Source organism: Populus nigra, chromosome 4, assembly GCF_951802175.1.
Source record: "Populus nigra chromosome 4, ddPopNigr1.1, whole genome shotgun sequence".
NCBI classification, from domain to species: domain Eukaryota; kingdom Viridiplantae; phylum Streptophyta; class Magnoliopsida; order Malpighiales; family Salicaceae; genus Populus; species Populus nigra.
Genome location: NC_084855.1, coordinates 7,579,442 through 7,721,365, shown reverse-complemented (window position 1 = coordinate 7,721,365; position 141,924 = coordinate 7,579,442). Strand labels below are relative to the sequence as shown.

At 33.9% G+C, this 141,924-nt stretch overlaps 15 protein-coding genes across 22 annotated transcripts in view; 8 read left to right on the top strand and 7 right to left on the bottom strand.

Annotated features, from left to right (window-relative positions):
* Nucleotides 1-18, top strand: part of LOC133691909 (AT-hook motif nuclear-localized protein 17) — a 1,384-nt gene extending 1,366 nt beyond the window's left edge. The window contains exon 1 of the mRNA XM_062112533.1: nt 1-18. This exon is cut by the window's left edge and continues 1,366 nt beyond it. The gene's annotated coding sequence lies outside the window, so the exon portion shown is untranslated.
* A 10,409-nt stretch (nt 19-10,427) lies between these two features.
* On the bottom strand, nt 10,428-17,585 carry LOC133691850 (ubiquitin carboxyl-terminal hydrolase 17). Of its 2 annotated transcripts, none has more exons than XM_062112464.1 (11): nt 16,938-17,585; nt 14,322-15,768; nt 14,140-14,228; nt 13,811-13,896; nt 13,543-13,705; nt 13,315-13,435; nt 12,997-13,154; nt 12,526-12,604; nt 12,226-12,438; nt 11,506-11,567; nt 10,428-11,416 (listed from the first exon to the last, which is right to left on the bottom strand). In XM_062112464.1, exons 1-11 carry the CDS (start codon nt 17,225-17,227, stop codon nt 10,711-10,713), a joined length of 3,414 nt encoding a protein of 1,137 aa, XP_061968448.1. In that variant the 5' UTR covers nt 17,228-17,585; the 3' UTR covers nt 10,428-10,710. The 2 variants fall into 2 exon arrangements, with proteins under 2 accessions (XP_061968448.1, XP_061968447.1); XM_062112463.1 differs by having other exon boundaries at nt 12,526-12,610; nt 16,938-17,584.
* Nucleotides 17,586-25,191: 7,606 nt separating this feature from the next.
* On the top strand, nt 25,192-30,467 carry LOC133690971 (universal stress protein PHOS34). 4 transcript variants are annotated; one of them, XM_062111255.1, is made up of 5 exons: nt 25,192-25,558; nt 25,662-25,765; nt 25,869-25,987; nt 26,618-26,715; nt 28,687-29,454. In XM_062111255.1, the coding sequence occupies exons 1-4, from the start codon at nt 25,348-25,350 to the stop codon at nt 26,703-26,705; spliced, it is 522 nt and encodes a 173-aa protein (XP_061967239.1). In that variant the 5' UTR covers nt 25,192-25,347; the 3' UTR covers nt 26,706-26,715; nt 28,687-29,454. The 4 variants fall into 4 exon arrangements, with proteins under 4 accessions (XP_061967239.1, XP_061967238.1, XP_061967240.1 ...); XM_062111254.1 differs by having other exon boundaries at nt 28,669-29,454; XM_062111256.1 differs by lacking the exon at nt 28,687-29,454 and adding an exon at nt 28,219-28,414.
* Nucleotides 30,468-34,551: 4,084 nt separating this feature from the next.
* Nucleotides 34,552-36,081, top strand: LOC133692157 (aspartyl protease AED3). Its single transcript, XM_062112889.1, has one exon. It carries the CDS (start codon nt 34,589-34,591, stop codon nt 35,903-35,905), a length of 1,317 nt encoding a protein of 438 aa, XP_061968873.1. The 5' UTR covers nt 34,552-34,588; the 3' UTR covers nt 35,906-36,081.
* Nucleotides 36,082-36,392: 311 nt separating this feature from the next.
* LOC133690581 (uncharacterized) lies at nt 36,393-37,655 on the bottom strand. Its single transcript, XM_062110806.1, has one exon. The coding sequence runs from the start codon at nt 37,653-37,655 to the stop codon at nt 36,393-36,395; it is 1,263 nt and encodes a 420-aa protein (XP_061966790.1).
* Nucleotides 37,656-46,883: 9,228 nt separating this feature from the next.
* Nucleotides 46,884-48,280, top strand: LOC133691502 (mitochondrial uncoupling protein 5). The gene has a single exon (XM_062112036.1). It carries the CDS (start codon nt 47,163-47,165, stop codon nt 48,120-48,122), a length of 960 nt encoding a protein of 319 aa, XP_061968020.1. The 5' UTR covers nt 46,884-47,162; the 3' UTR covers nt 48,123-48,280.
* Nucleotides 48,281-49,083: 803 nt separating this feature from the next.
* Nucleotides 49,084-61,491, bottom strand: LOC133691501 (rho GTPase-activating protein REN1). Of its 2 annotated transcripts, none has more exons than XM_062112034.1 (23): nt 61,157-61,491; nt 60,996-61,076; nt 60,797-60,833; nt 60,195-60,271; nt 60,052-60,122; nt 59,867-59,945; nt 59,167-59,302; nt 58,587-58,706; nt 57,635-57,712; nt 57,262-57,317; nt 57,087-57,156; nt 56,156-56,240; nt 55,638-55,881; nt 54,683-54,886; nt 54,072-54,383; nt 53,813-53,862; nt 52,417-52,477; nt 52,244-52,327; nt 51,360-51,473; nt 51,111-51,280; nt 50,762-50,825; nt 50,127-50,234; nt 49,084-49,898 (listed from the first exon to the last, which is right to left on the bottom strand). In XM_062112034.1, exons 1-23 carry the CDS (start codon nt 61,187-61,189, stop codon nt 49,500-49,502), a joined length of 2,733 nt encoding a protein of 910 aa, XP_061968018.1. In that variant the 5' UTR covers nt 61,190-61,491; the 3' UTR covers nt 49,084-49,499. The 2 variants fall into 2 exon arrangements, with proteins under 2 accessions (XP_061968018.1, XP_061968019.1); XM_062112035.1 differs by having other exon boundaries at nt 54,072-54,377; nt 61,157-61,490.
* Nucleotides 61,492-68,120: 6,629 nt separating this feature from the next.
* LOC133690954 (uncharacterized) lies at nt 68,121-71,244 on the top strand. 2 transcript variants are annotated; one of them, XM_062111237.1, is made up of 6 exons: nt 68,121-68,732; nt 69,277-69,373; nt 69,551-69,708; nt 70,312-70,339; nt 70,473-70,581; nt 70,850-71,244. In XM_062111237.1, the coding sequence occupies exons 1-6, from the start codon at nt 68,460-68,462 to the stop codon at nt 70,929-70,931; spliced, it is 747 nt and encodes a 248-aa protein (XP_061967221.1). In that variant the 5' UTR covers nt 68,121-68,459; the 3' UTR covers nt 70,932-71,244. The 2 variants fall into 2 exon arrangements, with proteins under 2 accessions (XP_061967221.1, XP_061967219.1); XM_062111235.1 differs by having other exon boundaries at nt 68,125-68,732; nt 69,548-69,708.
* Nucleotides 71,245-72,538: 1,294 nt separating this feature from the next.
* LOC133692034 (uncharacterized) lies at nt 72,539-82,601 on the bottom strand. The gene is made up of 23 exons (XM_062112693.1): nt 82,337-82,601; nt 82,163-82,219; nt 81,443-82,060; nt 80,588-80,835; nt 80,358-80,426; nt 80,105-80,239; nt 79,211-79,329; nt 78,825-79,130; nt 78,362-78,449; nt 78,166-78,271; nt 77,950-78,060; nt 77,582-77,745; nt 77,235-77,355; nt 76,889-77,113; nt 76,617-76,807; nt 75,895-76,062; nt 75,701-75,806; nt 74,937-75,074; nt 73,948-74,109; nt 73,669-73,869; nt 73,314-73,508; nt 73,128-73,199; nt 72,539-73,028 (listed from the first exon to the last, which is right to left on the bottom strand). The coding sequence occupies exons 2-23, from the start codon at nt 82,199-82,201 to the stop codon at nt 72,876-72,878; spliced, it is 3,735 nt and encodes a 1,244-aa protein (XP_061968677.1). The 5' UTR covers nt 82,202-82,219; nt 82,337-82,601; the 3' UTR covers nt 72,539-72,875.
* A 2,406-nt stretch (nt 82,602-85,007) lies between these two features.
* Nucleotides 85,008-91,230, bottom strand: LOC133691888 (glucose-6-phosphate isomerase 1, chloroplastic). The gene is made up of 14 exons (XM_062112505.1): nt 90,380-91,230; nt 90,158-90,274; nt 89,758-89,856; nt 89,532-89,615; nt 88,676-88,819; nt 88,524-88,589; nt 87,385-87,453; nt 87,168-87,275; nt 86,820-86,872; nt 86,591-86,729; nt 86,292-86,448; nt 86,034-86,112; nt 85,511-85,577; nt 85,008-85,400 (listed from the first exon to the last, which is right to left on the bottom strand). Exons 1-14 carry the CDS (start codon nt 90,911-90,913, stop codon nt 85,266-85,268), a joined length of 1,851 nt encoding a protein of 616 aa, XP_061968489.1. The 5' UTR covers nt 90,914-91,230; the 3' UTR covers nt 85,008-85,265.
* Nucleotides 91,231-95,239: 4,009 nt separating this feature from the next.
* Nucleotides 95,240-98,090, top strand: LOC133691261 (uncharacterized). Its single transcript, XM_062111691.1, has 5 exons — nt 95,240-95,597; nt 95,667-95,744; nt 95,853-95,928; nt 97,570-97,643; nt 97,737-98,090. Exons 1-5 carry the CDS (start codon nt 95,469-95,471, stop codon nt 97,806-97,808), a joined length of 429 nt encoding a protein of 142 aa, XP_061967675.1. The 5' UTR covers nt 95,240-95,468; the 3' UTR covers nt 97,809-98,090.
* Nucleotides 98,091-102,650: 4,560 nt separating this feature from the next.
* On the top strand, nt 102,651-104,861 carry LOC133692858 (14-3-3-like protein G-BOX factor 14 kappa). The gene is made up of 4 exons (XM_062114019.1): nt 102,651-103,263; nt 103,607-103,729; nt 104,352-104,468; nt 104,597-104,861. Exons 1-4 carry the CDS (start codon nt 102,760-102,762, stop codon nt 104,615-104,617), a joined length of 765 nt encoding a protein of 254 aa, XP_061970003.1. The 5' UTR covers nt 102,651-102,759; the 3' UTR covers nt 104,618-104,861.
* A 642-nt stretch (nt 104,862-105,503) lies between these two features.
* LOC133692859 (protein CutA, chloroplastic) lies at nt 105,504-108,749 on the bottom strand. 2 transcript variants are annotated; one of them, XM_062114020.1, is made up of 6 exons: nt 108,522-108,744; nt 108,309-108,427; nt 107,754-107,816; nt 106,399-106,430; nt 106,164-106,258; nt 105,504-105,871 (listed from the first exon to the last, which is right to left on the bottom strand). In XM_062114020.1, the coding sequence occupies exons 1-6, from the start codon at nt 108,707-108,709 to the stop codon at nt 105,790-105,792; spliced, it is 579 nt and encodes a 192-aa protein (XP_061970004.1). In that variant the 5' UTR covers nt 108,710-108,744; the 3' UTR covers nt 105,504-105,789. The 2 variants fall into 2 exon arrangements, with proteins under 2 accessions (XP_061970004.1, XP_061970005.1); XM_062114021.1 differs by lacking the exon at nt 105,504-105,871 and adding an exon at nt 105,884-106,094 and having other exon boundaries at nt 108,522-108,749.
* A 382-nt stretch (nt 108,750-109,131) lies between these two features.
* Nucleotides 109,132-111,220, bottom strand: LOC133692857 (pentatricopeptide repeat-containing protein At5g18475). The gene is made up of 2 exons (XM_062114018.1): nt 111,073-111,220; nt 109,132-110,733 (listed from the first exon to the last, which is right to left on the bottom strand). The coding sequence occupies exon 2, from the start codon at nt 110,693-110,695 to the stop codon at nt 109,166-109,168; it is 1,530 nt and encodes a 509-aa protein (XP_061970002.1). The 5' UTR covers nt 110,696-110,733; nt 111,073-111,220; the 3' UTR covers nt 109,132-109,165.
* A 10,702-nt stretch (nt 111,221-121,922) lies between these two features.
* Nucleotides 121,923-125,235, top strand: LOC133691411 (cyclin-D2-1-like). The gene is made up of 6 exons (XM_062111903.1): nt 121,923-122,659; nt 123,334-123,420; nt 123,554-123,652; nt 123,731-123,935; nt 124,072-124,196; nt 124,363-125,235. The coding sequence occupies exons 1-6, from the start codon at nt 122,345-122,347 to the stop codon at nt 124,591-124,593; spliced, it is 1,062 nt and encodes a 353-aa protein (XP_061967887.1). The 5' UTR covers nt 121,923-122,344; the 3' UTR covers nt 124,594-125,235.
* Nucleotides 125,236-141,924: the final 16,689 nt, after the last annotated feature.

Here is a 141,924-nt window from a genome sequence, read left to right as displayed (position 1 = left end):
GTGCTCTCAGTTTTCTTAGCCTTTTTCTTTCTTTCTTTCTTTTCTATACTAGATTTAGATTTTAATTCTATTAATTTGTTAGTATTTTATTTGTTTTTCTTAGATGACTGGAAAGTGCATAGAAAACACTTGACTGGGGTGGTGGAGTTTTTTTAATGTAGGATGCGACTGTAAAAGCGTCAATACATGTCAAAATCAGTAATTTCCGTCTGTAATCTTGTTGGATTTTTAAGTGGTAGGATTTAAATTGAAGGGAGTGATGGCATGTTTGAGATAGTGAAGCCATTTATCTCTGCGATCTACTGCAGTGGATATGGGCGAGCTGATTGATTTCTGCTCTGAAGAAACTGCACCACTGGGTAAAAGATAAGGGCCCTGCTCTGGATTCTTGATGGTATCTTTGCTTTGCTATGCTTAGCTTAGCTTCTTGATTGGGATAAAGCGTATGCCAGTAGAGAACGTGGCTGGTGTTATGTTTTGCCAGTTTTCTTTTCAGTGCAGTCACACATACACAAGACACAGATATAGAGAGAGGGTGGTGAGAGAAGGGACATATGCTTTTATTCAATACCTTCTTGAAAGCTCTCTTCCATGAACCACTTTAATTTCTTTCTTTTCCATTCATCCTCTGATCCATCTGTACTTTGTTTTGTCTCTTTCCTTTCGCTGGCTTTCTTTGACGGGAAAAAGGAACAAACACGTAATGAAAGCAAAGATAAGGGTTGCCCCTCTCTCCCGGGTCTATCCAATCTTTCTCCCATTGTGATGCCCTATATATTTGATCCTTTAGCTGTTTCTCACCATAAAAGACAATTGTGCTTCAACTTTTAGCCCAGAATGGTTATATGTTAATTGAATAGCGATAAACATTTAGGATAGCATCATTATTACCAGTCGTTTGCAAGAGAAGTCATGGCCGTGTTATATGGAGAGAGAGAAGGGGGGTGTCTAGCTTGGAACTTAACTTTTTTCACGAGGAAGGCGATCATCATCACAGTTCAGTTCGTTGTTATATTGGGATTTTAACTCAAAACATGTCATTTATCGTGATTAAATTCAATTCTATGACCATTTGTGCTTTGATAAATCAATTGGGATTAAAATCACGTTAGAAAGGAGATGTTTTAGTCTGGAATCTGCAAATCAATATGCTGGTATTAAAGTCATTACATGTTAGCGAATGTCTTGACTCATGCGGCCACCCTTTTTTGGCTGGTATTGAGAAATAATTGGAGGTCCTGAACAATTTGGGTTAATAGGTTTTTTCTGGGAAGAGATTGCTCCCTGAGTTGGAAAACACCTCGATGGATTCTTTCGGAATCAATGCCTTCGGCACAATGACTTGTACCCGTTGGATTTGCATGCTCGAAATGCAAATGTCGGTGGTTTCTAAGTTCTTCTCCTATTGTCAGTTTTGCTATGATATAATTTTGTCACTTATATGATTTTCTTTTGTTGCACCCTTGAGCTTATAAACAAAGGAAAATCTTAACCATTTAAGAAATTCTGAAAGGGAAAACAAATCCCAAATTGATACGTTAGCGTTTGTTTTTACTGTAGTTTTTTGTTTTTTTTTTAAGAAAAATAAATAAATTTAGTTGTTATTGTGTTATTTTTCTTAAAACAGTTTTTTTAAAAAAATAAATAAGAAAGAATAGTTTTTTATTTCTTGTTTTTTTATTTTTTTATGTGTAGGATATTAAGCTATCAATATTATCACAACTATACTATCACATTAAACTCTCTATCATTAATTAATATCATAATAATAACTATTGTTTTCATCATAATACTATTATCACTATAATAACCATTATAAATATAATTTTCATCGTCACTTCTTAATTACCCTCCTGTTTTAATCTTATCACCATAACTATTAACTTCACCACTAATCATCCTTTCATTTTAATCTTTTTACTATTATCATTAACTTCACCACCACAACTATTAAAATTTATGTCATTAATGTTAATTAACTTGCGCTCATCTCTATCATATTATAATCACTTACTATAATTATTATTGTTTATTAATAAAAAAAATTAATTTAATAATAACATCATATCAGTCATTATCACGATTACAGTTATTAAATCGTTATGAATTATGCCATTTTACTATGTCATATTATTAGTTTTATATTTTAATTAATGATGTATTTTTATATTTCTTGAATTAAACAAAATCTGCATGGCTTTCTTAAAAGTAAACAATTTTTAAAAAATAGTTTTTGGTTTTAAAAACACAGGAAATGGTATCAAACGCTTCTGAATTACACTACGTTGTGGGGGCTGGGGGTGGGGGTTTCTCCACTTCTTATTTAACATTACACTCTACAGAAATGACGTTCACATATAGATTTATGTGGAAGAATAGCCTAATTTGAAATATAAATTTCAATAACCAGGACAGGAGAGTGCTTAACTATTAAGTTATTTTCCCTCGATTCTCAAATACAAATCATAGCTTTAACAAAAACTCTAGCAAGGTCTAGTGAAACTACAAGTGCTAATCTGCTCGGATTTTCGGTTCGTCTCCCTTCTCGATGATAAAAACTTACCCTTGCTTTTATCTTGGAGAGATGATAGATGGGATATTTAACAGCTATTTGAGAGTTAAGAACAAAGGATTAAACTCATGATCAGCGCTCAACAGTGAGTACAAATCCTGATTAAAAAACGTAGCTGATGCTCTTAATTAACTGATGTGAGAGATGTGTTTTCTTTAAGATCCAACAAAGCTATTGCAAAATCCTTATATACCACCGTTTTATTTAGAAGGGACTTCACTTGATCCTTCTAAACTCTTTTCTTAAATATTCTCCTTTCCATAAATGAAAACAAATGAGTTTAGGCATGTCCTTCCTTGTCGACTATGCTTTAATTGAACGAGTCTAGCTTGTTTGTGTGAAGTGAAACATGCCTTTTATGTATTGGTGAAATTATGTCGATGAATCCTTATTTTATTAGTTTTTTCTGGCATCATCTCGTTCATTGAGAGACACTTTTTCATTTAAATTATGAAGATCCAATTCCTTGGAAAAATTAATCCCCATTTGAGGTAAATATTTATTTTTTCTTATTATTCTGATGGTTACATACCGCAGGATGTAAGTGATGCTTTCACTGAAAGATGTGAGCACTTCTGTCTTGACATGCCCATTTCAGAAAGTGCTTTGAATGGACGAAAATTAAATTTGTTGTACACACTAGCTAGTGGAGGAAAAAAACTGAAGGCTAGCTGCGACAATAGGTCAAACGGGTGCACATGCTCCAGTTGATTCCCGCAATTAGCAGGTTTACTTGGTCAATGGATAATTTTTTTTGGAAAACTACAAATATACAATCTTTTTTTTTAAGTATCTCATATTTATTTTATTTTTTAAAAAATTTTATTTAACTACCTTCTGTTGATTTAATAAAACAGTGTATGCTTGTATTTCAGAAAATTTATTTAATTATCTTTATAAGATATATTTATGTTTCAGAAAATTTATATCAGTAAATATTTCTTAATCTGATATTTTTTTTAAGATATACTGGTAAATACTTTATTTATCAAAATTCAAATTATAATACAATAATGTATCGATTTTTAATTTTGGATGGAATTAAGTTTTTTTTCATGACAAATCAGATGCAATATTACATGGTTCAAAGTTAGATCATAATATTTTTATTTATTTTTATAATATAGTGTAGTAGAAAAAGATTATGTGAGAACATGCACATGCATAATGTATGATACTTTTAATTGGTCTCCCCTTGAATCTATTTCGTGTCTGGCATCGAAATCCTCCACGTTCTTTTATTAAATGCTTGGACTTCGTTTTTCTTCGATCTAGCTTGAAATGCTTAGGGTTGCAAAAGGGAGGCTTGAGTTCTAGGATGCCTAAGAATGACTATATTATATAATCTTCTTGGATTTGATGATAAAAAGTATTGTTGATAAGAATAATTGGTGTATCAACTTAGATTAAATCTTATTGTTTATTGGATTAGATATTTGGTATTGACCAAACCCACTGTGCTCAGAGAATATATATATATATATATATATAAAACTGACGTAAAGTCGACAATACATGGATTGTCAAATGTGTTGATACACAAACAAAAAGCCGACAGGAAGGCAAGGAATGGACAGCACGAGATATAAATTATTAGGTTTAATTAACTGCCAACATTGCAAAGAAAGAAGAGAACTGTTTCTCAAAGCACGCCAGCCAAAATCCAGTCGTGACTCGGCGGCGAACCCGCTTTTAAGATCGCTCTCTGTTTAGATGGCAAGCTGAATAATTAACATGGTGCCGGATATGATGATTTCCGTCGCCATGTTTGAATTGAAAGCTTGTGAAATGTTTGAGGTCAGGACAAGAAAATGGGCGCCTTGATAATTTTATATATTGTCCACCATTCGCTGCAAATGGGCACCTTCGCTCCTCTTTTCTTCTCTCTCTCAAAGTACCCAGAGACCCATCCATGCTGAGAACGGATGTGTTTGAACCAGAAATTCTTGCCTGATATTTAGGACCTAGTCAGCTTTGGACAAAGCTAAGTCAGCTTGCATAAAAATCCCTTTGGGTCAATTAAATCAATTCCCTTTGCAATCATATATATATATATATATATATATATATATATTGAAAATCCAAATTATTTCATAACATTAAGCGACGAATTGTAGTAGAAGGGGCGGAAAGTAGTTTCTTCAAAATTGAGAATTTATCTCAACCATTGCTCTTCTTCACTATTTGCCAACCACTTCGTTTTCTCATCGAGCAGTCTTCTTCTTAATTTAGACAAAGTATACCTAAATATCGATTAAAATAAGAACACAAGCGCTCAGTCGAGTGAATAAAAGTTTATCTCTTTTGTTCTCTTTATGGATTTTAAACTTTTGTTCCATATCAGTTGCAGGGAGCGGATATTATATATTTATGTGGTCACGTACTGGGAAGTGTTAACAGTTAATTTATCCCTTCATAGAATAGCACGACGTACTGCGAAGAATTGTTGTTGGTGAGCAATTATTGATGTATACACTCAGCCCAGTTATCGCTTTTGTTTTAGTATCTTATCATTGAGATATAGTTATTGATTAGCTGCAACATCTACTAATTCAAACCATACAAAAAAAATCAAAAAATAGCTTCAATCTTTGTCAAAAGAGGGAGCGCTTCACTTTTCAAAATACAAAAACACTAGACCACTTGACATGGACCGGATGACTTGTAAACACCACGCCATGTCTGTTGCTGCTTTGTTCGACATCTCCGGTGCATAAGGGATTCTCTGGTGCGGCGGTGGATTTCTTATTTTCATGCATGCTTGTGTTATTACCGTCCCACGGCTCAGGCAAAGCTACCCAATGCAAAACCACTTTGTGAGTGAGTTTTAATTTTTTTTATTTCTTTTTATGTTAAGATTTGAATTTTTTTAAAATTAATTTATTTTAGTGTTATCAAAATTTAATTTTAAAAAAGAAAAAATATTATTTTAATATTTTATAAAAAATATTTAAAAATTTAATTAAATGGGGGGAAGAAATCAGCAAGATTTCTACCTGTCAGTGGGGGATTTCATTGTCACTTCATCATTTGCAAACTTTTTTATATTCCAAAGAGCTAGCTGTCGCTAGACTCCTAGCTAATTAATAGAGTTTGTTTCATTATCAAGGAAACGTGTGAGATCAGTTTGAAAACGGTGTTTTTTAATAATTTAAGAGGTGTTTTTTGAACTTTTTTGTTTAATTTTTAAAAAATAAAAATTATTATTTTAATATATTTCTAAATAAAAAATAATTTAAAAAGCAATTGGTATAAAAAAAATTAAAAATAAGGCAAGTCAATTAATTTTGTCCTCTTGTGGAATAGTTGTAAAAGAAGACAAATAATCCTAGAGATGAACATCATCAAATTCTTCCGGGAGTCTTACCAAGCAGGTTAGAAACGTCACAAAAGCCAGGCAAATGCATTGCATCTGCGAAACCTACTTTCTCGTGGACAGAATACAGTCACAGCTGACTGCATATTGTCGGCAAAGGAGATACGCTATCCATGCACCGTTTTCCTTTTCATTGCCTTTGCTTTTCACTCAAGTAAAACCGCTGCCAGAAGTCAATTGCAGGGACCTGGACATCCCATGTGGGAAAATGTTGGAATTTTACGTTTGTTGTTCATTTACAAGTGTCTTTCTAGATCACTAGCCGTGCTCCGCCACAATTATATGAAAAACTTTTAAACATGAAAGGATTTAATATGGTTTTTTAAAAAAATATTAAGATAATAATGTATTAAAATGACCTAAGTTAACTGGCATTATCATGTGAAACTCATTATTCAGATTTTATTGGGTTAAGTAATTATTTTTAAAAAATTAGTTATATGGTAGAACAAATATAAAAACCAATCTAAAATCAAACAAATATAGAAGAATAGAATTAAAAAAAAAATCTAGTATTGAGAGGAAAAAAACAAAAAAAAACAAGGCGAGCATGCATGGGGAAAAATTAAATTAATTATTTATTAAACAATATGGAATTAAGAATTATTTATAATTTAATTTTTGTAATTACTTGAAACTATTTAATTAGTCAAGATAGTGTAAAAATTAATTAAATGATGTCTTAATAGTCTTCGGCTAATGCATTTCATGTGATGAATATGTTGGTTATTATATTTTAACCTTATTTTTGGAAAAGTAATTACAATTAAAAATTTGAATGCATCTTAATTATTAATTTGGTTGCACATATATATTAGGTATGTTTGGTACAACTATTTTTTCTTTAAGGAAAAGAAAAAATAAATCTTGGTTAGCAATTCAAATATCTAATGAAATAAAAATTTTTAAAAAACAATCTTTTAAACTTCTTTATCTTTATATTCACATTTTCTCTTATATGTCTTTTTTATATATAAAAATCAAGGAATGTGATTGAATTTAAGCACATGTTATAACTATTTGAAAAGGAGTTGTTGGACACATGGGGATGAGATTATGAGAAACCTAAGGTGGGGATAGTTTAATGTGTATAATGAGAAAAAAGGTAGTTTATCAGTTGTTGGAGAGAATTCAATGAATTGAAAATTTAATATAGATTTAATATGCCTGAAAAATGACTAATTGATATCATAGTTCAAACTTTCATGGTAACTTTAACTTTACTATCAAAAAGTCATGATAATATTATTACATGTAATTAAGTAAAATACCTTAAGATCTCCAAGAGTTGGGAAGGGATGGATTACCTCTAAATTTTATGTAAATGGCAAAAGAAAAGATTAAAATTGCATTAAAAAATGTAGGGTGTCATGTAACTCATTTTCACCTTAAAGACATCTCTAAATTAAAACACTATAAAAATCTCTCTAAACCACCTATAAACATCAAAGCATCATAAAAGCATCTAAAAAACAAATCAATCTAAAAAAATCAAACTTTTTAAAAGATAATCCGTGAAAAAAATAGTTATCATCAAACTCTTCTAATCAAATGTAACTTTTTTAACACTAAAAACAGCCAGTCTTGTCATCAAAAAATGAGCAAATCAACAAATTTTTTCTCTCCTCATCATTTCAGATGATTTTTTTTTCTCTTTCAAAGTTATAAACTAAAAAATAAAAAAAATAAATTTTAGTTACAGGAGTTATTTTGGGATTAGGCATGAGTTTTCTCTTCGTGTTTTATTTTAATTTTTTATCTTTTAATTTGGTATGTTTATCATAATTAATTTCAAACTCAATTCCATCTAATTATGCAATAGAAAGATTCAATTGAAAGGAAAAAAAAAGGTATGAACAACGAAGCTCATACAATTTTGAAACGTCAATGGTATGAACAGTTGCCCTACATATGAATTGGACTAATAAAATGATTTTGAAACGTCAAATGATCCCGTCTATATCCAAGGACTTTGAGACAAAAAAATAAAATATAGTCCAACAAGTGGTTGTCGAGATTATGTTAAAAGAAATTCAATTTTTAAAGCTCCTCTGTAGCCCATGGCTTGAGTATTTCTTCTGTCCACAAGCGATGCATCTTTTTGAAGCTGAAAAAAACAAACGAAGAAGAAAACAAGAAATGTCACTCCACCTTCTCTTTATGCAATGGGAAAAATTACAAATTCAGACAGCATGGGTCTACATGCAGGGTTGGGATGCAAATTGACAACGCAGACTCCACTTGAGAGAAGGTTTCCGTGTCCGCCCATGATATACAGCCCTTCGATAGTTCGATCTTGAAGTTGAAACTTCGGTGACGTAGCAAACTACAAAGTTTTTTTTTGTTTCAAAAATAGCACGATGACTAAGATATATAACACAGCTTAAATTTTATTTTTTAAAATAGAATTTCGTGAGTGTGCATAGGGAGCACATGTGTAGACTTGCAAATTTCAAATGATTTACCTAATTTATTTATTGTTGTTGACGACATGCTATACACACATGCCAACGAATTTAAATTTTATTGTTAGGTGCGAGATATATACATGTCAGTAAATGAGCATATCGTTGTACATGCGGCTCATACCACCAACTTTAAATTTGATTTTATTTGGTATTTACAAATTTATTTTATTTGAATGTTCCTAGTAGTTTTAAAAATATCATCATCTGAGCTCCGGCATGTATTTGATTTTCAATTTTTCATTTCTTTCTTTTCTTTTTCTTTTTCTTTTTCTGGTTTTCTCTCTTTCCTATCCTCCCTTTACTTTTTTGTCCTGCCAATTGATTGTTTTGTGTTTCTTTCGTAGCCATTAGATCTTCATAAAACAAGGAGGTTGATTTTGGGATGTGGGAAATGGGAATCATCTTGCATGGGAATCATGCATGGATCTCCGGAAAAGAAAAATGAATTGGACGGGTCATGCAGGTTGCACTTGCGTGTCTAGATGGATCGCGGAGGTGAGACTTGCTTGTCTCGTGCTATTTTGAAAAATTAAGTTTTCAAGCTATGCTAATTTAGGTATATTTTTTTTAATCAACTGTGCTATTTTTGTAAGAACTTGCAAACGACATGCAGTGGCCTGGCAAGCGGGCAAAGTCAATCAAATAACAGGTCAACATTTCTTTCGTTTTTATACCAGTCATTATCGGTATGATGGGCCATAAAAATACATGGAGGAGAAAACTGGAGACCGAAGAGGTGTATGGGTCCTCTACTCCAGTTCTACGGGGTTCTCGCAAGGGACGGGTTCGTCTGGTGCAGGAGTTTGGTGAGCGGTGGTTGAACCAGTGTTCTTACCCCCACGTGGTTGTCCTTTCCTTCTGCCACTTGTCATGCAAGTTTGATACTTTTCCTGTCTTTAGACTTCCTCCATACGTCGTGTTTGGTGCTGGTGGGAATGGGGCATGGGATGATGATGATGATATGCGTATTATTGGTTTTGTAGACTTCATTTACTATTTGGTTGGAGAAAAGAGGGCGAGGAAAGGGAGAGAGAAAGGGATGGCTTTTCCTGGAACTGCAAAGAAAATTGCATACAGCACACGTCATTGCTTCCGCTTATACACGGAATATCAGTAACTCAGGAAAAAGGCACTATGAACTCAATCCCTATACGGCGACGGCATTGGAAGGGAGACTTTATGATAAAAAAGTAGCGTTTACCGATCAATTTGTTTTTAGATATCGGATCGTTTTTCTAAGAGGTTCTTGACTTCTTTTGTCTTGACTCAATGTGCCTTGCCAAGGGACTTTGGGTCATTGTTTTGTTGTGTTTTTGCCCCCCGGGGGAGGGGGGGGAGTCTTTACCCACATCAAGATATCCTCTTTTTCGTCAAACAAGGATTGGTTAAATCGAAAAAAATATTTAGGGTGTGAAACGACAATAAAATGCAATTATATCCAATGGACTGTCTAGTTCCTATAGAAGCCATCACTAAAATACCACTAGAAATGAGTAAGACTAAACTAGAAAAATATATAGTAAAATCATCCTTTCTATTATTTCTCTTGACCCCCTACTAAGAAGGATATTTACTTTTTAAAATATCCAATATACATAGATGAGAATGAGAAAGAGGTTCAAATTTATCCTGATAGGAGCAAGAGTAACCATACAAATTATAATGCTACAGTTGCAAATATATTAAGCAAGATCTGTCCATTTATGAAAAATGAGATGCAGTGTGCATTCAAATTTATCCTACATTCGTTTACATGTCTATCCTATTTATCACAAGACCTGTCCATTTATGAAAAACATGGGCCGTTTTTTTTCTTTTTGGACTTGCGGATTTTCAGATGGCAGTGCTGCGGTAAAAGCAGATCTTGATAGATTACCATAGCATGAGGAGTGGGCTCACAAACAATCCTGTAGTGCCATATTAGAGAGGACTCAAGCCCAGACTGCTTTTTCATCAGCTGGCTTGTGAAAAACATTCCGAGAGAAACTTGATAGGGGGAAACAGGATGATATTGACAAAGAAGCATTTATAATGCGATATCTACCAGATCATTTTTATTTTTGTTCTCAAGTAAACAACTGTATGGGGTTCAAAAACCCTTTTGGGACAAGGTTTGGAATAGACCCCCTCTGCACTATACACTTTGAGGACTCCCGGAAAGGAATCTGAAAAAATGGTGACGGCCCGATCTATTTTAAAACAAAGCCAGCTACAAGAGTACAAGATTACATACAGCCCCCCTCCTACCAAACTCTTATTTACCCCTTTTAACTTAATACCTCGTCATGAAATGCTTAGTCTGTTCTTTCGCTTACTGATCTTCTAAAGGATACCCCGGATTTTACATCATTTAAAGGGTTAAGTGATCCTAATTTTGTCGACACCTTATCCCTACAACTATTACTACTTGCAAACTTTCTACATTGTTCAGTCGTGTCAGGATGCAAAAAAGAATTTCCCCTTTTACCTTCCAGATCCACCAGCTTCCTCCCCCCGCTTGGTATCCTGTCCGAAAGATCAGGACCCCCAATCCTTGAATATGCATGCGAATCATTCTGGTTCTTATCAGCATGGGGTGAATACCTTGAGTACAAAGGGGAGGAAGATGAAGAAGTGTCTGAATCAGATGTGTTCCTCCAAGAGTTCCAACTTCCAAAAATGTAATCAGAAAGGTCATCAGTACTTGTAGAATCATGGGTGCTGTCAGTACTGCAGGAAGCTTCATCGGAATTGCCACTGGTAAAAGAGAAATTATCACTTGATGAGTCCTCTTCTGAAATCCTCAGAAGCCGGTGGAGCTTCAAATAGAAAGATTCAACACTGGCCAAATTGTCCAAAGGAATTGAATCTGGATGCGATTGGACAACACTGGATTGCATAGACATGGATCTTGAATTCAATGCAGTGTTTGTTGCCTTGATTTTGGAGGGACTGCATTTATTTTTTGGATCAGAAGATATTATTCTGCTCCTTATCAGTCTTGGGGCCCTCGGTGAGCACCTGCAAAAATTTAATTGAGTCAAACACTACAACAAAAGAACATGAAGAAATTTCAACCTTCATAGAACTAATCTCCAGAGATCCATCACCTTGCATAAAGAAGCATGTACGCGCCTTTCGATAAAACCCTTTCAAGTTCCACAGCTGTAACCTAGCCAATAATTGTCAATACCATGATCAAAAACTCACAGCTCGTGCACAAACACACAAGCATATGTTCTATCCATTAAAAAAAATATTGATGTATTTCAGAAAGACGTTAGCACTGAAACAGTGCACCGGGAGACCCTAAGAAGAAATTGGGACACAGATACCAATAGGTCTAACAATGAAAAGACTTCAAGACCCAAAACAAACCATAGCCTTCAAAGATACTGCTTTAATGAAAACAAATTTTGATTCTTTATAGTTTGCAACCTCACAGACACAGGCTAAACATAGGTTTGTCTCCAATAATCAAGGTTTGACTTCTTCTTAGAGATAAACAATATAAACAACACACAGGCTTGGCCATCTAAATAAAAGACTTAATCAGATAATAATCCCAAATGCAACAGAAAATGTCAAAGGTTCCTTGACTAAAGCACAAAGCAACAGAACCCAAACTTTTCTTGTAGCCAATGGCTGATAATTAAAAATAAATTCTTTTAGTTTATATAAGAGATGGAGATGTCAGGGCGATGTCAATATACCCAGGACCAAAGTGAAGAGATTGCCACAACTAGAAGTTAATCAAGTACAACAACTAGGAGAAAAACACATCAAATGACCAAATAAACTTGCTTCGCAAATTAAGATAGAGAACATACTGTGCTGTCATCAATTTTGAACCACTTGTTCTGGATGTTTTTGACATAGCAGACATAGTGACCAGAAAATGCAGCATTCATGACATCCAAGTGAACAATCACCCCATAAAGCCTATATATGGGTGATTTATCACTAGTTCCACTCATATACGGTGCTAAGTCCAGGATCTCTGGGAACCGAATAGATTTATTGAGCTTTCCAAATTTACCTGACTGTAAAATCAAGCACAGTAAGAAAAGAAATAAGAATTTGCCTATAACACTGGATAAAAAAATACCATCTTTGATCTCCAGATCTACCTGAAAGCGCTTCAATGCAATTGTAAGGACATTAGGGGCCTCCAATATTGTCAACTTTTTCTTAGCCTTCTCATAAGATCTGCACCTGAACAGAATGATGATGGTAAACAAACTCTTAATGCTCAAAGCCAACAACTCCAACAAAAGAGAAGATTCGATATAAACCAGAATTAATAGAATAGTCAGATCTTGATATTTCCTTGGAAGTAAAAACTGGCAGAGCAATCATCAAAATGCTGTACAGGAAGCATAACACAAAGCAACACAACTGCGGTATGTTTTCAGTTACAAACTGTTTGGTCCAAATGTCAAGCAACTCAAATATAAAATCAATATTAAACTATTTAAGGTTTAAATCAGTTTGCAATGTCTCACTGCAATATAGAAATTGGTAAAAATAAATCACCAAAAGAATAAACACATTTGAAACAATACTCTCAAGAGCTTTATCAGAAAAGGAAATTGACGAACCTGCCACACTGGTACTTGTTGTCCCCATCCAGAATCTCGGTACCCGTGAATCGTCTAAGTGCATCTTCAAGCTTCCCTATATCCCCCTCTATTTCAACAGTAAGATCCATCATTCTTTCCTGCCACTCTGACTTGTAATGGCACTTCATGCATTTAATCTGCAAACAGTAGCAAATTCATATGCATAATCTAAATTATTGAACCTTTCTCAAAAGAGCACCTAGATGCTAATGAGAGTTAGGGGAAAAGAAAAGGAGATAAAAAGAGAATCGATTTGCATTAAATCTTTGAGTGTCATTTAACTCCAAAAGATGTTACCTTTGAGCGAAGGTAGCCTCCAAATGTAAGGCCTATGAGAGTGGCTTCTTCTTCAGAGGAATCTACTGCATTCACCCTAGCTTCCTTAAGGCAAACAGATTGCATTGCATCAATTGCATACCTGTTTGTTGTTCATGTATTCTCTATCAAGAAATTCTCCAAAAGCTGAAATCAAAAAAACATGCAAGTTGCTATTTCATTGGTCACAGAGCAAAGAAACCAGCTCACCTCAGGAATTCATGTGCATCTTCTTCTCTTCCATTACCAAGCTGACTCCCAATATTTTGTAATTGGGATAGTATGCCAATGGGAGAAAGAGGAGATTTCCCTTCCTTCACCTTTAAAATTACTTTTTCAAACTCACAAGAGAAGCACCGTTCTTTATTTACACCTGATATGGAAAAGAATGGCCTTAGCTAATATTGAAAAAGTTGCAAAACATGTTATTCAAAAATGCATGCTGAATCTAATAAGGTGACCATGATGAGAAACATACAGGCTTTAGAGTGGAGCCCTTGCACAAAATAAGAAGTCAATGGAGGAGTAAATGCCAAGCATTGTAGAACAGCATTAGCATAGCAGCTGCAGAAATGGAACACGGGATATGTTATCAACATCTTGAGGGTAGTTTATGTAATGCTGACATAAAAATTAGAGAAGATGCAATCAGATAGTGACTAGCATAATTAACATTAAGACAACTGCATGTGGTATTAATATTGCAAAATAATGGATAAAGAAGCCATTTTAATTACAAGTGATTGTAAAAATACACCATTTTGTTACTTCAATCTGCTTTCCCTACAAAAGAAACATGTCATGTACCTGTTTCCACAATTGATAAGGCCACATGGTCGCATTTCCACCTTATTCGAAGTGTATAACTTCACAAATAAATCATAAGGGAAAAGGCCCTGAAAAGCCAAAAATAAACTCATGGAAATTTATTGCATCTCGAGAAAAAGAAAATGTTAGAGATGTAAACAAAATCAATTTATAACCCAAACCTTATTACTATATCTCCCACATTTAGGTCCTCTGAATTGGTCAACAACTTTCCACACTGATGACTTCAATCCATTAATAGAACTTGGAGAATCGCTAGAAATTTGAGAAGTAGCAGCAGCACCTGGTTCAACATTTTCAACTTTTCCTCCAAGTTTCACACTTGAAACTGAATGCCCACCGGCACTAGAATTCAAATGGGTTTGAGAAGCACTAGATGATAATCTGTACTTAGATAGATGTGAAGTATCAACAACGTCATCAACAACAACATTTGACCTTTCAGATCTCAAAGCTTGAGATCTGCATACTTTTGAAGCACTTGGATCTAATTTAACTCCTCCGGAACTGAAAGAAACATGTGCATAAGGAGAGGACGATGATACAGATTTACTCTCAATGGAAACATTTGAACCTCCACCAGAGTTATTATCAACAAGATTGGACCTTTCAAAACTTATGGTTGGGGATCTCTTTACTTTTAGAGCATCAAAGCCATTCTTTTCTGGTGTAACCGCTCCATCAGCAGGCCTACTGACGCCAGGAACAGAAGGGGGTGCATCATCCGATATGATGTTGTTCACCTTTGAGCTTTTTGCATGCGAAATGAGAGCATCACTTCCAGATAGACTGGACTTGAAAAGTAGGGATGGTTTGTCATTAGATGAGTTGCTGTTACCAGGGCTATTGAAATTTGACAGAGCAGATCCATCCCCAGCATCACTGCTGGGCCCAACAGAATCCAGAGTTCTCCACCAGAAACCAGAAGAAACCTTTGCTGGTTTTGTGATTGTTTCATCATTCCCGGCACTGATGCTATGGCTTGAAGAACTAGATGAGCATTGACTCTCCCTGTCATTGCCATGAGTTTTAATCTGATTTGATTTACTCAATTTATTAAAACTATCTATAGAATCAACCAAAGTAGCAAACTTTGGAGATGATGGTTTGGTCGTAGCCACCTCGTTCACACTGGACTCCAGCGTATCAGGGGCAATATCAGCCGGTGTTTGTCTGTCTGATCCCTCTGTTTCATTTGAACTAATGCTCTCACTTACAGAAACACTGTCAGATGATTCCCCATTTGAATGAGCAGAGAATCCAGAAAATGAAGAGCCCGTAGGAGTGGAAAATCCAGAAAATGAGGTGCCTGGTGATTCAGAAATAGAATCTGCTCCCTCTGTGTCTAAAACGGAATCAACTATAATATCATCATCCTTTAAGAGTGAAACTCCAGGAGAGTAACTGGAATCAGACACTACAGGTTCCACGGAGAATGTTTCAATTGGTCTTTTCTCGTATATGCCATCATAAATATCATGTTGATCTTGCTTTGCCGCCCTCTGGCCAGGATTGCCTCCATCATCATTAATGTGGTATGTGGTGGGAGGGGGACGACATTCTTCCTTGTGACCTTGTCGCCAGTGGATAATTTGACACTTACCAGAACTGAAACAAACCAATTTGCGACATAAATATACAAATAGAAAGATCCGAAGCATACTTAAGGAAGGTGGAAAAGGAAAACAACAAAACCTATTATCACCAATTAAAAAGGCAATCTTATAGATTGTAGAGAAGAACACATCACCAGTTGGCTAAACCTTGTTAGGTCCTCATAAAACATGTTTCGACAAAAGTTAGCGAACTAAATCATACTAAATTGCAGGATACTCCTGATTATGCAGAGCAACTTTTTTACAACTACATAACAGAATAATAGTGGATTTAGGACACTCCTGATTATGTAAAACAACCTTTGTAAAATTACATAACAGAATAATAGCGGAACTAAACACTATTTACTTCAAACAAGTATTTCATCCTATTCCATGTATACTACCAACTTGCAATATTTGAAGATTGTAAATGTAATTTACATTAACATTTCCCACTAATGCCTTCACACAATTGAGAGCACATGGATGTCGTGAACTGCTGACATTCAATTTAAAAATCAAAAGTTATATATTGAATTTAATTTCATATGATGATAAACATAAGATTGCAGTTTTCCAGTAGTGACTTATATATGTATAAAACCAGTTGTACAGATCCTGATCTATAAGATACAGATCTCTAAAAATTCATTCAAGGATTGACACTCACCACACTGTCTTCTTAACAAGCTAAAATGTTTTCAGTTAGAAAAACAAGTTTTCTCGTTAGTTTCATATGCACTTAACAACGCTAACATATGAATGAAAAGTTCATATAACCCACGCAAAACAAGAAACTAGCTAGCTCACATCTAGCATCTAACGAACGAAGAACATCTATGATTTAGTTTAGTGAATCAGAAATCCCTCCACACAGATTAAACCTCTATTTCGGAATTCCCTTCAACAATTAGCACCTAATTCCACAGTTTTTCCCCCTTCTCTGTTTAACTGTAACAATGTGAAGCAAAGAATCAGATTCTTCTAAAAGTATACTGTTAAAACAGCTTCGCTTCCGTAACATTACCCAATTATTATCAACAATCAACTCCAGTTCACTTCATTACAAAAAAAACAGCAACAAAAGACATCAAATTTCACCGGAAACGAACCCAAATTCAACGCATTAAGGACCAAAACCCCAGATTAAAATCAAGCATTGACGCAGAATTAACATACCAATATCTAACAGCTTTACAGCGGGCACACCGTGTCGTTCTCGGGCAAAAACAAACAACACACTGGTAATTATTTTTTGAAACCGGAACGGTGCCGTACGAAACCGTGGCCTCAAACTCGGCCCTGGCGGCTTCCTCTGCCGCTAAAACCATCAACCTCTTGATCTCCTCCTTTCTTGCAACCACTCCCCGCCATTTACACCTAATTACAAACCAACCCACCGGAATAACCACTACACAGAAAACAAGGACCACTAGGCTCGAAAACCCTAGATCCCCCTCGACATGCATTTATGAAAATGAGCAGCATCCACCAAATTTCACGATCTTTAACCTCCTTATCTTGTACATGGATGGAGGTGCTGTCCTCGTTGACGATTTTGCATCGGTTGATTGCTAGATCGAAGCCGCTGATAAAAAAAAACGACGGTGAGGGTTAAAAGAGGGTTTGTTGAGCAAAAAATAACTTGACTGGGTTTTTCGATGTCGAGCTAGTGTGAAAGATTAGGGGTCTTTGATTGTTGCTGTGGTTTTCGGACAATCTGATCGAGATTTTAGGGCTTCTTGTTATTGTTGTTGTGAAATGTGATAGATTTTTTTTAAAGAGTGGGAATCAATTGGATTTTTAATTTTGTTAGTATTGTTTTTTAAAAAAAAAAGAAAAGAAATTTAATGGTTGAGGGAAAGGAATTTTGTTTTAAGAGACATTCAGATGCGTGAATTCTTTGCTCGTCAAATATTCGGACATGTGACCCCACCACCGGTCTCCGTTTTTTTTTTCCTGATTTATATTTTTTTTATCACGATTATAATATAAGTTATTTTCAAAGTAATTTTTATTTAAAAATATATAAAATATATGTTTTTTATTTTTTATAATATCAATATATTATAATAATTTAAAAATAAAAAAAACTCTATGAAATTTTGTAGAGTCGGTGACATGGTTTGTGAGTTTGACGGGATATCTCTAACTGCCTCGATTCACGGATTTAGTAGTGATTTTTTTATTATTATTTAAACTCAATTTAGAAAAAATATGTTGTTAAATTTTAGAAATTTCATAGCATGTTGACGAGTTTAGCGAATTTAACTTTTTTTTTAATTCATTTTTTTATTTGATCATTTGATACTAGATTGATTGAGAATTAAATTTCTTGATTTGTTTCATTTTATTTTCTACGAGGTTATTACAGTCTTAAAAAAATCTTGGTACCGGTTTGACACTTAATTTTGCAACCATTTATTTTTGTTATCATATAGTTAAAAAAAAGTGTTTTAAAAGAGTTATTAATCACAATAGAGTGTATTGCTCGGTTTATAGATTTGAGGTGTTGACTCGAGTTACCAGATTTACAAGTTTAGCGAAATTACTCATGAAACCTGATATGTTTGTTTTTTTAGTTTTCTGTCAATTGATTTTTCTAATTGTTTTTTTATTTAATTATTTTTTAATACTGGATTGATTGAGAAATGGAATTCATAGTTTTTTTTTTAACTTTTCACATGATTGTTATAATCTCAAATAAATATTTTTTTTATGTTGGTTTGTGATTTTGAAAACATCTAATTTTATCATAAAATTAAATAAAAAATTTTACAAAAACAACAAAGTTATTAATCTCGTTGAAGTTCATGACCCATGTCGTACAATGAGAGAGGTCGATCCGGTCTGACACTATCCTAATATTAAAAAAATCATTTTAATGTTTTTTAAATTATGTCATATTTTTATTGGTTGTTCAAGTTATATTAAACTCATTAAATTGAATAATTAGTTTTGAATTAATTTTTATATGGTTTAATTTAAAATTTAAATGATATAAAAAATCGGGTTGATAAGTTTCAAAATCGAGTAGCTTGATTAAATTTAATAATATTATCAAAACAAAATTTTATACTTTTATCTTTTTAATATTTTAGAAGAAAAAAAAAGTACAAACCACAGTGAAACAGGAGAATATATTATTAGTAATAACGATGACGACAATTAACAGTAAAATAGCAGTAATGGTACAGGGTTTTGACAATTCTTATGTTCGGTTTTTTTTTTTTTTGACCGAAAATTATAAATCCGGTGAAGCGGTAGGTGGATTCATTAGTCAATGGATAGTCAGAGTTGGATGCATAGCTTCCAAAATTCCTGGCTCTTTCCTCGTCATTTGGTTCCAACTTGTTATACGGGCAGCGGATAATGTTTGAGTGGTGATCCTGATGAAATCTCCCCACCACAATCATGAACTGTTCCCTTCCTTTCCGTGATAACAACAGCATTTTTCTCTTTCAATGAACAGCATGAGTTAGAAGTTATGTGTCACACTTGTAAACTGATTGCTTTCTTGGAACAAAAAATAGTGATTGGTGCAGTTTTAACTGCGATGCCCGGAATTAAATTTTAACTGCGCCACGGAAAAAAAAAGGGCTTGTGTTGAGAAATCTGCACGGCACCGTTTGTTGATTGTGCCGGTTTCAAAATTTCTTTTAATATAAAAATTAATTTTAAAATATAAAAAATATTATTTTTATATAGTTTAAAGTGAAAAATAAGCCATAAAACACTGCCAAAAAGAAATTAAAAGAATTGCAGCCACCATAAATGCCTAGTTGAGTTGCTAGTTGATAGAGGTTAATCCATGCATAAATGCCTCCTTGGAAGCTATCTCATTTCTAGAGATGATTAGCAGGAAAAAAAGAAAAAGAAAAGGCAAGTAGGTAGGATCTTTTTTATTATTATTATTATCGTGGGGTGTCCGGAGTAGTTTGCGCGCACCACGACTATTCCCCACGGCCCACTTAGCATCCTGCAAGCCCAGTGAGCAGGTAAGGCACCGCGGGGGTGACAGGCGTGCACATGAAGGATCGAACTCGGGACGGGGACGGAACAAGTCACACGGTTGACCAGTGAGCTAGACCCTCAAGTGAGTTGAGCATCTAAAGGTATAAAAAGATCTTTTCTCTGTTTTTAGGGTTAGCCAACTCGTCTTTTGAATTTGGATTTATAGGGTCCTGCATCTAGTAAGTTGCGGCAAGTATGTTTGTTTTTGCATATAAAAAATATATTTGAAAAAATTGATTTTTTTATTATTTTAAATTAATATTTTTTTATTTTTAGATCATTTTAATGTGTTGATTTTAAAAATAATTTTTAAAAAATAAAAAATATTATTTTAATATATTTTTAAGTAAAAAATATTTAAAAAAATAATTACAAATACACTTTCGAGTCTTTAATAAGAGACTGTGAGGTTAGGTATTCCCAGGAGCAGTGTTCTCTTGCGGCGTTTATGATTATTATCATTAAATCTAAAATGTATAGCGAATTCATTTATACAATGTACTCTGAATCCACTCACATGATATAATTTATTAGACACAGTGCACTGTGAATCCTAACGCAAGGTATTGTGAACAACCTATTCATAGTGCTTTTTTTCTTTTTTCCCCCGGTCTAGCCCTTGGTGGACCAGATTCTAGAACAATTTAGACTAATTTATTAGAGAAAAGTGAGATTAAATGACAGGACCAAGGTGAAAAACTTGAAGGGAATGGGTGATATTTTCAAATATCAGCATGGAATACCTATTTTGCCCCTACAGAAAAACCAATAAATCATTCTACTAGGGTGATTGAGTAATTTCATAATGGTTCGCATGGGACAATTGTATTTAGATCCTATGGCATGCACATGTGCTTTCGCGAGTTTATAAAATAAATATGCTTGATAGTGTTATAATTATAAATAAATATTAAAAAAATAAAATTGACATAAATAATTTTGAAGAAAATCATAACAAAAAAGAAAACAGGAAAAAAAACCATGTAGGGAAACATTGTAGCAATCCACAATGTTTTGTGAGAAAAGCTATAATATTTACCCCACATAATTTAGTCTTACTTGTAATTATAGTTCTCAACCAGCTCAATATTAAAAAAATAAAATCAACAAAAATAATTTTAGAAAAAAAATATGTAGGGAAAACACTGTAGCAATCCACGGTGATTTATGAGACAAGCTACAATGTTTTTTCCATATATTGTAATTGTAATTCTCAACCAGCTTAATATTAAAAAATAAAATCGACAAATATAATTTTAAGAAAAAATTATAAAAAAAAACACAAAAACAACAAAAAAAAATATGTGGGGGAACATTGTAGTAATCCACAATGTTTTAAAGAAAAACATTTCAAAGCTAAATTCTCAACCAACTTCATATTAAAAAAATAAAATTGACAAATAAAATTTTGAACAGAATCATAAAAAAAAACCATGTGGGGAAATATTGTAGCAATCCACAGTGTTTTGTAAGAAAAGTTATAGCTGTAATTCTCAGCTAACTCAGTATTTAAAAAATAAAATTGACAAATAATTTTAAAAAAAATCATAAAAAAAAGTATGCGGAGAAATACTGTAGCAATTTACAGTGTTTTAAAGAAAAAAATTACAAAGTTAAATTCTTAATCAGCTCAGTATTAAAAAAATAAAATTGACAAAGACAATTTTATGGAAAAAAACAAAAAAATAAAAAAAAAATCTGGGGAAAACCCAAAAAAACAAATCCAAAAAATTTTAAAATAAAATCGTCAAACAATTTTGAAAAACATCATAACAAAAAAAACTATGTGGGAAAATACTATAGCAATTCATAGTATTTTAAAGAAAAAAATTACAAAAATAAATTATTAACCAGCTCAGTATTAAAAAAAAACGACAGGGATAATTTTGTGAAAAAAAAATTATGAAAAAAAAAATAGAAAAGAAAAGCACTATAAAAATCCACAGTAACATACGAGAAAAGCTACTTTCCCCATCTATTTTAGAGCATTACTTAATAACTTCATATTTATAAGTTTTTAAAGCTTGCAGTTCTAGGTTGATTGAGTCTTTTATATTTTTATGAACAGTAGAATGATTTATATGCCATTAAGAGTTGATTTTCTATGTCTTACATTTAGAAGATTTTTTTGTATTTGAGTTTTGATATTTTTGTAATTATTGGGTTGGTTTATGAGCAGTTATGTGATTTGATATATATAAAATATTTTTTAAAAAACTACTTGCACGTATCTATAGGTGTGGAGCAACTCAGTGGTCAAATGCTACATTTGGTGATAACGTTTGATTCATCTTGTCAACGCCTCATCGGGGAGGCGATGCATGTTGTCACATGACAATGGATTTAGTGCCAACAACCTTTTTTTTTTTTCCTTGTTCCCTCTCTCCTCTTAAAATTTGTGATTTATATTTAAAATTCCAGGGTAGTCTCCTTAGTTTAGGATATTTAAGTCTCGATCTTTATTTTTTTTATTTGTAATTTATGTCCTTAGTTTTTTTTTTTAAGTTTTTTATTTATTTTCAATTTAATCATTCAATTTAAGTTTTTCAATTTTTTTATGGTTTCGATTCTTTTTCTTTTCTTCATTTTTTTACCTTTTTTTTTATAAACTTTAAATTATTTCCAATTTTATCATTTAATTAAATTTTTCATTGCGCTATTTTTTAAGTTTTGTCTTATTTTTTTGGTGTGTTTTTCGTCTAATCTTTTTGTGAAATTTATTTTTCTTTTGAATTTAACCCTTCAATCCAAAATTATTCATCTTCGCATTTTTTTTCTTCAAATTTGATCATTGTTCTTTTAATTACTATTTTTTTTTGAATTATTTTTTTGTGATTGATTTTTTTTTCAATTTCATCATTTAAAATTTGATCTATTGAAACTTAGGCTTCGTGGTGGTTTTTTCAGGTTTGATGCTTCTTGTCAAATGGTCTGAATCATGAGTTTTATAAACCAACACAGGTTCACATGATTTTTTTCTATTCACTTTCTTTTTTGATCTTATTACTCGGCGTTGATTTTTTTAAAAAAAAGATTCATGGTTTTCTTTCTTTTCTTTTTTGTATGCCTATCCTAATTTCATGACTTGACATGTGTGATTGGTGATTAACCTGGGTGAGCTCTTTTTTTTTTTTAATTATTGTTTTTTTATTTTGGATCTTTTAGCGTGATTTTTTTTTAAGAAAAAATCATCCCTCAATACTTAATCATTTTTTTTTACGTTTTTTTTCCATCTTATGACTTGACCTTGGTAATTTTTAAAAATCAAGTTTTCATGGTTTTCTCTATTTATGTTTATCTTTCTATCGAGTTATCTCGATTTTATAACTCGACAAATAAATTTGGGGGTTGACTCTGGCAGGCTTAGGTATCTTTTTGCCTATAATTACTATTTTTTCCCGCTTTATATGTTTTTTTAATTTTTTTTTAAATATTTTATTTGTTGAAGATTGAGTCTCGATGGTTTTTCAAATTAATTGCTTCTGTCAAATGACTTTGATAAAAAATTTAACAAGTTAACATAGACTGGTATAACTTTTTTTGAATTTATTTTCGTTTCCTTTTCTTTTATCATTTGATATTAATTTTTAATATTTGATATTGGTTTTTCTTATTTTTTTTACATGCGATTGTATCACCTAACTAATCGTTTTTTTTTCCTCGGCACCAGTCACATAGCGAGTGTCTTTCCATCAGGTGTATGCTGCACTTGCAGGGTTGTCTATGGACCATGCATATGGCGTGAGTCACTGAAGTAAAATAGGAAAAAGGAGGAAAGTTAAGCAACCATAGCAATGGCCTCGGCAGTTAAAACACAGATAGCCAGCCTCTGATCAGTAAATAAAAGCAACAGGCTTTTGGCTTGGCTTCTGGTCTTTTCTTCCACGTACAGGGATATTATGCTAAACCAACCCCTAAAAAGTAAAATGGAAGATTAAAGTTATCTCCAATAATGTGAAATTATTAATAATATCAATTAATTTAATACTACACTCTAAATTAGGCTTTTCACTGTTTGCATTATTGTTCACAATTTAAAAAAGATCCTTAATTTTTTTTGTTTTTTTGCTCTTGTAACAAAGAACTTTGTTTCTTTCTTCTTCTTCTTTTTTACTTTGCTCCTTAACTGAGACTTGAACCTTAGTACAGAGAAAAGAAACAAGTCCTTCCTACCGTTGAGCCACAACCTCAAATGCATACAAATATTATTTCTTCATTGCATTGTTGGTTGCCATTACAGGAATACAATTACAGGGCTCAGTTAAAAAAATATAATAATAAAAGGAACAAAAACCAAAATTAACAAAAGTTTTTTTTTCATTTGTATTGTGACCTTTTTCAACACTTTGATCATTGTTTTTTTTTTTTTTTTTTTTTATCGAAGTTTACATTTAAGTTATGGAATTGCCAAAATTGACACAAGGTAAGAAACAAAGCAATTTGCAAAACAAAAAAAGAATAAAACCATGTAAAAGTCCCATTTGATCCCTTAAATCTCAATTTCTTCATATTTTCCCTGTTCTTTCGAGATATTATCTCTTGGTCCAATTTTTTTTTTATCACGTTTTAGTCTCTACAAATTAAAAGAGGACAAAGAAGGTGAGCCAATTATACAAATCAATAAATTCAATTTTAGTTTTCATGGACTCAATTCCAAGAGAAAAACTTAACGAAGGTGGTTTTTCTCTTTGATTATGCTCTTGAACAAGTTTTTATTTTTTTTTGAAAAAATTTGTTAACCAGCATTGATTTAACAACAACATAGTATTAAAAATAAATATCATGAAGAAACACCAAATTTGAACTTGAAAGGGCATTTCTTTTTCTGTTTTTCGTAAAATAGCCCATCTTAGAAACAGGAACAAATAATGTTCTTATATATATATATATATATATATATATATATATATATATATATATATTTAGATCCGGAGAGGGTTATAGTCAAATCACCAAAAATTGAGGTGATATGTAATGTCGAGACATGTCAATAAAGTTATTACTGTAATTCACCAAAAATAACTAACTAAAGTTTTATTTGAAGTATTTGGTCAGCAGAATTTAAAGAAAATATACTTTGAAAGAGGAAAGTGAGAGAATTTTGCGAGGAGCTTGCTTTAAAAATTCGAAAATTTCAAGAACCTTCATGGACGAGAGGCTAGAATAAGATTTTATCGAATTTTGCAAGTTGCACGAACTGACCCAAAAGCATGAGAAAATTCTTTGAAGTTCAAACGATGATGACTGGACCAAACCTGGAAATCCGGGAGAAATTGTTTCAAACTACAGGTTCTGAACAAGTGATAGTTTATCTAGAAAATTACTATGAGCCCATTTCATAAAAGGCCTTATTCGGCCCATAATCTGTCTAAGTATTGGCGCGCTTCAAAGAGCCGTCATCATCACGTCTCTCGCTCTGTTTGTCACTATCTAATTTTCACGTAAACAAATACAAAAAATAAACAAATCCACGGAAACAGAAATATCTAGTACCCGGTTGTCAACTCGATCCTCGAAAGGGTAATTAGCAGCTGAGCTGAGTGAGTAAAAAATCAATCCATCCATCCATCAAACCATGAGTGCAAACCTTGGATGCGTGATCGTAGCCGTTGATGGAAGCGAGGAGAGCATGAACGCCTTGAGATATGCCCTCGATAACCTCAAGCTCCGATCTCCTGCTCCCGAATCCACTGAAACCCCTGGCTCCTTCGTCATCCTCCATGTCCAACCACCACCGTCTATCGCTGCTGGCCTTAATCCCGGTGCCATCCCTTTTGGCGGACCCAGTTAAGTACTGAAACCATCTGTATTCTGCTTCCGTTACTGCTTGAATTCTAATTTCCGTTTTAATTTAATTACTCAATGGTTTTCTTGAAATGATCAATTAAGGTGGTTTGGAGGTGCCTGCGTTCACGGCGGCGATTGAAGCGCATCAGAGGAGGATTACGGAGGCGATTCTAGAACATGCCTTGGAGATTTGCCGTGAAAAGAAAGTAACTTTTTCTTTTTTGGTCATGTCATGTCATGTCAGCTTCATGAGTTGCTATCTCTATTAATTCGTCTTGCTATTCCACTGAGAATTACTTTAATGCTCAGGTGAATGTGAAAACACAAGTGGTGATTGGGGATCCAAAGGAGAAGATATGTGAAGTTGCTGAGAATCTGCCTGCCGATTTGCTTGTGATGGGAAGTCGTTCTTTTGGCCCTATTAAAAGGTAGCTAGTGCAGCTCGAGATTAATTTATTTGACAACAAGTATCTTGGATATGCAATAACTTTTTTCGTTTTATTGATGTTGAAAATCAAATAAAGGTGTCATATAGTATTGGTTCTTGTAGGTAATTTTGACGATTGAGAGTTAGAGTTACGCATGGGAAACTTTACTGATATGATTGCACTCAGTGCAGCCTGTTATTTCTAGCAGGAGCAGCATTTTCTTTAATGGTTATTTTGGACAAAAAAGATAATTACAAATGTGGGCTCTTTAATAATAGCCATTCATGCATCCATTTAACCAACCCTCAAATGATTTTGTTTTCCCAATAAATAGATACATGCACAAGGTTTCTTGTTAGTTGCTTTTTGAGTTACTTTTTAGATGCTAGCTACTGAACTTTTCATTTCGATTAATTGTTGGAATTTTAAATACATTCATTTGCTTTTTTCTCGATTTAACCATGTATTTGAAAATTTGATAGACCGTCAAGCAACAAAGCTTGGTCAGTTTTTATTTTCGTTTCTTTTGTAAGAACATGATCTCATTAGCTTAGACATAAAGGCATGACTGGCATGTCAATATGCTCCTTCAGAATGCTAAAATTGCTGACGTGTTTTGTTTGTGAGCAGGATGTTTCTGGGAAGTGTAAGCAATTACTGCACCAACCAGGCACAATGCCCTGTCATAATAGTCAAGGGAAAGGACCCCTCATCGTGAACTAAACTAGGTATGCTTCTTAATACCACAGTGGAGTAATGGCAGCACTCCGTGTCTTTAATCCTTCAATTCTATGATACATGAATTTTCTGTACACTTTTCGATCATGTAACAGTTTATTTCTGTATATTTGTTCTAGTGATTCATTGATCCACAATTTATAACCACTGTGGCAACACACACAAGGTGCATAGTTTGCATTGCTGTGTTACTTTAAGTTGATATTGTCTTAAGCAGAAAAATTTGTTTTGAAATTGAAATTTGTTTTATTAAATACTTGCCCATTTCCAACTAGTTTGGAACTAGGATTAGTTGAATTGGATTTGATGCTGTTCTCACTAACAACTAACTGTTTTAGAATATTATTTTGATTGATACTTGCATGTGCCATTGAGCAGTTATTTTTAAACCTGATAATGAGTGCTTCCTCAATTTCATTAATAAATTAAACTGCATAGGTCAGTGTTTTTTTGGTCTTCCGATGGAAGGCTTCAATGGCATATGTTCTTGAAATTTCTACCAGAGAGTTTCTTGAAATTTCTTTTACAACTAAACCAGACATAATAGGTTGTTCCTCAACCTCATTCTCAAACTCATTTGGACTCAATGTATTAAGTCCTTGTTCGTTCACATTCATCCTTTTCTTGTTGTTATTGCTAGGTCTTTGTCGTAATCCAATGAGTTTGATCTTTCTACCTTTAAAAGTGAATGAATTTGATCAACAAGAAATGGTGACATTTAAATCATATATCCATGGCCTTCCTAAAATGACATGTCCTACATCCAATGGAATTGCATCACACCAAGTTTTCTCATGATAGTCTAGGAATTTGATAGGAAACAAACATCTCTCATTGATTGCTATGGAGTTATTATTAACTCATGACACATTATATGACTTAGGATGGGGAACAAGTTTTAGGCCTAAGCGAGATACTACATTGATACAACTTTCATTATTAATGATAATCTTGCAACACTTATCCCTGCACTTGATATAGGTGTGAAAGATAGTAGTCCTTCTCCAATCTTCAGTTCCCTCGGGTTGTGTCAAGGCATATCTAACTACACCCAACCTAGTTATCTCAAATGCTACGGTGTTTAGTTCATGATTGGTTCTAAAGATATCGCTTAAGGTCGAATCCATGGTAATTGGAAACTTAAAGTTATATACTAGATGACTATTCACAAATGCATGTAACACTTACTTGGAAATGGAATTGAGATTGAAAATGGTTTTTGCAAGTAAAATCACAATACAAAAATAAAGCTAATTCAATTATTTTTTTTACATGGAGATTAATCAAGAACAAAATGCACCAAGAAAATTTTAAGCATGTATTGTTAGATCTTTAAATGTAAATGATTAATTAAACACAATGTCACAAATAAGAACTCACAATTAACAAAGAGGACTAATGCTAGATATCAATGATGAAAGAGGTTGATAGGCAAAAAAATTAACAAATAAGAATGCCAAATGGGACTTATTTATTTATTTATTTATTTTCAGGCACAAAAGTAATATTAATGACAACTTATGGACGAGTGGAAAACTAGAAAAGTAAAATTCAACAAATCAAAAGGTAGAGTAATTTATTGATCAAATTGCTTGACGATAAACTACTTGGAACATGCAAGCTATCCTTGACGTCATGGAGCTATTGTCAGTGATGTCCCAAATGACTTCCTTTTACTGCCTTTGGGGACCTCCTTTTGCTGCCTTCAATTTTCCTTCTTGTTTTCATTGTCACTTCATTTTTTCATGAATTTTTTTACACCTTTTTTTTTCTTTTTAAATCAAATTAAAAGAAAGAAGAGTGCAACTAAAAAAACAACCAGGACTTTATAGAAAAGTAAAATAACAAGGAAGACTTCTAAAACTACTCCTTCTTCACCCCTCTTTCAAAATCTGATTTGTTGTGCTGGCTGTCTGTTCGCTGGTTTGTTGCTGTTGTTAAAGAAATCAAAATTGCCACAGCTGGTTGAGGGAAATGGTGTTTTGGCATGGATGTCTGGTGGCCAAGGTTGAAGGCGTTGTTGTTTGGCTTGAAGTCTGCAAAAGTGCTATTGGTTTGTTGCTGCTATTCCAGGAAGATAGTCTGTTTTTCTTTTCTTTTCTTTTCTTTTTGTTAAAGATTTGATTCAAGGAATCTGAAGCTCCTCTCCTCTGTTTCTTTCTCTCTTTTTCTCTAGCAATCGAGGCTTTTGAAATCCCTAATTTCGAAGCCCTCAAATTCGATAGAATCTCAATTACTTTGTTGGTCTCCTGGGAAAACTTTTAATTGTTTATTGAAGGGGACTATAGAAACAGAGAAAAATTTGTTATTGGTTTCATCTGGTGAAATCCTCCAGCGTGTGGGTGGTGAAGACTCAGGGATAAATTGTTGGGTAGTGGTGGGATTTGTTGAACTGGGTGTTCTGGTGATCAAGAGCTGCTGGGTTTGACAATGTGATGTGATTTTGCAGTGTTGGGTGGCGTGAATCGGGTCTTTGAATGAGGTCGGTTTGGCTGCTGGTGTTAGACTGATTTGGTGGTGGCTGAAATTGGTTTTGTGGTAGTGTGGTAGTGTGGGTGGCTGTTATGGTGGCTGATTTGGTATGATCTTGTTGTTAGCTGTGTGGGGAAGATGAATAGTGGCGACAATTTTGGGGCAAAATTGATTTAAAGGTGTTTTGTTTTGTTTTTTATTATATAGATTTTGATAGTAAACGGGAAAAGGCAAAAAAAGAAACTCTTTTTTTCGTACTGCTACATTTTTTTTCCCGGTTGATGAAAGCTTCCCACAAAATCTAGGGTTTATGAACAATATTGAATGTCAGGAATTTGAACAAGCCCATAGATGATTTAATTGTAAGAACAATTAAAAGGTCATGTTGTGGTATGAAAGCTGATGTGGGACAAGAAGAAATTTGAAGTTAAAGAAGAAAGAAAAGAAGTAGCTAAGAAGAAGTTAAAGAAAGAAAAGAAAAGGCTGAAGAAGAGAAAGAACAGGGGTTGGAAAAGTTACCAACTTTGTAAATTTTATTCAATTCAGAAAAAAATTATCCTGACATTTAGAAAAATAAAATATAAATATTAAAACTCTTGCTAGAACAAACAATTGAGTTTATAACTCAATAAATAAAATATTCAACAATAACTAAATCAAGCTTAACGAATAAAGTCTAATAAAAAAACCTCAACTAAAAATTCAAAAAAATTAAACAAAAAACATAAGTTATAGCTTAATTTCTCATCGGTTTGGATTAACTTTTACCATCTATGATCATACAAGTGGTTATGTCTCTGAGTCCATCAATCAAAATTTTCTTAGAGTGCCATTGTTATCCTTGACCACTATTGTCCTATTGTTGGCTGCAGATTATTGTGGATGTGATTGGAAAGAGTTTCAACTAGTGGTGTTGTCCTTCACTCTGTTCCATATATTTTGCGAGTGATTTTGGAGGAAAATCTTGGTGGTGGGGCACGGAGCCATTCGTGTTTGCACTGTTGCTGGGTGCATATCAGTGTTCTGTTGTGCAGTCATTTTTATAAAATGCGGCCTTTTGTATTCTTTGACAGGCATTGTTGTATTCATTATAGTCTAGGACATTGATTAATTTCCTCAACCGCGTGTGGATGCTTGAGTGCCAACTTCTCTGTGTTTCTACTTTCCAGTGGTGCTTTGATTTTAAGTTTCATACGCTGTTATACGTGAACTGCGGCTTTTACTTTGCATAATAAGATTTTCAAACCCCTCCCTCATTTCTATCAAATAATTGAGTTCAACAATCTTTCTCAGTTCCAAATTCATGCTATGAAGCGAAAAATCCTTGCTAGCGCAGAATGGTTGCGCAGTTTCTGCAATAAATTTCATGAATTTTGCTGCGAGGTTTTAATTTCACCAAGAGTTAGGGGCATCGTTTGATGCGGTGGTTTAAGAAATTGTTTTAGACGAGCTTAAAGCAGGATGCAAAAGGACAGCGTGATTCTATTTAGCTTGGGGGTGTGTATTAGTGATGGCTATGATCCATACCCAAACATCTGATCAATTGGCTTATTGGTTTTAGAAAGGAGAAATCCTTTAAATGGGTTATCAAGGCGACAAAATGGTCGCTGGTGATCGTTGTGTAATGTAAGGATGAGCTACGCCGGAAGACATGCAAAAGTAGCTTGATTAGCTTTGGCCATTAGTGATTGCATCCCTCTAATAATTCTAAAGATTATTCCCTTTCTAGCTACTAGAAAAAAAGAAGAATTGACGAGTTTGGCAGCATTCTGCTCTGTCTACAAGCCGACAGTTTTTCATTCGATTCAACGCATTTAAACGGGGAAGCCTCGTGAATTTGGCGGGGACCCACACAAATCATCCAGGACTTGACAGGGAGCTGTCTTCGTCCATGTCCTCTTGCTTTATTCAAGGTTGTCTTTTGCACAGTGTGGAAAGCATTTTCCTTGTATATTTGGGGCTTCCATCCGTTTTTCTTCAGCTCGTGAAACTACCTCAGGTTCTCTTGCACTGGATAGACAGATTGTTTTCCAGGGAGATCGGAGGTGCCTTTATAAAAAAAAACATTTGCAAGTGTCTTCCTTCATGCTGTCTTGGAACGGGAAAACAGAAGGTTAAGGTCAAGTAAACATAGGATTTCCAGGGGGGGGGGGGGGGGGGGTTGTGTCCTGTTTCCAAGCTGACGGACCGTTTGCATGCAGGTCTTGGTTAATTGACCGGAAGATCCTTGTTCCGTCTCAGAAAACAGACAGATTAGCTTGGTTAATTGACAAAAAGATCCTTGTACAAGGACTCCTAAAGGTTCTGGCTACAGCTAACGCAGTCGTCAGACATTTTAAACAATTGATGAAATTTGGCACTCATTAGTTGGCACAAAAATGAATATACTTATCTTTCAAGCCAATTCAATTCGATGCAAGGGTGTCATTTTCGTTCTGTTAAATTTGGAATAGTCGGAATATTTCATTTTAATTTAAAAATAGAATAAAACAAAATAATTCTCATTTCATTTTAAATTTTGATTTGTTCCAAAATTTTCGGTTAAATTTCAACCGAAATATTCCGGTTTCATTCCACATGTTTCATTTCGGTCTTAAAAAACCATTAAATCAAATTGAACTTGGTTCAATTTGATTAATTAAATCACCTTAGTATAAAATTAAAACTTTTTTTCATTACTATTTTCATTAACAATGATATTAATTTTTTAAAATTAAATTTATCACTAATATATATAGTTTATATATATATTGTTTTTTTTCATATTTATAACTTGTAGGAATTTGAGCAAAACAATGGATGTTTTAGATCCCATTAGCCTTGATAGCATTAACCTAACTTTATATTTAAAATATTTTTGTTAAAACATTTTACTTTCATAATATTTTAATATTTTGTTTAAGTTGAATTATTTTAAGTTAAAGATCTATTTAATCTTGACTATTTAGAAAATTATATTTGTTTATCATTGTATTTGTATTGCATAATTTATAATTAATTTATCTTGAATTTAAATTATGTTTGTTGAATTGTTTATATATATATATGAACAATATAACCCCGAAACGACATGCCAAAATACTTCAAAACTGAAACATTCCATTCCAATTAAAAAAATAAAATATTTATCAAAACAGAATTCACAACCTTCATATGATGTCCTATTAGGCCTTACCTGACCACAAATTAACTAATAAGCATTTGAGAACGTTTTATCAAGTATTCCAAAAAGCTATATTAATTCACATGTGAGCAGAAAGCTTCCAAAATTCATTTCTAATCAGGATAACAGATCGAGACTCAAATTATCATCAAATGCTGTTAAAATAACACAGAAGGAAAGGTTTCTGGAAATATAAAACGAGTTTTGACACAAAAATAACAAATAAGAGGCTAAAGACCGTATTAATAAATCTTTAATACACTATTCCACTGGTTAGACTGCCTGAGATCAGTGTACATAACTAACATGCAGGGCTCTGTCACACTGTCATGAATAGGAATCTCTCATAAATCATGGCATTTTACTCTGTTTAACCTTTAAATAAATATATTGGCAGGTCCCCATAAAACCCCGCATTAACGAAAGTCTTTTTAAGACCTATGGATGTACGGGGAATTGAGACCGATGTACGTGGTTTTGATTAGAGGATTCTATGATGTTTAAGTTAATACCGTGATGAAGAAAAAGAGCCTCGAATACTATGTTGTGTGTGATCATAGATTGAAAAAGAAAAGAAAGTGATCCAAGAGATTAGAACCCTTTACCTGATAGCTCGTTGATGTTTATACAGCCACAAGTCACGCCAATTTACATGAAGATAAGGATACAGAGGGAAAAATATTGTAGCACTTATCTTAAAAGCTATCATTTAAGATTATAGCTCTTAATTAATTATCGAGTAAAAAGGATAACATGCATGTCATAATGCAATTTTGTGGCCTCAATCATGACAGAAGTACGTGTGAGTATTTAATGCTTATTGCCAACGATATGCAGGATAGGTGTAGTAGTTTGAGTGCTATTCTATGTGTAACAATTGGATTTGAGAGTGTGAGATCTATTCGAAGAGATACGTGTATAGTCCATCGAGGAGAGACATGTAGCCAATCTACCGTGGAGAAAGGTTAGTTCAGCGGTTAGTCCGCAGAGGGGGGCACAAGGTTAGTTCGAGGGGTGCATGGTTAGTCTCCTAAGGGGATGCAAGGTGAGTTTTAGGGATACGCTACCAATCTACTTAGAGGGATGCATGTGTGATCAGTTTGCCGAGAAAATATAAAGTCAGTTTGCAGAAATATGTGATCGGCCCTAAAAATAAAATATAAGGTTAGTTCGAAGATGCGTGAGAATACGAGAGGTTAATATGGAGATATTGTTTTATTAGTCCCATCATCCATAAATCAAGGTCGCTGCGGAGGAGAGATAGGTTAGATATTAGGCATATAACTTTTAAGGTGCCGATGGGGAAGTGCTCTATAGTTTGGGGGACCAGTTTCTACGGGAAAGTCTTTGCTAGCCCGTGACCGACCGCATCCCGTGCAATTGGCCCCTTGCGGACAAGAATCCTTATCATCATCGGATTGATCCTGACCCTCCCAAAAGAGGTCGATTCACGAGATGCTCTTAGAGCCACGTTGCATTACCAGGCTGCCTGCCTTCATTTTCACTTGAGCACTCGACTAATAATGACACTAATTGATGTGCAAGTAAGACCTCTCTCCTCTGAACACGCGGGGATTATAGTTTAATTGATCATGTTTGAATTTATTTTGTTTTAGAGATTATTAATTGGAGTGTTATAAATTTTAGGGATATTGAAAGTTTATATAGTTAGTAATTTTAGAATATTAAAGAATTAATTGATATAAGCATAAATTAATTCACAGTTAAAAAGAGAGAGAGAGAGAGAGAGAGAGAGAAGGACCTCCTCTTCCCCATGTTTAATTCACCGGAGCATTAAAGCTTAGCTGTCCACCGCTCATGACCCGTCAGTTTATTTGTAGCCTTCTAAAAGAGCCCCAGAGTGATCAAATAAAAAAAAGAAAGAAGAAAAAAACAGAAGAATACAACTCGTAAATTTTGTTTATAAGAAGGCTAGCTTTGTAGTTTGCCTCCAAGTTGGAGTTCTTTATTATCTACATCTTGGCTCATTGTGATAATTTTGTGAGCTATAATTAACACGTTCGGATGCCCCCAACTGGACCCCAGATCATGCTGCTTGATGATATGAGCCAAAGATCTGTCCTACCTGGACTAACCTGGTATCACATTGCAATAATTACGAGGGTGTTTCAGTAATTTAAACCCTCCCGGAGATTCACTGCATATATGTACATGCATATCACTTCCACCCATGCACACACAACAACAATCTTACCTTGTCCATAGCCATGGACTTCCCTCACTGGGCTGCTACATTCTTTTTGTTTGCCCTTCTATTCTCGACTACTAAAGCTGTAGATCCTTGTGCCACTCAGTCAGACACCTCTGATCTCTCTGTCATTCCCATCTATAGCAAATGCTCACCTTTTGTTCCGCCCAAGCAAGATTCATGGGTCACCACGGTCATCACCATGGCCTCAAAAGACCCAGAAAGGCTCAAATATTTATCAACGCTAGCAGACCAAAAGACCACTGCAGTCCCAATTGCCCCGGGTCAGCAAGTCCTAAAGATTGCTAACTATGTGGTCCGGGTCAAGTTGGGCACCCCGGGTCAACAAATGTTCATGGTCCTTGACACCAGCAACGATGCTGCATGGGTACCATGCTCAGGGTGCACCGGGTGCTCCAGCACCACATTCTTACCCAATGCCTCTACGACTCTTGGGTCACTGGACTGTTCTGGAGCCCAATGCTCCCAAGTCCGTGGATTTTCCTGCCCAGCTACCGGGTCCTCCGCTTGCCTTTTTAACCAATCTTACGGTGGAGACTCCTCCTTAGCAGCTACTCTTGTGCAAGATGCAATAACATTAGCCAACGATGTAATTCCAGGTTTTACTTTTGGATGCATTAACGCAGTCTCCGGTGGGTCAATACCACCCCAAGGGTTATTGGGTCTGGGCCGTGGACCCATCTCGTTAATTTCTCAAGCAGGGGCAATGTACTCGGGTGTCTTCTCTTATTGTCTACCCAGTTTCAAGAGCTACTACTTCTCAGGTTCTCTCAAGCTCGGCCCTGTTGGTCAACCCAAGTCCATTAGGACCACCCCACTTCTACGAAACCCTCACCGCCCATCCCTATACTACGTTAACCTAACTGGAGTTAGCGTGGGCCGGATCAAAGTACCAATTCCCTCTGAACAACTTGTTTTTGACCCAAATACCGGAGCAGGGACCATAATCGACTCCGGTACAGTCATAACCCGATTTGTCCAACCCGTTTACTTTGCCATCCGCGATGAGTTTAGAAAGCAAGTGAATGGCCCAATCTCAAGTTTAGGTGCCTTCGACACATGCTTTGCTGCAACAAATGAAGCGGAAGCACCTGCAATAACGCTACACTTCGAGGGCTTGAACTTGGTCTTGCCCATGGAGAACAGCTTGATACATAGCAGTTCTGGCTCACTAGCATGCTTGTCTATGGCTGCAGCACCAAACAATGTGAATTCAGTGTTGAATGTTATAGCCAATTTGCAGCAGCAGAACCTTAGGATTATGTTTGACACGACCAATTCCCGTTTGGGAATTGCCCGTGAGCTATGTAACTAGAATTCTGTTCCTTTTTCCTAATTAGCGTTTGCTGAGTTATGTTTCTTTGCAAAATAGGCCGTGCTGAATAATTAAACAGGACACGTCCTGCTGTCATAGAAGCTGTGTTGTATCATAGATTAAGGTTTTGTTTAATTATGAAAACAAAATGAGAGTGGTAATTGTATTGATATGAATTAGGATTTATCCTATGTGTGTGTGTGTGTGTGTGTTGGGGGGGGTGGGGGGGGTTTGGAGAACTCTGCTTTCAAATGAAAATGGAAAAGCCCTTCAAACTGTTTTGGAACACCCCATCTCAATCTCATTGTTGATCGAATCTGCAAATAATTTACAATAAGCTCGTAACACCCCCGCGAGTTAAAAATATTTAATATCAAACGCACAAACGACATGAAATAAAAAAAAAAAAACAAAAACAATAGCACACAAATTGCAACATGTTAATTTAAATTGGTCTCCCTTTTCTTTTTTCGATCTTGTTCGTCGATCAACCCCACCACTGGTGCACTGCAACACCCTCATCCCTTAGCTTTCCATACAATGCTAAGCATTCCCAGTAGGTCTTTTTGCTGCCATTCCCATTCCTTCGTGGCTTGCACTCCAAGAAAAGCTCATCCACTAACCTTATTGCCTTGCTTTTCACCATCTCCTCCACCACTTCCGCCTCTGCCTTCATCACCACATACTCTTCCCCCTTCACATTATGTTTCAACCAATCTGACATCCCAACTTCTTCTACCTGAGGCACCTCCTTCCCTGACGATTGCTCAGTCACTGTCTCAATCTTGTACATTTCGAAATCAAGATTTCTTGTAGGATAATTCTTAGCGAACCATCCATTACCACTTCCACCTTCTTTCTCTGGCAACCCCACATCAATGAACACACGACGAGGGTAACTTTCAAGTGAATCACCCATTAAGTCTGGCAGATATCTTGTCTTTTTCAGGTATCTGCTCGATTTACCCGATGCTGCCCGCGGAGGTTCCAGGAGAACGTCTTCCAGGTTCTCTAGTGCTGCTTTCTTTGCCTCGTTGGCATGATATCCTAGAAGCCGCCTTTGAGTGATCAAATTAGTATCCCCATATCCTGTTTTCCTCATGGCCAAAATATTAGCGGCCTGAAATCTCCTGAGATAAACTATTTTGTAATTGAAAGGCTTGTCGAATGCAGAGGAAGGATCATTGCTTAGTTGAACAACCGCAATGCCACCAACTTTGAGAGTCCGGTCAATGAATTCTGAGGTCGTATGAAAGTCATCATAGGTGAAGGCAAAGTCGAGTGCTTCACCAGGAATTGAGCTTTGTCGATCCAAATTAGCAGCAGAGATGATCTTCGTATCATTGACATTGAGGATCTCAGAGATTTGAATGGCATTACCAATGCCATTGCCATTGCCACTGCCAACAAAAACTGCATTGTCCCCCGTTTTAAGTAACCCCTCGTTTGCTAAATCGTGGATAAGTAAAGGCAAGACCTTAGCATCGAATAAATCGGGATCAGATTCAGGCTCAAGAATAGGTGACCCAGAGGATATAGAAGCATCGGAAAGTGTTCTCAACAAGGGGAATGTGGCAAAGATCAACGCCAAAAGCAAAGATTGTGCGAGAAGCCTCAAGACCCTCATGTGAGGGAGCTTGATGATCACGTATTTGGCGCCATAAAAATCACTGCTTTTGGTATGCAAGGGTAAGTGCCTGTGTTTCTTGAGGTTTTTGGATTGAAATCGTTGTATAAATTGAATTGCCATAATTGCAAAAATTGATTATGGCAGAAACAATATTTCAAAAAAAAAAGAAAAGGCTGATGAAGTTTGCTAAATATTGAACGTGAACGGTTTCTACGAGAAAATCAAGCTACATGCAGGAAGGAAGACATCAAAATCACCTTAAAGCAAGATGTCTAATCAATTAAATCTCTAAGGTAAATAACGGGAGGGAGAGCAGCAAAACAAGAACTTAGCGAGTACAAAACCTGGCGGCGGTGTGATTCCCACCCACGAGGGCCACACGGGTGCTTTGTATTCTAGACCAAAGTAACATCAACTGTCTTAACCGCTGCACCTCCATTTCTTAATTTTTCATTTTCAGATCGATGATTTATTCCTTCTGCCACTGATTAACCTTCTCGTGTTAACACGTCAGCGACACATTATCTGCAAACACCCTTAACCATCGATCAAGAATTTAATGGAGGGACGGAGACAGCTTCTTTTTTGTTTTGTTTTTTTTCCTCCTACAGGGAATTCTTTGAGTTGGAGTGCTCGGGATTTGTGAATGGAGAGAGAAGAGAATATAAGGAAGAAAAAAATAGACGTGTGAAAAGGGGTATGCCAACAACGTTGTAATGGTAAAAATGGTTGGTGTCACGAGAAATGAGTTTAGCCATTGCTACAGTCTTGGTTTGTTTCTGTGTTGCTATAATTTCCTTGTGATCTCCTTTGGAAGCGCTGAGCTTCGGCTGTCAACATTGGATTAACCACTCCCTGTTCTTCCTTTTTTTTTTTTTCTTTTTTTTTTTTACTATAATTTTATACGATGGAGCGCTGGTTGCATGGCTGGAAGTCTAGAAGATCATTTTTGTCATTGAATTAAAGTTGGAGGTGACCAATTTCTCATCAAAATCTGTTTAAGAACTCTCACAACACGTGTACATTTCAAGCTGCTAGCTATTTAACAGTTTGGTTCAATAACCATGTCTTTTGTAATAATTGAGTCACGAGATACACACACACACATACACACACACACACACACACATCCATAGTTTTTTATAGATATTATGCGGCATAACAGAATTTTTAAATTTACACTTTGATTTTTTAATTGATATCTGTTTTAACCATCATAATAAGTTTTTGCTTTAAAAACAATGCTTTTTATGAAAAGAGAAAAAAACGTGCTTTCATGAATTAACAAAATATATGATTAAGAAAATTAGGTTTTTTTAATTATCGTTATAGCTTGTTTTCTAATTTTTTATTCGATTCTTGTTGTTTTTTTATTCAAGGAACAATGCTGCTGATAATTTATTTTTATAAAAAAAATTACATTAATCAGAAAAGACAATTTTGATATATATATATATATATATATATATATATATATATATTTATCCTTCATAATTTTATTTGTTATTTTTTATATAAATATCTATTTTATTATCATATGATCTAGATCACGAGAAGCTAACCTAATTTGACATAAATCAATCTAAAATATAGTCATTTCAATTTTCTTTTTATAGAAACATTAAGTTAATGATGTTGTTGAATTCTTTTTAAAAAAATCAAATTAGTTTTTAATCATACGACCAGTTGCTTCGCGCGGATTTTCATAATCCTGCTGTGCAAAAATGGGATATGCATTTGAAATGTATGCCCCAGTTATTGTATATATCATGAGCGATACATAAATGGAGAGAGCAATCTCTTCATTTATCCAAGAAAGGATCTTTCTAGTTTGCATGGTCCAGTCGTTGATCTACAAAATTTCTACAATAAAATTAGGTAGGTCACTACGATAGTTTCCTATCCACGATGTTGTTAGTTACTAAAAATTTTTTACTAAGACCCCGTTTATTTGCTGAAAAGTAATTTTCTTTTAGAAAGTGAATTTTAGGAAAGTGAATTATTTTTCGATGTTTGGTGGTATAATGGAAAATAAGTTGGAAAATATTTTTCAGTATTTGGTTATGTCATGGAAAATGAGCTGGAAAATGACTTATTAATATTTTATTTTTTTCAAGTTTATTAAAGTAATGAGGAACAAATCTTACAAATTAAAAAGTTAAATGAGAATGAAATTGAAAAAATATGTAATTTCATTAATTATCTCAAATAAATAAATAATAATCAAAATAATAGAGATCAAATCTATAAAAAAAAATTGAAAGATGAAGAAATTAAAATAATAATAATTAAAATTTCATAAATTATTTCAAATAAAATAAGTAACAATCAAAAGAACATGGACCAAATTTGATAAATAAAAAATTTCAATTAAAAAATAATAAGGGAAAAGCAAATAACAACTATAAAAATAAGGACTAAAGTTAATATAAAAATTAAATTCTAAAGGATGAAATTGAAAAACAAATATTCAAAACAATATATATATATATATATAACAATCAAAAGTTTGAGAACCAAATTTGATATAATTAGCAAATAATATAATATTTTTAAATTTTTTATAGTTTCTAGAAAGTGTTTTCCGCCCAAAATAAAAGGAAAACACTTTTTTGAAAACCAAGCTAAATTTTCCTTTGACCGGAAAGTGTTTTTCGTTTATTGGAAAGTATTTTTCGTTGATCAACTTTCGTAATGACAAATAAATATAGGAAAGTTTAGAAAATGATTTCTGAGAGACGACTTTGCAGAAAATAAACGCATCATAAAATGCTAAAATATAGAAGAAATCCGAATCTCTTGGATTTATAGAAAAAATAAGTGTACAAAAAAAAATAAGATTCTGAATATTTTGGGTTAAGTCCTCACATCAAATTAACTTTCACTCCTATTTTTTAAATTAAATTGAGGTTGGAGTGCATGTCGCTATATTAACTTGCCAGAATTAACCAAGTTTAATAATATTTTTGAATAGTTGCGCCCGCCAGATGTCGCCGGGTTTAACAATATTTCTGAATAGTTTACTCACACATATCGACTTTTATATGCGCTGAATCTTTAAGCATTGTAGCTGCTTGGCATGGTTAACGTGAAAAACGTTCAATAATTATAAAAGAGACGTTCTTCTCAATATCATGTTAGTCCCCAGGTGGGCCAGCGATCCTTGATCACTCCCAGGGGTTGTGTTCTCGTGATCCTAAAGGTCATTTCTAATGCATCAAATATCTCACGATTCCACGAATAAAAAAATACATAATTGTTGATTCAAAACAAAAATCATCAATCAATAACAATGTTAACGTCGCAGTAGAGAGTGACTCTGTTCCCAGCTCCATGTAAGTCTAATTGATATAATAATTTTCCGTCCTATGGTTGCCATAAACGGCTAAGATAGTTTTTAATATTATATTAATGATTGTTTTTAAAATATTTTTTTATTTGTAAATATATTAAAATAATAATTTTTATTTTTTAAAATTAACAAGTAAAAACAATCCAAAATATCAAAAAAAAATATTTTTTAAAAAATACAACACGTGGGCCTCTAGACAAGCCGAAATATAAACGAATTCGCACTCCATTTTCGGACCCCGGATGAATTAATAGTGGGTTGGACCCTGTAAGTGTTCAGGTCATGGGCCCCCCGAGCGTGAGTTTGCCAGCCAACCCATGTTTCGTGCAAGTAAGAAACGGGCCAGCCGAAAACGATCGTCGTAGCTTTTAATAAAACGAGAAATTCCGGTACTCATTTTCAGCAATGAATCTGAAATTAACCATTGGGTCGAGCCGTCAGGGTGGTGTTAAATTTTAATTCTTTGAATTTGGTTTCGACAGTAAATATATAAATAAATTGTTTTGACTTTTCAAACTTTTTCTCGAGTCCTCCTGGTCAAACGCAACTTTTTTTTACCAGGCGAAAGAGTCAAGTCAGCCATTTCTTCTCTTACGGTCAACCCCAACCCCTTTTTTTTTTTTCTCTCTCTCTCTCTCTCTCTTTTTTAAATAAAAGAGGTGAAACTAGACTTGTTCTCATACAAGTGGCAATTCCCTCAATCATCCGCTTCTCCCAGATTACAGTTCCAAAATTTCCGAAACCGCAACCCCCAGGTCCCAACACCCACGTGTAGTCTTGTCCTTCCTCTCTCTGAGTCCTCAGTTCCGACCTCCCCTGCTGATTATCTCCCCGTCTGTAAAGCTTCGAATCCGCTGACCGAGTAAATGGATGTTTATATTAAGATTTTCAATTTTATTTCGGTAGATATTTTATTTTTTTAATTTAAATGGAATGATTTAGTTTTAAAGTGTTTTAATGTGCTGTTTTGAAATTTTATTGTTCAATATATATATTCAATAAATATAATTCAAATTCAAAATAAATTAATTATAAATTATACAATACAAACACAATGCCAAATAAATATAATTTTAAATTTTAAAATGTTTCTAAATAGTCAGGATTAAATAGATTTTTAACTTGAAGTAATTCAACTTAAACAAAATATCAAAATATTATGAAAGTAAAATATTTTAACACAAATATTTTAATGTCAATGTTATCAAGGTTAATGGAATCTAAAGTATCCATTGTTTTGCTCAAATCCATACAAAGTATACACATTAAAAAAAATAACATGAATATAAACCATATATATTAGTAGTAAATCTAATTTTAAAACATTAATATCATTATTAATGAAAATAGTAATAATAATTTTCAATATTATTATTAATATCACTGTTATTGAAAATAGTAATGAAAAAACAAATTTATACTTGAATAAATAGTAATGAAAGATTAGAGTAAATAATTTTAAAATAAAAAAGATAGTATTAATTAAAATAATATTTAATTTTCATCACCAAAAAAGAGGTAGAGGATAAGAGAGAGAGAAATATATTTATTGAACTCATCTCAAAAAGAAACATGTTAACTTTAAAATTGGCCTTTTTTATGCTTGGAATGCGACCTTTCAAGCACTTTTTTCCTCCTTAATATTTTCTTATAGTTTTTTTTGTTTTGATATTTATATATTAAAATATAAAAAAAATAAAGTTTAGTATCGAAAGATGAAATGTTAAAATGATAATGATCAAATAATATATATATATAAACTTCAAGGACTGAGCTTAGTTGCCTGTGCCAAAATGAAAATAGAATTTGTTTTCTTTAATTATAACCTATAATTTTATTTTATAAAAATATTTTTTAATTTACAGTCAGAATACTTTACATGTATAAAACTGCAAAAATATATATATATATATATATTTGATGATGAAAAAAAAGAGCATTATCTAAATTAACAATGCAATGCACGTTACACCTGAGTTAGCGTCCATTATTACTTGTCTCCAATTATTTTGGTTCATGGGATAATGGTGTCGATTCCTTGTCCATGGGGTAGGGTGATTTAAGCATGTTTGCGTATGTATGTGATGATTATTTCTAAGATCATTTTTATTTAAAAATATACTAAAATAATATTTTTTATTTTTTTAAAAAAATTATTTTAAATAGAAAATAAAAAAATAATGATTTTAAATAAAAAAAAAATTAAAATATAAAAAAAAATACTAATGCACTTGTGTTAGATGCTCCACAGACATTTAAATTCATATGCACAAGAAACAAGTTGATCCTAAAGCTGTGTCTGCCACTAAAGCTCTGGCACGTACGCAGAAGATTGGAAAATTTTCTCCCGTGTATTAGAATTCAGTGGATCCCCTGTGCATGTAGGAGGACATCCATCCACCATCCATGTGACGTATCAGCGAATTCAATGACTCTGGACCCATCATATCAGTCTGAAGTTTCCATGAAAGATGCTGTATTGTGGCGGGACAAGAATTCATTATTTTCTTACACGGGATTCATCGCCATAATTTCTCGATTTACTGTTGAAATATTCTGTCAATTTACTCATCATTCATGTAACGTCGGTAAGTTTTTTTTGGTAATAAACTTATTAGTAGATTTAGGAACGGAGAAAGCATATCAAACAAAAAAAAAAAAAATTACTCATTTTGATCTGTAAGCATTTTTTCCCAGTACCCTTCACGTATTACCGACAAAAAAAAATAGAAATAATTCCAACAATAAGTTTTTTTTTAATATTATTGATGGAATAAAATTGTCAGTAATTAAATAACGGTATAATGATATTTATAGAATATTTTTTAACTCTTTAAAATATACCAAGATTTAATCCTTCGGTATGATTCTCAATAATATATTTTTAAAAAAATCTATTAAACATAAATAAAAAATAATTAAATTAAATTAAAATCAAATATTTATTGCAATTTTAAAAATTTACAAGTTTAACTACAATTAATCTTGAATGTAGGGGCTAAAGGACGAGAAGGAGGAGACGGATCTTTGTCGGGACAATGAAGCTAATAAGAAAAAACATATGTACCACTTATTTGTGATTTCATTTTCATTACCAATCAATGAAGTTTAGTCATCTCAACACCGAGTCATTCGGTATCAACAGTAAGATGGGTCATCCGAGCTTAAATTCGTTGGTTTTGAATCGCCTTGAACTCTGGAGTTTAAGTGTTTTGAACCAATTACAAGTATTCAACAATTGAAACACTTCGGGTCATCCATAAGTCATCGGATATAATATTTGAGATACCGTACACTCGATTTTTATCGGCTCCACCAGACAATTCTGTCACCAATCACAAATTTAAATCAAGTTTATGATGGGTCAAAGAATCATCTATGTGTCTCTCTTTAACTAGTTGTTATATGTATCATGAAACAAGTTAGCAAATTCTAAAAATAATAACTTATGAAAAAAATTTATTGAAACTCAATTATGTCACAGAATGTTAAGCTCAACATAATATCTTAACTATCCATGAGATATCACACTTTTTTTTTTTATTATCATTATTTCTTACGTGTATTTCTACGAAAAACTTCTTCGGACTTAGTTTGCGTCAAAGAATTGTAATCTACAAGAGAAAATTGTTGTTAATTAAATCTATTCATATAAAACAACATATTTTAAAAAAGTAGATGCATTAAAAAAATAATCTTACGTGTTTGCCAACTGAAAAAATGACCCATCAAACTGAAAATTATGTATATTATAACTAGGTATCAAATTGTCACAGCAACACCCATCGTGTTTTTTTTTCTTTGATTCCCCAGTTTCACATTTAGTTCAAATTAATCTACTAGATACATATAAAAGTCACTTTTAATATCTTTATATCAATCTAATACTTATTAATATAACACCGACTCTTTAAAATTGATTAAAAATTAAATATCATAAAAAATCTAATTCCTAAACCTTTCCGAGGAACCCTAATATACATGGAAAAACTCAATTAAAAAGGTAAAGATAGAAAACAAACATCTTGAACTGATAAAAAAAAACAAAGATTTTGACCATGATCTTCCCCTTCCTCTCTCCGTTGATATATGTTCCGATCATCTAATAAAATGGAGCATAAGTTACTATAGGAATTTTCTTTTTTACTAATATATACTTTATTACCTACAATACCTTCAATTAATTATTTTATTTTACTTATTATTGCTCTTTTTTTTTGCCTTTCACAGCCGAAAAAACAAAGTTTTCAACTCCAAAAAAAAAAACTAAATGATATTTGTGTTTGGGACCGGTTTTAAAGTTCAGAGATTCGACTAGTTAAAAACCAAACTGAATTTATCAAAACTAAAATAAAATAAACCAAATACTTATCCCGTAACAAATTTGACTACCAGATCTTACTTTCTTTTGGGCTCCTAGAACAGTTTTAGTGGGATCCATTAAGAAAAAAAGCTCATATGATTTCGACATGTGTCATTTTCAGGTTTTTTAAGGGCTCAATGGCGGTTCATTAACGTTGACTACGTTGAAAAATACCATTTATTACGCCACTGATTGGTATTGCGTTTTAAATGGGTCGAGGTAAAATTTGATTTGTTATTTATATTTTTTAATTATTTTAATATGTTAATATTAGAAATATTTTTTTAAAATAAAAAAATTATTTTAATATATTTTTAAATAAAATATATTTTAAAAATAACCACTGAACAATCATTAAAACACTTTTAAATAAAAATATTTTAAATAAAAAATATTTTAAAAATAACCACTAAACAATCATTAAAACACTTATAAATGAGGATGATTTAATGATTAACACAGGAGATTTTAATCAAAATATCTCGAATTCAAATCTTAAAATGAGTTCTATTTGTTAGATATTCTTATTTGCTTTTATATTTTTAAAAAATTAAAAATATTTTTTTTATTTTAAATTAATATTTTTTTAATATTATTAAATCACTTTGATAATGATTTTAAAATTTTTTTAAAAAAAAAATTTAAAAAACAATCATAATTTAACCAAAATCCAAAAACTCATTAATTAAGCTCCAAGTTGCCATTGCCAACGTCACATCTAATTCGTATCCTTCTCCAGTGCCATCATATGCCACTGCTGCTTTTACAGCTGGCACCACCTATTTATCACTTCCTCGTCGCCATCAACATTTTATAACCATCGTCCATATTATTATTAATTTGTCAAAACAATCGTCCATATTATTATTAATTTGTCAAAATAATGAAAAACAATATTTTCCTTTGTCATCTCATGGTAAAAAGAAGAAAGACAAAACGTCAACTCTTTTTTACACCTTAAGAATAAAACACAAATAACCACAGCCTGAAATTTAGGACACAGATCCCATATTGATCGCTGCCAGTGTAATTCATAGCTGACATACAAACTGAATTTAGCCAGTGGTAATGGGCTGTTTAGGCACAATCGTGAATCCTTTTCTAGGTTGTTGCTGCAAAGGACAGCGGAGGAATGTGTTTTAAATCGTGTTTTTTAAATATTTTTTTATTTAAAATTAATTATTTAAAATTTTTTTATATGTTAATATAAAAAACACATTTTTTAATATATTTTAAAATAAAAAAATAATTTAAAAAATTATCATTTCCAAACATCTTCTTCAAAAACTATAAACCGTCCTCATGGTGTAAATACCATAAATAACATTAAAAAAATATGGAAAGGTGTGCTAGCTAGCTCTCTCCTAGAAGGTAGGATGAAAGGAAAATATGAGTCAAATGACAATAATTGTTTTTTTTTTAAAAAAAACGAAAAGTCAGGCCAGGGCAGTGAAGAAGCTGAGCTCAGTTCCGCCTCCCCCTCGTAAACCTGGAGTGCCATTTGTTGGGACGTGTTTGGCAATGAGATGGAGTGTGTTTAAATAAAAAACAAATAAAATTAGACTTTCCAACCCCACCAAACCGCGTATTCTATTCTTATAGTTCCCACTTCCCATACGCACCATTCCAGGCCAAAGGCCAAAGCATCGAATTTCTTTACAACTTTCCTATTCTCTCCTCCTGCACCACCCTATAAATACTCCTTTACTCTCCTGCCCTTGAAACCATCCTTTTTTTTCTTTCCTATTTTGTTTGCCCTATTTTTTACCTGGCATATGTCTCAAAGACGAAACGTCCCCCATTCTTCTTCTTTTGCTTTTAGCCTCCATTCCCATTTCCACATCTCCAGCAACCTGAAACCCAACTGGTAACGGGAAAAACCTTTAATCTATCAAACTAATCAAATCATATCATGGGTGTGAAGGGTTTTGTTGAGGGAGGTATTGCATCGATTGTTGCCGGGTGCTCCACTCACCCTATGGATCTAATCAAGGTCCGTATGCAGCTCCAAGGCGAAAACTTACCCAACCCACAGGCTCACAATCTCCGCCCTGCCTATGCCCTTAACTCCGCCGCGATCCCTCATAATTCCATCCATGTCCCTCCCCCACCAACGCGTGTGGGGCCAATTTCTGTCGGCGTCCGCATCATCCGGTCAGAAGGCGTCGCGGCTCTCTACTCCGGCGTCTCCGCCACCGTCCTCCGCCAGACTCTCTACTCCACTACCCGTATGGGACTCTACGATGTTTTGAAGCAGAAATGGACCAATCCGGAGACAGGAAACATGCCGTTGTTGAGCAAAATAACCGCTGGTTTGGTCGCCGGGGGGATCGGAGCGGCTGTTGGCAATCCAGCTGACGTGGCAATGGTTAGAATGCAAGCTGACGGACGTTTACCCGTGTCCCAAAGGCGGAACTATAAAAGCGTGATTGACGCCATCACGAGAATGTCGAAGCAGGAAGGTGTAACTAGCCTGTGGCGCGGGTCATCTCTTACGGTGAACCGCGCGATGATTGTCACAGCATCGCAATTGGCATCGTATGATCAGATAAAGGAAATGATCTTGGGGAATGGAGTGATGGGGGATGGGTTAGGAACTCATGTGACGGCGAGTTTTGCGGCCGGTTTTGTGGCGGCGGTGGCATCGAATCCGGTGGATGTGATTAAGACCAGGGTAATGAATATGAAAGTGGAGCCAGGGCAAGCTGCGCCTTACAGAGGAGCTATTGATTGCGCAATGAAGACCGTGAAAGCTGAAGGGGTTATGTCCCTTTATAAGGGCTTTATACCTACAATTTCAAGGCAGGGTCCTTTTACTGTGGTTTTGTTTGTGACTCTTGAGCAGGTTAGAAAGTTGCTCAAAGAATTCTAGGTAGTTGATGACGATGATGATGACGAAGAAGATACCAAGTTTGGGCTATCGGTATAATTATTAGTATTATTGCTATTAAGATGATAATAATTAAAAAAAATTAATGTACCGTTAATCTTTATTAATCTGAGGAGTTTATTGAAAAATGTTTTTCCTAATTTCTCAAGAGTATGATTTGATGCTTGTTGAAAAGTTGAATGATGGGATATCTTTCGGAATTATTTGTTGAATTATTCAAATTGGGAAGCAAATTAATTCTTGTTCAGAGACAAAATTAACGCGGCTACGAAAAGCTAATTTAGGACTTTTAATGCTATGGGGTTTGGTTAAGGATTGCTTGAGCTGTGCTGTCGTCTTTCTTTGAACATTGAACGGAAATACCATAAACTATCTGACGTCGGTCTGAAAGATCTTCAGAGGGATTTGCCTTTAAAATGCTTCTGTCTTGCCAATAAAAAGTGGTTGTCGTGTTTTGTGCCTCTTGTTATTTGTTAGTAGGATTTGTGGTGAACACGTGGAACCTATTAGATCACGCGGACTTTGGGACAAATCGTTTCACCGTCACCGCAGAACGTGGCGTGTTGTTTATTTTTATGAGTATCTTCTCTTTATCACCCACCCTTTGCTGTCAAAACTCAACTGGTCTTTCCAGGAAGGTCCCCCCATTTTCTGGAAATGACTTGTTCCTTTGTACTGCCTCGTGGAATTTTGAAGTTGCAAGAAATTTCCAGTTTATGGGGTTTGATTATGTTCTTCCCTATTTCACGAGGTGGTAATGTCTCATCAGTTTCTTACAATTATACTCTATTTACAAAAATTAGCATCCACGTTTCAGACCATCTTCTATGGCAAAAGCTACTTACAAGATGTCCAATTCAACTATTTTTTTTTTTTTAACCCGGAGTGTCCGGGTCAACTTACGCGCACCACAATTTTGAGCTCCTCTTTTGGCTTTCCCAGGTCAACAGCAAAAGGCCCAGTGATTCCAACCATATAAAAAATTACATTTGACAATACAAGCGATTAAGACTGTCAACTACCGGTAGTATAATCTGAAAACAAAAAAAATTAATTTAATTTTTTTTTTCTTTCAAAATTTATAAAAACACCAAACTGCCCCTACTGAATCATCTCTGAACCAGCAAAACTCAATAACTAAATTACAGACAGTTCTTGCATCAAGGAAATTGTTATTATATGTATACATCATGGACTTGTAGCGAAGTCATAACTTTGAGCGTCTCGACAAGGGCATATATCAACCTTGCAGCTCTGTCATCCCGTAAGATTCTCCAATTACTCATCACTAATACCTGTCTCAAACAAATTGTTGAGGACAAAGCTATGTCCCCTCGACACAAAATTAGAGTCCATGTATCATCTCGAATTAATCCTCGGAGCCACCAGAGGTTTACCTCTGCCTGCATTATAGGATACATGGCCATCAGATTTTCCTCTTTCCAAACTTCGCAGATGCTGATCTTCCGAATATTGTCCACCATCTAGGTCCTGCAGTGATTGACTATCTGATGTTGTAGATTTTTCAGAATTCTGAAGTGGTTTCCCCTCTTCTTCTCCCAGACATTCCAATCCTTTACCTTTTACTAGATTTTGAACCGAATATATTTCTGAACCTCGGCCCTTCTCGAGTTTTAGATCTGAACCTCGGCCCTTGTTCATATTCTGGAGTTCATTCGCAATCTGGCTACGCCGCTCCTTCAGAAAGTTGAGCCGGGTTGTCAACCTTGTCAATGCAGAAGTGGTGGAATTCATTCCCTATTGGGCACAGTTGTGGCAAGTGGCATGAATATATCTGATACTGTTTACTTTTATGAAATAAAATGCTTTAGGCCTTGAAATAAGCAATTACTTTCATATGTTCCCACAGAAATCAAAGAATGTTTACTTCCTAGGCATATTTACCCACCGAACCAGACCCAACACAGACAATAATTTGATTTGGCATAGAGTGCCCATGCACAATTAGAAAGCTTAACGGCCTACCTCACTCCTTGCACCAGACCTCTTGGAATTGGTTGAAGAAATGGGTCTGGAGTTGCCACAATGTTTTGAATCCAGCTGCTGGGTTTCAGCTCCATCCATACACGTATCCTGCCATAAGGAACCCTCCATAGTTGACTTAATCCATGTTATCAAAGAGAATAAATGGAAGAGCTGAAGGTCAACATGTTGATTAGGCATCCTGAGAAGCTCCCACTATAGATTTTCTCACAATCTATTAAATCTCATCCCAATCTTAAAAAAAAAAGGTTTCGGCTGCCATGCATAACTTAATCAGGATTCTCTAACAGCTGAAGAAATTTGCCATTATAGTTTCAGAAAATTAAGGCAAGAAACAGAGGCAAACTTGGAAAAAAAGAGAGGCATTAATGTAATGGCACGTATCGGTTCCTAGTGGCTTTAAAGGTAAACTCGGTAATTTTATAATTGTCTATCTATTCCTAACTTGGAGAGACAAATTGACCTCTACATTTATACATGAGAATAGAAAGAAAGAAGTATAAGAGATGTTCAGGCAAGCAACATTTTATTGATATTCAAGGGGCTGGGATGGACAGATTTAACAGGCCAAAGTGAAGCTCATAAGATAGGTCTAGCCATCTGCTGCAAGTGCATACCTTGCTTGCAGAACATCCAAATTGTGAAGAAGCAGTAGCTTCAGCATCCTTCTCTTCACCATTCCTGCAAGAAGGCAATATTAACAACAGCACCACACCCACACCCGCGTACAAGCATGCCTTTCTTTTTTCTTTTTATCACATGCACAAATCATTTGCTGTCTGTCCAGTCCTCTTCAAAAAAAATTTAAAAAAGAAGAGGAAATGGAAAAGGCTTTTCTTTTAAATGATGGCTTCTTCTATACTTCATCCATCAATTTGAAGCACCAATGAGGCTTTGTATACAAATGTTGGTGGCTAAAATGTCTAAATACTTATCAGATGTGAGGTATGGAAAAAAAAAAATTACCCTTTCGCCTTATGTAATGAAGCATTCATAGGCTGATTGCCCAAACCATGCATAGAACCAGAGCGTTCATCACACTGTTGATTAAGCTGCGCATGTAGATCATCAACCTTCTGCTTCAAATTGGCAACATCTGCCTCTGCTTGAGTTATTTCCTCAAGCTCTGCCTTCATCTGTAGCACGATAATAAAGTTAAGAATTCAATGCAACAATCAAGACCAATTATACTAGTTACAGAAGAGGTGAGCCGACTTTTTCATCAATTGTGACTGGAACTTGCAAGGGTCCCTTGGAAGTGTTAAGTCCTGCTTCCAGAAATTTTCTCTTCTCTCTCTCCTTTTGCAGCTGTTCTTGTAGTCTTGCTACCTGTAAATACAATGAAAGTCCTCATTTCAAGAACCCCAGAAATCTTTCAATCAATCTAGTATTTGTAGTTTACTGAGTCAGAAACAGCTATGAATTGTAATCTACATGCACTGAAAAATGAATAAAGAAATAGTTGACAAAAATTATGGCATGAATGTGTCATGAACAGACACGAAGTCATAGTTGTAATTAACTGCAACTTCATGACTTTTTACTCCTCCTGTCTGTTGGTGACCCATTTGTGTCATTACCGTTCGTGGTATGCAGCATGGTTCTTAAAAAATAGACATAATAGAAAAGTCAAAGCAACAGCTTCTATTTCCGGATCATTCTTGTGGTCTAAAACGATCTTACATTTATTTGTTAGAGTATATAGACTTTGAATTCACGTCCATGCTGAAAAGTGAACAAAGTTTCCTGGAGGTTCTTTCCTGGGGGTTCAGAGAGTTTCTCCGAGCTATAACCTTTTGCAACATTAAAGAAAAGGCATGGGCATAGTCATCGCATCACAATGTTGTAATAGAAAAAAAATAAAAACCATGCAACAGCGATCATTTTATGGTGATCTTGACATCTCCAATGAAAAGGTTTCAGAAACAGCTTCCTCCTGCAAAACTTCCTAATGCCTTCATATGCTAAAACCATCTTGAAAAGGACTTGAGTACCCCCCCCCCCCCCAACAGAATCATCTTGAAAGGGGAGGAACAGAGGAAAAAGGAAGAATCAAAATAACAATAGAAAGGATAATAAATTTTCTCCATAGAACATACATCTTGCTGGAGAGCTAGACGATACTCGTGAAATGCCTTCTTTTGTTTTTCCAAGTTGGCTTGCAAAATGGCATTAACTTTGACCTATGAAGGAAAATACAGCAGATTATTAAAGTGAAAAAAGAAAGAAATCTCCATATACTGACATCAAGAGGCATTATTTAAGTCCCTACCTCTTCAGAAATTATATTTTGCATCTCAATTTTAGTTGCCTCCAGCTTCTGGATTTCAACACTAAACAGTCAAAAAGTCAGATGATCAGCATGGCTGAAGATAAGAAAGAACAGTCCATGACACTAAAACTAAGATTTTATGTCACTTCCAAAAGCAAAATGTAACATAACATGCCAGAAGCTATTATGAAAGTTTCTGTATCATTTAATTTAAATAAGATACATGGATTGTTCTATTAATGGTGCTATATTACAGCCATAATAAAAATCATGGGAACTAGACATTACAAAGATGTGACGTGCCTTAATATTGTCAATGCATAAAAGTGCACTTTTGCCAAGCATTACCTAGTTGAACTGGCTAAAGAAAAAATTCAAAGAATAAAAGTAGGGTGGCACTGTACCACGAGCATTATTTTTACACAAATCACACAACTAAGAACAGTGGCACAGGTTCTGATTAGATACAACTGTTTCACCATTGTTTCTTGTGTGTATTTATGTAACAAATATTTGTGCTATAATATCTTTTACCATTTAAGTACAGAAAAAAGAGAAGGAAGAGCTGCATTTAAGCTAGAGAGTAATCATAGCAGGGCATTCTAATCTTCACCATATACCAAAATTAGAGTCAGCATAAGAACTGATTGAACAGAATAGACAAAATCCTCGCCCGATGGTGATGAGGCCACTAACACTAAGAATTCTGAACTCCAATCACTCTTCGAGATGAATGAGGGTAATAAACTGGGATTCAATTTTTCTAGTGCTAGACAGAACTTCTACTTCAAACCCAAAGTTCTCCTAATTACTAACACAGATGAATAGTAAGCCAGTATATCAATTAGAGGTTAGTTCCACATAATTCGTTGACATCAATTTGATCCAGCTAACTTTCTGATTCTGTTCAGATATATCAAAGGGGCCACTGGCTATAAAAAGCCTTACTTTTATAAGAGATATTTTTCTAGAGCTGAACTTTACATTAATTAGAATTATTTCCTCAGAATTTGGTGATATATTTTTGATCCAGTTGAGATACAATGGTAATTGTACTCTTTTAGCTCAGACATGCAGAAAGTGACAGCTGGCTGTGGAAAGCCTTGCTCGTGATGGATATTTTTCTACCATGGATATTAAAACACACCCACATACATGGGCATCTAGCCCCTACTATATCATCTAAACTAACAAAAAGTAGTGTCTAACACAGTCCACGTTCATCCCTTCTACAAAGAGTAGAACAAATGGAAAAAATGTCCAACTGCAGTGGTAGTACTAAGGATGCTGACCACACATTTGAGTAGAGTGAGATGCACGAAGGCTACCAAAAATACATGAGAAAAATGCTTGTGAAAGCAGAAGCATGATCCATTTAGAGGAAATGTATACTTACTCGTCCTCAATAGGGTAATCAATGGATTCCATAGAAAGGTTCTTCTTTGCCTGAATTCGTGCCAAAAGGAAAAAAGAATATGATTAGAAATGCTTATATTGCACAAAAAAGCATTCTTTATGATGAGACAACAATTCACGGTGGAAAGTCAAATGCCCTTTCGCAAGAGAAATCATTTAGCCACAAAACATTAAATTTTGGGGAGCATGACTGAAGGAAATGGCAAGCCAACACATAAATCTAGATAACATGCACTCACAGCAGTACGTCCCCAAACAGTTGGACGCTTGCCGCGCACAAGTCCATTTGATATAGTGGTAGGTTTTTTAGCATTTGGGGATGCATTATAATCAGCAATCCTATTCTCCAAACTTGTTTCAGTAGAAACATCTACAGACAGGTCATCTGACTTATCTGGCAGCATTGCCAAACTGTTGCTGCTTTGATCAAGAGTATCAGGCAATGAAGCTTGAACCGGATGTGATGACAACTTTTGTTCAACTTTCAAATCATTGTCTACCTCAGCTTCAGGGTACTTGAAACCAGAACTAAGATCATCACTGCCCTGCATCTTTAATGCACACAGAATAAGAATAGTTCTTGTTCTTATATTTCAATTCACAAACCAAAAGCAATACAAAAGGAAACTAAGTCAATAATGAGGCGGAGTCATAGATGACAATACAACAAGATATTCAAATTATAAGGATTCGATGCAGCAAATATGCATTAAGAGCATTGAAAAGATGCCCAGAGTTGCAATGCAGGAGGTTTATATCCATAGTCTTGCATAAGGTTTGATGATTGCTAGGTTTAAACAAGATCATCAATTTGTATAAAAAAGCAGGTCAGAAAGTCCAATGGATGCACCTCATGGTCAGACGGATCATCTTCACAAGAGTCACCGCTCTGAGTGCAGGTTCCACTTGATGCATTGTCATGATCATCATCTGTATATACATCAGATTCTTCCGTTGCATCATCTACATAAGACTCATCATCATCAGTTACCTCCTCATCCTCGCTTCCACATTCATCTGAATCAGAGTACAGTCCTGGGGACATGGAACCTTCCTGCAGACGCAATGCAAATTCAAGCATAAAATAAAAACTAGCAGCAAATGAAGTATAAAATACAGCATGGGGAAAGAATGGCCAAGACATTCAACTTCAAATGTATGGAACCATCAAATAACATTTAACAACAGCCTCTATGACCTATCATTTCTTGTTCTGTTGAGCTATAAAGTTCCCGTATCATCCCAAGTTTTATGCTATTCTTGTTCCTCAAGTAGACAGAATGAAATTCAGGGGTAATTTCTGCTAAAACCAAAGGTCAGGATGATAAAGATTCCAAGGCATCAGTAACTAAAGCTGTTAAGTGGCCTTTATGCCTTATGGAATAATAATAGTAAATGAAAATAATGTTGAGCTTAACTTTTGTTATCCATCAAATGATTGTTGTTCACTTCATGTTCATTTTAGGCTCCAAAGTAAACAGAAAGTGTTTCAAACCTAGTTAATATTTAGGTCAGAACCAGTCTACACCTGATTAGGAAGAAAACTTTTTAATTTAAACACTGGTAAAAGGAAAAACTGTTGAGCTTAACTTTTGTTATCCATCAAATGATAGGTGTTCACTTCATGTTCATTTTAGGCTCCAAAGTAAACAGAAAGTGTTTCAAACCTAGTTAATATTTAGTTAGTCAGAACCAATTTACACCTGATTAGGAAGAAAAACTTTCTAATTTAAACATCCAGTGTCTGTAATACATGAAGCGATGTCATACTCAAGTTAAAACAACAACAGAGACATGCAGCTTACACTGAATATTTTTTCATACTCTTCCAATAATGTTATAACAATGGCTTGTGCATGATTAGCTGCAGCTGCTGCTTTCAGAAGCTGAATGGAACCATCGCCCCCCACATTAAAATTGGATTCAATTTCACAGTCACCAGCTAGAAGAGGACGAAGAAGTAAGGGTGCCATACAAGCAGCCACAGCAGAAGTGCTCATTCGGTTTACAGCTTTGTGAGAAGCTACAGTTTGCATCATTAGAAGAATTCTGAACATAAAAAAGAAAATGAAGCAAACTGATTCAAAATCAATGCAAGAAATGCAGAGCAGAGGAGCAACATCTAGGCCTCAGTCCAGAAAGAAAATGGGTAAAGAAAACACAAACGAGATAGTTTGATGCTCCAAATCTACAAGACTAAAAAATGAAGTTCAGTCTACAAATATCATTAATATTTTGTTACATCCTGGAATCCTCCTGATAATTCTTTTCCGAAGTGTCAAATTCCAACATACATGTCAAAAGTATGAGAGAATTTATCTACCTCTGCAATAATCGACGGTTTGGCTCTGGGAACGTTTCACATACTGCCACCCGCATGGCATTTACCCTACTGCCACGATCAGTTCCTAAACATTATAGAATCATCAATAATGGAAAATCAGATAGCTAACAAATTGAATAACACAGACCACTGAAAATTCAATACTATGGTACAAAAGAAAATTGTTGAGCAAAATTCCACAGAATAATTCCCACTAAAATTACAAACTTCATCAGACACGGCATATCTACAGATCCTCAGGATGTCTCAACAAACACCATGGGATTGGGAAGAGACTCAATCTTTGACCCAAGTCAGTAACATAGCCATAAATCCACAAAATTGTTTCTAAAACTTACTGCAGACCAGTTTTTTGATGACAAGCAGTAAATAAAGCTTCTAATAGATTTTAAACTACATCTAACCAATCACCATTATTCTCAATGTTTAACATCCAGGCATATAACTCCTTCAGAGGTAGCATAAGAATTCCAATCGTGAGAAAAGCATGACCAGATTAATGAAGTGTAAACGTAAAGGACACTAAATAATCAACACATGCAATGCGCATACCTGAAATATGTACATAAAGAAGATAGCGTTGATAACTAGAAAGAACACAGCTGGAATATATATGCACATGCATTACACGTGTACTGTATTCTGTTTAATGCAACCGACATGTCACGGTACCTTTTTAGTCTCCAAAACTCTCCAAATTTGGTAATGAAAGAAACAATTTTTGTGAACCAAACTGTATCACTGGATGTAAAGATTGTGACTGATAAATTTTATATGAAATAAAATGGTTGGGCATTGAAAAATACATAATGCACTTGACAAGTTTTCAGCATAAATATTGTAAGTAACACATAAGGCAGAACAGGAATAGATGAAGATAATGAAATACATACTCCAGGAACAGACTTACGCCATGCTTCAAGCAGTGCATTGCAGCATGATGTGGGGACTGGAGATGATGGCAACTCTCGGAGGAAATACTGTAATGTTGGGAGACGATATTTATTAAAGAAACATGAAGACAGCTTGCACAATTTGTTATTTGTAGGAATCAATACTAATATTGCATCTGGAAAGAGAAATACCTTGACACAATCAGCAATGACATGTGCATCCTCCTTCGGAGAGAACTCGGTTGTTCCTAAGGCACCAAAAGCGTTAGTTTGAAACTAAAAAAATAAAAACATGAAATTTCCATGAAATTTCCACGCAACTGGTTTCCTGGCCTATACTGTTTCATTAGTAAAGAGGGTTTTGATTCTTATATTTTCTCGATAATTTGAATTTTAGTGAGCTACTGTTAAATCTTAAATCAATGAAATGTATGTCCGAGCTTTAAAGTGTGATTGAGCTAAATTGTGAAACATGAGAAAGACACAACCCATGCGACCTGCATTTTAAAGTAATAAACAAAAAGTACAGGTTTACTGAGGACAAAGGATATCTTAATAAACTTACCCTGCTCATATTCCTTTATTCGATGCTCAACATCATCAACATCTGCAGCTTGCCGCAAGATGCCTTCCACCTTTATTCCTGTTAATCATTCAGTCAATCAAGTTCAGACAAGTGAGGAAAAACAAAAATATATCATTACATGAGTAACCAATAAAGAAAGAAGTCTTCCAAACTCTAAAATTAATGTTAAGATTAAGATACTATATTGGTCTGAGGTAAAAAAACATTTCAAAGTCATAATAGCCTGTAACACTAGAAGAAAGTAGTCTTTTGTCACTCCTCACTCCACAACTAACAATTCATGAATATTTTTTGAGACAGTTTAAAAGCAGATAACCCAGAAGAAAAGTACTTGCAACTTACAAAGCAGGTTAAATATTTTTTTCCATATTTGGTACCACCACCATCAAATGTGATGGGAAAAAACTGTTAATAAGAGGACACTAACCAAAATCAGTGCATGAGAGTTGAAAGGGGCAAGTTTCAACCAGCCAGACAGCACAGAACTTCCCTCATTCATTATAGTACTCGTAGCTTATTGAAAGCCCTATTACAGCATTCCACAAGCAAGCATCGGATTAAGTATAGATGGTATTCAGACTCGTTATTTACAATTGCAACGGAAAAGGTGCAGACTATGAACTATGGTATAGTACCATATCACATTGAGATCACATCCATATGGTTAATTCACTATTGATAAAACAAACATCTTTAGATCATATTCATATGCATATGCAAATTAATTCACTACTGATAACATAAACGATCATATCCTTGTGTACCAGAGAAGGAAAAAAACAGGAACTATGCTGTCCCAGGTATTGCCAGTTTTATCTCTCAACTCTCAACCACGAGATAAAGGAATCCATTGATGTAATAGGAAAAGGAAGTGATCCAGAGATGTGGACAAGGAAAGGCAATAACAAACATAATGGAAAAGGAAACCCACCATGGTCTTCTATAAACCTTAAAGCCTTCTCCAGAAAAGATGGAGATCCATCAACATCTTCTATAGCAAGTAAAATCGGTCTGCCAATGACCAAAGATTTTACAGGATGCTTATCCTTCACTACAGGAAAAAAAATGTCAATATCTTATGGATCTGAAAAATAAAAACAAAGTTTTTAAGTTCAGAATTTTTTTTAAAAAAAAGTCCAGCCCCAAATATTATAAATCTCACATATTTTTGGTCATCACAAATCATGATGCAAAAAAAGAAAATAAGAACAAACAAGAAGTCACGGAATAACAAAAAACCTAAAGAAAATGGCATGCAGGCCAGTACCTCTCCTTCTTATAAGAAAAAAAAAAGGGTTGAAAACTAGGGGCCATGAAACCATCATCAAGCCTTTTCCATCTAATCTTCAGTGGTTCCATCATACTGTTGCTGAGGAAAACTGTAATTTCTAAATGCATCTAGGCAACGGCTAGTGATTATGTTTTCTGTGCTAGACAAAAATTTAGATGCAAAAACCACACCACAGAAGCACAAAGTACACTGATGACAACCAGAAAGGATGAATACTGACACTGTTCCAAAGAACCATCAGCCTGATCATCTTGGAAGATACCATTTTGCCCCATCACCAGAGAGGTGCTAGGTGCCTGTGCCAGAGCATTCTCAAGAGCAGTCTTCCATTCATATAAATCTTCAGAAGTTTCAGCCTGTGGCAGCAGCACAAAGCAACCACAAAAATGTAATCAAGATTGCAAAAAGAGACCGAAACAAAGCACAAAAATGCGCACCCAATTCTCACTGAACCCCATCGGATTTCCAAGTTGAGAATAGCTATGTAGGTTAAATCCATTGTGGAAAAATAAGGATGCATAGGATAAAGAACTAGTGGGATGGATAGAGCTTATGAAAGGCATTAAAATTGCGACCTTGTCACCTAGAGTCATCTGATAAAGTTACAATTATGACCTGCATAAATGACTGATTGAACTGCTTGTGTTCTTGAAATCAAGTATGGTGAAATAGTTTGATGCGTTCTCATATCAAATAGTGGAAAAAAACAGAATGATTAAATGCAAACTAAGCTGGACACTAAGCTGGAAAGCTTGATCTTTGTTCTTTGCCAAGTTACAACCTGGATCAAGCTCAAGCCAAGTGAATACACTTAGGCTTAACTCTTTTGCAGCCTCAGGAGATTATACGTGAATACATATCAGAAATGCTATCTAAAGCAATGTCAAAAGGGATCACAAAGAAGCAAAAAAAAACATCACCTTGAGAGTGAATGCTCGTCCATCACGGCCATCAGGAAAGAGAACAGTCAAGAGCTTTTTATCTGCTTTGACAACCACACTGTGAAGTTCCAAAAGAAACACGAAGTTAGTAAACTACTTCCAGTTGTGAAAAACAATGAGAAGAGTGCGTGATTAACAATGTCTAACTTGAAATGCAAGCCAACCTGCCTGAATTGTTGAGGTCAATACCACCGAGGGTCAGGTTCACTTCACTCCCCTTCTGAGGAATAGCACTCTGATAAAATAAAAATGCAGTGGGTGAAGGTTACATGGTAAAAAAACAGTGCACCAATGCAAAACTACTAACCGGATTGCTTCTGAAGAAAACCAGTGATGTTCTTGTTAGAATAAACCACCTTTTCTTCCAGGATGTCCATCCAATTCCTGTACAACACAGGGTTAAAAAATATAGCCCCAGAGTGAACAAAGATCCTCAGAAATGCACATTCAAATGCTCACGGTACAGTTGTTCTCAAAAGTAAAGGCTTGGTTTTCTTGATTTGATCCTCAAAAAAGTGACAATGTTACTATCTGTATACATAATATCTGCAGTGTCTAATCAAGTATGTTAAGAAATGCCTCTTTAGTAATATCTGCGGTGTCTAATCAAGTATGTTAGGAAATGCCTCTTTAGATTAAAGAACTCGCACCCCCATCTTCTCTCTCTATGTATTATCTCTTTCTATGACAGTACAATAGCATAGCAGGATAAAACTACAAAATCGAAATAAAAACCAAAAACAAGCCAGCTCCAACTGGGATGAAACTAAAATCAGAAAAAAGAATATCATCATAAACTGTAGTCGATTGAACACAAGTCAACAACATTTTTTGTCTCCGTTCCATGCATATCTTGCTATTTGTAATTAAGCGTGAGGAAATTCGTAAAACCAAAAATATAACACACACCTTTGGATGAAATAAAAAGCGGCCCGCTCTTGAAAATCTGCAACATAGATTATCATACTTGAGAACAAAAGACGCAACAGACTCCGATCCATGAAGCCAAAACTAAAAATCGATATCATCTAGATAAGCTACCTGATCAGCAATCATTATGATCTTGGTCTTGAGAAAAATAAAAGCGTGGGAAAGGGGGGGGAATTACCGCATTGCCGCCGTGAAAACGCATATTTTCAAGTTGTCCTGGTGCTGGAGGTGGAGGTGGAGGAGGGGGGCCGCCGTCTCCCTACATTTACGTCATTATGAATCACGTTGTGAATTAAAAGAAAAGGAAAACAAGAGTAAGAAATCATTTTGCAAATAAACCTTGGAAGATTCCGTGTTTTTGTTGTTAGTCATCACTTGATCGTCCAGGAATCACAAAATCACATAATGTGCCTTGTTTAGATGTTTGAAAAGGTGACGGGAATACAATGAGGAGCGAGGGAGAGAGAAGCGTGAAGAAGGGAACGGAGGGAGACTTCAGTTTTTTCTTGTCCTTTGTTGCCTCCTGTGGGGTGGGGTGAAGGGGATTTCTTTTTTTGTTTTTCTTTTTTCCTTCTATTTTCTTCTCTCTCTTTCTCACGATTTTTTATTTATTTTTTTTACTTTTCTGGAATGTTTAAGGAGGGAGAAGAGAAATGAAATTCCAACGGAAACCCGCTGGTAAAGCAAAAAAGGAGGAGGTCCAAAAGAGAGCAAGCAGGAGTCTCCCTCCTAATATGCTGCGCTTGTACACGTCACCCCTTTTCTTCTTCCTCTTTCTCTTTCATCGAGACGTGGCGGAGGGATATTATTATGGAAAATCGGAAAGGATACCAATACGAGAGATATTCATACATACATACATGCGTGTGTGCGTGTGTATATATATAGACCCACACACAATAGATTTGTTGCCGGTGCTTCCATGCTGGCCGAGCAAATTCTTTTTTGATGTAAAAAAAAATTCAAATCCTGGTTATTGATTCAAATAATAATTTAAATAATATAAAAAAATAACAAAAAAAAATAAACTGAAATAGGTCAGTTTGAACTAATTTTAGTTTTTAAAAAAATTAATTTAATTTTTTTTATATAAAAACCGAACTGAATAAAAAATAATCACCCTTAAATATAAATATAAATATAAATGTGAGCTACGTGGGTTTTTCCTTCTTCCTTTTTCTTGAATGTGACTATCTAGTTAGTAGTTTCTTGGTAGGAAAATTACCATTGATTTTTAACATGTCGCTCATTCCTTCTTCTTTTTTTTCTTCTTCTTCCAGGTCTACCTAATGATTCTCGCAGCATGTTGAATTGGTCGGTGCCATGGACATGCTTTGCACCGCACAAATCGTGTCTACAAAGCAATTTCTCTGTCTCTCGTGTACTATGTCGTCCATTATGCATCTTCACTTTTTTTTTTCTAGGATTGTTATGCGTGTATACAGTTGTTTGGTGATCGATTGATCAGCGTCCAGTATCAAGGGCAGAGACTTCTTTGTGGGGTTACGGACTGGAGGTAAAGATCACTCGGTTTTTTTATCATTTTGCAATTGATTATTTTCTTTCAATTAGCGCTTGCCATTGATTGAATGGAACACGGTATTTATAGAAAGGTTTGACTTAAATCTAGTTTGTTTTTTTTTGTTTTAAAGTTTTTGAAAAAATATATATATTTTTTAATTATTTTAAAATAATGTTTTTTTAGAGGTGTTAAAAATAATTTTTTTAAAATGTATATATTATTTTAATATTTTTTTAAAAAAAATATTTACTCCATCCATAAACACCCCTTTATAAATGCACTTGTGCTTTTTTACGGGACAGTGATTTTTTTCGATCTGAGAAAAAGAAGGGAAATAAATGAAACGAGAGAGGAGTGGAAAAACCTTGTCTGCCCCTGTCGTTGTGTGAATCTTTAAACACGACAAACAAATACTGTCCTGTTCGAACCAAGAAGAAAAAAAAGTCCATGATTAACATGGGAAGATGAGGTGTCGTGATTGGTGGCGTTGATATTGATACACTAGTAGCCTCCCGAATTTCTAGCGGAGCTGAAAAGGGCCATGATGCACAACAATCACGCCGCTGGTGTAATGTCCCGAGATCCCAGCTCCGTCCAGCTAAAAAGCCTAAACCACGTCATTCACGTATCGCCCTTGATTCAGGGATGTTGTCGCCTTTTACTCTTAACGACCCTGGAGAGGACCATAAACACACGGGCCATTGGTGTTTTTCTTTTTACTTTCTCAGTTGCCTGACTGGAGGCGAACGCTAATTGCGCTTTTAGCAGAGATGAGGGATCGAGGCTGGGTAGCTCAAAGAGGACCCGCAATAACAAGAGCAATAACATTAAAAAAAAAAAAAGAGGCTAAAACGTAAGGTAGATTTACCATGCCCATGGACACGCATAGCCATGCACTGTAGTGTAATTATCATTTTGACTTTTTTTAAAAATCAATAATCTTGTTGTTGTTGAGATAGTTTGGTCTTTTCTTGAAACTGTTAATTTTTATTGAACTGAGTGGGGTAGATTTTTTTTTTTTTTCACTTTTTACTGCACGATAAAATTAATCTATTACCTTTGAAAACAAGTATCTTTAAATGGAAATCAGGGTTTTTTTATATTTTCTTCACTTTTTAAATTACAGTAAAATAGCTTGATTACTTTTATAATAAAAAAAAATCTTAAACTAACATTCATGATTTTTTTTATATTTTCATCTTATGATTTTATTATTATTATTATTATCAAGTTGAATGAGGTAAATTTAATTCTTTAATAAATATAAAATATTATCTAAATGAAAAATCGATTGGAGTGTATGAAACTTCTTTACATTATTAAGGCAGTGCGCATGGCATACGAATCTCTGGATGTGGTGTTGATAATTTTTTCTTTTTCTATAATTTTTTTATCTTCCTTAATTTTCATGTCTGAACCTTAAAATTTTAAAAGCAACCCTTTAATTTATTTCTTTTTTGGATTTATAGAATTAAGTTTTTTTAAAAAAAATTCACCATCCTTCAATTTTTTCATTTGTCATGTTTGATCTCAATTCTTTTTATTATTATTTGTTTTGTTTTCAATCTTTTTTTTAATTGAATTTATTTTTTAATTTAATCAATCGACATTTGATTTCATTCTATTTTTATATTAAATTTGCTCTTTATTCTTTTGATTATTAATTTTTATTTATTTTGACAATTTTCTTAGATTGAGATGTTTTTTATATTTCAACGTAAATTGATTGAGAATTAAAATTCCTGGTTGAAACTGGATCTAAAATTTCTTTACGGGCTATCAATTTAAAAACTTAACACGGATTTAAGAGATCCGCTTGGTTTTTTTTCTCCTTTATTTATGCTTATGTTTTTTCGGTTTCATCCCTCGGAGTTTATTTATTTCTTAAAATTCATCTCAAATTCTTTTATAACTCTTGAATTTGGTTAAGATCCAATCAAGACCCAACTATAAAAAAATAAATGAAGAAAAAAAAAGACATGAATTGACCAACCTGGTTAGCTTATTATATCCATGTCCATTACCCAAGTTACAAATCTTGCGTGTTAATCCGGGCCAATACAGTGTGTTAAAAGTTTAGGTTTTTCTCGATTTAATCCCTTGAAAATCTATTATTTCACATTTAACATGGATCTAGGCAGAGGTTGGAATGAAGATGGCATGAAATTTTTTTTTTATCAAATAATTATCTGAACAAGGCTTTTTTTTCCATTTAATAACACACGTAATGATCATTTTCAAATTTTTATCCTCATTTTAAATATCTTATCATATGCAAAAGAAAAATGGTATTTGCACGTTTTTTTTATGTAATAATTGACTTTTTATGCGTCACGCGGCGAAGCGTGGACATCGAGTGTGGTCGTTTTCTAGTTAGGAAAGGGAGCCCATTTATTGTGAGATTTCAGAGCTACTGCTTACTTCGCTGCCAGCATGGCCAACCCAACATTAAAAGCTTAGGCCGCCAGGATCGAAATAAAGCCCGAACATGACAAGATACGCGAATGCCAAGACTGCCTCCCTGATTACGTCACCTTTGTTCTTTCTTGCCAACTAGCTCAGTGCATCGCGAGTTTTGTTTTCTAGTTGATTTCATGACATTATTATTTTTTTAATATTTTACTAGCTAGTGCACCCACTACGTGAACGAGATATTTTATTGTGTTCTTTTATTTTTTAATATTTAATAGTAAGTGCATCCTCATTCTACTGCAGATTAAGATTTCAAATTAATTTGTAGCCTGGAAAGTGTCGGTGTTGTAAATATGCCTTTTGCTATTATGATATATTTTAAATTGAAAAACCAAAAAAATAAAAAGATTTGATATAAAAAAAATATCACAACGGTAGAGAAATTTATATTGATCACTATAAAAGTGTAATAGATTTTCTACCTCTTAATTTAAAAAAAACTTACACTGATTTCTAAGGTCGTTAACGCCTTTTTACACATATCATTTATCATTTTCAAAATGGAAAACAACTAGATTTTTTTTTTATATCGAGTAAGCTATGAAATGATTAAAATATCCTTGAAATCAAAAAAATCAAACCAAGAATGAAGCGTATTTTTATATTTTAAAAATGATTTTTTTTATTATATTTTAAGTTGGGGGCAATTTAATATTTATATAAATATAAAAAATAATAAACAATTAAAATACATAACAAAACAAGAACAATACCATCAAAGTCAACAAATTTAAGTATGAGGTCAAAAGGCATTTTCAGTTCTTCACCATGTTTTTTTGGTAATTACATAGTCAGCTCATGGACAATTTTATATTTGAATAAATAAATAATAAGGATGCGTGGGAGGCACCAACACTTTTATGTTAGCATGTGTAGCGTCTTCTGGTATCAAAAAATGCTTTTTTTTTGTCTAGTTTGAATTGTTGTTGTGCTCTCTTTCTAGTAGTGCGACGCGTGTCACCAGTGATAGTATGGTTTGGTGTCAATGAATATTTTTTTTCATTCTTTTTTATTTTTTCTTAAAAAATTATAACTTGATCCTCTTTGTTATTGGTATTTCAACTTCAATCCTTGTACTTTGAATTTTTAATTTTTGAACATGATCCTTTTTATAAAAGTTTTATCTATTTTTAATTTTATAATTCAATTCTAATTTATCAAATATTATATTCTATAACATGGTCCTCATTTTTAATTTTAATTTTTTTCATTGGTCATTTTGTAAAAGTTTTAACGGTTTTTAATTTCAGTTTAATGGTATTAGGTTTTCCAATTTATTCCTTATTGTTTTAATTTGTATTTTTTTTATCCCTTTGTAAAAATTATCCTTTTTTTCAATTCTCCCTTTTAATTACAATATTTTTTTTGTCTCTTATGTTAATTTTGATCCTTATTCTTTTTAATTTTTCTCATCCTATTGCTAAATTATTATTTTTTTCAATTTCACTATTTAATCAGTTATATAATTTGTTTATTTATTTAATTTTATTTTTTATCCTTGTTCTTTTAATTTCTTTTTTTTTAAAATTCTATTGTATAGTTATTATTTTTTTCAATTTCTTCATTCAATATTTCATTGATTATAAATTAAAATTTATGATTTTTTAAAATTAGGTGCTCCGGGTCCAATAATTTAGATCATGAGTTTAAAAAGTTAGCATTATTATTTTTTTAAAAAAAAAACTTTATGATTCTCTTTATTTTTTATTGATTTATTTCAATCACATTATCTAAGCCATGAGTTTGATATAGTATATTGGGGTGGTTCAACCCTGATTAACATGATCAAATGTTTGTCATGATCAATATTTTACTTTATTGTTTACTCCATTTCAATACTTGAATTTTTTTTTTTCTTTTTAGAAGTCTAACCCTGCGGTGAAGCACCTACTCCGAGGATAGTAATGTCTAAACTTTATAAAATGAATTGAAAGGTATATGAACATAATAATCATAAAATAATATTTCACATGGATTATCAATTTTATTTTATATTTTATTTTATCTATCTCGGAGGTTAGTTTTAGTTGTCACGTGGAAATGAACACATCACACAAATATAACTTATACACGAGAAACTAAAAAGAAAAAACTTCAAAGGTGAATTACAAAAACCTCCTTGAAGTGTTATGAAATTACATAAACAAATTAAAAGATTATTTACTATTTTAAAAAATTAAATCAAATAATTTTTAAAAAGAATAAAGGATGTCAATTAAAATACTTAGATTTAAATAACATGGTATATATATCATATTCTAAAAAACACATAATCTCGATATGAATTTTCTAAACATACTTTACCAGCATTAAAACCTAAAATCAATGGAAAGGAATATTCTTTTACGTCACAAAACAGGCATTCATTAATTATTAAACTTGTTGCATATGTTGTATTAAGAGTTAATCATAATTTACTGCTTGTGTTTTATCAAAATAAATCAATTAATTTGCATAGCATCAAAGATATTTAAATAGTCCATTGACCATCATTGATTATGCTTAATTTAATAGTATTTTATTTCAAAAAATGCCTTGTTTTTTCTTTTCTCTTTCAATCTTTTTTTTTCTTTTTACGGTGAACAAATCTTGGTGCTATAGGTTGAGATATTTTACCACCCACTCACTGAATGGGTATTTTGAAAGAAAAAAAAACATTCACTGATAAAGAAGAGAGAAAGCTCTCGGATGGGCAAATTCTAGCATCTAGTGATCATAATTTTGATGTTTTTGAATTAATTTAAAAAAAAACTCAATAAAAATAGTTTTTATATTTAATAATAATAATTTTCAAAGTACTTTTTATTTAAAAATATATTAAAATAATATTTTTTATTTTTTAAAAATCATTTTTAAAATCAACTGTTTCAAAATAATCTAAAAGTACTAAAAAAATATTAATTTGAAGTAAAAAAATTTAAATCTTCTTAAAAATATTTTTGAAATATAAAAATAAACAGTACTGTACCATAGCTTAGAAAATAATTTTATACCAGGGTAATAACATCGTTTTACAAGGGTTGAAATTTTAAGTTTACTGAATATATAAAATGTAATTCATCAAATAACAGAGATAAAATGAAAAACGACCAATGTGTTGATTTCTCACAATACTAAGAACGTATCCAATGTGCTGGTGGTGTCCTTTACTCTTTGCATTATAAGTATGTGTCGTGTAAAACGAGAACATCACGTGAGCCGTCCAATTGGGAAAAAAAACTCCTCTGATCCACGGAACCAAAAACCTAACGTTACCTCACCAAAATCCAAATGTGTAAAATAAAATCAATTTTAAATTAAACACTATACTGTAAAAACCAAGATAAAATAAAACTAAATTAAATTAAAGGAAAAGCTACCCTACGCGGCGGCTCCCATCCCCTCCGCAGACATCAATCGATCCATAGACAACCGAAAAACAGAGGCGAGATAGAATTAAAAAAAAATAAAATCATAGGATGTCGAATCTGAACACTACAAATTCTTCCTCTGAAAACCAAACAGGAACAGTTTCTCGGATCCCTATAGAACACGAACTATCTTTTTAAATTTTTCTAGGTTTCTGAGAGACAACAGATATCAGTAAACTTGTTTCTTAAAAGAGAAAAGAAAGCTGCTGATTCTCTGCGCAATTTGGTATTCTACGGCATGGAACTCGAGGTTTCCAGTCCGATATCTTCGTCGGCTGTGGATTTGGAGGAGAGAAACAAGCAAACAGACAAGGATCAAGTTCGCGTGAGGAGAAAAACCTTGGTGGTGGTACTGCAGCAGTGCCAGAGAGCTCTTGAATTGCTAAACAACACTGACAGCGTTGAAGATGACGATGAAGGAGATACCAGTGGCGCAGAATCCAGGGAAGTGAAGTCGTCTCCGAGCCGAGACTGCTCATCAACTTCTTTCGGCGATCGAGAAGCCGATGAGGTAGAGTCTTGCTTATTTCTGGCTTAGTTTTCTTACTTAAATTATAGGTGTTCGATTACAAGAAAACTTCTTCGTTTAGCTAATACTTATCCTCGGAGATAATCGATGATTATGATGGTTTATTCATAATAAAAGATTGGTTGCTGTGAGTTACTGGAGTAATTAAATAGAGAAACAGAAGAGAAAGAACTCAAATTTGCTTCAGAGATGTTAACTATTTAGCTGGTTCAATTTTTTTTTCTCAATGTTTATTTATTTCGTGAGAATTGTGCAAGTGAAAGAGACAATTAGTATTACCTAGACTACTAATTTACTTGGATAATGCCTCCATAATTGTAAAAAGATTCCATCAATATTCCTTGGTTTACATATTGGTCTTTGATGGAATTTGTTTGGCAGTTTTATTTGGTTAAATTGCAAAATGGGGTGTTATTTAGTTATCTTGTCTCAATAAGACCGCAATTAGTTCCTTTTCAAAGTTTTATTTTTTCCAGATTTTGATCTAGGTATGATTGTGGGGGTCGTATTTTTTTCCCTGATGCAGTTATGCGACCTCCTCAAATCAAGAGTTGAATGCCCTGAATTTCTTGAGAAGCTAGAGTTAGAGTGTGCTCAACTGCCAGGTTCACAATACATTACTGGTAAGTGCTGAAAGACTGTTACTTCTGCAACATAGCTGATAGTTTGCTATCAACTGCATGCATTTTTTTATTTCTATGTTGAAGTTTAGCTTTAGAAACGTCAGTGCTTGGATATCTAGGATAATTGTTTTCCGTATATAGCCTAGATGCTAATGAGTTCTTGTGTGGTGGCAGAAGATGGTAGTTCCTGGGACATGGTCAGTGGAGATGATCTCTGGGAAGGTGAAAATGATGGATCAGATCAGGAAGATTATGTTCTTGTCCAGCAAGAAGATATAGTAGAGGGTATCGCTTGCTTCATGGCTGCCTATTTGTTGTCCCTTAAACAGACAAAGGTATGTAATGTTATTACTTCATGGTACCTTTTTCACCATTGTTTTAGTAATAAACTATGCTAATCATGATGATCTGCTTTGGTGTCTTAGACCATCAACCTTTTGCCCCACCTGTTGTATCTGTAACACAACTGTTAAACGAATTCTCCAGGCTGGTTAATTCCCAAGAATTAATAAAACTTTAGTCTCGTCAATTCCTCATATAGCCACATATTAAAAAACATGGATGTATTTACATATGCACACAGGCTTGAACATACACATGTATACACAGAAACACAGAATATCGAGGGGCAATCATATTAGTGAAGAAGGAAGCAGTTGGAATCAACAGTCTATCCTCTGAGAAATAACCTTATAACATTTGCATGGTGGAAGGCGATCAATGTTAATCATTAGAATGAAATATCTTGTTTGACCAATGTTCACCGCTGTTTGATTTCTTGATGCAAGATTTTTGAGCAGTGAACTGTGCTTGTTGTATCACCACAATGAGTTGGCCTTTAATCTGCTGTAGGCTGTAAGGATTTATCTTGGTGTATTAGTGCTAACCAAAATGGATATTTTGTCTGTTATTCTTACTTTGATACTTTCTTCTTGCAGGACTTGGCCCCTGCACAACTCCAGGAAGGTCAGTCCAAAGCTTTTCTAATTAATTCTCAGCCCATCTTCTCCGAGCTCATTTTATTCTTCAGTTGAAATAAGTTTCTTTTTCAGCACTTTGTGCAAAGGAATTCTGACATCTCCTCTCATATTTCCTTTAGCCCTTAGCAAGACATTCTCAGTCAAAAAGAAAACAGGAAAGCTTCGAAAGGCCTGGGATGGAAGCAAAGTCATTTATAATGCAGCCTCTTGGGGAGCAACTGCCATTGGGTAGGCTATCTCATTTAAAAATTTTAGTGGTTGTTTCTTTCTTGCATTGATCATACAATTAATTTTTTTTTTTGTTTGTTTTTTTTCAGATTTCTTGTATACAATATCCATTAATGTTTTGCCCAGTAAAACTTTCTGTAGCATTTACTGTCGGAATTGCTAAATTTTCTTTAAATGATATTTTGACATGCATATGATCATTCAACTATTATTGCAAAGTAATATTTTCTGACTTTTTAATAACTTTTTTGGTTACTCTACTTAACAGGCTATATCAAAACCCTGTGCTCTTCAGGGCTGCCTCTAAAGCCTTCTGGACTTCCTGTCATGTTATGTCCAAGCTTCTCTGAAGTCCTTGTTACATGTTGGGATCCACTGTTGTATTTATGCGTGTGCTGTGATTGCCGCTTGGTGTTTCAGTTGTAAGCCATTCTTTTCAAGCCACAGATCAATTGATTTCTCTGACATGATTTAATCTGTAAATATTCTTCCACAATATTTCCGAGTGCCAATTCAAATTCATTGGTAAGATGGACATCTTGTTAGTTCAGTCCTGTCATCTCCCCTGGAGTCCTGGACTGCTGGCTCTAATGGCAGAAATGTGATCCGCATGTATCTATGATGTTTCATTGGATGCATTTCCATGCTCCATCTTTTTTGATTTGCCGAATTTGTTTGCTTGGTGATAAAAAAGCCATGTTTTGGCTGTAAAAAATGGTTTGGATGCACTACGAAAGCAATGTTTGCGTGTTACTGTTAGTGCCTTGTATGTGGAAGCTAACGGGGCTTTTTATTTCAGAGTTAAGTTCGTAGCTCTTCCTAACGCCAACCATGTCTCCGAAGTAGGAAGCCCCCCAGGCAATTGGAAAAACCCCTACAAGATCGCCTTTTGCCAGCCAATCGTTCCTTGTTTTTCTTTTTCTTGTAAAATTCCTATAGTTTTGCGTTTAGGTAACAGAGGAAGAGATTGTTTGACACCGTGCTTCTAAAATTTTTGATTTATTTATTTAAAATGAGTTTTTTTTATATGTTTTTAAATTGTTTTAATATGTTATATTAAAAATATATTTTTTTAATTTTGATATATTTTTAAATAATTTTTTTTTTTTACTATTATCGCTATGATAATTTCAAATAGATTCTAAAGCAGATAATCAGCATAATAATTTTAGCTTTGGATTCGTTTATTTGTGTTTTAAAAATTCTTTTAAAAAAATTAATTTTTTATTTGAAATTAATTTTTTTTTTAAAATCATTTTAATATATTTAATAACCACTATACTTTCAAATACCTCTTTACATTTAGTATGACGGAAAGTACCTTTTAGTCAAGCGAGATTATTTCCTGCCCTTTGAACTCATAACATTTTTGCACTTTTCTTCCTGTTATTATTTTTGAGTTGCGTTGATCATGTATATTTTAAAGCCAACTACTGGACCAATACCTGAACGACTATGAAGTGAATTTTCCGAGCACAGAATGAATTTATTGACCTCCCAAATGATCTTGAATTGTTCAGACGATTTTTTTCCCACGGAGAATCGCACACTCCTCATCTTTCTACATGGTCCAGTTACGTGATCATGTAGAACCGTGCGACGCCTGTGGGAAGCTAACCCACGCAAAACCCTTGCCTGCAATATGAAAATGGGATTCTCTCTCTAGTGGTTTGATCGAAAGGCAGACTCCTCTGAAGACCAGCAATTTGCTTACAATAGTATATTGTTAATAAATGACTTGACATTCCATGGCATAAGTAGTGTTTTCTTCCACATAAGCTAACGTGGGACTCTTCAGGTACAGATATTGTCAGCGCCGTAATCTCCCTCCCTCCCTCTTATCCCTTTTGTTTTGTCTGAGCTGCAGCTTCTTGTTCGAGTACAAAAGTTTTGGCAACGTGGGAGTTGTTCTGGTCAAACCATTCAAAACCCCACAAGCTCAATGAAACGCAGGTGGTAATGGAAAGCTATAAGATAATAATATATTTGGAAATTACAATAAAGAAAAGAAAAGAGTGTGATATCGTCTTTCTGCTGCTCTATACAATTTTTATAATAATACTATAATGACAGAAACCCTACTATGGTGGGCAAAAGAAGCTTGTGAATCTTGAGCAGCCAAGTTGCGTGCTCTCCAGACAAAATTGGTTGTTGCCAAGAAGTATACCTGACGGCCATATTGCATCAGGCCGATGCGATCATCTCATCCCATGGGTGCTTCGTGTAATTAATAAAAGTTTTCCGAGTTCATACTCTACAACCACAGCACCATCACCTACAAATTAAACTGATGTTTAATAGTAATAGGTGCTGTCTTTGTGATTTGGAGCATCCTTGCAGAGCATTGAGCGAACTTCCATGATCGATCTAGGAGGCTCGAGGTCTTTCTCCTGTAGTGCATTTCCAAGCAGCTGCTGCATGTGCGAGGCAAAAGTATCATCCAAGACCTGCAAAAATTGATAAAAGGTGAGGTTAGGATCGAATGGAACGCAGATATGGAGCTCTTCATTTAACTGAAATAGGATATTTGCCAAAGCAATACTTACAGACACTGCAATTCGTGAACCTTTATACCATGATCGATTTTCTTTCCTGTTTTCCAAGAAGCTCAGAACATCCTATGATGCAAATAAAATAAAAACAAAAATCATGACATCAGCAAAATGGCTGACCCAGAATCTAAAACAAAATTAGTGATAAAAGAACAGACTGATCCACTCTCACAAAATTACCTGCCCCATTCGGTCCCAGTAACCTCGGCAGATAGCAACAAAGACATGAGTCTCAAAAACAGATTGCAGGTGGGTAATTGTGTTTGTCAGCTGGTCTTTCAGTGGCTGCATCCTACTTTGAATATCAGATTCAACCATAGATTCCTTTGATTCTTGGAGAATCTTTTTCAATTTTGTAGGATTCTGTAATTTGGTCTGTAACCAAATAAAATAAGTAAAACTCAGACTCATTGCATCAGTATCTAATCAGACTCTCAAGAAAATAAAACAATAATCTGCATAAAAGAACAGACTCTTGTTTGTATTGCATTGATACGAAAAGACTAATTTAAGTCTAAATTTAAAAGATACTCACATTCTCTGCTAGCTTTTCTACAACAGCCTGCAGATAACTTCTAAATTTGGCTCTTAGCATGACAGTCACTTCACTAAGACGCTCTCCAGGAGCAGTGTGTCCACCATTAGGCATGCAAGAACCCCATGCCTTAAATTGAGTTTCTATCTTAGGACGCAGGACATCAAGCATCCTCTTCATGGAATTAAGCAGAATTCCAAGCTGAAGAGAATAAAAAATGCAAATCATAAGAATATCGCATAGCTAAAAGCATGTTAAACATTGAAAGAAGTGGCTCACCTCATCAGGGACAATATATGAGCAAACAGATCGTTTTGTAAGCTTCTTCACATACTTGAGGCCGAATTTCGAAGGTTCCAAGTTCTCCTTCAATGGTGCTAGAACGTCTGTATATTGCTTGTCCAAAGCTTCCACTATAGCCTTTTCGACATCAGCAATAGCCTTTTTTTTAAGCATAGCCCACATGCATCAAACACGTTCAGTAAATATCATTATTATTATTATTTCATTTTCATTAAAAAAAAGAGGTCTCCTATCTATGATAAGTTAAAGAGGATCCACTGTGGGTGGGAAAAACATGAAAGAGTCAAAAAAGCAAATGAAGCTCCATATAGAACTACCTTAAGCAGCTACGCACAAAGTGTTACCAATTGACTTTCTTCTACCTTACTTTTGCTTTACTTACACAGAGGCAACATCATCATACTAAGGGATTGTTTACCATCTCCATTGGACATGGGAACAACCACCTATTTGATCCCTTAGCCCAAGCTTGCACAGAATGCAAGGAAAATTTGATAGCCCAGTGCTGATTGGACAAGACCAGGCACCTTGAGGAAAAGGGTTTAAAGATTTTGTTGATTAATAAACAGCAAACTCTATTCTAAGTGAGCTCACCGAAAACACAACCAGCACACATATATATTGCGAAGGAATATTCAGTCCATAAAGGCCCAAAACATGCTTTTGATTGTATTCAATTTGGGTGCATCTCATGCACAACTATTGATATATGTATTTAAATGTTGAAAGATTTGAACAAAAATTCTTCATTATGAAACCCTTGAGATTGAAAAAATAATGGAAAATAATTTGATTGGCAAATATAAAGTTGTATGTTGGATCTGCATGACTTATAGATGTTTAATGCACCTCATCATGCCACTTCAGTAAGCAAATGGTAGATCTACACATGAAGCATGAGCAACAAGAAGGGTTGAAGAAACAAGATCACAAAATCATGGGAAAAGAACTGATCTGAAACTTACATTCTCTAGAACAAAGATATACTCTGGCCATCTGCATATAATTACTTCATACTGTTCCAGTGTATCTCTAAGGCGGTCATACATGTCATCCACAAAGGGGGTTGTAGAATGTTGCGTCCTGACACCTGACCATTTTACCTGCAATTAAATAAGCTGTTGAGATAATTCCAAGCACAATCTTCTTGAAACAAACATGCAATGAAGTCCCATACAATATTCTTTGCAGATATATAAATTTTAAAGAAAATAAAAAAAGATTTGCAGATCACCTTCAAATCCCACAGAAATTGAAGGCAACTCGCACAAAACTTCTTTACAAATTAAACATTCAAATGCAATATGGTGATCAAGCCTGGTAAGTGAACCATTACAGATGCCTTGATGCAAACTTCAAGTCATGCATGATCACTTTAAGGTTTAAGACAGCTATAGTTGGATGAAAACAGTACCCATATAAAATTACTTCCTCAGTCCCTAAATAAGTTTCCTCCTTTCCTTTTTTGGCAGTCCCGATTTAAATATCCAATTCAAAAGTCAAAGTATAATAAATAGCCCATTTTACTTTTTCACCATTTATCATATTTTAAATTTACTAAAAAAAAAAATAGAGATGGAAATGGAAATGGAGAAACATAATTAAGGGTAGAAATGGGAAGATAAATTATTGAGACGAACAATAATATTTTTTAATGGTTTCCTTAAAAATTGTGCATTCTTGAGGATACTTAATCCAGGACTAAGGGAGTATATAGTTAATTACATACCTTGTCTAATTTGCACGATTCCAGCAAAGAAAGGCGCTTGTCTTGTATCCATATCATGATATACAGATGAAACAGTTCTTTTGCATCCACTCCTCCTTTCACAGGACTAGAATAAAATAAAATAAAATAAATGACATAAAATGACCTCAAAACAAGGTAAAGAAACAACAAAGTTGCCTCAAGGATAGTACTACCTAATGTTCCAGCTTGCAAGGTCCCTCTGAAAATCAGCTGTTGCAATAACAAGTTCTGCTACAGGGGGTGAAGGACCGGATGGGGGGCATGCAAGCAAGAAAGCACGCAATCTACTACAAAGCTCTGTGCTGTATATGGACGAAGATAAAATTGGAAGGTCTATGAAACTGCAGGAAAAGAAACTCAAATATCAGATTCTTGCATGTCTGACATTGAATCACCAAAGTGCCAAGCAAGAAACCATTCAAACATATACACAAATAACACAGTTCACAAAACTTAATTCAATTTAGGTGCCAAAATTCTGATGCAAGAAGAAAAACTGACACAGACACTGGTAAAAAATCTATAGAAATATCCGCTGGAGGTACAAACACCTGAGAAATTGATGAGCAACTTGCACTCCAAAATATCAAACACTATAACTTCAATGCCATATTCTTCTAGCAGTTCATACTTGGGATAAATTTCTATATGACATGAGCTGTAGCATATCCTTGGCAGAAAATACATTTGATATCAAGATGTAATTAGAATCTAATACATTATACCAGTAAGGAAAACACAACTATTCCCACCAAGAAAACATCATCTAATATGTATCAGTAACTTCATTATATTAGCTAGTATAAATGATGCAGTTGTTCTCCACAAATACGTCATCAGAAATTAAAAAAAGAAGAAGCTAATTCTGCTGTCATTTCAAAAAGAAAAGAAATACCTCGGAAGTATATGTTGATTGTGTATTTCGATGTCAGTCTGAATTTCATTTTTAATGTTCATACAAAGAGAACTCATCTTCTGATAAGCAGTAGACATAGCAACAGAATCCATCAATGTTGCTTCATTATTGTTGTTAACAAATTCATCTGTCTCAGTCAAGTGCCTTCTTGATCTTTTCTTGGCAGCAGCCTGAAGAAACAACCCTTCAATTATAAAGAAATAAAAAACCTACAAAAAGGTCATTACATGAAAATTCTCAATTGTCTGTACCTGGAAATAATGAGTTAAATTTGTTTGTGCCTCCGGAGACAGTATGTCGTGAAGAAGAGTATAAAGCTTGACAGCAGGCTCCAAGGCAGGTGCTGCAAGCCCAGTTGCAGGCTTGAACACATCCATAATACCAGACAGTGATGATTCATCAAGAGACTTGTAGTTCTCAAAACCAACAGAAAGAACCTGTTCAATCTGATCCTTGATTTCTCCCAGGATTCGGTTCTGGTAAAGCAGACAACAACAGAAATCATGGAAACATAACAGCAAAACAAGGACTTGAATACCACACAGCAACAAGAATAATGACAGGAACATACATAAAACTGAATTTTTTTATATGTACCTCTTGATGACTCAGCATGCTCTTGTTGTGGCCCTTCATAATAACAGGCTTTAACAAATCATACACCAAAGTCAGGCAGTCAGCTGTTGGTGTAGCTACATCCATTATATATGAAAGATACCTATCAACATCATGTATTAATACCACCATTCTATTCAAATACCAATCAAGACAGAAACTAGAATTCAAAAGCAATGTTGCTCCATATGGCATTCAAAAGTTCAAAATCAGGTCACCATTTTTATCTTTCCCTTTCTTGGGCCCAACATCCACATGAGCACCTCAAGGAATTACATAATGTTGGGAATCAAAATCTATGTAGAGTTAGTTGAGATCTTATATCCTACCTCAGCTTGGTATAGACATCGGATACTCCATAATATGTGGCAAATTCAGCTAGGAGCCATTTCCATGAACCATAAAGCAACAGATTCCTTTGTTGAAAATGTTGAACCTTCATGGCAACTTCTAGAACGAGGTCATACGCAACAGTTTCGGCTACAGAGCCACACTAGAATAAAAGAAACAGCAATCAATATCATAACCTATGAGAATTAATTTCTAAGAAACGGAGCACACAAAATGTAAAATCAATACTACACTGAATTCACACAGTAAAATACCCTCTACCTTTTCAGGTGGGGTGAGGAAAGACTTTTGCATAAAACTCCAATCAATTATGTGAAAACAGGTACTAAGTATAGCATAGCTTTACCTTGAGATTACTGTCATCTGAACTTGTTGAGTAATTTATGTAGAGCTGCAGTTTGCCCACAAGCTCATGTTCTGGTTCTCGGTATATAGACCACCAGCGGAGCTTATCAACCTGCATCCAATTTCGATACGAGTCTTAAAAAAAAACAACATACATTGCTAACTGATTTTATCCAAGCTTAAAGATTTTTTTAGATAAATACTCAGAGAAGATTACCGAGTCTTCAGCAATACTAGCGACTTGAGCAAGGACACGGCCATAATATTTCCCTTTGGAATCTAGTACTTCAACAATTAGATCATCCCCTAGACTATCTGGAAAGCTGTAGAGTCCACCCATACCTTTCACAATTAGAATTGGAAAATCATAAAAATTAAATTTAAAAAGGCAAGTATTGGATAATCATACGTACAATACATGAGTTTCACCAGATCCAGGCTGCAACTTGATGGCATCCTCTTCTGCTGAACTTTTCAGTCTCAATGAGCAGGAGTAAGTTTCTGTTTACATTTATAGAAAGAAATGCTGTTAAGAATATGAACAGGATTCAGCAGGCTCAGATGTTTATGCACAGCAATGAACGAAGCCACCGGTTAACATTTGAACAGTACAATTATCTAGATGGTTTGGGATGACATTCGATAAGTTGACAAGCCAAGCACCTCTATCTGACCATGCTAGATAGCTTTCCAAATCATTATATCTGGGGTTCCTATAAATAGCCTATCAAGGTCAAAATAGTAACTCTCTGATTGGATGACTTACTGATCCAAAGAAAAGCTACTGCTGAACAATTCAGAGCAACAACATAGTATGATCCCCATGTAAAATTCACATTCCCCACTGATAAGTTTGGGGTTTTGAACTATGCATACCTTGCACAACTTCATATGATGATGAGCTGTTGCGTAGACTAGTAACACCAATCTTCAGAAGTCCTGAAACCTGTTTGATGTACTGAGTGCTGGCATGCACATATGCCAAGCTTTGGCGTGAGAAAGAACCATTTGCAGGCACACGAGGGGCGACACGGATTTTTCGAAAAGTTTTCCAAGCAGAAGAAAGCGATGACTGAAACTTGGATAAGCGATACTGGACCACATCCAATTTTAGCTTTGGTGCTGAAAGAGATGAAATACTACAGCCACTGGGAGGGTCGAGACTTGTTTTAACTTTACGGACTGCACAACAAATGAGATAAAAGGACAGCTGAGAACAAGTATTTTGATGGTGAAGATGTTGATTCCAGGATAAGTATTACCTTGCACCTTCATCTTCCCAATTATTTTCTTAGGCTTTGGGGCAGCTCCCTCACAAACAAGCTCAGAAGAGCGCTTTGCCAATAGTTCCTCTTCTGATTGTAGTAGCACGTGATGTACACTGTCATTTACAAAAAATGGGAGCTGCAGTGAGATTGTGGGAAGTTACAAATTAGGAATTTAAGGGATCTTCACAGTGATGCTATAACATGCATGGTTACCTTCAGAATAAAATGATATCACATAAAGATTCTCCAAGTAAGAGAGCAAAAATGAACTTTGTTCTTAAATCTCAGACACTAAACAACACATTGATATGCTATAGTAAACTTCTTCACAGACTTTGGAGGACTTCCATTAATTCATAAACCTCTAATTTATACTTTGGGAATTGATATGGTTTCATCTGGAAAATAAATTTGCTTCAAAATTCATATTGTTGTCAAAAAACAAAATGAGCATTGCACTGTTTTCTCCTAATTATATACAAATTCTTACACATCAAACCTGATGAAAACGACCTGGATAGCACTTGAACTAATGGCTGCTAAAGCATCTCATCATAGAATATCACACAAAGCAAATATAATACAAAAAGGGGCAGGCACAAGTGTCCAGGTCAAAAAAACTAGTATGTCAGTCCGCTTTCTTAATGCTCCAACAGCCCTAGTTCTGAGCCAAAACATTATAAATGCATATCAAAATATAAAACTGGTAATACCTTGAAGGAAAAGGAACTAAAAAATTTTCTGCACTCTTGCAACAGTATGGTGGAATTCAAGAATTCTCAAACATTTTTAAGTCAGAGGACATCCCTTTCACTTTGTTGCATTTGCCTAGTCAATCAGATATTCTTCTTTTTATAGGAGAAAAAGGAAAGGAAAAGGCAAACTCACCTAAATGCCTCCCGTAGTAAAGCACATTCATTTTCCAAGAACATTGGTGCTTCCATGCAACCCCTAGCCCAAGCATGAAGGCAAAGCCGCACACACCCATCATATGCAATTACAGCATGCCATGGCCCCAATGCACTGTGTTAAATTTATAAAAATTATTAAAAATTTAATGAACAGAAAAAAAAGGCAAAAAGATGAAATATCAGTTTTATCTTCTTCAACATCTACAATTATTGCATTAGTTACACAATACCTTGCATGAAATGTTGGGACTCGAGCTGGGTTTGAACCAGATGTGCCAGCCTCTGCACCAGCAGTTGCTCTGTGAATGAAGAAAAAATATAAAGATATTTATATGATTTATTTAAAATAAACAATTAAATAGCCCATTTCAGTGAAATACCAATAAAGGGACTTCTAAAATAAAGAGCAGTTGCATCAGTTCAGCTAATACAGAGCCACTATTAGAAAAGCTTCACGGACCTTGCAAACTTATCTGGATTCTGGTCTCCACTATTGTCCTTCAGTTTAACTCCGGTTGCGTTTTTTATTTTATTTGGATCATTATTGGTATAGAGACCATGTGAATTTTCAGGGCCAGCTGCTTCATGCATTACAAATGCTTTTTGGGCACCTTCTTTAATTTCCTGACCTCCACAAAATGGAGGCGCACTGGGAATGTCATCATCATGAGAAAATTTATTATTCTTCAGGTTTCTGGAATGCAAATCCTGCAAACCAACAAGCTCAGCAACTAAAGTCTGTAAAAACATGAAAGTGCAAAAACCATGCAGAAAGCTTATCCTGTAAAAATGAGCAGGTAATAGATGAAGGATGGCCCAAACACAATTCATCAAGCCACGGTTCAGATAAAATTGCTAACAAGTTACAGAATTAGTGAAAATGATACTAGTTCATCCAACAGAAAGTTGAAATTCAGATTATACAACATGGACACAAAACAACCATCCTTCATTTTGGCTCTCTAGACGCTTGCTTTAGCTTCTGATTCTCGTAAATTGTATATCTACAATATTGGCATGCCAACCTCAAATGGTGCCTCGCATCTGCTAAGGATGTTCTATACCATGTATTTATCGAATTGAAACAGCACACATGGATGCCTAAAAAGTGTTACTAAATCCTGATATTTCTATGCAGATTCTTCATGTAGCCTGAGCAACCTCAGTGTACAGCAACCAAATAACAGCAATATGACTACAGACATTCAACATCAGGCATCTAAGCACACATGCACAACCAAACACAACCCAACACACACAGCATACGCAAATGCAGCCCCAACTCCGAATTACAATTAAACTGAAGTAAACAAACCTTGGCAGCAACAGTTTCTACATTAGCTTGAGAAGGTACACTTGAAGCATAACCCTCTGAAACATGTAATTTACTCCTCGGCAAAGCACTACTAACACTCCCAACTTGACTGGCAGAAAACTCTGAACTACCTGCCGAATCTGATCCCTCCTCCTCATCCTCCGTATAACCATTCCTTCCAACAGAAGCATACCGCGCATTCCCTCTAACCAAACTCTCAGAGAAATTCCCCCCTCTACCTGCCACAGTCTCCATAGAAGAACTAACATCAGAGTACCCATAATCACTGGCATATCGCGAGGTCCTTCGGGCAGCATTTCCATATCTTCGTTGATTAGTGGTGGAATTGGGGACTTTTTCGTCCTGTGGAGATGAATCGAAGGAATACCGTCCACCATAAACATCATCCTCGTCTGACTCCGTGACCATGTCATTGTCTGAGACAGACCGGCTATCATCGGCATCAGGCGGTAGGGTTCTAGGTAACGGAATTGCCGAGGATGGCAAGTGTCCACTTCTGAATTTAGAAGCTGGAGGTAAGCCAAACCCTCGGCCGTTTCTAATTGGATCAATTCTAGGTCTTAAACTTGAATGTGCGAATGCAGTTGCTTCTTTCTGCTTCTCATTCAAGAAACATTATTAGATCTCAGTGAACTACGATTGTTTGATAGTAAAAAATAAAATTAATTTTGTTGAAATTATTAATATTATTATCTTTACCTCTCGAGCCCAACGGCTGTCAAGTCCTTCACGGAACATTTTTTTTAAAAAAAAAACCTAGACACAGACACAAAAACATGAATCTTAGTTTACAAAACAAACAAACAAACAGAAAGAGAAACAAATAAATATAATGTGAAATAAAAGCATTGGAAGAAACCAATCGAATCAGACCTCTAAGATTATGAAAGCAACAGGACTTCAGTGAGAGATCAGGATTGAGTGAGAAGGACTGTCAGTGCGTGTGCGAGTGCGAGTGCGAGTGCGAGAGAGATGATTGAAACGAAATCAACTTGGAGAAGTGGAAGACAGTGAGATTTGAGAAAAGTTTGCTTCTCTAATAAGCTTTTTTTGATAGTACTGTTATTTTTTTCCAGCCACTGCAAGACGCTTAAGCTTCTTTTTGCTCCTCTCTGTCTCTTCTATGCGGGTAATTAAATATGAGAATGAGAGAGACAGCGAGGGTTTTCTTTTTCTTTATATTTTAGATTCTCTCTCTTCCAAATCACCCAGATAAGGAAGAGTATTAATGACATCAACGTGATCTGTAGAAAACGCCGTCGTCTACGTTAATAGTGAGGAAATACGACGCCGTGGAAGTACAGCAGATGGTATCAATAAACGGAGGCGGTGATAACATAGATTAATCAACAAATATTCTATACATCAGGCCGATAATAAAGCGCACGTAAGAGAGATGAGGAAATCGTGATTCGTGAAAAAAGTAACGGGTGAGTTGACGTGGCAAAAGAGCTCCGTTTTCTTGTTATTTTACATTTAACAAATTACCAATAAATAGTCGAACGTTGTAAAGTGGGGACAGGCACTCCTTACTCTAATTCCCCGCTAAGCACACATTCACTACGCTAAGGAATCACTCACGTGCTTTGGTGGGGTCCCCACGAGACCCGCAACACCACTTTTCTTCTTCGAAGTGTTCGGCTCTTTCTTTTTTGCTTTGTCGTAACCAAATTCAATTGTAATGACCACAATGCCCATCATCAACCGTTTGATGAACAAATAAAACGTTGTTTAACAAACGCAAAGACACAAGCAGCTCCACATGGTACAGCATCAGATATCTAATTTTTGACGTTGGAAGCGAAAGAGGAAAGTCGATAGGGCTCCGGCTGGGATGTATTCAAATAAAAAAAAAACCGTGTGCTTGACGACGACGACGGTCCATGGTCGACGCATGTGAACTTCGGATTTTATTGTTTTTGGCTATACGTGAATTTGGATCGTACAGCAACATGGGTGTTTTTTTGAATTTTTATAGTGATAAGCCAATCATTCCACTAACGTTGACGGTGGAAATCAGAGGAGAATAAACTTTAATTTGAAATTTTTTGAACAGCTGGAAACTGGCCTCGTTTCATTTTCAATTTACCAATCTTGTTGACATTGGGTACTAGTTATGGCATAAGGCTGGGCCACTACTGGCTTGCCAAAGCTAGAGTGCTTCACCAATCCAATTACCTTAGAGTGTGTTTGGTATTGCGGTAGCTGTTGTAGTTATGGTTTGAAAAAAGTTATTTTATAAAAAGTACTTTTAGTTGAGATTGGTTTGAAAAAATAGGTGTTTGGTTAAAACTGTGGTTGAAATTGAGGTTGAAGAAAAAGTAATTTAATATGTTTGGTTAAGAGTGCTTTTGAAATTGAGGTTATGAAATAATTTTAAAAAATATATATTTATATTAATGGTTTTTAATTTAAATATTGTGGATTTAACTATTGCTATTACATCATAAAATAAATAATACTTTATATAAAATATTTTTTATTGTTCCATTAAACTATCTACAATTCCATCACGTAAGAAATACATACGACAAGGCTATAGTTTTTTTTTGTTTTTTAAGCACGCAACAACATCAGGTAAAATATAATCAGGAATAAAATTGGAATTGCGATCAAATTCTATAAATGCTACCTCATCAAGCGATCTCTGTAATTTATGCAGTGTCATTGAATAATGTTAAACACTAGTTTTTTTGAATAAAACACAATTAAAAAATAAAAAATAATTTTTATTTTTTATTTTACTGGGTCGGACCTGGTTCAATGCATTTTTAAACTTTGAACCGGAACCGGTCCGGCCTGAACCGGAACCGGTCTGACCTGTAGCATGACTACACTGTTCAGTGAACAGTGTAGCCATGCTACACTATTCGTGTGCTAATTAATTAGCATGAACAGTGAACTGTTCATGCTAATTAATTAGCATGAAGGGCGCAGGAAGCAGCATGCACAAGAAGCAGCATTCGTCTGCTTTTTTTTCTCCTGCGTTTTGGACGCTGAAATGCCATGCATCCCATGAATAGTCAATTGTTTTTTTTTTTACCAAACGGGTTGCATCTATATTTTGTTAAAAACACAGATGCAACCTCGCTACCAAACGCCCTTTTAATCAGGTTCGGTATCAAGGTAATGACGCCAGGCCCCGCTACCTCTCTGATGACCCACCTAACCACCTACCATTTTAAAAAGGTGGAACAGATAGCCTTGTTGATAGATCAGTTCTCCCTGTCCATAAAATGCTCCAACCGTTCAAACGCATCGATTGCAAGCCTAACCGTCTCTCCGTGTACAAGTTGATTCATAGTCTCATTGCCGTAAACAACCAAAAACTACGCATAAACCTTAAATTCAGCCTGCACAGATTGAAAGCACCAGAGAGGTGACTGCTTCATACGGGTAATATAGGCATTGCCTTCAAATTTCTTGCCCTCCTATCTAGTGGTTTTCTTTCATATCTTCACCAATTTATCCCGAGATCATAAGATTTATTCAACTTATTGTCGGACATCTTGCATAAAGGCGGAGAATTTAGGTCACTTGAAACTCGAGGGCAAACCACCGGTATAATACAAGATGCTTTCAAATGACACTTGATCCCAAACAAATACCTCTTACAGGGGGCAACTTTCTTGACAGTGGTTCTAATAACATACAAGGACAATGGAAACTTTTTTATTTTGATGAGTGCTCAAGGTTTAAAAAAATCTCAGCTCATGTAATACATGCAGTTCAAAATCAGCTTATTGGAGTTCTTTTTCCGAACTTGAAGACATGTTTTGTTATGATCTTCACTGTTTTTAATTTAGGCAAATAGCTCATCCACATTACACTCTCCAAGGAAAACTTTGAGACTGCGCGGTGAACCACAGCTGCCTTCAGCTATAAGTGCTCTGTCATTAGCAGCCATATGTGCAATTATCTTGTATATCATTTCAATCTGCAACCAATGAAAGGAAAGTTTTTGATAAAAAAGGAAAGAGAGAAAGAAAAAAGTGTTAGCTGAACATTCATCACTCAAGCAAGCCGAAAGGAGGTTATTGTACACACATCTTCGGTAGCATGGCAACGATCGGCTACTTCCTCGATTGTCAATGGTTCCACAGGCTGTTTGCAGCTGAAAAGCCAGAGGAACGTGATTGTAATCAGCAAAAGGAAAACTGCTTCCAATAAAGTAAAGAAGAAAGCACAGAGATTAGAAGTTATATAAAGTTGCAAAAGTTAGACGGTTCAAAAGGTCAGAGTTCAGGTCTGGCTGAAAAACGGTTAGGGAACTACTTTTCATCCAAAAGAGAGTTCCTTGGAGCCAATAGTACAACAAAGTTTGAATCATTCTTCTGGCCTTCATAATCTCGTGGAGCTGAACTGTTACTATAAACAATTTAGGCTGGTGGAAAAGGTAGTCATTGTATAGCCAGGTTGGTTTGAGCACATGCTATTTGTGAGTGGGGGCAGGGGGTAGGTGGACAGTCCTCCACATAAAGACAACATCATGCAAGTAGATTTTGCAATAGCACTAGCACATCAGATAAAGTACAAATGGGAGTACAATTGTGAGATTGTCATATCTTACCTTGCCTCATTGAGCACTGCCAAAACCCGCTTCTGAAGAGCTAAAACTTCTCCTGCTGCTTTCTTCCCTGCTTCCACACCTGGGATGGCAATTAGATGTAGATACTAACACTAGTAAGACACAGATCACTCATCAAATATGCATGCATGTATAGTAAGATCACTTAGACTAGAGGGACAAGCAAGAGCAGCCACAATAATAACCTTCATTTCTAGAATCAGATGTGATTTATAGGCAACAGGATACAGCAGTATTTACCAGGTTGATGATAAGCATTGATGTTGACAAGTGAGGCATATATCCCAACTGCCCGTTCATAAAGCCCAATAAGAGCCCCAACAGATCTGGGGGTCACTTCTTGCACTGTGACTGTTATAGATTCCCTGTCCTTGGCATACAGAGCTGACCTAGTTCCCTACACAAAACCAAATCAGTTTTAGGTGGGAGCATCTTGAGCATTTGTTAAAGGAAATCAGTGGAGCTGAAATCTCATCTCCACCATCTAGAACTAAAAACACTATTAGTGTTTAGATACCGTCTCTTGTTTGCACATCTACCTGTAACATTCCAAATAGGTAGTCACCACATGTGACACCTGGTTCAAGCTCCCAATCATGGCCAGGGGGTCTATCTCGTAGCACTTCAATGAACGTTACAAAGAAATTGTGCACTCCTTCTCTCAGTTGTTGAATGTAACTAAAAAAATATAACTGTGTGCATCAGGACGCAGCAAGACAGCACCAACAAATAAATCATAGAAAACTATACATGATCAGCAAAACTTACGCATGCTGATCCGTGCTCCCTTTATTTCCATAGACGGTAAGTCCTTGATTTACCTGAGAAATCAGAGAAAGTCTCATCACCTAGGAAATTCTGGGAGGATTCAATAGGTAAAGGGTGCGAGAAACAGTTTATAGAGCTCGAGTGACATCCCTGTTCACTGATGGGATGCCACCCCGAGTCCTCACATAAGAGGCAACGACTCGCAATATTAAATATCTCTATCAAATGTTTTTACAAGCTTTAATCATAAAGCAAACTGAACTAACAGCAACTTTCAAGATGAAAAACTTGGTGAAAAAAACGCAACAAGGCAATTAAAATTGATAATTTTTTACTGATTGCACATACCCGATTACCATCAAGATCAAATTCCTTTCCAAGTGATTCCATGACCAGCTGTTGCAAATACCTACTGAATAGCAATAGGCTGTCCTTGTATGGAAGCACAACCATGTCCTGCAGAAAGCAAACAAGCAAGGACAAGCAAAAAAAAAAATCAATTCTCATAACTGGTTTTGAATTTCTGATAACTTGTATAGTGCCAACATTTAAAAGGAACCCGTACCTTAGATCCCACCCCCTCAGAAGCCCAATACCAACATAAAGCTAGCAAAGCTGCAGGGTTATTCCTAAGCTGGAGGAGAACTGTATTGATCAGAAGGATGATCCCAATGCAATGCACAAATATAAAACAGAAAATAAAACTAAGACAATAAACCAGACATCAAGCCACAGTTAACCATGCAACTTTCTAGTGGCAAGCAAGGTAAAACCTGCAGAGTAGATAAATCATTGACCTCTAAACAAAGAACTGAGCATGTTCATAGAAATCACAAAATAAAATAATTAGCTCTCCCACAGAACTAAATACTACAGCAGTACTTCAGAAGGGGCAACAGGATATCGTGGTTGAATTTTCAGGCCATGACTCCAAAGCAACCTAATTGCAATCATCTAGAAAGCTCCTCGACTATGCCACTGGATCAATCCCATTTATGCAGCAATAAAAGGAAGAAGATGAAACAGCAAGCATGAATTGGTCTTTTGCCTGCTTGGTTGGAACAGGTGAGTGATGGTTAATGCAAGATCCACTTTACAACAAATTTACATTTATGATATCCTTAGATGACTCATCTATCTCCTACATAGCCTGCTCAACAGAAGGGGTGGAAGCAGAAAATTCCCTGCAAAGTTACAATTATACTTAGACCACATAGTATTTTAGAGTGACATCCACATTTTTCACCTTCTTGTCATACATTTTTCATCATCCTAGTAACTTACATGGTTCATTTGAAAAAGATCAACTTCACAACAGTCTATAACTTATTTAAGAAACCTCCAAAACTTAAAATGTTGGGGATGAACTGACAAGCATCTAGATTTGTAAAGTCCTGTCCAAAATGTTCACCAGGCATACCTAAAAACCACCACCATAAATCACGCTTGTTTATATTTGAATTGCATGAGCTGAAGTGCAAGGATCCTGTTTTGATGACACGGAATTTTCAAATAAACTGGAACCTCTGAGCAAATTAATATGGTTTTTCTCCAAGGTTCCAACAGGTCACCTATACTTTGGAACCTCTGAGCAAAACAGTAACTAAATTGAATCAAGAAACTGTTCAAAAGTTCAAGCAACTAGCAATTCAAAAATCAAATATGACAAATTCATGGTATAGAAATATAAGAATCAATACTTACCACTGTGGTCCTATTTGCCTCATCCATCAATGCCGCACCAGCTAGCATTTCTCTGATGTCAATCCCCTGAAGGAAAGATCACCCATAAGGAATCATGTATAATAAATCAAGATTAATGAACACTTAAGACTCTGAAAATAACGGTAATTTACCTGAAGCGCTGCTGGAAGAAGGCCAACTGCAGACATTTCAGATGTCCTACCACCCACCCAATCAAACATAGGGAATCTAGCCAACCAGCCCTCAATTCTTGCAGTGTTGTCTAGTAATGAATTTTCTTGTGTTATAGCGACACCCTGCATCAAACACATGCAACAATTTCATAAATAAAAGAGTGGGGAGGGAAACTGCATGAAGAGTATAAGGAAATCTTATTCAGAAGTAACAACTTCTGTATTAAAAAACAATGCAGCCTATAATTTTAAGAGACAGGTCAAATATTCATCATTCCAAATCAATAAAGTCATCTGTCACATAAATAGAATCAGACAAGTTAGCATCTCACATTGCCATCTCACAATGGACAGCACAATCAATGATCTAATAACAAAGTTAGCAGCTCAACACTAACCCTGACTCAGTTCTTCTAACATAATTGATGTATGCGACAGAAAATGTGAAAGCTATGTTATTAACATGTGAGACAATCCATAATAAGTGACAACAAACTTCAGTTCTTAGGACAAGACTCTACTAGAACAGTGCACTGTAGCAGGCACTTGCATGCACTGATCATCCTTATAACTAATACCGGGACACTGTCAATGCAATTTACTCATCTAAAGGAGGTTTGACCATGTCAAAGGGTTAGATGCAAGGAAATGCCAAAGAATAGAATAAAAAATCAAGAAATATAACAAAATGAGCATTACCTAGATTGTTTACCGCACACTGTAGCATTTTATTCCAGCTTAGTTCCAATTTAGTGGTGAAAGAAAAATTTTAAAATCCCTTGATAAGAAGCAAGGGAAAATCACAAAAGCAGAAACAAGAACCTGAGATCAAAACCTGTTTTGCAAAATCCAGTCCAGCTTCACGAAAGGCCTGCTGTACTTCCAACAAACCATTTCTAGTTTCAGGGGTTCCTCCACTCTGAGAAGAAATGGCAAAAACATTACATTGGCAACAAACTTACTTTGTAGCAAAATGTAACAAACACTTCTGAGAAGAGAAAACGATAACAATAATAGAGAATTGCATCTTCCTAGGAAAGAAGCAGTGTGTCCATATGGACCTTTGAAATCACAATGACAAGAGTAGAAGCCAGCTCGGGTCCAAGCTGAGCAATCTGATGATCAATTCCAGCAGGGTCTGTATTATCAATGAACCTTATCTGAAAGGAGACAAAGAAAATATTTATCTTCCGCATTCAAAGCATGACATTTACAAGAAAAAAAAATATTATCATGCAAAGAAACGACAATCAGGTCATGTCATCAGCATGCATGCTTTCTTGGTTCTAAAAAGTAACACAAAACCCCCACAGCAGTACAAGTAATGGCATTTCAGCAAACACTAAGCAACTCCCCATGTGAACAGCAGCAATGATAATGATGATGACGACAACGAAAATAGCATAGAATAGAAGAATGCATATTCAGAACTAACATATTTTTGTGGCTTATTGGAAATACCTTGAGAGGAGGATTATCGGGCGCCAATGCCTCCGCAACAAACTGCGGACCGAGAGCTGAACCACCAATCCCAACAGAAAGTATTTGAGTAAAACGCCCCCCGTCCGGAGTCTTAATCTACATTTTATAATCAGCAAAAAAAAAAGTATCAAAAAGTACTTGAATTAACCTTAGTAATCAGTCTCCAGTGATGAAAAAAACATATATTAGCCCGTAACTAACCTTACCACTGACGACTTGATCAGCAAAATCACAAACAGCATCAAGAGCCTTATCAATCTGAGTTTTCAAAAACGAATTAGGCGCTAAGGTTGAATTCCTCAACCAATAATGCCCAACCATTCTCCCTTCATCAGGATTGGCAATCGCGCCCTTCTCTAATTCCTCCATGTCCTTAAACGCCTTATGGAATCGGGGCTCCATTTCCGAAACAAACTCGTCCGTGAAACCGATCCGACTCACATCCAAATACAACCCTAATTCCTTGTGCTGGTAGAGCCAGTCAACGTATCTCCTCCATAGAGAATTAGGATCTTTATCTAGTCCGAGTTGTTTAGGCTTGTTCGGAAGTTTGTCGTTTGTTTTTGATAAATCGGCGGGGATATCGCTAGCGATTGAGCGAGTAGGAGCGAGTAGAGTCCGAGTTCGATATGTGAGCGAGGTTTTGAGTAGGGGAGGATTAAGGGTGGTTTTCCAAAGGGACTGCTTGGGTTTGAGAGAGGGAGAAGAGGAGCAGAGGCCAGAGAGAGAGGCCATTTTTTGGGATTTTTTGCGATGACAGCGAGAGATTATTAAGGGATGGAGAGAGAAAGAGAGAGGTTTTGGTTTGATTTTAGGCCATGACCGACGATATTTTTTAGCGAAATGAGGTAAAGGAAGTTTGGTGTTTTAGCGAGATGGGTGTGGGTGGGTGGGTGTACAGCAGGATTCCCACGTTTGATTGGTTGGTTTCTTTTTGTTGTCTCGTCGATGGCAAATGGACGATGGGAGGAGGGGCCTGTTCTTACAATGGTGTCCTCGTCTATTCCTCAGTTTTTTTCTTTTCCGGAGGCAGTATAAACAAAGGCTGCAACTTTCCACCAATGAAAAGGCAGGTAGGGTTGCGTGGAGGTGTTCAACAAAAGTCAGCCAACCAAAAAAAACAAAAAAAAAACTAACTAAAAACACTAAACTAAGAGAAAAAAATCAAAGAAATTAATCTAAAAACTAGAAAAATCACTCTCCCTGACCCTGAAACATTTTTTTCTTTTTTTCTTTTTTCTTTGACAGCAGCCGCATGGCATATCTCTCTCCCTCCTTGTTGACACTTGAAAGATCACCTTAAATCTATTGATTGTAAACCTTTATTTTTTTTCTTTTTTGACAGCAATCGCACCTTCTCATCTTCCCCGTGTCTCCCTCTCTCTTTCTTCCCTTTTGATCGAAAACCCGATCTATCAATTCTAGATCTTGAAATCTAAGATGATCTTCAATTTTCTCTTTTAATTTATCTTAAAATGGACTGTAATTAGTAGTTATAGTTTTTTTTTATTCTCTTCTGAGATTTATTAATTGCATAAACCCACATAGAAATAAAATTAAGATCGATACTGAACACACCCGTCGATCTAGTTCCCGGTGTTCTGTTGGGTCCTCGGTATTTTTTATCTCCCATTTGTTTTTATTTTTTTGGTTTGTTTATTTATTTATTTTGATAAATATAAGGTGTGGAATTTTTTGGTTGCCAAAAAAACAAGGTTTAATGTAAATGGTAAATTTTTTTTTTTGAGGGGGGGGATTTAATTTGGTTTTTGTAAGCTTTGTTTTTGTGTGTAGTTAATTAATTGGATTCTTATATTTAATAATGGGGTGCCGAAAATGGGAAGAATCAGAGTCTTAGGATGGGGCTCTTTAGTTTTACATTTCGTGAGCTTGCGGCTGCAAGGAGAAAGTTTTGGGAGGTTAACTAAATTTGTTGCCCGTGTTAAAAAAAAATCAAGGAAGAAAATTTTGACACCCGAGATAGTGATTTAATTAGTAATTTAAATCATATAATTATCAAATTCAACGATAATAAAAAAATAACATAAAAAAAGTAAAAGGAACTCAATTTAAATTAACTTGGATTATAAAAAAATTTAATATTAAAAGGCGTAGCTAAAAAAAAAAACATTTAAATCAGGTTAACTCGCAGACTCTGCAATCATGGATATGTAATTGAGATAATCCCAAATAAAAAAACACGAGAAAAAAAGTTTGAATACCAATTACTAATAAATCAAATCATAACATAATAACTTCGGGGAAAAAAAGTAAAGCTTAACCTCTAAAAAATAAAATGTTGGAGAATAAAACATTAAAAAAATATTTTTAAAAGGTCAAAAAAACTCAGCATGAGCCTACTCAGATCAAGATGTAAAATCTTTGACCTGATAGTGATACCAAAGTGACCATGTTCGAAAGTAAAATTAATAAAATCATGAAACTCGGTTATCACATAATTTAATGTCAAATAAAAAAATTCAAAAAAATTCAACGGAAAAATATAAGTTAACTCGAGTTAACATGCAAACCTTGTGACCATGAGAATCATGAAAATCTTGAATTGGGTTCAACCATTAAGCTTAATTCACAACTAGTTTAATTTTAAAGGATAAGATTATCAAAAATTCTGGAAACATGGTTTGCACCGTGTTCCTAAACACATCCACGACATTAGGTCTGTAGTAATTTTAGAGAGTCAAAAACATTAGATTTTTTTATTCAAATGCCAAATAATTTTATTATAAAAAAAAATTCAATTCCATATAATATGTTAAAAATAATTATATCACAGTAAAAAGACAATCCTATCCTCAACACCCAGTTTAATGGTTTTTTTATATTATTATAATTAATACTAACTTGAATCTTGTTGGATAATAACTTTGCCAGGAGATTATTTTTTTTGTTAATAAACAAAAGTAGATTCCAAAATTACTTTCACCGGTGCAGATTTTAGCAGAAAAATATTTAATTTTTTCAAGTTGCTAGTTGTTTACCAACATGTTATTTACCATTAAGGAAGGAGAGCTTTCAAATAAACAGCTATGGTACTGGATTGATCTAGTTCGAAGAATGGGTGTACTATGCTGGAAAAAACGTTTAAAGTGCCCACTTGACAAATGGCGCCACCGTGTAACTAGAGTTTCAAGAAATTTTAATTTTAATTTTCTATTAAAGTTATTATTTAGTGTTTTAAAATTATTTTAATAATTATTTAAAATTTTTTAAAAAATATTATTTTAATATATCTCTAAATAAAAATTACTTTTATTATTATTACAAACACACCCTAAAATTTTACCGGTGAACATCATTGGAAGGTTTTTTCGAGGGAAATGTCTCCTGCCAAGTAACGTGGCTTGAGAACTTTCCCTTGGTGTTCAGAGGGTTTTATTTCTAAAAACAAATAATTTTGTTCTCGTTAATTCCGTGAACAGCAGGCAGATATTATTGTTTGCAATTCGTGACTCGTTGGAATTTCCAGTCTGGCATTTTTATTTTTTTCAACTACAATTATTGATAGCTGTCGCTTGATCTATGTGAAAATGATATTTGATATGATCTATGTCCATAGTTCTCAGTCCATTTGCGGTGAGAAACAGTGACATATACTGTCCACTCCAACTCATCTGGGGATTTTGGACCACGCCACTACAGAAATACTTGACCAAACGTTCGTAAACCCCGCACAGATTTTATTCTTGTTTTCTACCTGAAAAATATTTCTTGACCGTTTCGAGCAAGTTGTTTCAAAATGTGTGCTGCAGACCACAAGAGCTTGTGATTATTGAAATCAATTTTTTTTTTTTTTTATAAGAATGTGTAAATTGTGTTTTTAAAAATTTTGATTTTTTTTTAAATATTTTTATATTATTTTGATATGCTGATATTAAAAATAACTTTTTAAAAATAAAATATTTTATTTTAATATATTTTTAAATAAAAAATATTTTTAACCGCTATTATTAATATAATCATATTAATCTAACTCACCCATGTGCCATGATCACGTATAAATGCAATGGTTTACTTTTTCATGTTTCTGTAGAAGCGGAGATTGAATTTGTTTAAAATTGTTGGGCCATTGACCCAAAAATATAATATATTAAGTTTCTCTTGTCATCCTTTTCAGTTATTTTCTTGTGTTGAGAATATAATTATAATTATTTTTTAAAAATATTTTTAATATTTACATATTAAAATAATTTGAGAATATAATTTTTTTAATTTAAAATAAAAAATAAAAATTTTAATTTGTTTAAAAACACTATTTAAACATGAAAATAGGCCGGGTGTAACTAATAAGTCAAACAAATTAATAAGAAATAACGCAGCAATTGTCAACTGAATAATGGCATGTAACATGCAATCATCGTTGAAAACCAACCTATAGCTTATAAAATTAAATCGAAATCGCTGAAACGATGTTGATTGCCAGGTTCTTCAATAATACGATCAGGATTTATGTCCGTGCGATAAGGGGCAATTTTCAAAACTAATTTTTGTTCAATTATACAATGATTAAAATAAATATTTATAAAAGTTTGATTTAAAAAAAAACAAATCTATAAATATAAAAATCAAAGTTCTCAAATTTTTTCTCTTTTTAAGTTTTCCACTTACTCTCTCTCATTTCTCATCATTTGAAGATCCAGATATGAAAAAATATATTATAATCAAAACATGATAAACTAACCAACTGTAAATTTAGAAAAAGGAGAAAAAATTTAAAAACAGGTTATTCACTCAATAAAATTTAATAAACTCAATTAATTTAATAATATAATTAAAAAAATCAATAATAAATAAAAAGAACAAAAAAAATACCACTAACCAACTGTCTTTTTTTTTTTTGCCAATATCATAAAAAGATTAAAAAAAAAAGGTTGGAGATCAATCATTGCTCTGCCTTGAACACTGCTTCACCGCTAGAAAAAACTGCAAATAAAAAGGGTGTGAAATTACTTTAACCTCCTTAACTCCATTCCAAGCACCGCATGAAAAGAAAACTGTAAATAAAAATAAATAAAAACCCAGGTACAGTGGCCTTCGTCCAGAAACTTCGTTAGCAAACCACACGAATGAAGCCTCATCAGTACAGGACAGAAATAATAATAATGAGGCACGCCGATACATACATGATTGATGATACATATACTGATACGTATCAGAGGACCGACCCACATGGCTGGTGCAGAGGTTTATCCTCAAGAGAAGCAAATCTAAAGTTTGAATCAAGAAAGGGCCTCTCACACCGTTGTCCTGTGTCTAAAGCTCCAACAGTAACATGATGATGTGGGACGAGTGGGACGATTCTCAAACCCAACCACAACCACAACAGCAACAGCAACAGCAACAGCCAGACCAGGATTCTTGCTTTAATTTCGATCTCCTTTCCCTTCTCTCTAGACCCAAGGTGGTTGCATTTCCCTTTGATTTTTATTATTTTTGTCATGTTAGGGTTCGTAACTGGCAATGTATGCAGGATTATTATAAAATACTGGAAGTTGATTATGATGCTACGGATGATGCTATTCGGTCGAACTATATACGCCTAGCACTGGTTCTTATCCTAGATTTCTCTCTTTTCTTTTTTTTCTTGGGTTACCGCTTTGTGATTTGGATGAATTTTTTTTTCGGTTTGTAATTGGAAGGTTTGGAACTTGTGCAGAAATGGCATCCCGATAAGCAAAAGGACGAGGATAGTGCCACTTCGAGATTTCAAGAGATAAACGAGGCTTACCAGGGTCTGGATTTTACTCGTTCCCTTTTATATTCTTAAATTTCTTTTTTTCCCCTCAATTAGTTAAGTGAGAATTTATGTTGCCTGAAAGTGCCCATAACACTGTTTCTAAGTAATCTCTCTGAGCGTTCCAAGATTGTGTTTGTGCGTGCCAATTACCTCCTATTTCCTTGTATTCTACATATATAAGTTTATAGATTACTGGCTAGCTGTGTGCCTGGCCTTTATTCATGGCTATTCTTCTCCTAAGATAGTGATTCCAAATGGGTTGAATCCCATGTTGTTTTGCTCTTTCAGCATGAACTCTACAAGTGCAGCACTATCTGTTAAAGTTTTTTGTGCTAAGTGTCTTGGTGAATGTTATAGATCACCGTTTTAGCCAAATAATAATTTTGAAAAGTCATGGGAAATAGCATACTCTTGCGAGTTTAAAAGGTGCTTTCTTATCATAAAGCACTCTGCTGCACCACCCACTCGGCGAGTGGGTTCTCTAGGACATAAGCCTTTTGGAAGTGAATCTTGTAGTTATGATGTTTTTGAAACTTCTGGTTTCATGTTTCTGCTTCTGTTTGTGCACAGTTGATTTTGGTGTCTTTCCATGAACTGATTCTAATAAATTCTTACTAGCTAGCTAATATTGATTCCCATCAATCATCTTTCACGCTGGGATTACATAAACTAACAAGTGCAAGAAGTGTGTGTAGCTAATACCTTATGCAGTGATTGGACTCTCTATGAACATACCACTCTATTGTATTCAACAATGTGGTACAAATCATTCTGTCATTCATGATTCCATTGCATGAGCTGAGTTAGTCAAAAGGAGCACCAGCATATTATCACATTATATGTGAGGTCTTAACCAAACAACCATGAGTGATGAGTTTGAAATCTTAATAAGAATGAGGGAAAGAAAAACATTTTAAGCTGACTTCCTTTTTTAAGCCTTTTAAAGAGGATCATTTATAAGCAATCAATCTATTTCTCCTTTTTAGTGTAGGCAGGAGCAGTTGCTTCCGCTTTTGATTGGCAGTTTATCAATGAGAATTAGGACAAATTTATACAATAATGAGCTCGACACCTAGCAGAGTTTCTGCTCATGTTCTTTAGGTCCCACATAATTAGATTATGCGTGGTTAGGTTGGTATTTCTCCTTAATTAGGGAGGTCATTTCCGATAGGATTTCTGGGGAGATTCATGGCTTTTAGTGGCCATGAGAATTTTGCTGCAAATATTTTAAACAGTGAACGACACCCAAATGTAGCAATAGTTAAACTGAGTTTCTGTAGATGGTTGAAATCTTTTTGGGGTACAGAGAAGCCTGTCATACCTAACTAATTGTTCTTTATCATCCATTATTTAACATATGATGAGAATCAATGCCTGTTCAAATCCTCGAAGAAACACTTCTGCAATATACCTTTGTGCTGGTCCTTGTCTCTGTGTGTGTTTGTTTTAATTATGTGAGAAAATGGATTCCTTGACCTGAAGTGCCATGAGCATGATGATGGTAAGGTCTTTGCCCCTGTTTAGGGCACTGAATGTATAGCTTACTCACAAAATCCTTAGCGAAGAACAACACATACAATTTGTGGCCAGTTATCGTGCATAATTGACAATGGAATCTTGTAATTTTCTTTGACAGTTTTAAGTGATCCTGTCAGAAGGAGAGAATATGACAAGAAGGGGATGATGCACATCTATGATTACAACATAAGCGTAAGTCTTATTTGCTGTTGAACTTTGTTTTTCTTATGCTTGTGCATGCTCCGGCCTGATAATGCCCCTCAATTATTCTTGTGTTGGTTGCAGGAGTACCTCAACCGGTACAAGGGCCTTATATTAACATGTAATGGTCTTGGGATCAGGCATTCAATTTTATAAGCAGAAACAGAGTGCGTGTACATTTGCCACTAATCTTCTTACCTGGTGATTCAAAGGAGTAGAACAGCTAGGAATTGGGAGCAGCACAGTTTGGATGTATTATGGAATCTAATACGTGCGTCAGTGTATATATATGGGTAGAGCAGTATCCCTGCAAAAGTGTTACGTTATGTGACAATTTTTTTCTATCTTGGGAGGGCTGCGATCTTACCATCGCGTGGCTGTTTATTTTTCTGATATTGTTGCTTAATTGATGGAATGTTTTAATTTGCCATGACGAAATACGTTTTTCTGTGTCTTGAAGACATCTAATGGGCCCTGAGCTGTGCAGGAGGTTGAAACTCTTCCCTTTACAAATCTCTACCGTTCTTGGCCTTTACTGAATTGGATCCTGATCGCTTGTAATACTATTACATGTCATGAGATGATGAGTTGACGGGATTGGATTGAGTATTTGGGTAATTCGGGTGGGAAAATTTGTCAATTGGATTTTTTTTTTAATTTCCTGAACTGAATTAAGTTTTTGATTCTCTACATTATATTTTTACCAATTTACATTTTGGACCGAATTTTCTGAAATATTTTGAATTCTTTTCGGCGACCCGTGCATTTCATTTCTTTTCCTGTTTTTTTTTATGTATGTTTTTTTGGATGATTTAGCCTTTCAACAAAAAATTTAAAAAAAAACAAAAACAAAATAGTGTTTTTGAAAAAATAAATCACTGTGGAAAAGTGGTAGGTTTTGTACATTTTTTAAAGATTCTTTTGTCTATTTTTTCGTGATATTTTTATTATTTTCTCATTTGCTTATTTTCTCTCTTAAAGTTAGATTTTTCAATTTCATTTTTTTATGTTACATTTTCAATTTTTTTATTTCATAACTTTCTTTTGTTTTGCATTTCTTACTGTGTTTATAGTTTGTCTATTTTTATGTGATATTTTTATTATTTTCCCATTTGCTTATTTTCTCTCTTGAAGTTTGATTTTTCGATTTTATTTTTTTATGTTACATTTTCCACCATGTAATACCATGGAGGAAAGATCTCGTCGAGATGATTTTCACAGCATCAAGGATGATTGTCATTGAAGCTTAGAGCACGCCGCCACAACAAGATGACATTCCTCGCGTGTTGGCGGGTGTGTTACACTCACCAGACACACGGGCCATACATTTTTTTCTTTTTCATTCAATTTAATCCCTGATTCTCTAGTGTCTTTATTCTAAACCCTGATTCTCTAATAATTCTTTAATATTTTTTCCTCTTGGTTTAAATTGGTCCATGATTTTCTTATTACTCTTTAATTTGATATAGAATCTTATCCCGACCTGTTCCAATAAAAACCCAACTATACGAGAAAAGAAAGAAACAAAATAGCTTAGTTGGCTTTAAGTACAGCCCAGCCGAACACATCAAGAGATTGGAAATATACTTGCACCTTGAAAACATGTTGTTGTGTTTATGTTTAATTATCTGACTTATACATTTCAAAAATACTATTATTTGTCATCAACTATAAAAAAAAATAGGCGCCCCCTAACACTTTGAAACTTGAGTCGGACATGAAATTGGTTGAAAGGCTTAAGTTTGACCCACTTAGTTAAATTTAATGACAATATCAGAGAGTTTTATGCGACTTTTTTTGTTGTTTAAAACAAAACTTAGTTTGACTCACTTCATAGTGTAGGAAATAATTTAGTTTTTTACCAAATTAGTTTGGAATTTCAGGATAATTTAATTTTTTTAGTGGTGCTCACTTTAGGGTGTTTGGTATCAAGGTTAAACTTGTTTTTTCATTAAAATTTGATTTTTTATGCTTCAAACTTGTTGATGTTTTTGAATCGTTTTGATGTGTTAATGTAGAAAATAAAATTTTAAAAATGAAAAATATTATACGCGAATTTTTAGGCTGTTTTTTTTTATAAGCATGTTTTTTTTTAATATTGGCTAAATAACATAATTTTAAGAAAATGATGAATTAACATAGTTTATATATGTTTCAATTGAAAAATGCGACATTAAAGCTTGTCGCTGCTTGGAATAGAATCAACATTGATTTTAAAAAAATTACGAAACAAAATACAGTGTAAAGAAAGAGGGGAGAAAGAAGAAATAAAAAAAATAATATTAAAGACACACTGAAACTTCAATTGCAACATTATCTGTACTATTTAAAAGATCTCGACAAAAGAAATTCAATAACACTGACTAAGGTTACTAACGGTGACCCGAGTGTACATCATTTGTCACTGAAAGCAAGTGAGTCATCTATCACCTTTGGACGATAAGTGTGGCACACTCGAATCCTTGTTTGTAATATTTTTTGGTGTGATTAGATTTATCTGGTTGATATATTTTTTATAGTACCAGTGATATTATAATTAAAATTTTGATACACTTTCGTGATTTATTTTATTTTATTTTTTTCTCTTTTTTCTTCTTTTAATGTGTGAACCCTTTTATAATTTTTGTTTAAATATTTCGACTCTAATTAGCGGCAAGTTTCGATGCTGTATTTTTTTAATAAGTATATACTGTGTTATTTTAATAATTTGTTTAAAATTGTGTTATTTAATTAGTACTTTTTAAAAAATTGCTATCTTTTTTTTAATAAGAATATTTCTTAAACTTGGCAGGCAGCGAGCCATTAACCTCTTGAAATTAATAATTTCCTATGTGGAATATAATATTTTTTCAACCAATAGATACATTTCGAAATGTACGGTGATCGGAAAATCCAGTGGCGCGCCGGGAAGAGACAACCCCTGGAGGAGGGACTCTTGACAGTTGACACCTCCAATGGGAGAAATAGGCTTTGAATTGGTACCGAAAACTAGTTTTTGACAGCCCTGTTGCAGCACAGGCCTCCACTCCTAACAAAAGCACAAGTCAGAATTCAAAAGAAATTCCTAAAACTATAATTTGACCTAGAAAAACACAATTATTATCCTCCTAAACTAGGTAAAATTAACAGAACATGAAGGGCGTGGCTAGGGGATTGTAGCAAAGACTTCATCTACTGTATATCGACACAACGAAATGACATATTTGTTGTTCTTGATAAAAAAAATGAATTAATTGGATTTGGAGGGTATTTTTTTTTACACAGGTAATATTTATCATTCTAAAATCATCAAGAGGCATCTGAGACTATATTTAGCAGTATGGTAACAGTTGTTTTTCAAATAACTTTTCGTATTAAAATGTATTTCAATGATTTTTTTTTATTTTTTAAAAATTATTTTTGACATCAGCACATCGAAACGATCCAAAACATACAAACCATATTAAATTTTAGTAAAAAAAAATTAATTTTTTTTGAAACGCCATTTGCACCGCGTTCTCAAATAGTTTCTTAGTTTTTTATGATTTTTTGAACAATTCAGTTATTTAAACATTCTTAAAAGCAAAAAAAATAAAAAAAATTGACCATGATCTATGAACATTATTTTTATTTCCCATTTAATAAAGCACAATGTAATTATTTGATTGCATTTAAACTTGAAATTCTCAAGCATGATTACAAGGGCTTATTCATCATTTCTTTACTTTTATTTCATGATAATTATTTGATTTGATGATCAATATAGTTACTTGATGAATAAAATAAAAAAAATAAAAAGCTATTGACCATTTTTTTTGGACAACATGTGTGGCTATCTTCAGTAGTTAGAACCACTATTCTATCATGTTATTAGATTTTTCATGATATTTTTTTTAGACAGTGCGTGCATGATGATTTTGTTGGGTTTGATACTAGTTTAACCTTTTTTTTTTCTTTCATTTCTCTCTCATTCACCTTGATTTGTGCTCAAAATCTAAAAACATCATAACAACTCTTCAATTTCTTTTTCTTTCATGTTTAATCCCTGTTATTTTAATTACAAATTTTTTACTTGAAAATATAATTTTTGAATTGAAAAGTTTTTTTTTTAATTTTATCATTTTTTAATTTTTCAACTCTCCAACCTAATCCTCATTCTTTTGATTGCGATTTTTTTTTTATTTTGAATAATTTATAAAAATTATTTTTTAATGATTTAGTCCCTGTTGCTTTTTTACCAGGTTTTATCCTCATTCATTTTATTATTATTTTTTTGATGACAAGTTTTTTTATTAATTTTTTTATTATACCCCTCAATATTAATTTGGTTGAGAATTGAGTTTTTTGCTTGAATCCAAGTCTGGAATTTAACAGATTATAATTTTAGAAGACTAATAAGCTTGCTTAGTTTTTCATGTTATTGGATTATGGTTGTTTTTTTAATATATGTTTTTAAATCAATCAAATTTATTAAACTCCTTGAATAATAAATCAAATTTGACTTAGACTTAATAATTGAGGTGTTAATTTCTTTTAATTCCTTGAATTTCCTTTAACTCTTTTCTTTTCACACTTAAAAAAACTTTTTCTGAGCATATGACATTGTGCCAACACTAATATAAATTTGCTTGAGTCATATTTTTTAAAATGATATTTTTTCCTCTCTTAACATTTAATATTTAATTAATTATATTTAAACTTTCTAATTTATTTTGATATAAATTTAAGTTTATTATTATAATTTTACACATCACATCACAAGTTTCAAAAAATAACCGTAGTTAAGATCGAAGTTAATTCAATATATAGCCGTTCCAATAATTGTTTTAAAAAAACAGGTGTAGCCATTTAGATTATTTTAAAATTTTATCTTTCTAATGTCTTTATATTATTTTTTAGGTTTTTAAAAAATGATTCCAAGTGCGACGTGGCGCGGAAAAAAAATGGTCTGCGTTTTCGGCCATGAAAATTACCCTCTTACCCTCTGGAAAAGGAAACAACCGTCTCTCGCACAATTCCCCGTATCCAAAAAAAACCACCAACCAACGAAACAAAGAAAAACCACTCTGCTCTCCTACTCAGCTATTCCTCCTAAAACACAAATCCCTCTCTCCTCTTTCAAAACAAAATGGCAACCACCACCACTGTCCCAGACAACCTCACCAGAGACCAATACGTGTACCTTGCCAAGCTCGCCGAGCAAGCCGAACGCTACGAGGAGATGGTCCAGTTCATGCAAAAGCTGGTCCTCGGCAACACACCTGTCGGTGAACTCAACGTTGAGGAACGCAACCTCCTCTCTGTCGCTTACAAAAACGTGATCGGCTCACTTCGTGCTGCCTGGAGGATTGTGTCTTCAATTGAGCAGAAAGAGGAAGGGAGAAAGAACGAGGAACATGTTGTGCTTGTTAAGGAATATAGATCTAAAGTCGAGAGTGAGTTATCTGATATTTGTGCTAGTATTCTGAGGCTGTTGGACTCGAATCTGATACCGTCCGCTACTGCGAGTGAATCCAAGGTTTTTTATTTGAAGATGAAAGGGGATTATCATAGGTATCTGGCTGAGTTCAAGGCTGGTGATGAGAGAAACGCTGCTGCTGGAGATACTATGCTGTCTTATAAGGCCGCTCAGGTATTATTAATAATCATAATTTTCGTTTTGTTTTTGAAGTTTATCTTGTTCTGTTTGGTTTATTTTTTATAGATTTTGCTTAATGTAACATTTTGTTTCTAGGGTTTGGATAAATAATTGGGGGGGGGGGGAGTGGTGGCTTTACTGTAAGAATCTATGATTTCAAGCAGTATCGGTGATTTTCCAATTTGTGTGTGTGTGTGTTGGGGGGGGGGGGGGGGGGGGGGGTTGTGTTTAGAATTGAGTGAAGAGTTGTGAATTAAAAGTTTGATTCCATGGAAAGTCGTCTCATTTTTTTTCCTGCTTTTCGATTGACTAATGTGGATGTATTGTAATTTTGAAGGATGCTGCGTCTGCGGATCTTGCACCAACACATCCAATAAGGCTGGGTTTGGCACTGAATTTCTCTGTGTTCTACTATGAGATTCTCAATCAGTCTGACAAAGCCTGCAGCATGGCAAAACAGGTATGCTCTTTTTATTTCTAAATACTTTCATCTAATAATTTAAGTTTTTAGATTATATGGTTTTATGACATGATATAGATTCTTGATAGTTAAACTGTCCCGAGTTTGAATCTCAGTGTCATTATTCTCTTTTCTAATTAAAATCTAATTAATAATATAAGATAGTGTAGTACCATGAAATAAATTATCAACGTTTTCTTGTGTGAGTGAATATGATCTGGAATTTCTGAATGGGAAAATGCTCATACTAGTCTTTATTGATGCATGGATGAACATAATCACTTGGGACTCTTGCGAGCTTTTCAAGTAGTTTCAACTGCTCAATCTTTATGATGTGGTGTTGTGCTAATGTACTTGCACTTGCTCATATGCACACACGAAACTTGACAGAAGTTCCAGGTTGTTCCTTCAGTGTTCCTGGCATTCTTCACCACCAATGTTTGTTTCAATGTGTCTGGTTCTAGTCGTACATTGTTTCTCAGCCATTGTGTTTTGAAATGACCAAGGTCCGCATTGCCCTTTGGTACACGCCAGCAGTAGATCGCTACAAAGTTATGTAGGCCTTTTGTCCATGAATAAATGTTAGAACTTTTTTTACTTGTCTTACCATCTTTTTGTGCAGGCGTTTGAGGAAGCTATTGCCGAGCTAGACACTTTGGGAGAAGAATCGTACAAGGATAGCACTCTGATCATGCAACTCCTAAGGGATAACCTCACTCTTTGGACTTCGGATGTCCAGGTTGGTGCTTTTCTCCCTCTGCCTGTGAGCTTCTAGTCAATGACTCTTCTGCTGGAAGTTATGGTTTCTCTTTATTACTAGAGAACCTGATTGATTGAGATCTAACCCTTGGCTATTGTTTTCTTCAGGACCAGTTAGATGAGCCATAGAAGGCATCATAAAGCTTGACCGGTTCTAGTCTTCTTCTGGAGGAGGTGGGCTTTGAATGTCATCCATTTGTGTCTTGATTACCAAGTGTGTTAATTTAAGAAAACTGGGCATCACCCTTGTGACATGGTGTTTTTTTTTAATTATTATTTTGACTAAACTTGCTTTTGAATTTCAAGTGCTTCGGAAAGGGGGGGCATTTGAAGTGGGTATATTTTAATGTCGTGGTTCTTGTTTATACCATAATTTCTCCCTTCTAGACTGACTATACACGGATGATTTATATGTTCAGGTGACGGAAAATACGTAGACTTAACTTCCCAATGCCCACTCTTTGGAGAAATCCTCCCCCTATTTTCATTATCTTCAAACAACCCAACGCAAACAGGGCTCCTGTTTCTGTACGGCTTTTCTGTCAAGCACCAGCCTCGCTGGTTAGTCATGGTTTCTGGTTAAGAACACCATCAAAATAGCCGGAAAAGATAAAGCGTAGTTCGAGTTCGTTACTCGTGCTATCGCAAAAAATTATGGCATTCCCAAACTCAAACCTATGGAAGCTTGTCGTTGAAAGATCGAAGCCCCGACTAATAAAATGAATTGACACTTGTTGCGAAGCCATATTCATTGATTTACAGAGCCTGACTTCCATCTCCATATGCACTCGACGCATGGGCTCCTGGCATCAGTGGCCGAACAAGGTTGGATTCGGGTCAAAAAAGAAGATCGTCGGGAGCCGATGTCCTAACAGCTGTTCAAATTATTGGCGATTTTCTACACAATCACGTCACTGCCAAATCGTAAGTGACCAAAAGCACATGCAAATAATTTCTCACGAGGAGGCCCAGCCAATGACCACCACGCATGCTCCAGGCAGGCAGAAGACACCCAGAGGATAATACAACTTAAATAAACCAGCAGAAGACTTCGTTTAACAAAGCAAGCAAACACCCATGAAATACATACTGCGTGCTAATCATACTTGCAAAGTCGCCGACACAACATTAAGGGAACCCTTGGTATATAATAACAGGTCCCCAATTATTACAGCTAAATACAATACGCAACCAACCACTGACGGGGGGAGAGAACGTCGACATGTGCAAACCCAACTGGTGATGCTAGCCGGTCCAGAGCACTGAGATTTTATATGCTCAGAGTGTACAGATGACACGAGTCAGTCCCTTGTGCTGTCTTTGAGCCATTTTAGGTATGGAATGCTTCCACCAGTGATGGGCAAGGAGATTACTTCTGGTACCCTGAGTAAAAGAACAGAAATAAAAAGCAGAATAAATCTCACTGAAAAAAGCTATTCTTTTGCTAAATTCATTTCCGCCATCCCAACATCATGTTCTTCCTGAGCCTTGAGCAAATGCAAGCGTATAGAATCCTAGGAGACATGGCAGCAACATTCCTAGTGGATAAAAAGTTTAATCTTCTTGCGCACCCATAAAACTGCATGTGTTTCTTAACATCTTTAGCCTGCAACAGAAATTTTCTAAGAAACTTTGTTACTTTATTGTGTACATGTTACATAAGCTTTATGCTTACTCATATTCATGGTTTGCTTTGACATGCTCTGTTAGTGCTTCCAGCAAGGATTGCCTGGTCTTGATAATCAACAGTTCCTCAGCATCTGACTGAATCTACAATCAAAATCGAAAAAAGCAACTTTAAACTTGCACAAGGGCTTCGATGCCCAAAAGATCATAAAGGAGATTTAAGCATATAATCTCTTCTTCAAGTTTAAGCACATCTTAATTAACCAGGGGAAAAAGATTTATACCTCTCCCTGCCATTGATACACCGATTCAATACCTATATTCACGGAAAACATTGGTTATTTCAGAAAGTAATTTCATGAAGAAGCTATAAAACATCAAATCTGCAAAGTTCAAGGTGATGTGATGATGAGAAAGAGAAAGCCTGACTTAACGAATAACTAAAGCATTCCTGAACACTACAGAATTAATAATCTATGGTGAGGTGAGTCGCCACCTAAAATTAAAGCAAAAGAACAAAAGATAGACAACTGTCAAAAGATATGTGTATAGGCAAACCACTATGCATAGATCAATCGTTTTTCCTAGGGAAAAGAAAAAAGTTTGGAAAACATACGATCGTTCTTAAGTTCACATAAAACCTATGGTTGTATTTACTTTCACATAATTGTTTTGCAGTTTAAATCTCTAGTTTTCTTATTTATTCTAAAAGATTTTTCCGTGAAAAATTAAGAAAATATGTTCATTGGATACAAATAACTGGAATGAAAAGCAAGGCCCATGTTTGGCTTAACTTAAAACATATAAAGGAATGGATATAAAAGATTAGTTGAACCAAACAAGGCCCTTGTTTTTTATGATGGAAAACTTGGAAAACAACTTTTTTGGTGTTTTCCAGTTTTCTAGAAAACTAGAGAAATATAAAACAAGTATTTCCGAGAAAATATTTTAATTTTCAAACAGCAAACACATTTTCTATAGTTTTCTATTTCCTAGAAAAAATCTCAAGGAAACTGAAAAATTCTCCGCAGCCAAACACAACCTAACTTGCTCCATAATATATCATCCAACGAAAAAAGTGATAGAAAAAAATCATTGTGCAACATGAAGTTACATTGAATACTGGACATGTTATAGATGATATGATAAATCTCCCAGTGCTCTCGTCTTTATTTACAAAGCAGCTACAGGGTTACTTATAGATGATATGATAAATCTCCCAGTGCTCTCTTCTTTATTTACAAAGCAGCTACAGGGTTACCCTTCTTTTATTTAGGGGGAGAGGGAGTGGAGAGGTGTTGTGGTACAGGGATGAGTCTCAGCAACAAAAAAGCATCAGGGGAGAGTACATGTGTAGCAGGGTGTTGGGCAGGACGTAAAAGAGGGGAAATCAATTCATAACTCAGCCTGTTACAATGCTGCATTCCTAGTCGTAATCTGATATTACAGTTTACTGTGGTTACACTCAATTTCTCAAAACAAACTCAGATTGTCCAACATGGAAACATAGATTTCCACTTAACCAACATAATCTCAAGCGGATACAGAACCTTTATTAAAATCTGAAAAAGCTATCGTATTTTGCCTGGCTAAAAGGAAAGCAAAGATACATAGCATACAAGAAGAAAGAGGCACATGCCTGGTACTATGTTTACACACGCTGCCAGCTTCTCTTTGACTATGCTGTTAGCCAATTTCTTTCCTGCAGGCATATTGAGAATCATAAATTACAAAAGCAAGCATTCAAAACATTGTGTTTTTTAAAACGAGATAGAGATCAAGAATCACAAGAGCTAAGAGATAGAATCAACTTCTGCTATGTTGTGTGCAGATTGGAAAACAACATGAAAAGCTGTAAGAACCAAGAAGTACAAAATTAAGAAAACCTCAACTAAAATAAATAAAATATAAAATGCCACTTAAACTAAGTGGGATTGATATGTTTGATCATATTGATTCATTAATAAGGAAATGAAGAGAACACACACACACACACACACACACACACAATAAGCAGATCTTCTCTAATTCTGCCGGCAACAATTGCTTAATTATTTTTCAAGTAATGAGGAGGATAATGCTTGATTAAAATCAGAATTGAGCATCTAATTAATCCTTTAAGAGGGGGAAAAAACAAATAATAGACAGAATAACAAATAAAGAAGAGAAACGAAACAAAGAAAAAGACACAAACCTGCTTCTCTATTAGGGACAGTAACATAAACAACAATACTTGGTACGGTGTCGGAATTCTCTTCCATTCTGATGTTCGTAGCTTGTGTTGCTGCTGCTTGGCTGCTGCCAAACTTTGATCTAATCCAAACGTTTGAATGGAATTAATTAAATTACAAGGTAATTATATAATCAAGGCACCAAAGAAGAAGAGATTTTAAGGCTTTTTATTTACCTTAAGAGAGGAATAAAGGGGAGAGATTGAGCGCTACCCGTTTTGAGAGAAGAAGAAGAGAGAGTTGTTGGGCATAGATTAGAGAGGCCTAAGCTTATCATGCAAAACGCCCCGACTAGAGGCAAACGCCGTCGTATTGTTGTTGAAGGGAGGATTGATGCAGCTCTTGAAAAGACAGAGGAAGCCATTGCTACTTATAGTCCTGTCAAAGAGTACAATAATATTCATTTCTTGATCTCGAGTTTAGTTTGATACTCTCACCGTCTGAGGAGGAAAGTTTTCATTCCAGAACTATCTGATTCTGCCACGTTATGCATTTAGGAAGAGTTTGATATAATCTAGCGGTCGATGGGGTCTTGTTTTAGTTATGAAGGAACGACAATGCGTAACAAACACAATCTTGCTTGAGTGACATGTCGTTCAAAATTGTTAAGAGAAGGAGAAGATCTGGACATGCCTCCAAGGAAAGACTTGCCTATCGTGGGAATAGTGAAGAAATAAGAGTTGAGAATTCTGTGGGAATTTGAAGAGAAGGGGTTGCTTCCATTTGTCACCATGGATGCTTCAATCTTGGTCAAGCTGCAGATATGTTTGGTATATTTCATACAGATATCAAATAATAGGTGGTGATAATTTCATCAAATTCACAAAGGTACAAAATCTTCACATTCATTTGCTGTTAACTCATCAAGCAGTTCAAATGCAAGTAACAGCTTTCTCTCTCTGCATACAAATTCAACTAAAAGAGCCCAGGAATCTTGCTCTGGTTTGAATCCCATCTCCGCCAATCCATACAACGCCACAACTGCATCATCTGCCATTCCAGCTTTACAAAGGCCAACTAACAACTCGTTTGAAGTGGCATGATGGGGTACAAAGCCTCTGCTAAGTGTCAAACCCAAAAGCTCAAGAGCCTTGTCCAAGTCACCCTTTTGGCACAAGGAATTCAATACAATCCTGTAACTCGCTTTGTTTAGATAAATACCTTCGCTAGAGAGTCTGTTAAGCATCCCAAGCGCCTCCTCGGTCCTACCTTCTCCACAAAATCCTCTAAGTAACACGTTAACAGTTACAATGTCAGCTTTGCACTTTGTTTCTTTCATCTCTTCGAGCAACGCCATGGCTTCATCAATTCTACCAAACCTACAAAAGAAATTTATCAATGTCGTGTATCCAACTGTATCTTGTTTCAAACCAAAGCTCTTCATCTCTTCAAAAGCATCCATGGCCTCCTCTAACCTTCCCTCTTTGCAAAATCCACTCATGAGGGCTGAGTAATTAAATACATTTGGGCTACATCCATTACTCTTCATAAACTCCATTATCTTCTTTGCCCGGTCAACTTTTCCCCAACAGGAAAAACCATTGATTAGAACATTATAAGTAAGGGCATCAGGCAAGATTTGATCCTTCGACACCATCTCCTCGAACAATTCAATTGCTTCTTTTAACCTTCCACTCTCACAGAGACCATCCATCAGAGTTGAGTAGGTAATTAAATTAGGATAAGAAATGCTAGACTTCTTCATCTCCTTCACCACTGCAAAAGCAGATTCAAGATCACCACTTTTACAGTGATACTTAATAAAGATGTTGAAAATGCAGGTATTTGGCTTCAGCATGTGATCCTTCTTCAAATCCAATAAAAAACCCCGCAACAAATTGACCTGCTTTGATTCAACCAGAAGATTCAGACATGTGCTGATGGCTTTAAGCGATGGCTTTTCACGAACAATTGGCTGGATTTTATTAAACATCTCGACCACTCTTTCAAACTCGGATGACTTGGCAAAATACTTCATCAGATTAAGGAATAAACTCTCATGAAACTTGCAAGTTTCATACATCATTTGCCGAAGAAGAGCATCAACAGCCTGAAACTTCTTAGCTCGAGCAAGCTTATCAATTATAGTTGAATAGGTAGCATGATTATGATTAAAACCCTTCTGCTCCACTACCAAGTTAAATATTTCCAAGGCATGTTGAGGATCCCGCTCATGTTTGATCAAGTTTATGGCAGTCTCGTGAGAAATAAATTTGGGTTTCCTTCGTGGTTCCAGAAGGGTTTTGGGTGGGGGGTCCAATTTAGGTGTTAAAAAATGAAGAGGAGAGATCCATGGAAGCGAGGAGAAAGAGCGATGCTTGTGGCAAATAACAACTTTCACAGAATTCATCAAAACTACTGCTTCCCCTTTTTATAGCACTTCATAATCTGAAAAAATACGACCCTGTTAGCTTTTCTTAATATATACCAGAAAAGCAAAACCATTTTGAAGCCAATTTTAATCACTTATTCCATACAAAATCATCATTCAGTACAAATTATTATAGCAATCTAAGAGTTTAAACATAAATTACAACAATGATTACGTCGAAGACAAGACAAAAAACATAGTTAAGGTTACCATTATCTTCATGATTAATTCAGCTATAACTAAGGAGCTAGCAAATTGTCATCAACAGAATCCGCATAAAGGAATAAAAAAATCTAAGTGCGTGAAGTTAAATAGCTAAATCTTCATGAAAACAATGAGATAAGAGAAACACTAGCCTGTTTGTGTCATAGGGGGGCCGAGATGGGAGAGTGACTGCGCGAACTCCGTTTGAAGAGGTGAGGGCAGGGCGGAGGTGGAAGAAGGAGACGGGGGGTCGAGTCCAGTAGAAAGCAACAAGTTCTTCTCTATGATGGATAGGCTTGGCCCATTAAGTTTCTTTCGTTTGGAGAAATGGACAGAAAGTGGATCTAGGATTCATTGCAGACCAGGCTCTGATTTGCGCTTCCAGAACTGTTATGGGCTTTCAATAGGTAGTGCATTTTGAGAAAGAAGTTCAAAATAATCAGCTAAGGTTACTGTAGTTTAGCAAAACCAATTTATTACTCCTTGTGATTTCATAAACTATATATTTAATCATTTTTAAATTTATTTATGGTTTAATATTTTTCATCCATTTCATTTACAAAAAATAGAAAAATAAAAAGAAACTGGTGAAGTGGGAAGATTAATGCGAAAAGAGTTTAATTGTTTAGAACAAAATATTTCTAATTTGAGTACAATGGGCACTAGCCAAGTAACTAATTACTTATTTTCAATATTAAGAGAATAGATTAATTTAATATGAAAAATCATAAGGACTAAATTATAATTAAATGTTATGTGGATTTATCATTTTTAATGCATTTTTTATCCCTCCAATTAAAAAAATATAATTTTACTATTCGTTATTAATGATTTGCTTTTGCTTTCTTGGTCACACGATTCTATCTTGGTTTTCCTTTTCCTTAAAAAAAAAGTTCATAAAAAAGTTTCATGTGCTTTGTTGACGCATAATTAAATAATTAAATGAAGAATAATCTTAATCTTTGGGATAGAAAATCTATTAAATCTAATGTTGTGTTCATTTTGATTTTTTTTAGTTGAGAGTTGTTTTTTATAAATTTCATCTTTCAATACTAAATTAATTAAAGATTGAGTTTTTCAATTTATTTTTTATAAGATTATCCCCCGCAGGTTTCACATGTCAACCTAAATTAACTCTAGTAAATTTAAAATATTTTCATCTCAATATTAGATAAAAATATATTCTAGCATGCAACTGGTTTTGAATTCATGGTTAAAATTCTTTTTGTTTTTGGATACACGTTAGCAATACCTAAACAATTTATTCTGAAATATTAAGTTATTAGATATAATTGGTACATGACTAATGTTACGAGATTAAATTTTTTAATTTATGTTAATTTTTTTTTTATTTTTGGGTTTAGTTTTTAGTTACTGATTTGTTTTTATATTTTATTGACATAAATTATTGTTTGATTACATAAAAATTTTATTTAAATAAATAAAATTATTAAACATAATTAGATAAATTCTCGTGATGTGAAATTAAATATCTTAATTTATATTTATCCTTTAATTTTTCCAGTTTATCACATATCTAATTAATTCTATATAAAAAAAAGTTTTAACAAGCAGCTAAACAGAACAGGTAGTGTGTACCAAGCAAAAAGAGGTGGTGTCCAGCAGAACAGACAATCGCAAGGCATGCTTACCGAACCAGAGGGATTTGATCTATAGTTATGCGATGCCATTAATTGGTCCATTAAGGACAAAACCTTCATGCCAGGTTGGTTGTCATGACGTTTTCCCATTTGGCATTTTGCAGTATATGTGTATGAGTGCCTTTGACTGAGTAATTAATCATGAATTCAAGTTGATAATTAATTAATTAGCAATGCAATAGAGACAAGAGTGACTTATAACTTGGATTATAGAACTGCTTCCCTCTTACTCCCTCATGCCGAAGCATCTGGTCCCTGCAGGCTCTAACTTGCCGAATCCCAAAAGTATAACCAAAATGTGTTTTTTTTAAAGACACTGAGAGCTTTGATAAAGACATAGCTCAAGCCAAGATAGGTGACTCTGCCAGCTCAAGTCGATCCATGGTTTTATCGCATGTACTATATTCGAATGTTAATCCCCAACGAGGGGACCAGTCAGCATCGCAGACAACACGAGATTAAAATAACAAAGGAGGCACCAAAAGACGGGGACGTGTGGACCCGATTGCACTCCACGTGGGATTTCTTGTTTTCTTTTATGGAGGGGTGGTGTTTGATAGTGCAGACACAGGAGATACGGCGGATGTTCGGGATGCTTTTGATGGCGGACCACGGTGTTGCAAGGAGGTGCACATGCCTAGATGACCAGTTGCTACAAACTCAATGCAGGGAGTCTCTTTTATGTCTTTTTAATATACCAAGATTTCTTTAAATCTCTGGATACGCAGTTTCGTTTTACCAGCAAACTCTTTCTTTCTTGGTGTTGAAGTGTAGATAGGTGTTAATATATTGATTTGGTGCAACTCAAGAACTTTTTCAAGTTTGTTTAATAGGCAGTATGAAAACTATCTGTTAAGAGAGTCGGTCACGCCTAGCACTGCTTTATTTAGGTCTATCAACGCCTTGAGCATACTTTCTGGAATTTAGAAATATTGATTCACACACACGTATACATAGAACAGTACTTGGCCACATCAAATCCATTTTATATCTACCAGTATCACCATTCAACGAGGATTAACATGTTAAAGGACAGTGGAGTACAGGGACGTTAACATTGCATTTAATGGTGATCAGCGACAACAACAACATGGGTGAATGAATGGTTTCAACTCGAGGATAAATTTTTTCAAACTCGTGAGAATGATATAGGTGGTTTTGAACGGTAGATTGTGAATCTGATATAATTGCAGTACATTGATAACTTTGCAAGGATATTTATGGCCCGAAGAGAATGGATAAAATCTAAAAAACATACATGAGATATGTAGAATGATTGATCTGATAAAAAGACCATAACTTTTAATTCGATTATTGAATAATATTCAAATTTAATTAAAAAATTCAGCTTAAATTTAACTAGAAGATTCGCTCAAATGTGTTGTAACCAATTGAGATTCAAAAAGCCCTCAAATTAGTTCTAGAAGATGCTATTTAGACTAATTTTATTATTTTCTCTTTATTTTTGAATTTTCTAACTATCTTAGGACTTTTATTGATTTTTCCCTTTCTAACCACGATTTTTAGATTTGTTTTTAAAAATTATCTAAGAAGTTGTAACCTTTTCAAGAGGAAAACTACTTGAAGAGAGATATTTGATAATATAATTTTAATTAGGATTTATGTGTGGTAACCTGTTTGGTAAAATAATGATGATATTAGAAGATTCCTAATCTAGTTAGGAAATCTTTTCCTAGATAAAAATGATTTTTTTTTAGAATGTTTATTTAACTAGTTAATTATAATAACTAATATTTAGAATTCTTGCTAAAATAAGATAGTTTAAGCTTATAAACTTTCTATAAATATAAAAAGCCATGTATTTAGAAATTTTGGGTGTTGAATATCAATCAATAAAAAAAAATAAGGTTAAATACTTTGTGTTTAATACTTTCAAGAATTGGTATCAAAAGCTTGAAAGAAAAAGGAGAGCATAAACGAATCAACAAAAACACACACATGGCAACAAATCATACCTTTTCATAGCAACAAGAAGAGCAGCCTTCTCCCAATGCAAAAGCTGAAATTCCAGCAACAATTCAACGTGAAAAGCAAGAACAAGCAAATTGGCAGCAAATAAAGAGTTTTCTAACGAGAGAATAAAGATTGATCAACTAGGGGCGGACAAGGTAAAATAAATGCCAAAATCAATTCATTATTTACCCGCATGTAAAAATAGATTCTCATTTGCCTGGAGAAAACTTAGTTAGAGAAATAAAATTTAGTGCGGTAATTAGTAATGAAAACTACAAGTAATGGAGTTTAGTGTGGTAAGTAATTCATATATTATCAAATTAAAAAATATATCCTTATGTTATATGAAGTTGCGAACCTGTATATCCCTCATAAATTATAATATAGAAGAAGATAATCATAAGTTGAAGAAGCTCAGAAAACCATGAGAGTTCCTCAATACTAAATTGAATGTTTACGAAATTGTTGAGGTAGAAGAAGGATTTCTAATTAAGTTAAGAGAAATTAATTTCCTAAATAAAAAATGATATTTGTTTAGAATTTTTATTTAACTAGTTAATTATAATCCTTATTAATAAATTAGTATTTATAATATTTGTTCGAATATGATAGTTTGAGTTTATGATGTAGATTAAATACTTTGTGCGTTAAGTACTGTTTTCAACATATATATTCTTCACCAGTTTCATTGTCAACTTATCTTAGCTGCTCCTATTCTTTAACAGTTAGCTAGTTATCCTTTTGTTCTGACTTGATTTTCAAGGAGGATCCACTCTATTTTCATTACCAGTGCCTTATTGAGATCTCATCATGCGTTACTTGAAGTTGGGTTTTTGGATTAATTTTTGTTTTCTCTTAATTTTTCCTGTGGAGGAGGATCAGAAGTTTGTAGTAATTAAGCTGAATCTTCTTATTTTTCATACTAATTCGTTTTATAAAGGTTTGATATGTGCTTTTCTTCTACCTTCACTTCATAATTTCTAGATGATTATCTTAATTGTTTCACGATATTAAAGTAAATATAAATACATATGTCATATACAACTATATATGTGAAGCAATTGTGGAAATTAACTAATCTCCGTTAAAAGCTGTTGGATATATATATATATATATATATATATATATATATATATATATATATATATAGTGGGTAAAATTTTTTATAAAAAATGAACAGAAAAAAAACCAAATTAATCAATTAGATAACCCAATATATAAAATATTGATACCAAGTTGAAAAAAAAATAACAGAAAAGTTTCTCAACTAAGTAATTTGAATCACAATTTCTTGAAATAAACTTATTATGATTTAGCCCATAACATAAGTTTTAGTTTAAGATGTATATTGAATAATTTTTCAATAAAATGTAAAAGCATGCAAAAAAATTAAGAACCAGTCTCTTATTCTACATCAACCTATGTCAAAATTCTTAAAACTATTAAAAAGTTTAAGATAATACACGAGTTTATTTATGTATTATTTGATTTCTTATTATTTTTTAATTAAATTATGAAATTAATTAATACAATAGTATTTCTTTAGAAGTAAAGCAATTAAAAATTTAAAGTCAACATGAATAAAAAAATAAATATATTATATATTTTTAAAAAAATTTACTAAGTTTTGATTTTAGTTTAAGGATAGAAATTTCTAAATTCAATTTCAAAAAATAGAAATAAATTTAAAAAATGATATAAAGTTTAGGTTGAATATTTTTATGGATTGATGATACACAAACAAGATTATGATAAAATAATCAAATAATTAATTATATACCAATCGAATAACTAAAATTGTATATATTATCTCTGTAACGCGGGACATGCAACTAGTGTACTTAGTTTCAGGAGGGGTGACAGATTTTTTTTCTTTGTTAGGGGGGGACTAAATTTCACTAGTTTTTAGCACTAAAATTCAAAACTTCGTTGGATTTATGGAGGGGAGTATTATTAATTTTTTTTTTCAGGGGCAGGGCCCTACTAGCCCCCCCCCCCGCCCCCCCCCCCCCCCCCGCCGCCACTGAATTTTCTATGATAAAGTGATAAAATTATGTATAGATTTTAAAGGCTATGAAAAAAAGAATGATAGAATCACGAGTAGGACTATAATTTGTGTTACACTACTAAGTAGATATGGTAGAAATTAATGGCAATGATTTTTGTAACTCTACTAAATCTGCTAATCATTATTGTTTTTTGAGTTTATATATATATATATATATATATATATATATATATGCTGTGTAGCGCAGGGTGAACTACTACTACCTTGTTCTTTTTGATTAATGACAGTTCTCATTCATTGGAAGAGAGAGAGAGAGAGAGAGAGAGAGCTTATCCAAGTATTTTCGAAGATTTCCTCATCAATGATGCAAAAAACAAGATCAAACCTGTTTTACTAATTGTTATTATATATTTTCAACATTATGTGAAATTTTCTATCAACTGTGTGGATCTCCATGAGAGCAAACAGAAGCATGTATCGAAGGGAATGCCCCATCAGACACGAGAAAGAAAAAAGATTAATAAGATGGTAGTATATTCACGTAACCAAAAAACAAAATGAGGAATGGGAATCCTGCATTACGTGATGTATTGTTAAAGAAAAAGGTTGTATAAGCGTGTATCGGGTTTTTTTTTCCTTTTCTTTTCTCTCCCCTTCTGCCTTGTGTGAGACAGTGCAGTGGCAAAGAGATTCAGTCAAATGCAGAATATTGGGTTAATCCTGGTCATGATCATATGACCTGACATTGGATTTCTAGCAGTAAAAATAAAGGAGAAATTAGATCAACGGATAGGTTAAAATATTGGGGTAGTGGGTGTGAAAATGTGGATGACACTCTGTTAAGCTCGGATCTCAAACGGCAAGAGAAGACTCTCTTTAGACCAAAGATGTGAATTGTTATAGGAACAGTGGGGGGCCTCACTCGTGCCTCTCAGCTCTCATTTTCTAATGGAACAGAGTCTTCGAAATTAGCACAGAACTGACACGAGCCATATGAGGAGAAAGTGTCTCATTTTTTTAAGTTGACAGGATTTTTGAGAGTGAAAACTGCGAAAGTGGAAAAACACGAAGAAAAGGTAAAATTCAAAGTAAGGAAAAAGAGCATTTCAAAGAAGTGATAAGCGAGAAAAGGGTTAGAAATTTGTGTCCTTAAAGCCTCTTTAGAGACCCATTTTTAAGCACATGTCCATGAAAGCAATATCAAGGATCCTAAGTTAAAAACCCTTATCATCTACTGTTAATCTTTACCGGATTTTACTGTATCGCGTCTTGCATGCGCATTTTATTAGACCCGTAGGGATGATCAGCCCCCATTAAGTAAGTCTCTACTACTTGATCAAGCACCTGTTGTTGCAATGGGGTTATGATCTATCAGTAATAAATATATATACTGCAGGTTTTCGATACAATACCTTCACCAAATACCCTAGCTCTTAAACGTGGCCAGCAAGCCATCATTCTCAAATAGAAGGATAAAGATTTTATAGTACATCTAGAGAAAAGCGAAATTGACCCCAAATTCTCCGGGCTATAGCAGAACAAAATTGGTAGACAATGGACTCAGCCAACAAAACCTAGTCGAGGGGCATCTAGTGAAGAAAATGAAACCATTGGACCAACTGTTTGGAAATCTTGCTGCTTGTATGACCCTAAAGTTGATCTTGACTTGCAATAACGGTGATTCAAACTCGTTCTTGCACCATTCCCTAGTAAAGTTAATGATGGTTTTGTTAAAGACTTGTGGTGAATGTACTTAGCTTCATAATCACATTTAAAATCCTCTAATTGCCTTTGATAAAACTTGTTTATCTTCCTGATTAACCATGCCATCCAAATCGAGCAGTCATTACTGGATGTTGGAGACAACTTGTACTTTTTAAGATTTTTACGTTTACAAAAACTAAAGGAGACGCTCCTAAAGGTGGAAAAAAAAAGCGAAAGGACAGCTCTTTTTGTGATTCTTTGGCCAGTAAAAGACCGCCCTTTAATTCCCACACCATAGATTTTGGATGATTTTGAGAAAATTTTCTAAATTCATCATTGAATTCTAGCTTTTTCGATGAAAGGGGCTGGGACATTTGGGTACAGGTGTCGCTAAAATGCAACGCATGCCTTGAACCCCCTTCTTTCTCATTGGAAATTTTAGATTCTCCTCGTTGCCTGAAATTAGTCAGTTACGAGGGAAATTTCCTCTCAGTGAATAACACGACTCCATCGTTCACCCGCTATTGACAAAATTCAATGAATCCATCCATCTAAAATAAAACAACATAATTAATTAAAGACTCTGCATTCTTTACTGGTAATTAACCCGGATAATGAACACGTCATGATCGATCCAGCGAGCATTCCCCTGTCCGAGCTTGATGTGCATTTGAAGCTCCAAGCGAGAGATGAAGAACGATGCAAGAAATAAAACTCTTTGATCATGATTCAATTTCGTACAGATTTTACAACCACTGCTGCTAGAACAAGTAATCCTGTGCGTGCGATGAAAGATGACCAATGCTTAAACAATAACAGTATTAATGTAACCTGTTATTTATCCATATTTCTCTAATGATTTCATGCATTGTCTTTTCCTTTTCAAAAGTGGGTTTCGCAGCCTATATATACTCTTTTCTTTTGTTCGATTATCTTCGATGAATTGTAAAAAATAAATAGCTGAGTGATCGTCATATAACATGGTATATTACGAGAATGAACAGTACTGAGATTTAGTGAGTGTCCATTAATTTCATCAGATCGCTCTATCGATCAAGAGAAGTCTTGAGGTATAATTTGATATCATCATGGTTGAACGTTGCTCATCATTGAGTTATATCACATATATATGCGTCCTAAAATGAAGTATGAAAATTAATCATATATAGAAAAATAACTTCAAAAGTTGCAAAAGTTTCTAAAAGAGGTTTTTTTTTTAGTATTACTGTGCTGTACTTTGCCTACAGTATTATGGTGTTGTGTATTAAAAATAAAAAATCAATTTATCTGCGAGCATGGTCTGAAATCCCTATTTTATATATATATATATATATATAAAAACAGTGAGAGAAGAGGAAGAAGAACAGTCGAAAATCCATCCAAATTTGTTGCTCTTCGCACATTCTTTTTAATTATTGTTCCAGACTCTCCAAACTCGCATCAGTTTCGACCGAGGAATGCTCTCGGTAAGATCATAAAAAATAAACCACAAAGGTTCTTTTTGGGAAACTGATAGTTACAGAATCGATCATCATGACCATGGTATATAGTAGGATTTATTTATCGGTGTGGCCCTGCTGAAGAAATAAAGCGGTGCGATATTCATCAAATACCACTACCGTTTTATTACTTTGATCCATCATGGCATTGCGGTGGTATTCGTAGAAAGCTTGACAAAATTGTGGCAAATTACGGCTACCTTTTAGGCAACCAAATTTAATCTCCGAGGTAACTTGTAAAATGCCTTGCCAGATATGGCTTCTACTGTATCGGTCAATTCCTCAACCTTTCGATGGTCGACGGCGGCAACGTATAAAAATATGGAAAAAACACTCCAATACTCCATAAGCAGCAACTAATCAAGCAATTTCCATCGAATCGAGCCACGTAACTTTTTCTTCTTTTTTTTGCTTGATTGTAGGAGATGTTATCTTACAGATCAGTGGACTGTCTTAATCTATTCCCAAACTAAATTCAACAAAATCAAAACACGTGATTCCTCTTCCAACTCCATTCTCAATTAAAACGCATCATTCTCGGATGATATTTCATATTGTAATATTAATTGTTTTTTAAAAGAAATTTTATTCGAAAATATATTAAAATAATATATTTTTATTTTTAAAGTTTTATTTTTACTATCAACATATTAAAATAATAATATATATATATATTAGATAGAAGACTCGCGTCGCCAAATATTTTCTAATGCTAAAAAATGATATTTAGGTGGTGATAATCAAGAAAATCATAGTTAAATTTACTAAATGCAACCCAGGATTTTAGTAAACCAAGATATAGGATCAAAACAACTCACATAAAAAAATTAAAAAAAATTGTAAAGTAGTCAAAAGATTGAGAACTAAAATTGGATAAAAATCAAATCAAATTAAATATTAAATGATAAAATAAAAAAAATCAAGAAAAAGAATATGAATATAACAATCAAAAGAATGAGGAGAAAAGATAAATTAAAAAAATAAATGCAATAAATGGTAATGGATGAAATTGCAAAAAAAAAAATCTAGAAAATTATAAAACATATAAATAAAGCAATAAAAAATAAAGAGATCAAATTGGATAAAAGAATCAGATTGAATAAAATGCCTATGGACAAAGTAATAAAAAAAAGCTAAACTTGAAAAAGCATTAAAAACCAAATAAATAGAGCCAAAATCGATAAAACTACAAACCAGATGACACGATTGTTTTTTGAAAAGTCTTATGTAAATTTCAAGGACACAAGAGAGAAAAGAGAAAAAAAACGCTTCAGAACAACTCAATCAAACATTCTCCTTGAGCACGCGCCCCATCACTAGAAAAAAATAATTTGCCGCTCTCAATACTGTCGCGAAAGCAAGATTTTGGTAATTGGACAAGTTCTATGCGCTACCTGAACGATGTCGAGCTCGTTATGCACCTACAACTTTTTTATTAATAACTAAAAATTACAAAACAACCCACAATTAAATTGAAAAATAACAGGAAAATAGAAGAAAATTATTAAAATACCCTTTAATTTATTTTTTTTTAGATTTCAATGATAATCTCGACATCTTACTATCTAAAAAAATAAAAAAGACAAATAAATCTCTTTGTGTATTTTCATTCTTTTTTCTCCAAAGTGCATGGCCATAACTTTATTGTACTTTTATTTTTGAAAAGACTAAAAAGTCATTTACCGAAAGCTTAATTTTTTTTATGTTTAAGGATAAAATAGTTATTTTACTATTTTAATGAAGATATTTTTGATTAATTTATCAAAATTAATTTTACCATAAATAATGTATTATTTAGAAAAGACAAATCTATCTGTATGACAGGTCAAATGAGTTTTTTTTATAAAGGGAAAAAACATATTTACATTGCTCCGGTAAATTGAAACTTGTGTTTAGGATGATAAATCACTTATGTCATTTAGTTTTTTTTTAATATATATATATATATATATATATATATATATATATATATACACGAAGCGAAAAAGTTACCATTAAGGGCACAAAAGGTGTAATAAATAAAAATATACCCAATCTCAGTTTCGACCTATTCTCTACTGTGCCATCGATGGGGTGGTAGGTGTTAAAGAAGTAAAGAACTGTCCTTGGACAGGCAAAAAATCCCTACAAAATCTTGTAAATGCCCTTGTGTTGTGTTATATTTTGCTCGTACTATTCCATCTCTGTGATTCTCATGCCTATATTGCCCCCACCCTCTTCTCTCAACCTGCCTTTTACCCTAAAAAGAGCCACTCATTCTCCCTTCATAAACCCCTGCTTGGAGTAGCGGTCTTTTCAGCCCCCAACTTCGATAGATACTGGGTGAGAGACTGATAAACAGATATACAGAGAGAAACACTTCACCTATATAGGTTTTGTTTTCACCTTCTTTTGTAAAAGACTATTCTTTGTTCTTCTATTCTTTGATATAAAAATCTGTTCTTTGTTCTAAAACACATCTAAAATCTCTATACACACACAAAAATCCTTGCTTTGACACGCTTGCTGCTTGATGAACTTTATTGCCTAAATATACAACAGAGAAAAAGAGTGATTTTTCGGAGAGGTATTATTAAATATGGCACCAAGTTTTGATTGTGCAGTTTCAAACCTTCTATGTGCGGAAGATAATAATAGCATCTTCGATGATAACGATCACTATGATGCTACCGTGGAGGAGTTTGAGGCCACGTGGCATCATGGGAATCATCAAATCTGTAATCAAAACGGTGGTGGAGATGGCGGGTGTTTGCCGATGCAGAGTGATGAGTGTTTGGTTTTGATGGTTGAAAAGGAGTGTCAGCATTTACCTAATGGTGATTACTTGAAGAGACTGAGAAATGGAGACCTGGACATGGGGGCTAGAAAAGAGGCTGTTGATTGGATTGCAAAGGCGGGTTCATTTCTTTGTTCTTTTTTTTTTCACTATAGTTTGATGTTCTAAAATGGCGATTATATGGGATTTTCTATATTTATATTTTTCTTGACTGGTTTTCAAAATATGAGATTTGGTTATCCAAAAGGGGTTTTTTTTTTTCACCGTATAGTGTATAGGACTTCTTTTCATTTTCGGATTGGTATATCGTGATGATTATAGTGATATCTGTGCTGGATGTCTGGAGATAGATTTGTATTTGCTGTATATTTTGATTGATGTAAAGCTATTTTTCTAGTGCTGATTGTGCTGAGTGACTCTTTCATATCGGTGTTGTGAGTACTTCGAGGCTATTGATGAAATAGGTTGCGTTTTTTTCTTTTTGTTTGGTGTTCTTTTTTCTTCTCCATCTACTTAATCGAAGTGGGTCTGGTGGGTTCCCTTCTTTTTTCCCTTTTTTGGGGCCGGTGCTAATTTGTTAATTGCGTTTCTATGTGGTCTTTTCTATTTTTCCTAGAAGATTTTTTGTGCATTTATTTTTCCTTCCCCTTTTCCTTTCATTTGATTAGCCTCGCACTAATGCTGATTGTTGTTTATGAGCTGTTAGGTTCTTTTTTGTTCTGTTCGATTATCTCGATTCCTCAATTGAGCTTTTGTTGATGATCAATACTAATGGTCTTGTTGCTCAACAGGTTCATGCCCACTTCGGTTTTGGACCACTTTGTGCGTATCTATCAATAAACTACTTGGATAGATTTCTCTCTGCCTATGAATTACCTGTAAGTTGAAATCAAGCAATCATGGCATTGTTGTTTGGCATCTCTCTTACGATCCTTTATGTTTTTACTGGAGTGCTGCGCCTAATTCCATTTTGATTTCATTTAGTTTAATCCTGCTGTGTGTAATCCGCAGAATGGTAAACCTTGGATGATGCAGTTACTAGCTGTGGCATGTTTATCTCTTGCGGCCAAAATGGAGGAGACTGAAGTTCCACTATCTCTAGATCTACAGGTATAGATCCATCAGAATTTCCGTTTGCATTACCTGTGAAGTTCATCTGATAAATTTAAGGATCCTGATATTTGATAGGTGGGCGAATCAAGATTTGTATTTGAAGCAAGAACTATACAAAGGATGGAGCTTCTTGTATTGAGCACATTGAGTTGGAGAATGCAAGCAATTACTCCTTTCTCCTTCATAGACTATTTCCTTAGCAAGATTAATAATGATCAGACCCCCCCACCTAAGTCTTTAATCTTGCAATCAATCCATCTCATACTGAGCACAATTAGAGGTCCCTTTCTCACTCTTATGCACACATTGGCAATGTACTATCTAAAATAATTTCTCCTTGCAGTTGGAAAAAATTTATGATGGAGATATTTGAGAGGGGGTGTCTGATGTTTTTGGTGGGTGGGAATTCAATGCAGGGATTTACTTCTTGGAATTTAGGCCTTCTGAGATTGCAGCAGCTGTGGCAATAGCTGTTGTGGGGGAAACCAAAACAGTGGACGCTGAGCAAGCAATTTCTGTACTCACTCAACCTGTACAAAAGGTAAAGTTGGTGCCTTGTGGTCCAAAACAATAAAGGGACATAAATGATGACTCTTTTTGGTTATATCATTTTGAGTTTGATTACTTACATGTGCGATCACCTGAGACATGTTAAATACATGAACCATTGAATATGTTCTTTTGTATTTTTTTTTTTTTTTTGGCAGGAGAGAGTGCTGAAGTGTCTTCAACTGATTCATGATTTGTCGTTGTTTGGTGGATCTGTTAAGGGCACAAGTGCTTCACTCCTATCAGTGCCCCAAAGCCCCATTGGGGTGTTGGATGCTGCATGCTTGAGCTATAGCAGTAACCACACAACTGTTGAGCCATGTGCAAATTCTTCACACAATACCCCGGATGCTAAAAGGAGGAAGCTAGACAAACCTTGCGAGGCGTAGTTACAAAATGAAAGTTGGATTCTTTTACCTAGCTTCTATTTGATTTTGTTACATAGGAGTTTTTGGTGTGCTATGAAGGTGTTGCCAAAGAAAATCCCCCTAAATCCAACAAAAGGAAGGCAGAAAGAGATGATGGTAGAGAGGGATGGAGTTGAAAAGAACAAAAAAAATCTGAAAAAAAGCTTTTATAAATGGAGTTCAATAAGTTGGGTCATGATTAGAGGATGGATGCAGAGTGGGATCGAGCTGCGGCATGCACTTGGCATGAAAAGGACAGTCACTGCTGTTAAATTAGACTTCTTAACGGCTATAGACAAGGAGTAGAAAAGATAAAAAAAAAAAAAGTTTTTTTTAGATACAGTTTGTCCCCGGGTTTGGTTCTTTGGTTAAAAGAAAATTTAAAAAGGAAAAAAAAAGAGAGAAAAGGGTAGTGGTATGAGATAATATCGTAGTATTTGCAGAAAATTCAGCTGGATATTCATTACCAGTTTGTTCAATCATTTTTGCTTTTTATCGAGGATTGGAAGAAAAAAGAGAAATATGGTACAGAACAATCAATATGAACTGATATAAATATATAGTGTTTTTGTTTTGATCTTTTTTCAAATGTAAGATAACTTATAAAATATGGATTTCCCTGTTTCTCTGGGTTGTTTTATTTCATCGCTCTCTGAACTAATCGAGTATCCTGGGTCTGTTACCAGTACCATACCTTTGTATGACCTTGTGTCTGGTTAGACCATGAGCTTTGTTGGTTTTTTGTAATAGAAAAACATCATTCATCAATGGAGAGATACTTCAGGGCTGCAATACAGCAATGATTACACAGCCACCGTCCGTGCTGGAGGGGTGGATCAAACTGTGTTAAATGTTGTCTTGATCCAGTAACTGAGCAAGCGTCATCCATCCGTTTATAGGTTTCATTGTAGGGATGATGAAAAGCCTCAGTGACGAGTGTGGGTGGGCACACTTTGTCGTGTGGTCATCTCTGTGGCTGGTTAATGGATACCCATGAGTTTTGGTTTGGGTTGGTAAGTCGCTTTTGACTGAAAAAGGAAAAGAAAGAGCCGAACGAAGGAACAGGAAAATAGTGGAGGCAGGCAGGCACCTGCGATTTGACCCCCGAGCACTCGCTGCCAAGGCCAAAAAAATGCTAACCAGAAAATGCGCCACATCATCACCTAATAAAGGGCTTCTGGGGATTATTCCTGACATACGGACATTTCTGACCAGTTTGAAAAACCAAACCACCAATCACATGGGACTTTCTGTGTTCCAAATATATGAGAAGTGAAAACGATGGCGACAATTTTCTTTTCTTTAATAAAGTACTTGGGAAAATATTGATTGTCTTATTTTTTACTCTTTGGTTATTAGCTACAGCGGTGTCTGAGCTCTCGTGTTTTCCAATCGAATTTTTGAAGGATCGTCGCTTTTTTCCTACCAAGGCCTTTTCTTTTCTTCTCAAGAAAGGAAAATCCAAATCTCTCACTGTGAGAAATTGTCAAACTTTTCAAACCATCTTCCTGTCATAAACTAGTTTGGCCCATATCCAAGAAAATTTATGAAATGTGTATGCTTTAGTAATGTCCCGATCAAACAGGGATGGAGTCGACATTTTCCCTTTTCCAAATCACAACCAGATTCTTGAGAAAAAACATGCACAGAAGACCAGAGAACAGTGATGATAGTCAATTGTCAGGATTTTTCCCAATTTCAGAGTCTTCAGAAAAAAATGGAGAAAAAAATGAAACAACCATACCAGTACTATTATAAAAGCGACAAGAATAAGATTGACAAATAAAATATCACTTCATTAAGGAGGAGTGCACTGATGGAGAGTTCTCGATTCGAGTTGCATAGCACCCTTGTTGAAATTTGATTTTTTTTTTGTCCTGGTTGAAAATTGACGAGCGGCTTCATTGATTAATTAATTGTAATTAGAGGAACACTAGAGATGGCAAATCAAGTAACTGGCACCTCGTGTTGCACCGGTTCAATTTGAATTTGATTAATAAAATTAAATCTGACAATACTGGCTCAAATAAGCTTAAAAAAAAATGCACTTGTTAACTCAAAGAATTCCTATTGTTTTATGATTATAGCCTAAAATACACTAGGATGAAAAATAACAAACGAAACTTTTAAATATAAAATAAAATTATAAAAATATAAAATTATTGACCTCGGCGAACCGAGGTCTTGGCCAAGTTTGAACTAGGTAAAACTCAGAACTAGAATTAGTTTGGTAAGACCCTATTAAAATATCAGTAAGCATGACTTCACGTGGGTTTTTCTCTTACTCAACTCAACCTTATGAGCATTAACCTATTATTTTTTTTTTATTAGTAACTATTCTATATCAAAGTTTATTATGTAAATATCAGAAGAAAATTTTATTTTTCTAATACGAGATTAAAAGCGGATTAATAAATATTTTACATAAACAAAAGAAAATTTATGTTTTTTCAATGTAAAATAAAGATTTTTTATTGTTTAAATATTTCAATTTAAAAATTAATTTTTCCAATAAAAATTAATTTTTCCAATAAAAATTAATTTTTCCAACTAAACAAAAAGGTATTATCTTTTCTCAACAAAAACAATACACATTTGATGAAATGTTACGGTGAAAGGAGAGCGATTGTGTAATGCTGCTAGTTTTGAATTTCGATACGGAAATATTCCTACCACTGTATTCGTACTTCAATATTGAGTGGGTTTCTGAGCTGATGTTTCCAAACTGGCACTAAAAGCATGGCCACTCCCATTTAAAATCCTTGCATCGAAGCAATGGAGTATCCTCGAAAAGTGTACAGAAGATGGACAAACAAGTCAAAACAGAAAACACGAGTCTCAAAACTGTAAAATGCCGATGCCTGGAAATCAATATTTTTCATAAGGGACTGTTTGAACTTTGAAATGATTATTCAATGTTCACTTGTTTCTGTAAAAGTTCAGATATCTTATGAACAAAGCTCTCTCTACCTAACACATGCGTGAAAGTCTGTTTTGTTGTCCAACGGAGCAGTGCTGCTGTTGAACCTGGGTTGAGATTTGGATCTTTTATAATAGCATCTCCAGTACAAAAAAACTAAATTGTGAAGCTAAATAGATAAAATAATTTTTTAAATAGTATAAATATAATTTTTTTGATTATATGTATTTTAATAGTAAAAAGCTATTTAGAAAAACTATTTATATTTAATATATTTCATGTTAAATTTATTTTTTTATAATTATATAACTAATTTAGATATTTTATATATAATATAATTATGATGTTATTAATTATATAATTAATATGAGTAATTTATAAAAATAATATAAAATTTAATGAAATAATATGAAAGTTAAAAGATATAATTTAAAATTAAACTTAAAATTTATTTATATGAATATTTTTAATTTTTAATTTTATATGTTACTATTAAAATTTTAATTTTTTAAAAGTAAATTCAAATTTAAACTTTGAAAAAAACCATCAATATTTTAAATTTTTATTTTCAATTTTTTTAAAAAAAATTCATGCTTTGAAAAAATGACCACCACCATTTTAAATTTTAAAATTTCAAATTTTGAAAAAATAACCACCAACATTCTAATATTTCAAAATTTTAAAAAATAATCCATCTATAAATATTCTCATATACCTTAACATTTTTTCTCATCATTCCATTGTTTTCTCTCCAATTAAAAATATATTTCATTAAAATTCATAATGAATCCTTCTAATTTTAATTTTTATGATGCTTTTGATTTTGATGATGACACTCCTGTGTTAGCTTTTCAAGTTGCTGCTACTGGGGTTGCTGAAGAAGAATCGAATAATCAAGGGCGGAGAACAAGGTATCGTGGCTCTATTCTAGGCCACAATATTGTCAATCGTAATAGAAAAGAAGGTGAGTTAAGGTTATATAATGATTATTTTGCTGAAAATCCTAAATTCACTTAAACTCAATTTCAAAGAAGATTTAGGATGAGTCGTCGTCTTTTTCTTCAGATCGCAAATGCAGTGGAAGCTCATAATCCATATTTCAAACAAAGAACAGATGCTCTTGATGTTTTTGGTTTATCTTGTCTTCAAAAGGTAATTGCAACTCACAGAATACTTGCATATGGTATTCCTACAGATCTTACTGATGAATATCTTCAAATTGAAGAAAGCACTGCGATAGAAAGTCTTAGAGCTTTCGTCAAAGCAATCGTAGAAGTTTTTGGTGATTGGTATCTAAGGGCACCAAACGAAGCCGATATTTGTCAATTATTATCAATTGGAGAGTAGCGTGGATTTCCAGGGATGTTAGGGAGCATTGATCATATGCATTGGAAATGGAAGAAATGTCCAATTGCATGGCATGGGATGTATAGTGGTTACTGTCGTAAACAACTATAATTCTAGAGGTGGTGGCTTCACAAGATCTTTGGATATGGCATGCCTTTTTTGAAATGCCTAGATCATTAAATGATATTAATGTTCTTGATCGGTCACATATCTTCGTTGCACTTGCTGAGGGTCGTACTGCTTTTGTCCATTATACAATTAATGGGCATGAATATACAATGGGATACTATTTAGCAGATGAGATTTATCCTAATTGGTCAACTTTTGTTAAGACAATCCAAGGCCATTAGGAGCAAAGAGAAAATATTTTGCAAGTAAGCAAGAGTCTGCAAGAAAGGATGTAGAGCGGGCATTTGGGGTGCTCCAATCTCGTTTTGCAATTGTACGTGGACCTGTTCGATACTAGGATGAAGAAACGCTTGCAAATATTATGAAAGCTTACATAATAATGCATAATATAATTATTGAGGATGAAGGAGCACTGAACCTTGGATATGACCATGAACGTGAAGTCAATTCTTTTATATCAATGTCACATGGTGAAATACCATAACTACATGATTTTCTTCAAACTCATAATCGAATCAGGGATAGAGTAACTAGCTCTCAACTACAAGAAGATTTGGTTGAACATTTATGGGAACAATATGGTAATGAGTAGAATCATTAGCTTTGAACTTCTTATGTCATCATAATTTTCAATTTTTTTATGTTTTTTTTTTCATTATGATTGTTATCTTTTAAGTTAATTAATCCTACTTATTGTTGTTAAGTGTTAAAAGAACTTCAAAAATGTATTATGAATTGATACCATTTTTATACCAATATATTTAAAATAGCCAATAAATTTCTAAATATTTAATTAAAAATACATTACATTAAACAATAAATAAATCTAGTTAATTAAAAATTAAAACCCTTTTTTGCATAATTTCTAACTTTCTATTCTGAAAATACGCTGTAAAAATTGAATTCAAATTAGAAATATTCATTTTCATAATTTGTTCTTCTTTCTCAATTCTGTCCAATTCTTGTTTCTTTTAACTTTGTTGAATCATCATAGCTTGTTGCTTCAACACAATTTTTCTATCTTGTTTCTTCTGATCCTTAATTTCAATTAAATTTTAAATATATCACTCTATATTTTTATCAATATCAACTACCATTATTACTTCCTCTTAATTTTGTCAAAGATAACAACATAAATAAAAAATTGTTTTCCTTAACCCATATCAAAAACATAAAATAACAAAGAAATAAATATCATCACAAATATCAAAATAACAACAAAAAATTTACAAAATCAATAGATATTAAAAAGAAAATATAAAAAGCTTTTAAATAAACATACCTTTTAATTTCAGCTAATTAACACAACCGATGTTATTAATTAAACAGAGAATAATTGATTCTTTTTTTTTCTAAATTTGAGAGAAGAGTGATGCACAATACAAGATTTTAAAAAAAATACATTTCTTTCCTTGCTTTTAAAGGAAAAAAAAAACACTGTTGACCAACGGCTATAAAAATAGTTGTTGGCAACGTTAATTCCATTTTAGCTATTCTACAGAAACCTGTAGAAATAGCTCTTCCCAAATTGAATAGCCATTTTAGCTTCTCTTTTGCCTTCTGCATTGGAATGGTAAAATAAAAAAACAAGAGTTAAAAGGACATGTTTTTAAATTCGCCTCTCCATTTGCCTCTCCGGTTGGAGATGCTATAAGAGAACAAACTCAAAACGAAAAATCTATATTATTATTCAGAAATTTATATTTTTGACAACTGATATGGATAAAATGACAGAAAACTATAACTCTACTAACGGAACAAATTCTCCCGAAAATTACAGAGAAAATACCGTGTTTTTCACTACTTCAATGCCAAAACTTTTTCTTTGAAGTAAAGAATTCTCGTGGCTCGACTTGATCTAGAAAAAAATCTTTTGCAAACTTTGTTGATAAGGTAATTCATATTTAACCTGCACTTATTTCCTATATTGTTATCGAAGCATGTATTAGGGTTGTTTAAAAATATCAGTTTATCTGTAATATTTACATTATCTGACCTCAAACTAACAAATTAAAATTAGATAATGTTAATATTATAGATAATAATGGATCTAAAAACATAATAAATAAACATTACATGTCAGGGACAAGTTGTGATTTTTTAAACCTATTCAACCCAACTCAACTCGTATAAACTCAATGTAAGTAATTTTCTCTCTTCTCTATCAAACCGCAAACTTAAAAAGTATGAAAAATAAAATTTTAGATTAAAATTGACTTTTTTAGAATTTTGAAAACTAGAGGGACACAATATTTATAATTTTCAAAGTATAAGGTCTGCAATGAATATTTATCCCAAAGTTCAAAAAGTCATATATTTCCTCGGTTTTTTTCACCGTCTTTTAATCATACCTTTTCCTAACAAATTAATATAAATTGGCCTATAATTTAATCTTATAAGAGCAAAATTAAAAAAAAAAACTATTGGGATGAAAAATATACTATGAACAATGAGTCCACAATGTTTAGTGAGGGTTTCCACAATGCAATTTGTATAACGAATCCCCCGTGTCTTTTAGAGTATTGTTAATTGTAAAATTCTTGCGGAAGATGAAATGATATTTTAAAAAAATTTCAAATCTTATTCAAATGATCAGTTATTATGGTGTTGATGACAAGTATGAATTGATAAAGCAAACAAACTTCATGATATTTATTTTTTAATTAACTTATTCATGTGAAAAATTAATATTTTATCAATTATAAAATTATTAAGTTTTCTCTCTAAATAAAAAATGATATATCGTATTTTATATACAAAATATATTATACACACTCCTCTTATCCATAACTATCTCTAACCTGCAAAGATTTTAGGGAACCCAACGGAAGAGACATTATAGCTTTATTGAAAACAAAGAATACAAGACCTTGTAATATGATATGCATGGTACAACACTAAATAAATTTAATAATAGTTTAATTTGTGGTTAATTGTGAGTAATTATAAACACATTAGCTTATGCATAGTAAAGTATTAATGTACAAAAGGATATATAATTAAATAGAGATTGAGTCTCTTACACAAGTAACTATCTTGATCATAATAGTTATGAATCAAAATAATAAATTTATTTGTATTTGTGTTCCAAAAGTATCAATAAAAAAAATTAGTATTTTTAAATTTTTTTGTTACTTTAATTTTTTTATATTTCTAGATTATTTTGATGTATTGATGTTAAAAATATTTTTTTTAAAATAAAAAATATATTATTTTGATATATTTTTCAATAAAAAATATTTTAAAAATAATAATTATTATATTTTCAGGCAAAATGATACAAGGGACAATAAATATATTACGATGAGAAGTGTCCCATTGACCAGGATCTAGATGAGGTCTAGGTATAGAATAAATTGAACATGACAATCCACAATCATATTAGCCAAATTTGTGGGCTGGCTTGAGTCTTGATATTATATTCACAGGCATTTTAGTGGCTAGCCGGTTATATCGCTTTGAGCCGAGTCTTCCAGCAAGAGTCGTCGCCTCTAGCCTGTAACAGATAAAAAAAAAGGACCTACATTGGGCCTTGCGGATACATTATAAGGATAAGAGGTTAAAGGCCCAAAACTCAAGATCCATGTTATTATTCAGTAATTTAAATTCTTAACTATCACCACGTACAATTAATAAAATATGTCAGTTTTTTTTTAAAAAATAAACTGAGAGAACAAATTCTCTTAGAAAGATCATTGATGTCTTCACTTAAAAAAAAAAAGTTCTGGCACTTAAATATAGGAAACTATGTTATTGTTATAGTTTATTTTCAAAACATGGTTAAATTAGACATAATTAAATATAAAGTCTACTTATTTTTTAAATTAAAACTTTATTGCAAATTATTATTTAAAAACTTACTTCAGCATGGAACATGAATTTATTTAAATCAAATTATAAATAATTAAAAAATTGATAAAAAAAAAAACACATGAGTGCGCTAGCTTAGCAACGTATGGTTTAGGTTTTGGTTTGAATTTATTGTAAAAAATAAATAAATATTTTATATCAACTGATGAATAAATTGTTTTAAAAAAATTGATTATCTTCGTGGCATGTCTACTTTTCAAAAAAATTAAGTTTTTTTACTCAAATTATTTTTTTTGTATTTTTTAATTATTTTGATGTGTCAGTAATAAAAATTTTAAAAATAAATAAAATATTATTTTAATACATTTCCAAACAAAAAATATTTTAAAAAATAATTATTATCACAACACCAAACACTATCTTACATAGAAATTACTTTTACGATGGATTTAGTCTAAAAATGCTATTGATTACATTATTCATTCTATAACTATTTTTTCATCCATAAACTTTATTTATTTGTTATTTCATCATTTTGAATGGATCTTTGTGTTATAATTCACTTTTATTTATATTCTATCATTTGATCTATGAATTAAGCATCAATTTTATATGTAAAAATAATTTTTTATATATTAAAAATTGAAAGAACAACTTAACAAAATTAAGACAAAAAAATAGGCATTTTATTTTATACTATTTAAGTGGCATGGAAAGTCTATCTTGATAAATGGGTTCGTATTAAAAAATTGAGTTCAATGGAGTAGTTCGAAACTTTTATTGGGCAACAAGATGATGACATTTTTGTTTATTTTATTTTTAAAAAATAGGAGTCCAACACGTCATCCACTCAATTTTATTTTTTTTTTTAAAAAAAAGAGATAGAAAGGGCTACGGACATCTGGACTTCCTTCTTTTTAAGGTCATGCGGGCAGGCCTATCCTCCTAGGTCCAGGCTTGACCACTTTTTATGTTACCTTTGAATTATTATTTTGTTTGTTAAATTCATTATGAATAAAATAATATTTAAAATACTAGCCACTTTTGCTACAATTCTCAAATAAAATTATACTTACTTTGTGAATTATCATACACAAACTCAATATACAAAGTTTATATAAAAAAATATGCTATGAATATTAGTAGAATAAAATATTTATTTTTTTATTGTAAATTTATTACATCAATTTTTTAAATTAACTATTATTTTATTTTTTCTTTTATCTTATGCAAATCACTAAGCATGATTTTTTATTTAACTTTATTTTTCATATTATAATAAGTTTATTTTCAAGAAAAAATCATTCTCATAAGTAATATATTTTTGTAAAAAAGATAAACAAGAGAGTAGAGTTTCGATGGAATAGATATGTATTCTTTCTAAAAATAAAAATATATATTAATAAAAAAAATAAAAAATCATCCAATGAAAAATATGTTTATCTAGAGTATAAATTATTTTATTCTAAAAATATATCTATTTTAATTATACAAAATAAACAAATAATATTTTTAAAAATTGTCCCGCTAGGGTAAGAAAACTAATAGACAATATTATAGATATTCATTGTTATCCCTAACTTTATTTCAAAGCAAAGACGGCGTGGTCAAATTATAGTCTGTGCCTCGCTGCTTTAAGTTGAAGGGCTGTAGCAGTTGAGTGGGCTAGATCGGCCGAACTGGACCACATCATCACAGCCAGACCACCAGCTTCCTTCTCTCGAAGCAGTGAATCCGATTCTCGGAACAAATCATTTTGTCTCGGTCTGGATCTCTAGTCTCTGTTAAAGAAGGGCTTTGGATTTTCTTACAATCCAATCATCCTCTTTATGAGCTAGTCTTTCCTGTACTTTTCTTTTTCTTTCATAATTTCTTCTTTTGAACCAAATAGGACTGTTAAAGAAGGGCATGAAACCCTAGATATGTTGGGTATAATAAGCAAAAGCCATTAAAAAAAGTTAAATTCGTAATATGGCTTTTTAAATAATATAAATATATTTTTTTATGTGCACTCCAATGAAAAAAAATATTTTAACAACCCATTTGTATTTTAATTTATTTAATATTAATACTTTTAGTTTTTTTAAGAAAGGTTTAATTGGTGAAAAAATAAATATTTTAATAATCTATTTTAATATTTTGGTTCTCTTGATAAATATGTAGGAATAATTTTTCTTTAGAAGTCATTTTCACTTTTTTATTTTGCTCTCCCATTCAAATAGCAAAATCAATGAAGAAAAGCTAAAAAATTGTTTTTTTAAAAAAATTCTATACTCTTCTTTTGGTTCTTCTGCCCTAAGGATCCGAAAGTTAAAGGTAAAAGGTTAAAACCGAAAGCTATGCCATGTTGCGTTTAATAGACCAGAATGATGTAACAACATGCAGCCTACCGCTAAAGCCCAATTTATACCTCAAATCCATTTAGAACCACCGCCAGTTGAGAGTGCCTACGTGGCACACATGTAATTATCTAAGTTTGGGAGTACTGTGTAGCGGTTATTTTTTAAATATAAAAACAATTTTTTTTATTTAAAATAATTATATTTCACATTGAAACAATCTAAAAAAACTAAAAAAAAAAATTCAAGCAAAAAAATTTCAAAAAATCACAAAACATATTTTTAAGGCAAAAACAAATTCATAAAACCAGAGAAACCAAGCTTTTGACCTGTTCTTAAAGCAGCTGATGTTGGAATGGCATACCCATGAAGCGTTGCCAACCACGGGTTCACAAGCTTTCACAAATGGGCCTGGGATGTACTGAGCTCGGATGCCAGAGAGTTTTGCTTGACGTCGTCGTTTCCAAGTCAGAAACTGTAATAAAAGAAGCACTGACCATATCAGTGGTCCCCGTGCCAAAGCCATGTACCGCATGGTTGACGATTTGATGGGAATCTAATCCATCACGGCTTAGACCTTCACTTGCTACTACCGGAGTAGGCTGCTGAAGAGGTACTTTTGGTACTTACATTTCAGATATAGACAGACTGACCCCACGCGCAATTTTATCTGAAAACGACAACATTGAAAACAAAATGCAATTGGTTTTTTTTTTATAAAAAAAAATAGCACAATAATGTTTAAAATATGAAGAAGTAACACTGTTTGATATTTTTTTAATAAAATAATATACTTTAATTTTGTCATGCAACATCCATAGAAGATCACACCTCTAAAACAAGATAATTTAAAATGTCACATTATATAAGCGTGATATTAATTAAAATTGATATAGTAAGAACACACAATATTATGTCTTTCTCACAAAAAAAATCATCGCCACCCTCACATCTTTTCTAAAAAACTCGTTAAATACTTAGATTTTGCATTTAAATCAACCAAAAATTTAATTTATCCTACTCACTAAGTATCCTTTAATGTTTTGTGTTGAAAATCCATTGTTTCCTTTGCTACCACTTATGTTGCTGTTGCTTCCCCAAACATTCTTGCAGTGCTTTAAACAAAGTAAACATATTACATTGCTATTAATTAGCATTTGGTTTGCTTGAAATTAAATAATTGTCTAGGTTGGATTTAGGGTTTATGGTAAATCTAATGTCTTTTGAATCAATGATAAATTAGTTAAAAAATACATTCAATTGGAGTTTATTTTATATAGTTGACCATGAAAATAAGTTGAATTCATGATGAATTAATTATATGTTGCGTTTAATTTAAGTTAAATTGCTAAATTAAGAATTTATGTATATTGGTGTAATCGGCTAATAATGTAGTTAAATAAACAACCACGTTTATGCTACATAGCATAAAACTGGTTGAATTATGATGAATTACATGTTTTATTGAAATGTTGATAGGTTGATGAATTTAATATTTTATTGAAATCAAATTAATTTTCTATGAATTTGCATTTAAATTGATGCAATTGAGCATGAGAAATATCAATTGATAATGTATCATGAATTGTGTTTAATTTTGTTGTTAAGTTTGCTTTAACATTAAATTTTAGGAGTTTGATTGAATCTACTATGAAAATTTTCAATTAGAATTGATGTAATGCAATTTAATAAAAATTATGTTAAATTGACTACAATCCGATTTGTTTACATAGAGGCTGTTTGTTTGCGTGATTGCTTATACGTTTGAAGCAACTACGACAAACATTATGTTTGGTTACGTAAAAAACACAATTTATTTGTGGCGAGGCCCATGATAATTAATGTTTTACACGCGATTTTAGCGAAGCAGCTCCTGGATGCTTTTCTCTATCAGTGTTTCAGGGAACAATGCAATTCACTTGCATTGTTCGCGTGAATATTTTTTTTTCAATATGTTTATTTTTTGTACAATTTTTTTTTTTAAAAAAACTAGTTTAGAGTGATTTAAATTCACTCGCATTGTCGTGTAAATAATATTTTTTCCTCAAAAAACTAGTGTGGAGTGAATTAAATTCACTCGCACTGTAATATCAAATCAATTTTATTCCTGGTAATATTTTATCTAATTTTATTGCATGCTCAAAAAATTATGGAAGTTGTAGTTCTTGCCGAATGAATTTTGTACATAATGGAATTGTAGATGGTTTAATGGAATAATAATAAAATATTTTATATAAAGTATTATTTATTTCATAATGTAATAGCAATAGTTAAATCTACAATATTTAAATTAAAAATCATCAATATTAATATATATATTTAAATTATTTTATAACCTCAATTTCAAAAGCATTTTTAACCAAACACATTAAACTATTTTTTGTTCAACCTCACTTTCAACCACAGTTTTAACCAAACACCTGTTTTTCAAACCAATCGTAACTAAAAATACTTTTTATAAAATAATTTTTTTCTAATACTATATTTATGTTATGTCATCACGGTGGTAATATTATTCCTTAAATGAACAATAATATAACATATAATGGCGAGAATAGTTTGTTGTTAGCTGATAATTTAGGCATGTCATAACTTAGAGGTATCGAATTGATGAACAATGATATTATCATGTATCGATTATCTTGAAATGGGATTGTGTTACGATTGCGTGAATTATTATGATGATTTTAATCTGTTTGCAGGTATGTCAAAGCATATATACTCCATCTGTTTGGTAGTATATTATTCACTGACCTTGCAGGGAGATATGTGCATTTGCTTTATCCGATACTCTTTAAAATTTTCGATGTTATCCCCATATTATGGCCGAGAACTGTTGTATTGGTATTCTTGTACAAGCATGTATGTATGTCTTGTATCTATGAAAGGGGTCAAGCAGGTCGAGAGATTTTTGCTACTTCTACGGGCACGAATCAAAAAATCTAAACAACCATTTAGATTTGAATGTTTCCACGCATGATGAAATTAACTAAAATGTTTTTATTTGATAACAATTATGATTGTGAGAACATCTTTATATGAGCAAGCCCTGGATACTGAACTAGATATGACATTTAAACTACATGGATTGCACTTCATCTTCGACCAAGATGCAAGTATTGCGATGTTATTTTTTGCAATTACACACATTTATGCCTTGTTCTTGAAACTTTATAAAATGCAATTAAACTGACATGTTTTTAATGTTAGGTGGTGTGCTGAATGAATTTGAAAATAATTCAGTACATGTGCTAGCATTTTATCAGAGTGAGCTCAATAGACAACATGCTATCTGAGTATTTTTTGAACTATTTATTAAATAAAATAATTAATTGCACTAAATCTTTGTTTTTTATATTTATTTAACTTATATTTTGCAGGTTATCTGGATGTCTTGCTCGAAAGAAAGATTAGTCATTACTACAGCTGTCTGCACCAACGAGATGGATATATAGACAACAGTAGTCCTGTTAATATGTGTTGAGATGGACGAGCTATATTTTATGGAATGAATAATGTGACAATTTGATTATAAACAAAACATTATAGTCAATATCAATACGAGTGATGCTTTGCACGCCATTACTCTTAAGGGTAAAAATAATAATCACGACTGGTTAAGTCGGCATAATGCTTGTGTATCACAGTGAGATGCATGAAGGAATGAGATTTTTATAGAGATGCATTATGTGATTACCGATGAGGAATGTATGATTTAGTACAAAAGTATAACATGACGGATCATTACTCTAAATCCCGAACAAGTTTTTCGACTTGAATATATGCAGTACGAGCAACATGCCTAGATGATTTAACATCATGTAAGTAATAAAGTCTTTTTATAATTAATATATATTAATCGTTAAATTTTATGCATTTATCTTTTAATTTAACATTAATATTTTATTAATATTAGGTTGACTTTTTGCTACGGCATGGTCGAGAGGCCGTATCTTATCTCTGTAGTGATGATGAAGAAAGCAAAGTTTACATTGTAGCATCTAGGTGGTTAAATGTTTGTCACAATATACTTAAAACTTTTGGAGAAAGACTAACCCTTAATGAAGTCGTGGTAGAGGACATGACCACTTAGGAAGGAGCATGAGTTGGATCCGGTCGCGCTACTGATGAGCATAATTAGTCAGTAAAAGACATGGACTGATAATTGAGTTATGTTTATATATTTCAGGATTACTTGAATGATGTATTGTTGAGTTATTTTAAATTCATTTTTTACGTGTATATGTTTTTTTTTTTGCATTTCTAAAGTCATTTGTGATTATGGAATACGAGAACATGTTGAATTTAGTTAGAATTTGTTGATTGTGATTATTGTGATTTTTTATAGGTTATTTTAAGCGGGATAAAATTTTGGGTATAGTTTCTATATAAAAAAAACTTTGTTTAAATTATGATAAAATTGTAAATATTTTAAATCTTAAAGTAAATAAAATTTCATATTAATGAAAACTATGATTTTATAAACATCATGAGGTTTAAAACACGAAAAAAATCCAAACCTTACAACCGAAATGATTTGATGATTTTGGCTACAGTCCAACTATTTTATTAAATGTTTATCTGTTTCTTAAAATGACTATAAATCACGACATTTCAATAATAATGCGGTTTAGAAACACAACATTTTATTATTATCGTAGTTGTGAAATGTGACATCAATTATCGCGATTTAGAAATACGCACGCATATATATATATATATATATATATATATATATATATATATATATATATATATATATATATATACACACACACATTTTTTAACCACAATATCCTTAAATTATACTATTTCACCAAAAGTTTTTCACCCTATGCTATTCGAATAGTTAATTATATTTTGGTGCTAATTCGGCAATTTATCCGTAATGGGGGCTGAATTACTGTTACCAAGATCGCGACTTTTCAAGTGTGAATGTAATTTTTGTCTTAACACGGTTGCATCGCGGTGATTAGAATACCTAGACGGGAAATTTATAGTAAAGCATGAGGCTAGCGACAAACGAAAACAAATCTAACGTCAAAGATGGGAGAGATCATGGTACTGGTGTCTTGGCATTAGCAACAACTGCAAGTTTGGTAGGATGAATTATCTCCGTTTTGATGTGAGTGCTTTGATATTTGCACGTGAGGTTAGAATTGCGAGTGAGGAAAGTGGTTACAGATCAAGCTCAAAAGCCTACAAGGCTGATGCTAATGCTGATGCTGATGCTAATGCTGATGCTGATGCTAATGCTAATGCTAGTTCCATCATAGAGGGAAAAAAAGAAGAAGGAGAAGGTAATTCATCATATGCTGTGGTTAATTCTCTAGTTTGGTGACCTGCTTTCTGATTCCCAGACAAAAAAAGTCAGGGAGAGTAGGCAATTTTCCTGGAAGGGGCCAAGTTATGATATTATGGAAGTTTGAGAGAGAGAGGAGAGAGAGAGAGAGAGAGAGAGAGAGAGAGAGAGAGAGAGAAGTCCAAAAATCAATTAATCGAATAAGACCTAACTTGAAGGACGGAGGTAGGAATAAAAAGCTATCCAAAAATGCAAATACACGAAAAGACGAGTACCTAGTCCAAAACCAAGGATACAGTCAAAAAGTAATGAAAATAATACAAGAAAAGTTTAGAAAATAGAAATAAAGAACTCACATTTAAAGGACGACTGAGAGCACGCCGCTGGCGGCTACGCGTCCGCAATAACCGCTGTAGTGGGCCCGTTGGAACTATACTCACTGTCAAGTGCCACATGTCATGTATCCACGGCTTTCCCCATCTAATCTCTTAAAATCTCAGATATGTCACCATACGCCATGGTGCCACCAAAACCTCGCGTGCAAGGTAGCCCATTTAACTATCCTTTGACCACAGATTAGCAGTCTCTCTCTCTCCCTCTCTCCCGTAGTCTTCTATTGAAGCACGAGCCAGCCCAAGCGTGCGCAAGTGCATGCGCTCTATAAGATCCCAACGGCGATGCGATGCGTAGTTGTAATATCAGGAGTCCCTTGCCTCTTTTCCCGCTCATCATTTGTTTCGTTTCTTTTTTTTATCACCAGGCATGACCTCCCAGATTCCGCCACGTGCTCTGTGACTCTTGATCGAGGGGTCTAGGAGGAGGTGCACAGGAGAAGCAGGGTACATGAGTGTCATTAGTGAATGGTGTGTCAAAGATAAGACGGCGTGTTAATTAAAAGTTGTATGTCGCGTGTAACACTTTTTAGCATAAAGACTGCTGTTTCCCACTGTATCCGGGGATTCGGTGGTCGGATTTGCAAGATTTTCTTTCTTCTTCTTGTTTTTTTTTTTAACTCCTTCAGCTTTTTACCATTATTCCCGTATACCTGTAAGTACTTTGGAATTCTTTAATTTGGAGGGTTGGGCAATTACAATTAACTGATTTAATTACTGTATTGTTGAAATTACTCATTTGACCCTCTCCTGGATGGTATTGTATCTCCGTCCGTGGTTACTCGCTCCCTCGCGGAGTAAATGAGCAGCGCCATACTGTGAAAATCAAAGGATAGGCGACTGCTATCCTCACGAAAATGCTTGATTTGTTTCTGGGTTTGCGAATGTAAGCATACGTGACTAGTGAGTCCCTTTTATCCAATTCAGATTTTTTTTTATTTTTTTGTTTTGAAATATATTAAAATAATATATGTTTTTTTAAAAATTATTTTTAACAAAACAGTAAAAAAAATGATCTAAATATATAAAAAATTAATTTGAAATCATAAAAATTCAAAAATTAAATATAAAAAA

Bases quoted from the DNA above. Each gene is read 5' to 3' on its own strand.
- LOC133691850 (XM_062112463.1), bottom strand. From the start codon at position 17,227: ATGCATGTCGAGGGGGATCTAGGGTTTTCGAGCCTAGTGGTCCTTGTT. The intron at 13,897-14,139 runs GTACATGACATG...CCATTTCTGCAG, and splicing joins CTTATCAATTGTGGAAACAG to CTGCTATGCTAATGCTGTTC. The intron at 12,439-12,525 runs GTAGATCTGGAG...TTGATTTTACAG, and splicing joins TTGCATTGAAGCGCTTTCAG to TCAGGTAAATTTGGAAAGCT.
- LOC133690971 (XM_062111253.1), top strand. From the start codon at position 25,348: ATGAGTGCAAACCTTGGATGCGTGATCGTAGCCGTTGATGGAAGCGAG. The intron at 25,559-25,661 runs GTTAAGTACTGA...TGATCAATTAAG, and splicing joins CATCCCTTTTGGCGGACCCA to GTGGTTTGGAGGTGCCTGCG. The intron at 25,766-25,868 runs GTAACTTTTTCT...TTTAATGCTCAG, and splicing joins AGATTTGCCGTGAAAAGAAA to GTGAATGTGAAAACACAAGT.
- LOC133692157 (XM_062112889.1), top strand. From the start codon at position 34,589: ATGGACTTCCCTCACTGGGCTGCTACATTCTTTTTGTTTGCCCTTCTA.
- LOC133690581 (XM_062110806.1), bottom strand. From the start codon at position 37,655: ATGGCAATTCAATTTATACAACGATTTCAATCCAAAAACCTCAAGAAA.
- LOC133691502 (XM_062112036.1), top strand. From the start codon at position 47,163: ATGGGTGTGAAGGGTTTTGTTGAGGGAGGTATTGCATCGATTGTTGCC.
- LOC133691501 (XM_062112034.1), bottom strand. From the start codon at position 61,189: ATGACTAACAACAAAAACACGGAATCTTCCAAG. The intron at 56,241-57,086 runs GTAAGTCTGTTC...TATAATGTTTAG, and splicing joins TGCACTGCTTGAAGCATGGC to GAACTGATCGTGGCAGTAGG. The intron at 55,882-56,155 runs GTAGATAAATTC...TTTTATGTTCAG, and splicing joins AACCGTCGATTATTGCAGAG to AATTCTTCTAATGATGCAAA.
- LOC133690954 (XM_062111235.1), top strand. From the start codon at position 68,460: ATGGAACTCGAGGTTTCCAGTCCGATATCTTCGTCGGCTGTGGATTTG. The intron at 68,733-69,276 runs GTAGAGTCTTGC...TCCCTGATGCAG, and splicing joins GCGATCGAGAAGCCGATGAG to TTATGCGACCTCCTCAAATC. The intron at 69,374-69,547 runs GTAAGTGCTGAA...GTGTGGTGGCAG, and splicing joins AGGTTCACAATACATTACTG to AAGATGGTAGTTCCTGGGAC.
- LOC133692034 (XM_062112693.1), bottom strand. From the start codon at position 82,201: ATGTTCCGTGAAGGACTTGACAGCCGTTGGGCTCGAGAG. The intron at 79,330-80,104 runs GTGAGTTTGCCT...TGTAAATGACAG, and splicing joins TTACTACGGGAGGCATTTAG to TGTACATCACGTGCTACTAC. The intron at 73,200-73,313 runs GTAATTTTGTGA...TTTGCATCATAG, and splicing joins ACTGGGACCGAATGGGGCAG to GATGTTCTGAGCTTCTTGGA.
- LOC133691888 (XM_062112505.1), bottom strand. From the start codon at position 90,913: ATGGCCTCTCTCTCTGGCCTCTGCTCCTCTTCTCCCTCTCTCAAACCC. The intron at 89,857-90,157 runs GTATTTCCAATA...GTCTCCTTTCAG, and splicing joins CCGATAATCCTCCTCTCAAG to ATAAGGTTCATTGATAATAC. The intron at 86,113-86,291 runs GTAAATACTGCT...TTGCCATCCCAG, and splicing joins CAATGCTTATCATCAACCTG to GTGTGGAAGCAGGGAAGAAA.
- LOC133691261 (XM_062111691.1), top strand. From the start codon at position 95,469: ATGATGATGTGGGACGAGTGGGACGATTCTCAAACCCAACCACAACCA. The intron at 95,745-95,852 runs GTTCTTATCCTA...GAACTTGTGCAG, and splicing joins ACTATATACGCCTAGCACTG to AAATGGCATCCCGATAAGCA. The intron at 95,929-97,569 runs GTCTGGATTTTA...TTTCTTTGACAG, and splicing joins GATAAACGAGGCTTACCAGG to TTTTAAGTGATCCTGTCAGA.
- LOC133692858 (XM_062114019.1), top strand. From the start codon at position 102,760: ATGGCAACCACCACCACTGTCCCAGACAACCTCACCAGAGACCAATAC. The intron at 103,264-103,606 runs GTATTATTAATA...GTAATTTTGAAG, and splicing joins TGTCTTATAAGGCCGCTCAG to GATGCTGCGTCTGCGGATCT. The intron at 104,469-104,596 runs GTTGGTGCTTTT...TGTTTTCTTCAG, and splicing joins TTTGGACTTCGGATGTCCAG to GACCAGTTAGATGAGCCATA.
- LOC133692859 (XM_062114020.1), bottom strand. From the start codon at position 108,709: ATGGCTTCCTCTGTCTTTTCAAGAGCTGCATCAATCCTCCCTTCAACA. The intron at 106,431-107,753 runs GCATGTGCCTCT...CCGTGAATATAG, and splicing joins GTGTGTAAACATAGTACCAG to GTATTGAATCGGTGTATCAA. The intron at 106,259-106,398 runs GTATAAATCTTT...TTTTGATTGTAG, and splicing joins TGTATCAATGGCAGGGAGAG to ATTCAGTCAGATGCTGAGGA.
- LOC133692857 (XM_062114018.1), bottom strand. From the start codon at position 110,695: ATGAATTCTGTGAAAGTTGTTATTTGCCACAAGCATCGCTCTTTCTCC.
- LOC133691411 (XM_062111903.1), top strand. From the start codon at position 122,345: ATGGCACCAAGTTTTGATTGTGCAGTTTCAAACCTTCTATGTGCGGAA. The intron at 123,653-123,730 runs GTATAGATCCAT...GATATTTGATAG, and splicing joins CACTATCTCTAGATCTACAG to GTGGGCGAATCAAGATTTGT. The intron at 123,936-124,071 runs GTCCCTTTCTCA...AATTCAATGCAG, and splicing joins CATACTGAGCACAATTAGAG to GGATTTACTTCTTGGAATTT.